This window comes from Eleutherodactylus coqui, chromosome 6 (genome assembly GCF_035609145.1).
Source record: "Eleutherodactylus coqui strain aEleCoq1 chromosome 6, aEleCoq1.hap1, whole genome shotgun sequence".
Classification (NCBI taxonomy): domain Eukaryota; kingdom Metazoa; phylum Chordata; class Amphibia; order Anura; family Eleutherodactylidae; genus Eleutherodactylus; species Eleutherodactylus coqui.
Genome location: NC_089842.1, coordinates 166,838,762 through 166,982,940, shown reverse-complemented (window position 1 = coordinate 166,982,940; position 144,179 = coordinate 166,838,762). Strand labels below are relative to the sequence as shown.

The 144,179-nt window shown below is 45.1% G+C and overlaps 3 protein-coding genes across 6 annotated transcripts; all 3 read left to right on the top strand.

Moving 5' to 3' along the window:
- The first annotated feature begins 66,076 nt into the window (after positions 1 to 66,076).
- GPR132 (G protein-coupled receptor 132) lies at positions 66,077 to 78,668 on the top strand. Its single transcript, XM_066605818.1, has 2 exons — positions 66,077 to 66,200; positions 77,404 to 78,668. The coding sequence occupies exon 2, from the start codon at positions 77,413 to 77,415 to the stop codon at positions 78,532 to 78,534; it is 1,122 nt and encodes a 373-aa protein (XP_066461915.1). The 5' UTR covers positions 66,077 to 66,200; positions 77,404 to 77,412; the 3' UTR covers positions 78,535 to 78,668.
- A 13,211-nt stretch (positions 78,669 to 91,879) lies between these two features.
- On the top strand, positions 91,880 to 110,224 carry CDCA4 (cell division cycle associated 4). Of its 4 annotated transcripts, XM_066608167.1 has the most exons (4): positions 91,880 to 92,048; positions 98,921 to 98,979; positions 103,981 to 104,229; positions 104,434 to 110,224. In XM_066608167.1, exon 4 carries the CDS (start codon positions 104,440 to 104,442, stop codon positions 105,178 to 105,180), a length of 741 nt encoding a protein of 246 aa, XP_066464264.1. In that variant the 5' UTR covers positions 91,880 to 92,048; positions 98,921 to 98,979; positions 103,981 to 104,229; positions 104,434 to 104,439; the 3' UTR covers positions 105,181 to 110,224. The 4 variants fall into 4 exon arrangements, with proteins under 4 accessions (XP_066464264.1, XP_066464265.1, XP_066464262.1 ...); XM_066608168.1 differs by lacking the exon at positions 103,981 to 104,229; XM_066608165.1 differs by having other exon boundaries at positions 103,981 to 110,224.
- A 20,637-nt stretch (positions 110,225 to 130,861) lies between these two features.
- Positions 130,862 to 143,907, top strand: LOC136632894 (SERTA domain-containing protein 2-like). Its single transcript, XM_066608164.1, has 2 exons — positions 130,862 to 130,974; positions 140,504 to 143,907. The coding sequence occupies exon 2, from the start codon at positions 140,508 to 140,510 to the stop codon at positions 141,336 to 141,338; it is 831 nt and encodes a 276-aa protein (XP_066464261.1). The 5' UTR covers positions 130,862 to 130,974; positions 140,504 to 140,507; the 3' UTR covers positions 141,339 to 143,907.
- Positions 143,908 to 144,179: the final 272 nt, after the last annotated feature.

The window sequence follows — 144,179 nt, the reverse complement described above, 5'->3', positions numbered from 1 at the left end:
TGCATATTCTTATGCTGCCGCGGATTTATTCTTTCTTGTTGCCCCCTTGGAGCCTTTGGATCCGGACTCCCTCTGTGGCCTGCATTTAGGAACTTGGTCCCACCTTACTGGTATTGCGGAGTGGTGCTGTTTGCGAACATTTGTTAAGTTGGCTAACCCTGACAGGTGCTGGGACCTACTGACTCTGGGGGGGGGGGGGGGGGGCACTCAAGGATGGGATTGATCCTGTCTTTATTCTTTTAAATTAATTGTAGCCACGTCTTTAAGACACAGATACAATTCCCTATACAAGCAGCACTACAATAAGCCAAGCACTTCCTGTTCTGTTGCTCGAGGTCATCTCTGTCACACCGCGTACGAAGGTTTCATCATGCAGCCTGTGGTATTCCACATGAGCTTGGACAAAATAGGCCAAGGCAAAGGACGGGGGATACTGTAGGATGGTGATAGAGGTGAGTAGGCTTATAAATAGCTTAAGGGGCACAATGAGGCCTTATTAATGACTTAGAGGGTACTATGGGTTACAGAATGAAGTCTATAAATTAATAAGGTGGCCCACTGAGACTTTGTTGCCCAAAGGCCCATGTAAACCTAAAGCCGGCCCTGACGATGGATCTGGTTCACTCCTTCCTTGTGCACTCATGCTAAAAGAGTCCATTACAAGTCAATCCATTTTTTTAAATGTTTTTATTGGGTAGAGATCTATGGAGGTGGGGGACAGAAGGAAGATTGGGGAATGAAGACTTGCACTGTAATGAATAGATTTAATATTTGTTCAATGTTGTTTGTCTGTCTGGACTGCCCCTTGCTTCTCACATGTGATTTCTGATGGGGGAGGGTGGGGGGAGGGGGGAGAGAGGTTTATGAAGGTGATAGAAGGGTAGGGGAGTGGAGGGGATTGGGGAGAGGGTTATGGGGTCATATGTATTTTATATCCCTATCTAACTAATATCCCTATCTGTCTGTCTCATATCCCTATCTATCTCATATCTTTTTCATGTCCCTATCTATCTCACATCCCTATCTATCTCATATCTTTTTCATGTCCCTAACTATCTCATATCCCTATCTATCTCATATCTTTTTCATGTCCCTATCTATCTCATATCTTTTTGTGTCCCTATCTATCTCATGTCCCTATCTATCTCATATCTGTTTTGTGTCCCTATCTATCTCATATCCCTATCTATCTCATATCTTTTTCATGTCCCTATCTAGCTCATATCCCTACCTATCTCATATCTTTTTCATGTCCCTATCTATCTATCTCATGTCCCTATCTATCTAATATCTTTTTCATGTCCCTATCTATCTCATATCTTTTTTGTGTCCCTATCTATCTCTTGTCCCTATCTATCTCATATCTTTTTCATGTCCCTATCTATCTCATGTCCCTACCTATCTCATATCTTTTTCATGTCCCTAACTATCTCATGTCCCTATCTATCTAATATCTTTTTCATGTCCCTATCTATCTCATATCTTTTTTGTGTCCCTATCTATCTCATGTCCCTATCTATCTCATATCTTTTTCATGTCCCTATCTATCTCATGTCCCTATCTATCTCATATCTTTTTCATGTCCCTATCTATCTCATGTCCCTATCTATCTCATATCTTTTTCATGTCCCTATCTATCTCATGTCCCTATCTATCTCATATCTTTTTCATGTCCCTAACTATCTAATATCCCTATCTATCTAAGAATGGCCATAGATATTGAGCACTGGGATTGGGGAATGGGAATGAGGGAGTGAAGGCGATTGGGGAAGGGAAAGATTTATTGGATGGGAGAGGGTTATGTGGGTGGGGTGATGGAGGGGAGGGGGATTAGGTGAAGCAGGACATTTCAGCTGTTATCTGGAGTTTGGAAGGCACAGCAGGACAACAGTTGTCTGAAGGCTCTAAATAAAGAAGAAAACAAGTGTGAGTCACTGGGGAATACTGGAGGACGGAGGTTCAGGGGAGAGGTCTAATGGGGCAGAAGCCAGAAGTTCAGGGTCAGAGAAGTGGTGATATATATATATATAAGGTTTCAACTCCAGGTAATACAATGAACCAATGTGAGGGTTTAGGAGGTGCTTGCCCCCCATTATCCTTCTTTACATGAACTAAAACATAATGAATGAATCTTGTATTCACCTGCTAAATCCCTTCCATCTTCCGGGTGGTTTGCTGCTTTTGCTGTTGGAGAAAAATATACATGATGAAAAACAGAATGTTCAAAAACAAAACTAAGCCATTATATTCGGTGGTGTCCATGACAGACTATGAACTACTGATGTCATGTGTTGTGATGATTGAATGATTGTTTATTCTATATTATTTCCCCATCATGCCCGCCCCTTGTCTCTGAAGGGTAATTTCTGATGAGGAAGTGTGGGGGGATGTCCAGGAGGGCGAGCCCAGATATTAGGGTAACAGTCACTACTGTGGGGTCCTACAATAAGATCCGTCATGCATCCCACCTCCTCATCATCACCCTCCAATTCCTCATTCTCCTCTATGTCTATCCCATCCGTATCTTTCTCCATCCTATTACAGACACTTATCAATCATCAATTACTCATCTGTAATGTAGTGTAAAATGTGGTGTCTGAAGCCCCTTTTACACGGACCGACAGTCTGTGAAGCAACTGCATGAGCGCAGACGTTGATGCTAAGGTCGCTAGTGATCATGCAGTGCTTTCACACTGAAAGAGTTGCCAGCCGCTTGCGGGCTTTTTGTTTGCTTCTCGCTCTGCACTTCCTACACATAACATGTATATTACAATGATAAATATCTTTAATGCAGTGTAATATATGGTATACTTAAACAATAAGCACATTGTAGGTGATTCTGTACTTACACATTGATGGTAGTGGATCCGGTCTCGATAAACTCATTGCGAAGTCCGGTCCCAGTGATAAGTCCATTCTTGGTGGGCTGACTGATAAAGATGGTCTCAGTGATGGGTCCAGTGGAGGCATCGGCACTTCCGTCCTCATCTTCCTTTCTGTGGAGCAACACATCACATATATAGAAATTTAGTTCTTGCATCTAATGTAACCAAAGGATAATGTATGTTATATTGAAGTCTAAAAATGAAAAACTATAAGTGGTCGGGTTAACCCTTTAAGAACCCTGTCTTTTTTAGGCTTTAAGGATGCAACATTTTTTTATATTTTGTAATCTCCACATTCTAATATCTATAACTTTGTAATTCTGCCATCAGCGGCGCCCTATGAGGGCAGAGTTTTGTGGGATAATTGAATTATTTTTCTGTGCACCATTTTGGGATAGATGGGGGTTTCCTTTTTTAGGAGGAGAAATAAAAGAAACAGCAATTGCAAAAACAGTAGAGAAATAGGGTGATTATACAGGAGATAATTACTGGTAATAGGTGCTGTCGCTCCAGTCTAGAGTCTGACACCACCTGCGGAAGAAGGAAAAGAAGAAAGAATTATAAATATGGTATTTACAGGTTATAAAATGGTCAGAAAAACAATATTTTTATACAAAAATCTAGAACAGACAAAACAAGGAATTTCCTGTAATAACCAATCAGATTGCAGCTGAGGATTTCTGCTGATTTATATGAAGGGTTTCTCTGTATTATTTGACTGTCGTGGCAGGACCCGCGGCTATCGGCTTCTCTCCACCTCTAATAGAGTAATGCGGATGACTCACCTGATAATAGGGGCTGCTAGGGGGGACATTTGTATTATATTTCCTTCTACATTCCCACTATTATTATAGTGTTGTATATGGCCCCTTTTTCCTGAGGTCTAGTCTCTTGATGAGTGTGGGATGATGCCTTCGAGGGCTAGCACCAGATATTGGGCTAACAGTCACTATCATGGATGTCCTGCAGTCAGATACTTAAATGATCTGCAAAAAGTATACGTGTTGTTGATGATCATCTAAACCGTGTGGGACGACATCTACGTCCTCCCAGGTCCTAACAGAGCATAAAGAAGATGGTGACAATCTAGGACATTGTCTCTCTATTATAAGATGTAGAATTCAGGAACACCTCGCATATAACCAGGGATACATGTAATATTTTGGGTGTTCTGTGGTGACATCATTATTCAGGATATCCCATAGGAGCTTTTAATCTTAGATTATTAAAAGGTTTTTTTTATATGTCGGTTTGAGCCCCGGTGGATACCTTCTTTTTCCTTTCTTTTGGTAGTTTGAGTAATGATTAGAGATGAGCGAGCATACTTGTCCGAGCTTGATGCTCATTCGAGTATTAGGGTGCTCGAGATGCTCGTTACTCGAGACGAGCACCACGCGGTACTCGTCTCGATTAAACGAGCACTGACCATTGAATTCAATGGAGTCGGCAATACAGCCGGCTCCATTGAAAGCAATGGGCTGCCGGCAATCTCAGGATGAATTTTCGGGAAGGGCTTAAAAATATAAGCCCTTACCTGAAAATCATCCTAAAATGTGTAAAAATAATTTATGTCAGCATAAAGATCGTTCTCCTCTGCCATAGCTGTAACAGCTGTGGCAGAGAAGAACGATGTTAGCCCATTGAATTCAATGGAGCCGGCAATACAGCCGGCTCCATTGAAAGCAATGGACTGTCGGCGAGCGCTGGATGAATTTAAAATCCTCATTCAGCAGGCGGGGATTTTAAATCCCTGGCTGCTGAATACTACTCAGAGCAGTTCAGGAGAACTGCCGGCCAGACGCGGCTGAACTCCGGCTGCAGCGGAAAGGTGAGTATACATTTTTTTTGCATTTTTATTCTTTTTTACACTAAAATCTTTCTTTTTCAGGTAAGGGCTTATATTTTTAAGCCCTTCCCGAAAATTCATCCCGCGCTCGCCGGCAGCCCATTGCTTTCAATGGAGCCGGCTGTATTGCCGGCTCCATTGAATTCAATGGGCTAACATCGTTCTGCTCTGCCACAGCTGTTACAGCTGTGGCAGAGGAGAATGATCGTTATGCTGACAGTGCGGGGGGGGGGGGGGTGTCTCACTCTTGCCACTATTGTGGCTTAATAGTGAGACCTCGGAGCCCGAAATGCAGCCCTGCATGTTGCTCCTCGCCTGCCCTATCCATTTCTGTGTTTTTTACATAACTTTGGTGATTTGCTAAGATTTTCACAAATGAAAACCTTAGCGGAGCACCAGTCATATACAAAAATGCTCGAGTCGCCCATTGACTTCAATGGTGTTCGTTACTCGAAACGAACTCTCGAGCATCACTGAAAGTTCGACTCGAGTAATGAGCACTCGAGCATTTTGGTGCTCGCTCATCTCTAGTAATGACTGAAGGGTGGAACCGTAACCAGAAGGCACTTTTCTTCCCTCTACCTTTTTTTAATCCTCTTGGATAATCCCAAATAGGGACTTGCAGACCATTTGATCATTTCTACAATACTCTGCACTACCTATGTGTTATTATCTCCATGTAGCTATAGGGTGGGCCCCTAGAATCAATCTCACTGGAGGGCCCAAGGTACTTCAGTCCGACATGTCAAAATACCCTTTTTCTGTTAATTCTGTAAGACATTAGTTTCATGATATCCATCCAACTATCTAAATATCATCAGCAGTCAAATAAAAAGAATACTTACATCATAGACAAAATTATCGCCATAGTAAAATGCTTTCTAATTCTCCAAATGACTCTTCACACTATTAAAGAGTAAATAGTTAGTGAGACTCTAGGTGTCTGGGTCAGCCATTATTATATGTAGGACTGGACATTATACACAATACTATTATATGCTCATTCATTATGGGCTCTTATCATTTCTGTGTTGCCCCTTCCAGATATTGAGGACCTTTATAGCCCTCAAACTCACCACACAGTATGTACAGATAGCGCAAGCACTAACATACTTGACTTAACCCGACGCTTGGAATCAGTAAAGTTTCTTTCACATGAGCGCATATCGGACGGCGTTTTCACGGCCGGCCGATATGCGTTTTGATCTGATGCATTGGATTCCAATGCATCAAAACACATGGGCGTATTTGTGAGACGTAAAAACGCCCAGCCAAGGCAATATAGCGCTGGGCATTTTTATGTCAGTGCCAAAAACATAGTTCTGGATCTATGTTTTGGCCAGAATATGTCCAGTCGCTGCACGAACTCCTATGGGAGCCCATGGCAGCGGTCGTAGGTGGGAGTGAGTTTAGCAGTGTGGCTGCTAAACTCCCTCCCTCTGTTCTCCCCCCCACCCTTGCAGGCTTTCCTGCCTTCCTCCCCTTTGTTTTGTGCAATGGTAGGGGTGGGGCAGGGGCAGAGCTAAGCACTGGTCTGCGCCCATTCATGAGCTTTAACGCCACAGATGGTATATCAGTCAATCGTGAAAATGGCGGCTTATATACACTCGTGGGAAAGAAGCCTTATACACATCACAATCTGGCCTATTTAGTGTAGTTCAGCCCCTTCAATTCCATCCAGTTGCAGGGGTGAAATCTGCTGCAGATCTCCGGTACAATCTGCCCCAAAGAATGGATTTTGACAGATATTGATGTGGATTTTCCAGCGTGGAAAATTAGCACTACGGTAAATCTTCCGTGCTCAAATGCAACCTACGGCCACCCTCACACACACCGCTTTTTACTGCAAGGTACAAGTGGGACTTCTCAGACCTGCGCTTGAACGCAGCATTTTAACGTCGAGATTTTCAAGTACTGTCTGTCCTATTTCAAAGTGTTTTCACATTTTATTTTATTAAATCACTTTTTATTCCAAAGATTTGCATTTTACAAAGCAATTACAAACATATTCTTGCATTTTCGTATTTATATAATAACATATGTGCAATTTTGCTTTTTCAGTTGAAATAAAATAACGCCATCAACATGACTTTATCGAAGAACACAACTTGTGATTTATAGTAATTCCTGTTGGCTACAATATTCATTTTAGATATGATCCCATTATATGCCTAGGAAATTGTCCTAATTAAAGAGAAGTAAACAAAAAGAGATCTTCGTGAGAACTGAAATTGCAATGCATGAGACGAGGTGAAGTTGTTTGTTAGGTGTGAAATCTTCCTGGAATTTTATTTTGATTACTCAAATTTTTCAAATTGTGTTAACGGTCTTCACGAGAGGTGTTGGATTTTAAAATTTGATATATGAAAAATGTGCGAGATGGAGGCCCTGAACCTTCCTGTGTGGCACAAGTTTTTTCACGTTTTTTAATACACCCCATCACCCATCACAGAGGGAGAATGGGAAAGTATGAAAAGAGGCTCCATGTCACCTAAACTGGAAGCCCCAGAACTGTGCTGCCAGGTGACATGATGCCACTTGTTACATCCCAACAACCATCACATCACATTATACATTTACATCACATATTACTGCAGGAGTAAAGTAGAAATCAGAACTGAATAATAGAAGACATGATAAAAGAGGAGGACAAAACAGCATACATACCTCCAATACCAACTACAACTCTCTACAGAATGTTGGCGCTACAGCTCCTTATACCTGGGTGATATCATAATGTGATAATGGAAGGGGGAGGAGCCAACAGCTGAAACATTCCGTGACATCACACGCTGCAGCGGTTAGACACCAGATGAGGCAGAGCAGTCAATCAAGTTCCATATAGATAAAATGGTCTCTAAATTCACCCCCAGCCCCCCAAAACCTTGTATATTGGATGATAATGTCATTATTTCCATAGAGTTTAATTTTGTAGTCATTTTTAGTGATTATAACACTGATAGATCCACAACCGTCACTCATATATGCCTGTAGTGTCCCAGTATATCATTTACTGTTCTATGTGTTGCACAGCTACAGTGAGTGAAGCGTTAAATGTTTACAGTGCTTGGAGACTGCCTGTAAATGTATCAATGTTGGTGTTCCTGAATTCTGTTCAGCCCAATAGGTTTTTCACAAATGTACTTGCAAGTCACAGTCCTTTACACGCTGTCATAAATACAGTGCACATGCAGAAATGACACTTCTTGTTGTCACAGTACACTAGGAGTGGGTTAATCCCTAATTCACATGGGTAACCAGGAGCTGCGATCCAGTGCTGAAGTCTTTCTGTAGGAGCGATGAAGACCTTAGTGGTAACGTCAGTGGCTTGTGCAGCTCTTTAAAGGACTCTTGGCCCGTGTAGAAGGGCCATAACATGCTAATGACATATCATCAGGACAGGCCATCATTATCAGATCAGTGGGGTCTGTGCTCTTTACCCCCACCAATCAGCTGTTTGAAGTGACCTGCAGCGCTTGATTGAGCACCGTGGACAGTTCAGTACATTTCAGACACAGCGCCATACATTGTATAGTGCCTCCGCCTGGTATAGTAGCTTAATCCACATAAATGGGCCTGAAGCCGCTTTCAGGACATGTGACCGATGAATCCGACAAACAAAACAGTCCACAAGGAGCTAGGGCTCAAACCCATGGACGGAGCAGGGTACACCCGCAGGTTTACCGCGTGGGAGTACTGTGTTTAAAAACGCTAGTGCCCATGAGTGATCGTAGAATTCCGTTGCGGATCTTCATTAATATTATAATATTGGAGACCTCCTGCTGCGGAAAAACATATTGAAATAGATCATGTCATGATTTTTTTCACGCAGCCGAAGTCCGCGGCAGAATCACGCATGTGAGCCCTGACAGGCAGAAAGCTATTGGGTTTAATAGAACCTAATAGCTGCATTATTGCGCTGCAGATTTCCACCGCGAGGAACGCAGCAGAGATCCGTCCATGGGCATTAGCCCTTAACCGAGCACATAGTGACAGCATGAATATAACAGGCTGATACTTTGTATCTCTTTGATTTGTGTTTACAAACACTTCACAGTATTACATATAACAAGTAACCAACTTCACCCCTGTGCACCGAGGGCCAGAATTCCTATAACAGTGGTCAAAAGTCCCAAAAATCAAGTTTCATAAATGGCGCTCATAACTGTGTGTTAATAAAGATGAGTCTGTTCCGATGGGTAGAGTCAGTTTTTTTCCGATCACCACTCGTCTGATGCAATCGTTCCAAGGCGCATCTTGTTCTTATATTTCTGATTGTGAATTTGCTGTTTTTATTCTTCGTTTTGCCCGATCTCAGTGTAATACGGTTATTTATGTTTTATATAAGAAGTGATTACTGAAAATAGTTAAAGGAGATGTCTCGAGGAAGCAGTTAATTTTTTTTTTTGCCCAGTCCCCCCCATTAAACATACATTACTAAGCCCCCCTGTAAATGACATTTCTAGCTGGTTCGTACTTACCGTTCCAGCGTTTCAGCAACTTATAAAAGTTTCCTCAAGATGGCCGCCGGCTCTTTCCCCGTCGCTCGCTGCAGCCCGACGTGCGCGCTCCCGAGACGCCGCCAGCTGTGTCTCCATGGCAACCGGACGCATCGCAGCCGCCGACCAGACGCCCCGCAGCCGCCGACCAGACAGCAGGTAACCAGCGCTAGCCCCCGGCTCCCCAGCGCTAGACCCTCAGCCCAGGTGAAGGCCCCGGAGCCCAGCGCTAGGTTCCGGAGCCCAGCGCTAGTTCCCCCGGCGCAGCGGCAGCCCCCCCCGGCCTAGCGACAGCCCCCCCGGCGCAGCGGCAGCCCCCCCCGGCCTAGCGACAGCCCCCCCGGCGCAGCGGCAGCCCCCCCCGGCCTAGCAACAGCCCCCCCGGCGCAGCGGCAGCCCCCCCCCGGCCTAGCGACAGCCCCCCCGGCGCAGCGGCAGCCCCCCCCGGCCTAGCGACAGCCCCCCCGGCGCAGCGGCAGCCCCCCCCCGGCCTAGCGACGGCGCAGCCCGGCGCAGCGGCAGCCCCCCCCGGCCTAGCGACGGCGCAGCCCGGCGCAGCGGCAGCCCCCCGACCCCCGACCCATCACTTACCTGGGAGGCTTCTCGGGGCTGCTGGGCTGGGCTGGGCTGGGCTTCTCCGCTGGGCAGCTCCAGTTTCTGCACCTTCCTCTAACAGAGGATGGTGCAGAATGGCCGCTTCAGCGCGCTCCCGAGCAGTGACAGCTCGTCTGCGCATGCGCAGAAGAGCTGTAGCGGGGAGCACACTGAAGCGGCTCGTGCTGAATGGAGAAGACCGGACTGCGCAAGCGCGTCTAAAAAAGCAAGCTGCCGGCGAATTTAGACGGAACCATGGAGACGAGGACGCTAGCAACGGAGCAGGTAAGTGGAATAACTTCTGTATGGCTCATATTTAATGCACAATGTATATTACAAAGTGCATTAATATGGCCATACGGAAGTGTATAACCCCACTTGGTTTCGCGAGACCACCCCTTTAATTAAGGGATGGATTTCAGAATCCTGTTCATTAGTTTGCTATTAAAATTATCCATTTAAAAAAAATAAGCGCTCTTTCAGTACGGATCCTTGTTTTTCCACTAGGCCTACAAAATTAGTCTGGATTAGTCCGGCGTTATATTTTTTATTAAAATAACCGTTCATCTGTATAGAAAATGATACTGTCATTTATTTTTGCTGATGCTTGCATAATACCGATTTATAATATACTTTCTCCGATAATGACGTGTTCAAACGTACCAAATGCTTATTTGTCTGCGCCGCGCAGCACTGAACATTAAGCATTGTATAATTTTTCAGAATATATTTCTGAAAGATTATAACATAACTAGATCTGTAAGATTATTTAGTTAATAAGGCATTAACGCTCCAAATCCATTAACCCCTTCCCTCCCCATGACGTAAGGGTACATCATGGGAGCAGGACCTGTATGGCTTGAGAAAGGTGCCCTGTTGTGCACTGAAACGCGTCGCCTCATTAAAAGTTTCGTCTGACTTTAACCTTTGGTCTACTACTATGCATCTTGGAGCATAGCTCTACACTGTGTTGAGGACACTTCGAGGAGGGGGCATCTGTGCATCATACCCCCCTCCTTTCAAGTAAGTGTCACACCTCACTATTACTTTTATGTGAATTTGTCCTCAGTTCACTCCATCCCTGAGCGCAGACTTTTTTTCTGACTTTTCGTTTTCTGTTTTATCTGGGTGAGCTCTGGTTCCAGAGCCCCCAGTTTGTATCTGCAGCTCTCCTTTGTTTGAAAGGATTGGAGTACTGAGGAAAAGACACATTGGGATTGTATCCGCATATCCCAGCGAATGTGGATTGGATCTACCTGTGGCGCTCTCTATCATTTTCTGACTCTTTGCTTTTTATGGCATTCCAAGGTGGACATTTATAGTGTTCACAATGGACAGGGCCATTGCGACTAGTAGGCTCATAGCAAATGGAGTCAATGAAAGTTTCATATTCTACACTAATGCAGTCATATTGATCTCAATATGTTAGCAGTGTCCAGCGGTCCTTGGCAATAGAAAGCCTCCTGGACTACGTGGGCCAGCTCTCATTTTTTAAAGCTAAATTTTCCTGCCTTGAAACCCGTACTGTCCATGCACTGTCATGTGACCTCTACTCCTCTGTATTTCTTTGCTTGACTTTGGGCAGGCCAGTTTCACAACAGCATTTTTGGAGCAACACTGCTACTGCATTGTTGAAACCCAGGCTTCAAGAGCTACCAATTGTTTGCCTGGGGAAGGCTTGTGGATAGGCACTAATGAAGCCTAAAGGCCTGCGTTTGTCACTCGGGTCTGTGAAAAACGGACATTTTGCGCTATGCCCTAAATGCCTTCAGAGCTCACGTACATTGGAATAATCCAGAGGTTCGCCCCTGTGCTTACTGCAGTCTGTCCCACTGGCAGGAATGGCCAAGGACTACAATCTGTATCAACATAAGTGCTCACAAGAAGAGTGTCAGCAGCAATTTTGTCATTTATGTGGCCATGGACCTCAGCTGTCAGACCCCGACTTCTCCTCAACAAGTGCTAATATTACTTGTTTGATTTAAAGTGTGATATCATCACGCGCCGCATCACCGGACTGCGTCAGCACGTATGTGCATTCCAACTCCTTCCCAAGTGGAACGCATAGTGAGTTTTCATTCTAGCAGCCACAGTTTATGTATTGATATATGGCTTGAAAAAGGTGCTAGGAAGCACCAAAACGCGTAGGCCTACGTTATATTTTATCCATGGTTGCTAAATAAAAAGGATTATTCTCCACCATTTGGCTGATTGGAATATCATTGGAGGTATCTGCAATAGAAGGGGCTTCTGTGGACACCATATCCCCCTCCTCTAAAGTAAGTTTCTAAATATTGGCAAAAAAACTATGCAATACTTAGAAGTATTTGGCGAATCCTATGAGTGCAGGGTATTTTATTACTGAGCATATTCTTTTTGTTTTATTCTATAGGGGGGAATTCTCCTTGTGAGGCCCCCCTGTAACTCCTGCAGCTCAGCCCTGATCCAGCGAATGCCATCAGGCATAGGAGTCAAATACACCAGGGACCATCCCCAAACCACAGGTAAGGCAGCTGGTACCTTAGGGTGCCAAGCTGTCCACTCCAGGTGAGACTACAAATTTTCATTTATCTCTGGCACTTTCCTGGTATTGAACACTACTTACCTGTCCTCCAGACACTAAGCTAGGCAATGATTAGATAAAGCTTGTGTCTTACAGAGCCAGCTAAATGTGAGGGAATCATCTGCACACTGAAGGGCGAGTTCTCCTAACCAAAATGTGTGTCTTTAGTGACTTTGGAGTCTGGCATGTGACTTTGCTCCTAACTCCTTCCCCCCCCCCCCCCCCCCACAGCCTGGTGAGACGTTCCCCCTGGAGAGAGAGTTGGGTTTTTTACAGAGATGTGTCAATGCTAGCTCCATATTGATGCTATGCAGACTGGCATTGACCATCTCCGGCGACGCATGGGCAACCTCATCCAATGGAGGGGAGCCAATTTCTGCACCGCGGATCTGCAATCACTCCAGCAAGCTGCCAGCTTCGCAGAGGCCACACCCTTGCCCATGGATCATTCCACCCATTATTAACTTGTGACTGTTGGGATGCAGCTGGGCCCCTATTTTGACGTTGTGGTGTCCTGATCCTCCACTTGGACTGAGATGGTGTATTTCATGCCACCCGAGTTTGGAGCCCATTTGGCTAATGTTGCTCAGGCCAATTTGTGTTTTATATTTGTATATTAATATACAAAAATTTTATAGTTTTATATAAAAAAATTTAAAATGCAAAAACACAAAGCAAACATGTCTGCATCTTTTTTATTAATAAAGATAATACCCAGTAGAGACAGCACACAAAATGAACACAGGGGAAGATAGTATGCTTACAGGGGAAATGGTTTATCCACCCCACAATGGCTGTGGCATTGCTCTAAGGGCTCATTCAAACGAGCGTGTTTATGTGTCTATTAGAACCATTGGTTTCCTATGCGGTTTTCACATGTCCGCGTTTTACAGGCATGCAAACGTGTGCACCTGCAAAACATAGGACATGCGTACACATAGGTCCGTGCTGCGCATCAATATTCCCTGCAGGTAGCCCCCTTGTCACTGAACTTTGTGACAGCACTGTCACAGTGTTCAGTGACAAGGGGACTCCCCACGGGGAGTAAAGAATCCCCTGCCACAGCTGTGGCAGAGTATTGCAATGTTCTGTCATTGCTTTCAAGGGGGCCGCCACTGCTGCCGGTGCCACATTGAAAGCAATGAGATGCAGGCGACCACTGTAGTGATTTTTCACGGAAGGGCTTTCAATATATACATAGCATGTGTTAAAAATCATTTTTACAAAATATAATCACCTCTCCACCGCTGTTGGGCCTTAGGCGTGTCTTCTCTGCTTGTTCCCAGGCAGTGAAGTGAAGTTCTTTCAGCAGGTGAAGATGTTAAATCCCTGCCTGCTGAAAGTGATCTGATAGGATGAGCGTTCAGCCAATCACAGGCAACGCTTGGCCATTCATGGAATTTAATGAATGCTCGAGTACTGCCTGTGATTGGCTGAGCTCTGTGACCAATCACAGGCAGTGCTCATCTGTCATTCAAGGAATGGCTGAGCGCTGCCTGTGATTGGCGGAGTGCTCAGCCAATCAGATACATCACTTCATTACACATAGAACTTCACTACACTGCCGGGGACACAAGCGGCTAGCCACACCTGAGGCCCAGCAGCGGCGGAGAGGTGTTTTTGTTTTTTTGAAAACACAAGCCAGGGATGATTTTCCAGGGAAGGGCTTATATTTAAAGCCCTTTCCCAAAAATCACTGCAGGCATTGCCGGCAGCTCCGATCACCCCCTTTTGGGGCACACCCATGCAACGCTGTTTTGCGCACACCTACTGACGCACAAAACAACTGGCTTATGTGACAGGCATAAAAAGGAAACAATGATCAAACATATCTGTAAGATTACCAAGGCCAATTAGCTTCCCCCATGCTGCTGGCAAGGCAACAGGCTAGAATTGTTGGTTTTTTGGGGGTTATTTCCATGAAAACTAAAACACAGCCACCTCAGAAAGAGTGTATGGAGACATTATGTGCCAGGGCAAAGCTGTGTGGCACGGCATCCAGCATGCTTTTTATGTTGCCAGAGGGGTTATCCGTATTTGCACGTTAGATCAACGGTGTGATAATCAGTGTTGCTCGTTTAAGCAGTGATTACAATGTTTGCCTCTTATTGCCCAGACACAAAGCCCAAACCCCGGCAACATTGAGTCTTGTTTGATGATGGCAGATTCTAGCAGTAGCACATTAAGGGTGCATGACCAGCAATGCACACACCGTTTAAATTGGGGCCATTACAACATACCTAAATGTGATCAGACCCGGGGCAGACACTTTACAAAGCTGGCTACATCTATTGTGGCGAAAAAAGCTGAACAACACGCTGTTGGTCCACATGCGGATTTTCATGCAAGATTCAGAAGGCTGTGAAAAGGCTGTAGGCCATTGTTGGGCCATCTGAAGAAGAAGGTTGAGGGTGTCATGTAGATCCGACATTATCCAAACAGGAGGCCAAACACTGAAAAGAAAAAACACGTTGCATTAAGCAGGGCCACCAGCAGGAAGCACAGAACATCATCCCTTCAAGGTCAGAAGGCCCATCTAAATAGCTAGGCACTCACTTTAGGGTTAGAACTACAGGCGCCAATACACCTTACTTACCAGTTTGTAGGTTTGCGGAAGTGTGTCCAAGCCGCATTTTAACACATCCGATAGTGAACATGCTAATGTGCAGTGGTAAACATTCCTTGATGCTCCATTCCAGCTGATGCAAAATAGGGCCGCATCCAGACTTTGGGGTTGAGGCCTAAAAGAACCCAAGACAAATGTTGATACGTGGCATCCATGCCAAGATACTAGGGCAAATCTAATTGCATGCTGCAACTAGCGATTTTCAGGGGAAAAAAACAGCTGGGGGTGCAGGCGAGGAAAAGCTAAGAGCAAGCATATGAGTAGGAATAATTAAATTTCCTTGTCTATACACTCATTTCTGCAAGCTAATTAACCATCAGTTTAGTCCATCTCGGGGCCATGAAATTAGCGGGAACATGTTGTAACCGAGTACACTATGGGTCACTGTAGGCTGTCAAGCCAAAAAAGGCATTTGCCTGAATGCCTATTATTTGATCTGTGGGCCCTGTAAGGCTAAAAAAAACCGAGGTATTGGATAACAACATTGTCCACCTTCCCCTCCAGTTGGTAAAACTGGATAAACTCCTTAAATGGTGCAGCCTAATTCTATCATCGAGTGGTAGGTGGCCAAGTTAGTACAAGCCTGCAACCAACATCAAGGGTCCTCGTTTTCTTGTGAGTCCCTAACTAAAAAAAAAATTGCCAATACGTACCTAACTAAAGTAAAAATAGAGCACATCCAGCGTTTAATAGAAAAAATGCTATCTAGAGAGACCAGCTAGTGTCTGCCTCCTTGCACATAGTCCATCTGCCACAGAACTGCTCCCTGACATGTCTGGAAGAAGTTTGCAAAGATGTCCCTGACTTAGACAACAGAATGTGGAGGCCTACCATGCCGTACTGGCTCATCCGCAACTTCCTGTGGGAACGTAGTTGGCCAAGTCGCCTCAGCATTCCAAACCGTATTATGTCTTCGGCAAAAATTATGGAGAACCACGCAGGCGTGAATTACCACCTGCACGCTGTCCGGAGCCAGCTGAATGGCACTTTGAAACACTCTCCATCGGCTGGCTAGTATCCCAAATGCACACTCCACATAACGCCAGTTTGGAGGTAATTAAACACTTTCCTCCTGGTTTCCATGTGTCTGCAAGCAAAGAGTCACATAACATGATTGACAAGCCCAAAACCCTCATCCACCACAAGAACAAATGGGGCATCTGGTCCAGATGACCCAGAAAGGTTCCGGGGCTCCGTTATAGAATGCTGCCCAGGCCATCAGCCACCAACCCATTCTGAAAGCGCTAAAAATGCGAGCAGCAGCAGTACTCCCAAAGGCCCCAATATCAACAAACAGGAATCGATAGTTACTATGGTATCAGCAACTGCCACTAGGACTACCGAAAAGAACTGCCGATAGTTAAAGTACTGAGACCCTGAGTTCGGTGGCCTAATGGTCGAAACCCCAAGCCAGAAAGTGCAAGGAAGCAAAAGAATTACCAGTAGCATGGAACCTAATGGTGGGAAGAAAAACAGAAACAAAAAAAAAAAATTAACTCAACAAGCACATATTTCGCAAACAGGCACATATCTAGCTAATAACCTTACCCCTCTCTGACAGTACATCTGACAACGACCCCAAAGCTACAATAGTAGTATGGAGCTAACATGTCTGTGTGTGTGAGCCCTATTTCGCACTTGAAATGTCTGCAAACTATCCAATAACACGCATTTAGGTGGCCACCCTCAAATGGTTTAAAACACATTTGGCCAAACCCAGCACAGTTTGGTGCATTAAAAATGCAGAATAGAGCAGTAAGCCACATGGCTTGGACTATTGCTTTTGAGTGCCACTTTGCTTGCAAGGTCAAATCACACAGGTGGAGTGAGCATGCAGCCATGCAATCACACTGCCTTAGGTGTGCTGCTCAGAAGTTTAGCAAAGAAAAAAAACATTTATCCAAACCAAGGGCAGATTGGGGGTTAAAATTTTTTAAGCAGCCCAGAAAGCGACATGGTTTGGGCCAATGGCTTTTCGGCCACCACTTTGCTTGCAAGGTCAAATACACACAGGTGGAGTAAGTATGCAGCCGTGCAATCACGCTGCCTCTGTATTTGGCCTACAGAAATCACCAAGCAAAATTACAGTGGGTGCAAGGTGTGCATGTAAGCGAATATTTTAAGGTGCTAACCAAAGCCGACAATGACTACACAGATTATAACATCTAAAGAAATTAAGCGGAGGACAATTCGTATTTGCGAGCTTCTCTGCAACCGGTCAAACATGGTCCCAGGAGCATGCAGCGCTAAAACCAGCTTGCAAACGTTTCTGGCTGCAACTACTCCAAAAATACATATGCTAAGATAAAAAGCCTGACAGGCACAAAAACCATTAAGGTAACTTGGGTGAGACATATAAACTTACCACAAAGTAACCAGGAGTCTTTGCTCAGCACAGACACTTTCTTGTATGGTGGTATCTGTGTGTAATCCCGACACCTCCAGGTGTTCATCAAACATAATGACCAACAAACGACAGAAAGCGACCATTTTGACCAGGTATCACCTCAAGTCCTTGTAAAGGGAGTAAAAGTGCCCAAAACGGTCACCCTAAGACACCATTGGATGCACCCAGTATTTCCTAGCTCCCTACTCCTCCTGACCGCCCCAGCACTGTTGCTTGTACTAGCTTGGCCACTAGGAAGGTCAGTAGACACCTCCTCCGAGGTCTCAGGCAACTCAACAGCAACCAGCCAAAAAGAACATCATCTCCAGATGACATGTCTCCAAGTAACTATCTTGCAAATGCGGGTAGAACCAGAGGCCAAATGAAGCACAGCCATAATTACCATCATTTAAATATCATCTGGGAGTGGGCGGTCCAAATGTTGGCAGCACAGGGAAGAAGGTAAGGTACGAGCATCGTGTGCTGCTATTCCGGCCGTTCACTGCGTTATGCGCTGCTATGCTGCTAGGCGCGCATAATTACATAGTCTGCACATAATATTTTGCACAATCATAATGAACGCCGTTTTTGTTGTTCATGTGCAGTTACCACATAGCATAAGCGGCTTTCTTGTTTGCGCACATACGCGTGCAGAAAAACACTCTCGCATGCACATCTCCTATGGGACACGTAGCAAGCACCTCGTCCGACAGAGCCCATAGTCGACAATGTGTCATTAATTTGTAAAGGGAATGGGGATTTGGATGATCATGCAAACTTCCTCGCAACCTTTACGCCCGCATTAAAGGCTCCATTGTGTCAGGTCATGACAGTAGCAATTGATCTGCAGCCAACATTTGCTTTATTGTACTTCCCGCAACAGGGCATAAACATACGTCCTGGGGATAGCGAGAGATCAGAAGAGATATTGCACTATCCGGCAGCGGGAGCCGGCTGACACTGATAGCCAGCTTTACGCTGCAACAGTGGGGATGGGGGGGCGTCGGAGATGCGACCCCACTGTTAACCCCTTCCCTGACACTATCTATGTAGATCACAGCAAGGGAAGGGTTCACAGAGGGAGCGCACTCCCTGTGTGATGTCATTGGGCTCTTGCGATGTGATCGCAGAGAGCCCAGCTGGTTGCCATGGTAACAGGACGCCACCTACAAGTGTCCTGTATTACCCTTGTCTATGATCGCTGTAAGAAGCGATAAGGCATTCCAGGAGAGAAGTCCTGCAATGCCTTATCATAGCGATCATGAGAGCTATGCTGTAAGTCCCCTACAGGGACACAAATGATGTAAAACAAAAGATAATAAAAATGTACATAAAAGAAAAATGTAAAAAGAAAATGTAGAAAAAACCCTTTTTTGTGCTTTTTCTCATATTAGCATAAAAAAGAAATTTAAATCCCACATATTAGATATTTGGTATCATTGTGTCTGTAACTACACGTACAATAAGTTGCTGCATGGCAAAAAGCGATTTTAAAAAACCGAGGCAAAAGGCTAATTTTTAGCCTTTTGCCTCCCAAAAAAATGCAATAAAAGTGATTTAAAAAGGCGTATGTAGCCCAAAATAGTACAAATACAAACTACAGCTTGTTTTGCAAAAAATATGCCCTCACAGAGCTCCATCCATGAAAACATAAAAAAGTTATAGGACTTTGAATGTAGCGATTTAGAAAAAAAAATTCCAAAAAAGGGGTTTCATTGCAGAAAAGTGGAAAAAAATAAAAAATTTAAAGATGAGAACTGCTCTCAAGCTGATATTGCAGCCCTATAGGAAAATATATGTCTGAGTAGGAACCCTTGTTCATGAATTTATTTTCTGTAGGGGAATGCTTGGAGGCGACACAATTAAATCCCCACTTCACAATTTAGAAATATCTGCCCCTCTTCCTGTAAGGACCGTATATCGGCTGGATTTTCACGCCCAGCCGATATACGGCGTCTCTCTCTGCAGGGGAAGAAGGCTGGTATAGCCGGGAGCAGTGCTCTGAGCTCCCGCCCCCTCTCTGCCTCCTCTCCACCCCCTGCACTATTTGCAATGAGAGGGGGCAGGACGGGGTGGGGGCTAAGTTCCGGGAATTAGCTCCGCCCCATTCCGCCTCCCCTCATTGCAAATAGTGCAGAGGGGCAGAGAGGGGGTGGAGAGTAGACGGAGAAGGGGCGGGAGCTCAGAGCACTGCTCCCGCCTCTTCCAGCCTTCTCCCCCTGCAGGGAGAGATGCCGTATACCGGCCGGCGTGAATACCCGGCCGATATACGGTCGTCTGAATAAGCCCTAAGGGCGAGACGAACAGCTAATCAGCTCTCATGTGTGAGGTGCTGGCTGAGGTAAAACACCTGCTAATGAGAATCACATTCTAACACACTTTAAAAGAGCAACCTGGTATCCCTGAAACTATCCCCCCAGAGGATGCCATTTTTTGGATGGAACACTGTGTCTAGGTGCATCTGGGTCTGTGCTTTATGTGCTTTAGAAGTATGTTCATTTATTTTGCGTGGTAACATGTGACTGCATATTGTGATATGATGCTGGTTATACATTGTGACACACATATGGGACATCCACCATTATACTTGTGTATATCTGACTGATGATGTACTGTTTTTGTGTCAGGGCTGCACTCTTTTGTTAACCCCTTAGCGACCAAGCCTGTTTGCGCCTTAATGACCAGGGCAAATTTTGGAAATCTGACATGGGTCACTTTAACATAGAATAGCTCCTTAAAGGCTTTGCATATCCAAGTATTTCTGACATTTTTTTTTGCCACATGTTGTACTTCATTTAGGTGGTAAAAATAGGCAGAATTGAATTTGCGTATATTTATGAAAAGTGCCAAAATTGGGAAAATTTGTTAAAAAGTTGCCTTTTTTTTACATTTTCATTTGTAATATATCAAATTTACTTTATTCAGGACGCACATTTGAAAAACTTTTGCTTTTTTTTTTAACCATTTATGAGACATACAAATTTAACATTGATTATCAATAGAGATGAGCGAACCTACTCGACCACGCCCCTTTTTCGCCTGAGCGCCGCGATTTTCGAGTACTTCCGTACTCGGGTGAGAAGATTCGGGGGGTGCCGTGGGTGAGTGGAGGGTTGCAGCGAGGAGTGGGGGGGAGAGGGAGAGAGAAAGAGGGCTCCCCGCTGCTACCCCCTGCTCCGCCAAGCCTCTGCCCGCCCCCCGGCGCCCCCCGAATCTTTTCACCTGAGTACGGAAGTACTCGAAAATCACGGTGCTTGATCAAGTAATTACTCGAAACGAGTATATTCGCTCATAATTATCAACATTTTGAGGAACATTTTGTTTTCCTATGCCAAGCCAAGATTGCAAAGGCTCATATGTGTCAGAAGGATAGATACCCCCACAAATGACCCCATTTTTAAAACTACACCCCTTAATGTATTCACTGATGGGGGTCAGGAGTATTTTGACCCCACAGTTTTTTTTCAGGAGTCAATGCAATTTAGAAGAGGAAAAACTAAAATTTCATATTTTTGCAAATGTGTCATTTTAAAGCCATGACTTTTTTCTATAGTACACATGAAAATGAGGATTTGTACCCCTCCTGTTTGTCCTGTGCTCAGAAACATACCCATTGTGGCCCTAATATTATATCTGTATGCACAATGGGGCCCACAATGAAAGGCGCAGTCGGTGGCTTTCAGAACAGAAATTTTGCTTGAAGGAGATTTAGGCCCCATTGCACACTTGTAGCGCCCTTGAGTGACCAAAACTATGGAGAACCCCCACAAATGACCCCATTTTGAAAACTAGACCCCTTATCGAATTTATCTAGGGGTACAATGGCTTTTTTGACTTCACAGTTTTTGAATGAATCTAAGCAAAGCAGAAGGAAAAAATTATGATTTTCATTTTTTTGGTAATTCTGTCATTTTAACCGGCGATCGCGTTACCGGGGGGGGGGCTCCCCGCGGCCCGGGATGACAGCTTTATGCTGTTGGCTACCTGCGGGCACCGACAGCATGCAGCTGTCACGTTCAGTGCCTACGTGGCTTTATTCCCTGCGGGACACATGTTTTTATGTCCTCAGGGAATAAAGCCCACTTGGGCAGCACGTAAAAAGGCTATAGGCTGGTCACTAAGGGGTTAAACTTGTAAACTTGATATTTTTTATACATACCTAATGTGTATTGAGACTATCTTTTTGGGGTTCAGAATGTCGAATTGTACCTTAATGTTACTGCCCTGTTACACCTGGCTGCCCATGCAATCTACCTCCCTGTTCCTTTGGTTTTGTTTTCCCAACATCATGTGCCTTGTACAGATTGTGGAATTGTATCTGACGTTTATCTGTATTAATTTTTTTTTTTGTCTGATTTGGGCCAAATCTTCCCCCTTCTAGTCGCATATGCGTGGACATCATGACGCTCAATTAGATACCAATACGGGAGGGTGCTGGGGCAACAAGCCAGGGCTGGCATGTCCTCTGACGAACCAGTGTGTTACAAATTTGCCTACCTGCTGGGGTTCCTGAGGCCTTTGCTGGCGCTAAACCCGTAAGTATATGCTTTACTTGGGCACTTGTGTGACTTTGGTGTGTTTTGCCTTGAAAAACACTTTGTAGCAAACGTGTTGCCCCGCGTAAATGTGTGTATCGTACAGTCTCTAGCAGGGTTTTTATCCACTCTGATGTGGCATTTGGATGCCTCTTTTAAAAAGGGAGAATCATGCAGTTTGAAACATTTTGGTAAGGCAAAACTAAGCTGTGTGTGTGTGTGTCCGGACTCTAATCACATCATAATTTGGAGATTGATGATATTGCAACTGGTCCCAGCCAAATGTTGAGAATTATCTGTTACTCTTCATCCTCCTTTGCCCCATGCTCCTTTTTGTCGGTTTTGGGAGAGCCATGCAACATCTGTTTAACTTGGCCCAGGCTAAACTGCGCTACTGCTACTGCCCAGTTGATCTTGCCCTTCCTCGGGAACTAATAGAAGTATAGCTTTCTTAAAGATGTTTGTATTTGTAGGCTCAGTAAACATGGCAAAAAGTGGCCAAAATGATCTTGCCCAAGCAAGATCTGTATTTTGCTCTTAAAACTATATGGCCTTGCACAATTGATAATTCTAAATGGACAGAGCTCCTTGGTCTCACTTGGTGAGGCATGCTTGCGTTTCACTGAGATCTTTTGACTACCATTGCGATTTTTCGCTAAATTATGTTTTGTTTTTTTCACATCCCTCCTATTAGAAGAGCCAGCAATCTTGAGGATGAGGAGCAGCAGGAGAAGGAGGAAGAACAGCAACACCACCACTGGGTGTTGCCCTCCTGATCTGTGGGCTCACAGGATGGCAGGCGGGACCAGCAGAGTCCTGTGTTGGACAGGCCACCTCAGTGGAGAACCTCGAATTGAAGGTCTGTCCAATCCACCTCCTGCCAGAGTTCAGGTATAGCTGGGAGTGTTGGAATACCTGAAAGTCCAGACGGATGAGGATTGGGCTGACACGTTCTGCCAGAGCCTAGCAACTCACTGTCGATAGGTCCCCCAACACTGCAGGGGACAGTGAGAATGGCCCTTGAGGCAGCCCTGCAGCCGGAACCAGCCAATGAATTGTTCTGCTTCCTGGACCTGTGGCGCCTCAACAACATGGGAAGGCACCACCAGAGGCGGGCCGATGAACAGAAGGGCAGATATTTCGCCTGACCTCTACACCGATGATTTGGTGGAGGATGTTTATTCCCCCCTCCAATTTTTTTTTTTTAAGTCCTTTGGACTATAATGGCTTCTGGAGGTCAGGGCCCCGGCCCTTTGAGTGAGGCTATATTCTTTTCCTCCCTAATGGTTCCTGGCCCTTCCTGGGTGGTGCAGTCACCGGCCTCTGCTGTGTGCCAGCATGACACCTCCCCGGAGCATCCTGGCCACCACCTCCTCCAGCAGCAGTTTTGCCATCGCCACCCGTACAGCTGGGCCTAGCAAGGACCTCTGCCTTTGCCAAGCCACTCCCCTCCTAGCCGACGCTCCAGAGATGATGGCAGATCCAACTGCAACAGTGAGTGTTTTTTGAAGCTGGGCAAGAGGATCTGTGAATTTTGGAGCCGCCAGTGCAGCCTCAATCACCACCAGCTCAATTAGAGGGGTGTGGAGAAACAGCGCGGCAGGAATTGGGGGGCCGCAGATGACCAGCCCCAGGACTTGCTGGTGCAGGCCAGGCCATCAACAGGGGGGCCACGGGGGCAGCCCCACAAAAGGGGCCCACTGCATCATTAGTGGCACACTTACCATGGGCCCGGCAGCACAAGTGATGGCCATGCCCTGTGGCTGCTTGGCCTTTTTTCTTTTTTTTGGTCAAAGATTTTAGCATTGCTTTCCAAATTTTGCTTTTCAAGGCCTTTAAGTCTCTTCGACTTTAATTTCTTTGTTCCAATGTTAAAGCAAATAAATTGACATTGACATTGGAGTTGTTGCTTTTCTTAACTAGGTAATTTCCTTTTATGGCCCCTGTGGAGCCCTTTCCTAAAGGTAAAATTTCCACAGAAACACCGATGGCTCTTTCAGACCAGCGTGTTTTACACCTTGCTAATCAACGTGTAAAAACATGCGGTTGACATGCTTAAAATATTGCAAGGAACTAGCTTCTTCTAGCACCCCGGAGCAGCCCCGCATGGTGGTATCTGTGTGCGTAACCCCAGAACACACCACCTCCAGAAGCTCATCAAACATAACGACCAGCAAACCACAAAAAGCGTATACTTTGTCGGGGTGGTGCCTCAAGTCCATCGGATGCACACAGTACCTCCTGACCGCCCCACGCTATTTCTAGTACTAGGTTGGTCACTAGGAACGTCACCAGGCACCTCCTCCACTGTCTCTGGCAACTCACCTAATGCACTACAAAGCAACCAGCCAAAAAAATAGCATCTCCCGACGACATGTCTCCAAGTCCAGATACAGTCTGGCAAATCCAGGTAGAACTAGAAGCATAGTGAAGCGCAGCCATAATTGTCCACATTTTAGAACAGCGGTCAGTGGCCTAGGAAAAGATTCACTGTCCTGGGATAAAGATCCGGACGCTCAGAGCATAATAGTGTGTACCTATTTAAGCCGTTCCTATTTGCTGGTATGCTGATGGACGCGCAATGTTTTGCCCGCGTCTATGTGCACTTGTTTGACCAAACGCACGTTCTTATGCGCACGGATTTAAAAAGCACAGAGCTGCATTCACGCGTCTTTGGGCACGTCCGTGGATGCGCGCATTTGTGTGCACATATGCGCGTGCAAATGCACGCTCGTGTAATTGAGGCCTAAGGCGCAAACAGGCTTCATCACTAAGGGTTTAAACAAGCAAGACTTTACTGAGACCTCATGTCCACAGGCAAGTCAGATTCTGGATTAAGGAGCCCACAGCAGAATCCGACCCTGCCCACAGCCGAGGACAGTGCTTACCTTTCTTCACTGCGGATGTGTATGGAAGCACCGGTTCACACAACATACACCGTAGATATATTTTTTTAAATCTCCTGCTTTCCCGTAGAAACCGCTGCCTGTATGCAATTCAATTGCAGATGAACCGCGGACCGGATGGCTTCCATAGACTTCAACAGAAGCTGTCCATGCGGGAACCACAGCAAAATGGTGCATGCTGCGATTTGTTTTCTGGACCTAAAAGGTCTGCAAAACAAATCCACAGGCTTTAATTCAGCTGCGGACGCTCATGTCTTCCTATTGGCAGCTTGAACTGCGGATCATCCTCGTGGGTGCCCAGCACGGATTCCGCAATTCAACTTTGCCTGTGGACATTGGGCCTAAAGGCCCATTTACACATAGTGATGATCGCTCAAAAAGGCAATCATTTGAGCGATAATCATTGCTTCTAAACGCGCAGCCATCATGCACTTTTCGTGCACTGCTAGCTGATCGGTAAATTCAAGCCAGCCTAAAAATCGTTGTGCGGTCTTATCAGGACTGCAAGCTGAGTTCTCCCCGGGTAGTGCTGATAGCATTGTTTCAGCTATTTAACCCCTTGGAGAACAAAGGAGCTAAATGCAGATAACAGCCCTCCAGCTATTAAATACATTCAGCTAAGGCTTCATTCGCACGCTAATAAGCTATTAAGTAGCTGAGTAACTACTTAATAGTTTATGCAAAATCATCGCTCAAAGCTGTAACTCAAACTGTCGTTTTAGCGATCATCGCTCTGTGTCAGATAAAGAAAGCTATAGCAATAACATACAGCAGTATTATTTGAACACAATGAGACAGGTTACTAACAATGAATTGACACAATAACTTGGTACCCTAATGAGACACACTGAACACTATGTGCACCCTTTTTGAATATTACAGTCAATTTATGGTTTACCCTGGCCAGTGGTAAACATCTCCACTGATACCATTTGGAGGTGAGAGCTCTCTCCTAAACAACTTAGCATACCTCCGAAGTGTCCATCTATCAGTATGGTTTCTAACTGCATCTGATTCTCCAGTTTGCATATTATTCCATCATATGGTGCAATTAGGATCTTAAAAAATATCTATATTTGATAATGTTTGTGCTAATTAGAGATGAGCGAACGTACTCGTCCGAGCTTGATACTCGTTCGAGTATTAGCGTGTTCGAGATGCTCGTTACTAGACGCGAGTACCACGCGATGTTCGAGTTACTTTCACTTTCATCTCTGAGACATTATCGCGCTTTTCTGGCCAATAGAAAGACAGGGAAGGCATTACAACTTCCCCCTGCGACGTTCAAGCCCTATATCACCCCCATGCAGTGAGTGGCTGGCGAGATCAGGTGTCACCCGAGTATAACAATCGGCCCCTCCCGCGGTTCGCCACAGATGCATTCTGACAGAGATCAGGGAAAGTGCTGCTGGTGCCGGAGCTGCTATAGGGAGAGCGTTAGGAGTTATTTTAGGCTTCAAGAACCCCAACGGTCCTTCTTACGGCCACATCTGACCGTGTGCAGTAATAATAATAATAATAATAATCTTTATTTGTATAGCGCCAACTTATTCCGCAGCTGTTGAGGCTGCTTTTAGCAGTGTTGCACAATTTTTTTTTTTGTATATCGGGCGTGCAGAGCATTGCGTCCGCAGTCTGCAGTCATTGTACAGAGTATAGGGCTAGTACTGGTGAGGCAGGGAAAGAGATATTCAGGCTATATAGGCAGTGGGCTTTTTCCAAAAAATTGATCGCCGTCATCCCGCCAGAGGGAAACAGTATACATAATATTATATGCTGCCTACAGTATCTATCTGCTGGGGATAGTAGTCGTAATTAATACGCAGCTAAGCGTTACAGCAGGCTTGCGCAAAATTGTTTCCTGGATCTGCTGTCTCTGTTACATGATCGCCGTCATCCCGCCAGAGGGAAACAGTATACATAATATTATACGCTGCCTACAGTATCTATCTGCTGGGAGTAGTAGTCCTAATTAATACGCAGCTAAGCGTTACAGCAGGCTTGCACAAAATTGTTGCCTGGATCTGCTGTCTCTGTTACATGATCGCCGTCATCCCGCCAGAGGGAAAGAGTATACATAATATTATACGCTGCCTACAGTATCTATCGGCTGGGGGTAGTAGTGCTAATTAATACGCAGCTAAGCGTTACAGCAGGCTTGCGCAAAATTGTTTCCTGGATCTGCTGTCTCTGTTACATGATCGCCGTCATCCCGCCAGAGGGAAACAGTATACATAATATTATACGCTGCCTACAGTATCTATCTGCTGGGGGTAGTAGTCCTAATTAATACGCAGCTAAGCGTTACAGCAGGCTTGCGGAAAATTGTTTCCTGGATCTGCTGTCTCTGTTACATCAGCGCTGTCATCCCGCCAGAGGGAAAGAGTATACATAATATTATACGCTGCCTACAGTATCTGTCTGCTGTATCAGCTCAGCATTTAAAAAAAATAGAAGCAAAATACTTAAGGCCTACTAGTGGCCTTTAGCCACTTGACTGCTTCTGCGCTGTGAATTCCACTAGCTCAGTCATACGCACCTACGTCTCACTACAGGCGTGCGCAAAATTGTTTCCTGGCTCTGCTGTGCGTTCCGTAAGGGAAGTCAGCCTCCAACCACAGGCCAATAAGCGGCACATTTAATTACAGCGTTCTGTTTCTGCACTACTGGTAATACAGCATGCTGAGGGGTAGGGGTAGGCCTAGAGGACGTGGACGCGGGCAAGGACACGGAGGCCCAAGTCAAGGTGTGGGCACAGGCCGAGCTCCTGATCCAGGTGTATCGCAGCCGACAGCTGCGGGATTAGGAGAGAGGCACATTTCTGGCGTCCCCACATTCATCTCACAATTAATGGGTCCACGCGGTAGACCTTTATTAGAAAATGAGCAGTGTGAGCAGGTCCTGTCGTGGATGGCAGAAAGTGCATCCAGCAATCTATCGACCACCCAGAGTTCTGCGCCGTCCACTGCTGCAACTCTGAATCCTCTGGCTGCTGCTCCTCCTTCCTCCCAGCCTCCTCACTCCATTACAGTGACACAGTCTGAGGAGCAGGCAGACTCTTAGGAACTGTTCCCGGGCCCCTGCCCAGAATGGCCAGCAATGGTTCCTCTCCCACCGGAGGAGTTTGTCGTGACCGATGCCCAACCTTTGGAAAGTTCCCAGGGTCCGGGGGATGAGGCTGGGGACTTCCGCAACTGTCTCAAGAGCTTTCAGTGGGTGAGGAGGACGATGACGATGAGACACAGTTGTCTATCACTCAGGTAGTAGTAATTGGACTAAGTCCGAGGGAGGAGCGCACAGAGGATTCGGAGGAAGAGCAGCAGGACAATGAGGTGACTGACCCCACCTGGTTTGCTACGCCTACTGAGGACAGGTCTTCAGAGGGGGAGGCAAGTGCAGCAGCAGGGCAGGTTGGAAGAGGCAGTGCGGTGGCCAGGGGTAGAGGCAGGGCCAGACCGAATAATCCACCAACTGTTTCCCAAAGCGCCCCCTCGCGCCATGCCACCCTGCAGAGGCCGAGGTGCTCAAAGGTCTGGCAGTTTTTCACTGAAAGTGCAGACGACCGACGAACAGTGGTGTGCAACCTTTGTCGCGCCAAGATCTGCCGGGGAGCCAACACCAACAGCCTCACCACCACCAGCATGCGCAGACATAGGATGGCCAAGCACCCCACAAGGTGGGACGAAGGCCGTTCACCGCCTCCGGTTTGCACCGCTGCCTCTCACCCTGTGCCCCAACCTGCCACTGAGATCCAACCCCCTCTCAGGACACAGGCACTACCGTCTCCTGGCCTGCACCCACACCCTCACCTCCGCTGTCCTCGGCCCCATCCACCAATGTCTCTCAGCGCACCGTCCAGCCGTCGCTAGCGCAAGTGTTGGAGCGCAAGCTCAAGTACGCCGCCACACACCCGCACGCTCAAGCGTTAAACGTGCACATAGCGAAATTTATCAGCCTGGAGATGCTGCCGTATAGGGTTGTGGAAACGGAGGCTTTCAAAGGTATGATGGCGGCGGTGGCCCCGCGCTACTCAGTTCCCAGTCGCCACTACTTTTCCCGATGTGCCGTCCCAGCCCTGCACGACCACGTCTACCGCAACATTGTACGCGCCCTCACCAACGCGGTTACTGCCAAGGTCCACTTAACAAAGGACACGTGGACAAGCACAGGCGGGCAGGGCCACTATATCTCCTTGACGGCACATTGGGTGAATTTAGTGGAGGCTGCGACAGAGTCAGAGCCTGGGACCGCTCACGTCCTACCCACCCCCAGAATTGCGGGCCCCAGCTCGGTGGTGGTATCTGCGGCGGTGTATGCTTCCTCCACTAAACCACCCTCCTCCTCCTACGCAACCTCTGACTCGCAATCAAGATGTGTCAGCAGCAGCACGTCGCCAGCAGTCGGTGTCGCGCGGCGTGGCAGCACAGCGGTGGACAAGCGTCAGCAGGCTGTGCTGAAACTACTCAGCTTAGGAGAGAAGAGGCACACGGCCCACAAACTGCTGCAGCGTCTGACAGAGCAGACCGACCGCTGGCTTGCGCCGCTGAGCCTCCAACCGGGCATGGTCGTGTGTGACAACGGGCGTAACCTGGTGGCGGCTCTGCAGCTCGGCAGCCTCTTGCACGTGCCATGCCTGGCCCACGTCTTTAATTTGGTGGTTCAGCGCTTTCTGAAAAGCTACCCACACTTGTCAGACCTGCTCGGAAAGGTGCGCCGGCTCTGCGCACATTTCCGCAAGTCCCACACGGACCCTGCCACCCTGCGCACCCTGCAACATCAGTTTCATCTGCCAGTGCACCGACTGCTGTGTGACGTGCCCACACGGTGGAACTCTACGCTCCACATGTTGGCCAGGCTCTATGAGCAGCGTAGAGCTATAGTGGAATACCAAATCCAACATGGGCGGCGCAGTGGGAGTCAGCCTCCTCAATTCTTTACAGAAGAGTGGGCCTGGTTGGCAGACATCTACCAGGTCCTTGGAAACTTTGAGGAGTCTACCCAGATGGTGAGCGGCGATGCTGCAATCATTAGCGTCACCATTCCTCTGCTATGCCTCTTGAGAAGTTCCCTGCAAAGCATAAAGGCAGACGCTTTGCGCTCGGAAACAGAGGCGGGGGAAGACAGTATGTCGCTGGATAGTCAGAGCACCCTCCTGTCTATATCTCAGCGCGTTCAGGAGAAGGAGGAGGAGCATAAGGAGGATGAGGAGGAGGGGGAAGAGACAGCTTGCCCCAATGCTGAGGGTACCCATGCTGCTTGCCTGTGATCCTTTCAGCGTGTATGGCCTGAGGAGGAGGAGGAGGATCCTGAAAGTGATCTTCCTAGTGCGGACAGCCATGTGTTGCGTACAGGTACCCTGGCACACATGGCTGACTTCATGTTAGGATGCCTTTCTCGTGACCCTCGCATTATATGCATTCTGGCCACTACGGATTACTGGGTGTACACACTGCTCAACCCACGGAATAAGGAGAACCTTTCCACTCTCATACCCGAAGAGGAAAGGGGTTCGAGAGTGATGCTATACCACAGGACCCTGGCGGACAAACTGATGGTAAAATTCCCATCCGACAGCGCTAGTGGCCGAAGGCGCAGTTCCGAGGGCCAGGTAGCAGGGGAGGCGCAGAGATCAGGCAGCATGTACAGCACAGGCAGGGGAACACTCTCTAAGGCCTTTGACAGGTTTCTGGCTCCCCAGCAAGACAGTGTCACCGCTCCCCAGTCAAGGCTGAGTCGGCGGGAGCACTGTAAAAGGATGGTGAGGCAGTACGTAGCTGATCGCACGACCGTCCTCCGTGACGCTTCTGCCCCCTACAACTACTGGGTGTCGAAGCTGGACACGTGGCCTGAACTCGCGCTGTATGCCCTGGAGGTGCTTGCTTGTCCTGCCGCTAGCGTCTTGTCAGAGAGGGTGTTTAGTGCGGCTGGGGGAATCATCACAGATAAGTGTACCCGCCTGTCAACCGACAGTGCCGACAGGCTTACACTCATCAAGATGAACAAAGCCTGGATTTCCCCAGACTTCTCTTCTCCACCAGCGGACAGCAGCGATACCTAAACAATACGTAGGCTGCACCCACGGATGGAAGCATTGTTCTCTATCACCATCAAAAACGTGGACCTTTTAGCTTCATCAATCTGTGTATAATATTCATCCTCCTCCTCCTGCTTCTCCTCCTGAAACCTGACGTAATCACGCCGAACAGGCAATTTTTCTTAGGCCCACAAGGCTCAGTCATATAATTTTTGTAAACAATTTTTATACGTTTCAATGCTCATTAAAGCGTTGAAACTTTCACCTGAACCAATTTTTATTTTAACTGGGCTGCCTCCAGGCCTAGTTACAAATTAAGCCACATTAACCAAAGCGATTAATGGGTTTCACCTGCCCTCTTGGTTGGGCATGGGCAATTTTTCTGACGTACATTAGTACTGTTGGTACACCAATTTTTTGGGGCCCTCGCCTACAGTGTAATCCAATTAATTTTTTACCCACCTGCATTAAAGCTGATGTTACATGAGCTGTGCTGGGCACTGCAATGGGATATATTTATGTACCGCCGGTGGGTTCCAGGGAGCCACCCATGCTGTGGGTCCACAGGGAGTTGTAACTGCATGTGTCTACTTCTAAAGAACCCCAGTCTGACTGGGGCATGCAGTGTGGGCCGAAGCCCACCTGCATTTAATCAGACGTTACCTCAGCTGTGCTGGGCACTGCGATGGGATATATTTATGTACCGCCGGTGGCTTCCTGGCACCCACCCATGCTGTCAGTCCACAGGGAGTTGTAACTGCATGTGTCCTCTTCTAAAGAACCCCAGTCTGACTGGGGCATGCAGTGTGGGCCGATGCCCACCTGCATTTAACATTACATTACCTCAGCTGTGCTGGGCAATGCAATGGGATATATTTATGTACCGCCGGTGGGTTCCAGGGAGCCACCCATGCTGTGGGTGCACACGGAATTCCCATTGCGGAGTTGTACCTGCCTGTGACTATTTATAAAAAAACGCGGTCCGACTGGGGCATGCAGACACCTTGACAGAATGAATAGTGTGTGGCACATAGGTTCCCCATTGCTATGCCCACGTGTGCAGCTCCTGATGGCGGTGGCACAGGATTATATTTCTCATTGCTTCTGTACAGCATTGTGGGCTATTGCCCCGCCCTTTTTAAAGAGGGTCGCTGCCTAGCCGTGCCAACCCTCTGCAGTGTGTGCCTGCGGTTCCTCCTCATGGCAGACACACTTATAAATAGACATGAGGGTGGTGTGGCATGAGGTCAGCTGAAGGCTGCGCAGGGACACTTTGGAGTGCGCTGTGGACACTGCGTCGTGCGGGGGGGGGGGGGGTTGGCAGCATGTAACCCAGGAGAAGTGGCAGCGGAGTGTCATGCAGGCAGTGATTGTGCTTTGTTGGAGGTAGTGTGGTGCTTAGCTAAGGTATGCATTGCTAATGAGGGCTTTTCAGAAGTAAAAGTTGTTGGGAGGGGGGGGCCACTCTTGCCGCTATTGTGGCTTAATAGTGGGACCTGGGAACTTGAGATGCAGCCCAATATGTAGCCCCTCGCCTGCCCTATCCGTTGCTGTGTCGTTCCCATCACTTTCTTGAATTGCCCAGATTTTCACAAATGGAAACCTTAGCGAGCATCGGCGATATACAAAAATGCTCGAGTCGCCCATTGACTTCAACGGGGTTCGTTACTCGAAACGAACCCTCGAGCATTGCGATAATTTCGTCCCGAGTAACGAGCACCCAAGCATTTTGGTGCTCGCTCATCTCTAGTGCTAATATTTAAATTGAAAGCATTGAAATGTACAGATATGGATTGAAAACTGGATCTGTCACAGGATGAACTGTAAGTGTCCCTATGACCATCCAAAAAGTTAGGAGGCATGAACTTGGGGCCCTTTTACATGGAACAATTATCATTCAAATAATTGTTGAATCGTGTGAAAATGAACAAAAATCTTTCAGTGTAAGGCCCTCAGGGGGGAGAACTGACAGGTCTCTGCAGTGAGCCTATCTATTAGATAGGCTCACTGCAGAGAATTGTGGCATGCCGCGATTTAAATACTGCGAGCGGAGAATCGCTATGATTCTCCACTCGTGGATGCCAGCACTGCACTTTCCATAGCAACGCTATGTAAAGCTTCAGACAGCGTGATTCGTCATCCGTGGACAGGAGCCCTAAACACGCTGAACGATGAACATTAATTAATTTGCTTATAGTTCATCTTATGCAGGCATATAATCATTATTCGTCATTTGCCAGTTGTTCTTTGAAAAAGGCGATCGTTCACTCATTCGCAAACTATTCCCAGGCCTTTTTTAGACACCCCTGACAGATCAAAGATTGACTGAACAACCTATGATGAAAACATGACAAAAAATGTAAACGATTATCGTTTCCACGTTCCAATGATTAATTGCTTTGTGTAAAGGGACAGTTAATCTTTCACAACCTTTGGTTGACCAAATAACAAAATCTGGCTGATTAGAATACGCATTCACTCTCCACTGAAGAACTGATTCACGATTTTCCAACTAATGTTTTTTCTGAACAAACTTTTTGTGTTTCTTACAAAGTTTTGGGTGCCGATTCCAAATATTTACAGTAGAATAAAGAAGTTTAGATATTTTTGCAATTAAATATGTTTTTATAAGTGTACTTATAAAAGCAAGAAATCCTGAATAGGGTAACATACAGTTATAGGCAGGACATAAGATCACCGGGTGCAGTCAAAGAAAGTCCCAGCACACTCTTCTTTCTGCTTGATTAATTTTCTCGCATGCTAGCAATATGGAGAATGTTTTGGCCGGTCCAGTGTTTTTCAACTGCCATATATAATATAGATACAATCAAACTTTTATAGCAATTTAGGTCTCACACAGATGATATCATTATCACCCTGGTAATGCCAGTAAGCTATCTGCTGGAGACCAGTGAAGTCAGAATTATTGCACATTTTACTGGGGTTACCATGGTGATAATTAATGATGTCATCTGTGTAAGGCCTTATGTCCACAGGCGGATTTGATTTGCGGAATCCGTGACATTGATGTACCTGAACCTTTCCACCAGTTTATTTCGCATAGCAAGATACTTTTCCTGTTATATAGTTCTGATCAATGAGGACCAGAGTTTTAATGGTCAATATAATGTAAGAAAATGGTAGAATATTGAATATCCAACTTTCTTATGATGCCTATAAATTTATTATCTTGCCTGACAATGTTAGCTGCCATATTTGGATTCAGCAACCTGAATATAGGTAAGAATACTGATTTTTATAAAGGAAAATATACCTTTTGTAATACAGTAACTTTGGGGAAGCTGTAGACTGAGTCCAACAGGATTCAATCTATCAAGGATGGAGAGAGGTGGTGATACTCACAATTGCACACAATTTCTGTAGGGGCCAGCCTCAAAACGGGCTTACTGATTGCTATAGTGATGGACAGAGTTGTGCCAAAATATGCACCAAATTCACCGTGCGCACCAAAATGTGTTTGCTGAATATGCCCAGTGAGGACTTTCAGAGAAGAATGGTGCCAGGACTATAAATGACTGGGTAACTGCGCCAAACAGCCAGTCTTGGAAGTGCAAGCTGTAGTGAGGCCTGAAGAGTCTGATTGCTGCCCGTAGGCAGACAGCAGGATGCAGCTGCAGGAAAAGCCTACTCACCAGGCGAGAGAACGGGACCTGCAACGCTACCCAGGGCAAATTGTGGCTGTGTGAATACGCAGTTAGGAGGTTTCCAAGCTACAGGAAAGACATTAGTGTTCTACAGGGGAAACCAGTGCAGAGCTGAATAAAGCTGCTGGAACTCATCCACAGAGGACACTGGAACGAACTGTGAGTGAGGCCGACCTCCGTCTGGGTAGGGGATGTGCACACTCATAGGAACTGAATCGCAGTACCTGTTGTGTATATACAGACATGCTGCAGTAAATTATATTTAAAGGAATATCACTAACATTATCACGAATATGAAGCAATCACAAAAGTGAAAAGGAAAAAATTCCTGTGCTACTAGGGTGCCTGAAGGTGTGGAAATATTATAGACTTACTTCACAGGGAGTACTTGGATATCACAGATGAGCGAACGTACTCGTCCAAGCTTGATGCTCGTTCGAGTATTAGCGTGTTCGAGATGCTCGTTACTTGTGACGAGTACTACGCGATGTTCGAGTTACTTTCACTTTCATCTCTGAGACGTTAGCGCGCTTTTCTGGCCAATAGAAAGACAGGGAAGGCATTACAACTTCCCCCTGCGACGTTCAAGCCCTATACCACCCCCCTGCAGTGAGTGGCTGGCGAGATCAGATGTCACCCGAGTATAAAAATCGGCCCCTCCCGCGGCTCGCCACAGATTTGTTCTGACATAGAGGAGGGAAAGTGCTGTTGGTGCCGGAGCTGCTATAGGGAGAGTGTTAGGAGTATTTTAGGCTTCAAGAACCCCAACGGTCCTTCTTAGGGCCACATCTAACTGTGTGCAGTAGTGTGGAGGCTGCTTTTTGCAGTGTTGCACATTTTTTTTTTTTTGTATATCGGCCGTGCAGAGCATTGCGCCCTGCAGTAATACTCCAGGGCCAGAAGCGCTTAGGCAGGGACAGAAGACATATTTATTGAATATAGGCAGTGGGCCTTAGCAAAAACATTTGTGGAAAAAAATCTATTTGGGCTGCCTGTGAGTGTCCTCAGTGTACTGGGTCTCTGCTGGGGGTAGTTGTCCTCCTAATTCATACGCAGCCAGCTAAGTGTTACAGCAGGCTTGCGCAAAATTATTTCCTGGCTCTGTGTTGGCTGTTAAATCACCGCTGTATTCCAGTCCACAGTGCAACACTCTGCAGTTATTTTACATACTCCAGGGCCAGTAGTGGTGACGCAGGGACAGAAGACATATACACTGTATATAGGCAGTGGGCCTTAGCAAAAACATTTGTGGAAAAAAATCTATTTGGGCTGCCTGTGACTGTCCTCAGTGTACTGGGTCTCTGCTGGGGGGGGGGGTAGTTGTCCTCCTAATTCATACGCAGCCAGCTAAGTGTTACAGCAGGCTTGCGCAAAATTATTTCCTAGCGTTCCATAAGCGAAGTCAGCCTCCAACCACAGGCCAATAAGCGGCACTTTAATTACAGCGTTCTGTTTCTGCACTACTGGTAATACACCATGCTGAGGGGTAGGGGTAGGCCTAGAGGACGTGGACGCGGGCGAGGACGCGGAGGCCCAAGTCAGGGTGTGGGCACAGGCCGAGCCAGTGCGGTGGCCAGGGGTAGAGGCAGGGCCAGACCGAATAATCCACCAACTGTTTCCCAAAGCGCCCCCTCGCGCCATGCCACCCTGCAGAGGTCAAGGTGCTCTACGGTGTGGCAGTTTTTCACAGAGACGCCTGACGACCGACGAACAGTGGTGTGCAACCTTTGTCGCGCCAAGATCAGCTGGGGAGCCACCACCACCAGCATGCGCAGGCATATGATGGCCAAGCACCCCACAAGGTGGGACGAAGGCCGTTCACCGCCTCCGGTTTGCACCACTGCCTCTCCCCCTGTGCCCCAACCTGCCACTGAGATCCAACCCCCTTCTGAGGACACAGGCACTACCGTCTCCTGGCCTGCACCCACACCCTCACCTCCGCTGTCCTCGGCCCCATCCAGCAATGTCTCTCAGTGCAGCGTCCAGACGTCGCTAGCGCCACTGTTTGAGCGCGAGCGCAAGTACGCCGCCACGCACCCGCACGCTCAAGCGTTAAACGTGCACATTGCCAAATTGATCAGCCTGGAGATGCTGCCGTATAGGCTTGTGGAAACGGAGGCTTTCAAAAGCATGATGGCGGCGGCGGCCCCGCGCTACTCGGTTCCCAGTTGCCACTACTTTTCCCAATGTGCCGTCCCAGCCCTGCACGACCACGTCTCCCGCAACATTGTACGCGCCCTCACCAACGCGGTTACTGCCAAGGTCCACTTAACAACTGACACGTGGACAAGCACAGGCGGGCAGGGCCACTATATCTCCCTGACGGCACATTGGGTGAATTTAGTGGAGGCTGGGACAGAGTCAGAGCCTGGGACCGCTCACGTCCTACCCACCCCGCCGAATTGCGTGCCCCAGCTCGGTGGTGGTATCTGCCGCGGTGTATGCTTCCTCCACTAAACCACCCTCCTCCTCCTCCTACGCAACCTCTGTCACGCAATCAAGATGTGTCAGCAGCAGCAGGACGTCGCCAGCAGTCGGTGTCGCGCGGCACGGCAGCACAGCGGTGGGCAAGCGTCAGCAGGCCGTGCTGAAACTACTCAGCTTAGGAGAGAAGAGGCACACGGCCCACGAACTGCTGCAGGGTCTGACAGAGCAGACCAACCGCTGGCTTGCGCCGCTGAGCCTCCAACCGGGCATGGTCGTGTGTGATAACGGCCGTAATCTGGTGGAGGCTCTGCAGCTCGGCAGCCTCACGCACGTGCCATGCCTGGCCCATGTCTTTAATTTGGTGGTTCAGCGTTTTCTGAAAAGCTACCCACACTTGTCATACCTGCTCGGAAAGGTGCGCCGGGTCAGCGCACATTTCCGCAACTCCAAGACGGACGCAGCCACCCTGCGCACCCTGCAACATCGGTTTAATCTGCCAGTGCACCGATTGCTGTGCGACGTGCCCACACGGTGGAACTCTACGCTCCACATGTTGGCCAGGCTCTATGAGCAGCGTAGAGCTATTGTGGAATACCAACTCCAACATGGGCGGCGTAGTGGGAGTCAGCCTCCTCAATTCTTTATAGAAGAGTGGGCCTGGTTGGCAGACATCTGCCAGGTCCTTGGAAACTTTGAGGAGTCTACCCACATGCTGAGCGGGGATGCTGCAATCATTAGCGTCACCATTCCTCTGCTATGCCTCTTGAGAAGTTCCCTGCAAAGCATAAAGGCAGACGCTTTGCACTCGGAAATGGAGGCGGGGGAAGACAGTATGTCGCTGGATAGTCAGAGCACCCTCATGTCTATATCTCAGCGCATTGAGGAGGAGGAGGAGGGGGAGGAGCATGAGGAGGAGGGGGAAGAGACAGCTTGGCCCACTGCTGAGGGTACACATGCTGCTTGCCTGTCATCCTTTCAGCGTGTATGGCCAGAGGAGGAGGAGGAGGATCCTGAAAGGGATCTTCCTAGTGAGGACAGCCATGTGTTGCGTACAGGTACCCTGGCACACATGGCTGACTTCATGTTAGGATGCCTTTCTCGTGACCCTCGCGTTACACGCATTCTGGCCACTACGGATTACTGGGTGTACACACTGCTCGACCCACGGTATAAGGAGAACCTTTCCACTCTCATTCCCGAAGAGGAAAGGGGTTCGAGAATGATGCTATACCACAGGGCGCTGGTGGACAAACTGATGGTAAACTTCCCATCCGACAGCGCTAGTGGCCGAAGGCGCAGTTCCGAGGGCCAGGTAGCAGGGGAGGCGCAGAGATCAGGCAGCATGTACAGCGCAGGCAGGGGACCATTATCCAAGGCCTTTGCCAGCTTTCTGGCTCCCCAGCAAGACTGTGTCACCGGTCCCCAGTCAAGGCTGAGTTGGCGGGAGCACTGTAAAAGGATGGTGAGGGAGTACGTAGCCGATCGCACGACCGTCCTCCGTGACGCGTCTGCCCCCTACAACTACTGGGTGTTGAAGCTGGACACGTGGCCTGATCTCGCTGTATGCCCTGGAGGTGCTTGCTTGTCCTGCGCTAGCGTCTTGTCAGAGAGTGTGTTTAGTGCGGCTGGGGGAATCATCACGGATAAGCGTACCCACCTGTCAACCAACAGTGCCGACAGGCTTACACTCATCAAGATGAACAAAGCCTGGATTTCCCCAGACTTCTCTTCTTCACCAGCGGACAGCAGCGATACCTAAGCAATACGTAGGCTGCACCCGCGGATGGAAGCATCGTTCTCTATCACCATCAAAAACGGGGACCTTTTTGCTGCATCAATCTGTGTATAATATTCCTCCTCCTCCTCCTGCTCCTCCTCCTGAAACCTCACATAATCACGCCGAACGGGCAATTTTTCTTAGGCCCACAAGGCTCAGTCATATAATTTTTGTAAACAATTTTTATACGTTTCAATGCTCATTAAAGCGTTGAAACTTTCACCTGAACCAATTTTTATTTTAACTGGGCTGCCTCCAGGCCTAGTTACCAATTAAGCCACATTAACCAAAGCGATTAATGGGTTTCACCTGCCCTTTTGGTTGGGCATGGGCAATTTTTCTGAGGTACATTAGTACTGTTGGTACACCAATTTTGGGGGGCCTTCGCCTACAGTGTAATCAAATTAATTTTTAGCCCACCTGCATTAAAGCTGACATTACATCAGCTGTGCTGGGCACTGCAATGGGATATATTTATGTACCGCCGGTGGCTTCCTGGCACCCACCCATGCTGTCGGTCCACAGGGAGTTGTAACTGCATGTGTCCACTTCTAAAGAACCCCAGTCTGACTGGGGCATGCAGTGTGGGCCGAAGCCCACCTGCATTAAGCACAACATTACCTCAGCTGTGATGGGCAATGCAATGGGATATATTTATGTACCGCCGGTGGCTTCCTGGCACCCACCCATGCTGTCGGTCCACACGGAGTTGTAACTGCATGTGTCCACTTCTAAAGAACCCCAGTCTGACTGGGGTATGCAGTGTGGGCCGAAGCCCACCTGCATTAAGCACGACATTACCTCAGCTGTGATGGGCACTGCAATGGGATATATTTATGTACCCCCGGTGGGTTCCAGGGAGCCACCCATGCTGTGGGTGCACACGGAATTCCCATTGCCTAGTTGTACCTGCCTGTGACTATTTATAAAAAAACGCGGTCCGACTGGGGCATGCAGACACCTTGACAGAATGAATAGTGTGTGGCACATAGGTTCCCCATTGCTATGCCCACGTGTGCAGCTCCAGAAGGAGGTGGCACAGGATTGGATTTCTCATTGCTTCTGTACAGCATTGTGGCCTATCGCCCCGCCCCTTTTAAAGAGGGTCGCTGCCTAGCCGTGCCAACCCTCTGCAGTGTGTGCCTGCGGTCCCTCCTCATGGCAGACGCACTTATAAATAGACATGAGTGTGGCGTGGCATGAGGGCAGCTGAAGGCTGGGCAGGGACAGTTTGGTGTGCGCTGTGGACACTGGGTCATGCGGGGGGGGGGGGGGGGTTGGGCAGCATGTAACCCAGGAGAAGTGGCAGCGGAGTGTCATGCAGGCAGTGATTGTGCTTTGTTGGAGGTAGTGTGGTGCTTAGCTAAGGTATGCATTGCTAATGAGGGCTTTTCAGAAGTAAAAGTTGTTGGGGGGGGGGCCCACTCTTGCCGGTGTTGTGGCTTAATAGTGGGACCTGGGAACTTGAGATGCAGCCCAACATGTAGCCCCTCGCCTGCCCTATCCGTTGCTGTGTCGTTCCCGTCACTTTCTTGAATTGCCCCGATTTTCACAAATGAAAACCTTAGCGAGCATCGGCGATATACAAAAATGCTCGGGTCGCCCATTGACTTCAATGGGGTTCGTTACTCAAAACGAACCCTCGAGCATCGCGATAATTTCATCCCGAGTAACGAGCACCCGAGCATTTTGGTGCTCGCTCATCTCTAGATATCACCGACTCCCCCCCAATCCAGGTCAGCCGATAAAAAGTTGCTCAGAAGTTCATAGGAGTCTTTTCCAGGCATTTAATCCATATTATAATAAATGTACAAATAGGTTAGGTAGTGGCTAGTCAACGCGTTTCAGGGCTGCAGTGACCTAGCCACTACCTAACCTCTACTCAAGTAGCGCAGGAAATTTTTCCTTTTCCCTTTTGTGATTGTTTCATATTTTTGCCTCTGAGGTCATCTGACCCCTGATATTTCCTCTGCTGCTCTCCCTGTGTATAAACATCTGATGGGATTATGTACCTGTGAGGACTACTGAAGGCTAACGTGGACCATAGGTGTGGAGCCCTGTCATCCGACGGGCTCCATACCAGGTGATTCCACATATATACATCACCATAATTACGGACAAAGACCAAACAGAGTATATTAATGAGTAAGGAATACGGTTAATCATACTGCTAACGGAGAAGAGTTGACTGTTCTTTGAGAGATTTTATATTGTAACTTGTAAACCATATAATTTTGTGTTATGGTAAAACTCCTTGCAAAATATTGCTAATACTATGTTTCTAACACTGTTGTCCTTTTACAGTTTAGGTGAATATTGTTCACAGAACCAATTAAGTGCAGATAGCATTGCGTTACCGTAGGTTGCTGGCTTGTCACTACTCCTTATTTAGGCCTCCTGCACACGGGCGGATTTGCATTATGAAATCTGGAGCAGGATTCTACCTCCGGAATTCACAGCAAATCCAACCCATAGTATGCTACGGAAAAACGCGATTTTCGGCCCACAAGCAGAAATCCCTTGCGATTTTCCGCTCATGGCAAAGAAATTGCAGCATGTTGCGATTTGCTGCAGGATATGCATGGCCAGCTTCCATTGAAGTCAATGGAAGTCATCCGTGCCATGGACATTCCAAAATCATCAATGCAGGATGGCCGCAGGAGCTGCGTTATCGCTATGATGACGGCATCATCTCCATTGCACACATTTGCAGCCATAGCAACGATGCGGTGTCCCCTGTATTGAGCATGTGCCGTCCGGCACATTAACAGCACAGTAGAACATGGAGAAGACGCTCGCCAGGTAAGCAGGCCTGGCACTGGGTCAAACACCGCTACGGGATTTCCGGATGCGGGGTCCAACCTGACCGTGTGCAGGGGGCCTTATTCTCAAATTCTGTATATCTTTTGATATTCAGTTGGCTCTATTGTAACTTGAAACCTGCATTGAGCATTGCACCCCACGACATTTTGTGTTCAATTCATTGAAACCACCACTATTGTGCTCCACAGTTCCCTAAACAACCTCTATTATCCTCCACACAATCCAGATCATTCTTCACTGTACCTCCTTTCACCCTAAGTGCAGGATCAGCCAGTGCTAGGGTTTCTACAATCGTTACTAGAGATGAGCGAGCATACTCGTTAAGGACAAATACTCGAGCGAGTATCGTCCTTTTCGAGTATCTGCCTGCTCGTCCTCTAAGATTCGGGTGCCGGTGGGGGTGAGCGGTGGGTTGCGGGAGTGAGCAGGGAGGAACAGGGGGGGAGAGAGAAAGATCTACTTATAAAATGAGAATTCCCCTTTCAACTGTGAAGCAACAAGTTGATTGCACAAACTAGAAAAAAATCACTTTGTTTACGTAAGTATCAGTATGTGAGAGTATTAATAACATATTCAAAAAGGAAGTGTATCAGGGATTAAATAAGGCTGCTTTCACATCTGCCTTGGGAGTTCTGGCTTCCTGCTCCGTTCAGAGAGCAGAAGAGGGGAATCCCTTAGTTCAACAACTCCGTCTTATGACAGAACCAAACAGCGCCGAACAGACCCTATTGGCTATAATGGGGTCCGTTCGCTTTCTGCTCAGCAGTCCTTTTTCTTCCAGTATTATGTGTTAGATCTACAATAGAACCTGTAATGCAAATGTAAAACTACCTTACATGACCCATTGAGACAAAAACATTTTTTGATAACTAATGTAAATACTATTTGCAGAGTATAGAACTTAAGGGCTCATGTTCGTAACTGTTTTTTTACAGCAGATTCCGCGTCTGTTGCGCGGCCGCATGATAGAGAGGGGGAAATTAAAAAAAAAAAAGAGTCGCACTGCGCATGTCAGTGCGCCTGAGATACACGGTCATGCGCAGTACACTCGCAGCCAAACACGGTCTCTGCCGGCAGACCCAATATCACAAAGATCAGCAGCGTTTTATTTTACCGATACGTTCCTAATAGAGATGAGCGAGCGTACTCGTCCGAGCTTGATGCTCGTTGGAGTATTAGGGTACTCGAGATGCTCGTTACTCGAGACGAGCACCACGCGATGTTCGAGTCAATTCCATTTTCTTCCCAGAAAAGTTTGCGCCATTTTCTGGCCAATAGAAACACAGGGAAGGCATTACAACTTCCTCCTGTGAAGTTCCAGCCCTATCCCACCCCCCTGCAGTGAGTGGCTGGGGAGATCAGGTGACACCCGAGTATTTAAACTGGGGCCGGCCGCGACTCGCCACAGATGCACGCTGAGAGACATTAGGGAAAGTGCCATCCTGCTGTAGCTACTATAGGGAGAGTGTTAGGCTGTTATCTTCATCTTCAAGAACCCCAACGGTCCTTCTTAGGGCCACATCTGACCGTGTGCAGTACTGTTGAGGCTGCTTTTAGCAGTTTTGCACCTTTTTTTTTTTTGTATATCAGGCGTGCAGACCATAGCGTCCTCAGTCTGCAGTCATTTTACTGAGTATAGGGGCAGTACTGCTGAGGCAGGGACAGTGGTACAGGGAAAGAGATATACTGGTTATATAAGCAGTGGGCTTTTTCAAAAAAATTGGAAAAAAAAAATCTTTGGGCTGCCTGTGACCGTGTTCAGTTTACTGCGTGTCTGCTGGGGGTAGTAGTCGCTCATAATTACCCAGCTAAGCGTTACAGCAGGCTTGCGCTTAATTGTTTCCTGGCTCTGCTGTGTCTGTTACATGATTGCCGTCATCCCGCCAGAGGGAAAGAGTATACATATATACGCTGCATACGGTGTCTGTCTGGTTTTTCACCTCACCATTTTAAAAAATTGAAGCAAAATACTTAAGGCCTACCACTGGCCTGTCGTGACTGCTACTATTACTGAAATGGGCGGTTGGACAGCATGTTACCCAGGAGAAGTGGCAGCGGAGTGTCATGCAGGCAGTGATTGTGCTTTGTTGGAGGTAGTGTGGTGCTTAGCAAAGGTATGCCTTGCTAATGAGGGTTTTTCAGAAGTAAAAATTGTTGGGAGGGGGGGCACTCTTGCCGCTATTGTGGCTTAATAGTGGGACCTGGAAACTTGAGATGCAGCCCAACATGTAGCCCCTCGCCTGCCCTATCCGTTTCTGTGTCGTTCCCATCACTTTCTTGAATTTCCCAGATTTTCACAAATGAAAACCTTAGCGGAGCATAGGTCCCATACAAAAATGCTCGGGTCACCCATTGACTTCAATGGGGTTCGTTACTCGAAACGAACCCTCGAGCATCGTGGGAAGTTCGACTCGAGTAACGAGCACCCGAGCATTTTGGTGCTCGCTCATCTCTAGTTCCTAACTAGCTTTGCAATCTTCTCCTATTGATTTCAATGGGGCCAGCACTGGTGCTGCCAGTCCCATTGAAAACAATGGGCGACATCGCATATTTTTCTCTGCGCTGCGAGGCTAGAGTGACGACATCGCTAATGAGAATGAAAACATTGAAAATCATTGGTTTCATAATCATGCGTTTTCACTCACTCTCGCATCGCAGGAAAGTTTTATCGCTAATGGGTAAGAGCCCTAACTTTGATAGGTGAAGCACTCATAGTTACTGGTATTTGTGCCACAATAAAAGCACTCCTTTTTTCTTGCTGGTAAGTGCAAAGATAATTTAAAAGTAATTTGTAAAAAAAAAAAAAATTAAACTAAGTTCTGGTGCTGTTGCAGGTGGTGGCGAGAAGCCGGGGGATTTTTTTTATACTTATCCGCTTCCCAGCTTCCACGGTGTCCTCCTGTGAAGTCTGTGTGCAGTCTGAAAACTTGACTCAGACCACTGTGCACACGTTGTCCCATAGACTTCTAAAGGAGAGTGCACACACAGCAGTCTGAAATGGGTCAAGTTTTCAGACTGCACACAAACTTCACGGGAGGACAACGCAGGAAACGGGGAGCAGGCGAGTATGAAAACCACATCCCCTGTCTCTTCATCACCACTCGCAACAGCAACATAACTTCATTTACGGTGCTGTTCTGTAACCTCCTTAGTCGACATTGTCCCTTCAAGTATTTGCTAGAGCAACATAAATGTTCATCTTTTATCATCATGTTGCTTTAGGCTCCAAAACTCTTCTACTTTTCCTACAATAATTCGGATCAGTAAAATTCAATCATATTCAGTTATTTTGGAGATGCCGGGCTGTCAATGCTCGCTCAGTCACCAAGAGTGCATCCATGTGTACACAAACATTTTTCTGTCTGCCAATCTTATCCATATTACTCCTATAGTTACACCGCATGATTTCTAGTTTAATTTAATCGGTTGTCCCATTAGGACAAGTACAGTGTTACAAAATTAGCTCATACGTTCCTCAGTGTAGATGTCGGGAAGAGAGGTCGAGGGTCACAGACTCCGTAGCAGCAGCTACCAGAGAGTAACTGCGGACTGGGTAAGTGAAGTATCTGTTGGGTTGCTGAAGTATTTGTTGGACACTATTACTACGGGGGTGACTATGTGGGACCCCATTGCTACTAGGGCCATTATGGGGGACACTACTATTACTGGGGCAACTACGGGGGACACAATTACTACTGGGGCAACTATGAGGATCACTATTGCTACTGGGATCACTAAAGGGGGACATTATTACTACTGAGGGCCCTATTACTACTGCAGCCACTATGGGGGTCACTATTACTATTGGGAGCACTATGGAGGTCACTGTTACTACTCAGGCCATTAAGGGGGTTACTATTACTATTGAGGCCACTAAGGGGGGCACTTACTATTGGGGCCACTTCTGCGGACACTATTACTCTGTCACTTCAGACAAGTCTCAATGGTTGAAATATGTGTTGAGTATCTTGTGTATTGGTGCTTTCAATGTCTGTAAAATTAGTAGGGTTTTCTTTGCAGGAGGTGGGGGGGAGAGAGCATTTCACACTGCACCTCAAGCAGTACAAAGACTTGGGGAACCCCTGGAAACACTGTAGCCCAACTGCACTCAACTGTTCTCATTTTTCCAGCCGCCATGTATGCAGCAATGTTTCCATTGACAGAAACACCCCTTTAAATAAATGATAAATATCACACTTCTATAAACTACCGAAGAAACACTGTTGAAATAAAACAACTGAAGATCAGTTGTTACTTTCAAGCACACCCCAGCCCCCATTTCCTTGCCTTTTTCTTACATCCTGCTTCCTTTTCCTGCAGCCCAAGAGTCTATATCATTGGCAGATCAAATACCTTACAAGCTATTATTTCTACATTTATCGCTGTTTCTCAAGTTGCTTCCTGTTTTCCTGGTCGCAGTTCTGCCAAAATCACTTTCTGGTAGAGGCTAAGCTGTGTCACAGAAGTAGTGTGCTATCAGAGAGCCGTCAAAATGGTCATTTAGAATTCCTGTATGGCTCTAATCCAGCGCTCATGAACTTGATCCCCCCCTCTAGCCCACCCCAATACATACATATAGAATATATTGCAATTTTCCTGTTCCAACAAAAAATGACAAGTCTTACCTAAATATTGAAGTTTTTCTAACAGACTGAAATGAGGCTGCCCAGAACACCTGGGCTGAGACTTGTGACATCGCTGCACTATTACAGTGTAGTAATGTGAGGTGCTGAACACAGAGATTTACATTTCATACATCATAGATAATGATAAATGATAAGTGATGGCTAGAGGCATAACTTGAAACTTCTGGGCCCCAATGCAAAACCTGTAAAATCTGTAACAGTACTCTTCCCCCACCAATCATATGCCATTTATAACATTGGTGAATTCTACAGAAGCCTTTGCTTGCGTCATGCAATAGGCACAGGTACAAATGCTACAACTGTACCTTCTATAGCTTTGTCAATAATGAAGGTCAATTGTGATTTTTTTTTTAACCATGAATAGACAGTATAGGGCTTTAATGTGTTGCACAGGTAATTTAGAGTTCATAGGATTACCAGCTAAACAACATGGGGTATATGAGCAAGCTCATAGACGTCTTTCAGCTAAAGCTGAAGGGGTATACAAGGGGTAACTAGAGTTACTAGACGTACAAGATATCATAGGGTGGTAGAAACAAAGGTAAAACCTAAGTTCTATCCCTGAACTGCCCCGACTAGACCTGCTGATTAAGTGGAGCAGCTGCCCCAAAAAGGGCGACCCCACTTCTACAATCAAAACTATATTTCCTATGTGTCCCTAGGTGTTAACTGAAGGAAAGGGAGTATGAAAGGGCAGAGTGGGACAGAAAAGGCAAATGAACGAGACAATATCAAAGTACGAGAGTAACAATAAACAGAGCAGTAGTAGTTCAAAGTCTGTACAAGGAAGAAACAAAAGAAACACTCATAAGCTTTTAAGGTAAAACCTCACACAACTGAGCAAGGTCAAAAAACAAATGCATTACCGCCATCCTCTGTAAAGAGGAGCTAGAATAAATATCCTAAACAAAGCACTCATAGGCTGACTGAGAAAATACTTAAAACACTGCAAATATGCTGGCAGGTGTATCACGTGATATGGTGCCGACACTGTGATGCTATCACAGACCCAAGCATGTGCCCGAACACTGTCAATATCATTGACACCATGATAGTTATAGCCTGTGTGGTATACGAAGGACAGATGGGGGCCAAAAAGTTAAAACAATGGTAATCAACTTTTCTCCATTCTCTCACCCCTAGGTCTCCAGACACAATCGCGGCTGTCATCAGTGCCCAAACTAAACCTGGATTCATCGCTGAAAACAACCCAGTTCTATTCTGTAGCAGTCCAGTTTAGTCGTTCACGACCACACTGCAGAGGTGATAGTAGGTGTGTGTTAAAGGCAGAGACACATGGAAACCAAATGTCCTTCAGCCTAGCACCTGGAAATAGCTACAACAGACACAGGGGCCTGTAACAAAGGAGCCATCTGTCTCTGGATGGCAGAGAACAAAACAGTTGGAGCTGCCCGTGCTTGTTAAAGGATCCTCTCTGCTAGTGGTCTGTTGAGTGTGTCCTGAGCCTGGTCACCTTGTGTGCGTGCCCTCAAACATCCACTGGTTTCAACACCTCCTAACAGTCTGGTCAAAATGTTCCAGAAAGTGGACAGTTGTTCGATACGACCATCCAGCTTCTCGCTTTCCAATAATGTGTCCCCTCTTAAGCTCTGTTAACTGGGTGAAAAAACTGCTCTGTTAATAATGCCTAGTTGGAGCATACTATGGAAAGCGATACCATGCTTAGACCTATAACAGCACAGGCTTGGGCAAGAGGCGTCAGCTATCTTGGGATTGACCTGACCTCTAGGCCTCACCAAGCAATAGTGCAAAATGTCTGTGACTGTTCTTCTGCCTGCTGTGTAAAACAGAAACCTCAAGGAGTACGCCTGGAGGAAAAAAAAATCTAACACTGCCCTGAAGTGTAGCAGTTTTACTGATGTTTGCTAAAGTGCTTATATGGGAGCTGAAATGTATTAGTGCAAACAAACTATTTGCTATAATATGCTTCTGGGGTCCAAATTCTTAATTATAGGATAAGCTGAGCTAAGGAGATTAACGTCAAACCACACAGTCATGGATGTGATACAAAGTTATCTGTTTATTGATTGACAGTCAGCAATTTTTATAGAGGCACATGCTTCAATTACAATAATTCAAATCTATTATAATTCATTTATTAGTATTGGTCAAAAAGCAAACATAATATGAAAATGCAAGATAAGGAATTTAACATCTAAGATGCCAGGCAAACGCATACAGGTGCAAAAACAATCATATGTGATTAGCTTCTTAGAATACAACAGTACAGTAAGTATAAACTGTTTAGAGAGCAATTGGAGAACAGGGCACAATGACTTTGGACATTCAATCTAGAGCCTTTGAATGTTCTAATCATCGAGGTCCCATTTTATTCTTCAATACCTTTGAGCAAATCTTGTTAAAGGAAAAGGACAAAACATTGACACAGATTATATTATCATTTCACTAACACACGCTTACTCCGTAAGGATATCAGTCCTTAACGTTTGCCCAGTTCAGAAAGCCTGCCCTCCTCCAATGCTGTGCTCATCCTAAGTGCTACCTCTGCTGTGTATGTTCCACTACCTCCTTCATTATACTGATTCTCCTATACATATTGGTCAAATTGTTTTGGGGATCTGCAAACAAGGAGAGGAGATTTGATCTGGGGTAATTTTTAGGGGAGTATGCGTATAATATAAACATAGTCTTGGCTAACTTTTAGGTCTGTATTAGGGGGAACCTGAGTCTGGATCCAGAGTCTATATCTTTATTTAGGAAGTGTGTTGTGTGGTCTGCATCCATTTGGGGGCATTCAGAAGGGGTCATATTTACTATTTGTAAATTCAATGGCATCAGTTGGAGCATTTCCTGTATAAATGTACATCACTTTTTTTATTTCCCTTTCCTGAATAGAAGCCATGATGCAGTGCCAGATCTGTCACACAACAGAGACCAATGGCACTCAACAGACCCCAATAAATTATAATGGGGTCTATCAAGGTTCCAATGTGGTATCCATCATTTTGACAGTAAGAATAACAATGAAGAATAACTATTCTTCCTGTTAAACCTGATGAAACTGACAACAAAGGCTCTGATTATAGTGTGAGCACTCACAAGGGGTACTTGGTTTGAAAAGGTTAAGAAACTCTGATTTAAGAAACTTGGCCCCATATGTGGGAGAGAAACCACTAACTTTTGTACCTGTATTGAAGAGATTGCAATGATCATGCTTGGTTTCCACTCTAAGTGATAGTAACTGGTAAGGCTATGTTCACACTAGTACTATGTTTTTCTGTTGTTTTGTCTCTGTGATAAGAAAAAATCCTGTGCATAAGACCAAAGAGCTTTAAAACTAACTTCCGTGTCAAATGAATGTGGTTAATAACACAACCACAATAAAATCAAGGAAACAGGTGAGAAGAATGTCGTTAAAGAAAACACTGTCCCATCAGGGAAAAAAGTGAAAGTGAGGTGACAAAATTAATTTTCAGTCAAAGAGCCTTCTTAGATAAGAGGAGGTGAATGTACTTCTCAAGAAACTGTCCTAACACATAAAACTTTCCATTCTAGTATGAGGGAATTTTTCAAAGACTGATCATCAGACAACTTTGAAAGGTTTTGTAACTAAATATACCCTGTGAGACTTTACGTTCTATAAACTTTAGGGTTCATCCAGAACTTGAAATATTCTATGGAGGATAAAACAAGAAGTTAGTAAACATATGTTCTGAAACAATAAAAATGAAATTAATTTCAGTTTTAAATAATAAACCTGTAGCAATATACATAGACACCATTCTTACAATTTAAAAGACCTGTCCTATCAGAACAACCCCTTTTCATATGCCAAATTAGGGCATATGAATGTCAAGAAGTCATAGAGTCTGGGACGATCTGAAAAAGTCTACAGCAGAACTTGGACATGTAATAATGTACAAAATAATGTATATTTTGGAACAATAAACCTTAAATGGATTATCTGAGTTAAGGAAAACCCTGTCACTAGGTCCTCCATGCATAAAAAAAAAATCAGCAGTTACTCACCTCTCCCCTTACCCCCATTCGTCCTCCGCCGCTGGCTCTGTTTTTACTGTGACATCACTTTGCATGCTGAGCTTTTCTACAAAAAGCTGCAGTAGTCAATGACAGCACTCAGTGATCATGGCTGAGAACTGTCATTGGCTGCAACAGGTTCATGTGACGTCACAGACAGCAGAGCCACAAACTGGTGCCATTAGCGGAAAATGAATTAAGGAGCAAAGAGTTAAATGCTGATTTTTTTATTTCAATGCATGGGGGACTTATTGACAGGGGTTTCCTTAACTTGGACAACCGCTTTAGAAGGGTTTCTTCACTAATGACACTTATCCCCAATTTACAGGGTAGTGGGATAAATGTCTGATTGTTTGGAGTCTAACCCCTGGGACTGCAAGTGGCCAGTGATCGTGATATTTTCTTACCTCTAGTTCCCCATGCAAATAGAGCGGTGCTGCACATGCGTGTCTACCAATCTTTTAACTTCTATGGGATGGAGAAAGATTGCCAAATGTGTCAATCTCCCTCCATCCCATAGAAGTAACATTGTAACATAGTATGTTGGAGCGAAAAAAGGCATATGTCCATCTAGTTTGGCCTTTTATGCCCACCCCCCATGTTGATCCAGAGGAAAGCAAAAAAAAAAAAACAATGAGGTAGAAGCCAGTTTTCTTCATTTAAGGGAAAAAAAACTCCTTTCTAACTCCAAGTCTAGCAATCAAAAAACTTCCCTGGATCAATAACCTATTTGAAGTAATTAGTGACTATAACATGTAATATTGTATTGCTCAAGAATGGCCTTCAGGCCCCTCTTAAACTCTTTTATCAAGTCCGCCATCACCACGTCCTCTGGCAGAAAATTCCATAGTCTCACTGCTCTTACAGTAAAGAACCTCTTCTATGTTAGTGTAGGAACCTACTTTCCTCTAGATGTAGAGGAGACCCCCCTGTTACAATCACAGTCCTGGGTATAAGTAGATGATGGGAGAGATCTCTGTATTGTCCCCTAATATATTTATACATTGTTATTAGGTCGCCCCTCAGCCATCTTTTTCTAAAGTGAATAACTCCAATTTTGATCATCTCTTTGGGTATTGTAGTCCGCCCATTATGTTTATTACTTTAGTTTTAGTTACTGTAGTAGCTTTTGAACCTGCTCAAGCTCTAATTTGTCCTTCTTAAGCACCAGTCCACTGAAAAAGCCAAAAATACAATACCTGAAGGTCTGCAAAGCAGACACGGTCGCCATAGGCACGATCGCCATAAGGCAGGCACAATCGCCACAGGCACAATCGCCGTAGGGCAGGCGCAATGGCCTTAAGCCCTGAAGATATGTAGTCAGCCAGACAATAATGTGTGGAGGAGCAGCTTGTTCCTGGCAGGCTAATATGCAGTCACCCACTCAACCCAGCCCAAATTGGGGAGGTGTGACTGCATATACTAATAGCCTGCACATGTGAACGATACCAAAGATGTCAGCCATAGATGGGTGGTGACCCACCATACAGGATATCAACCCTGGCTGATATGACAGCGGGTTGCCCTGTATCTCCAAGGTGGGCCACACTGGCTGACATCTTGGGCTCCCCCACCAACTAGCAAACTACATACAAAGATACTAATGCATACTAATAAAATGCGGGTGTTGGTACTGCATTTTGGCCAAAACGCATAGGCTGACGGACCGCGTCGAGGTCACACCGCTTCCGTCAGTACCTACGCTAACTCACAATAAATTACATAAAATCACAGAGGTGAGGAAAAAGAAAAAAACACATATTCACTGAAAAAGCCAAAAATACAATACCTGAAGGTCTGCAAAGCAGACACGGTCGCCATAGGCACGATCGCCATAAGGCAGGCACAATCGCCACCGGCACAATCGCCGTAGGGCAGGCGCAATGGCCTTAAGCCCTGAAGATATGTAGTCAGCCAGACAATAATGTGTGGAGGAGCAGCTTGTTCCTGGCAGGCTAATATGCAGTCACCCACTCAACCCAGCCCAAATTGGGGAGGAGTGACTGCATATACTAATAGCCTGCACATGTGAACGATACCAAAGATGTCAGCCATAGATGGGTGGTGACCCACCATACAGGATATCAACCCTGGCTGATATGACAGTGGGTTGCCCTGTATCTCCAAGGTGGGCCACACTGACTGACATCTTGGGCTCCACAACCAACTAGCAAACTACATACAAAGATACTAATGCATACTAATAAAATGCGGGTGTTGGTACTGCATTTTGGCCAAAACGCATAGGCTGACGGACCGCGTCGAGGTCACACCGCTTCCGTCAGTACCTACGCTAACTCACAATAAATTACATAAAATCACAGAGGTGAGGAAAAAGAAAAAAACACATTCACTGAAAAAGCCAAAAATACAATACCTGAAGGTCTGCAAAGCAGACACGGTCGCCATAGGCACGATCGCCATAAGGCAGGCACAATCGCCACAGGCACAATCGCCGTAGGGCAGGCGCAATGGCCTTAAGCCCTGAAGATATGTAGTCAGCCAGACAATAATGTGTGGAGGAGCAGCTTGTTCCTGGCAGGCTAATATGCAGTCACCCACTCAACCCAGCCCAAATTGGGGAGGAGTGACTGCATATACTAATAGCCTGCACATGTGAACGATACCAAAGATGTCAGCCATAGATGGGTGGTGACCCACCATACAGGATATCAACCCTGGCTGATATGACAGCGGGTTGCCCTGTATCTCCAAGGTGGGCCACACTGGCTGACATCTTGGGCTCCCCCACCAACTAGCAAACTACATACAAAGATACTAATGCATACTAATAAAATGCGGGTGTTGGTACTGCATTTTGGCCAAAACGCATAGGCTGACGGACCGCGTCGAGGTCACACCGCTTCCGTCAGTACCTACGCTAACTCACAATAAATTACATAAAATCACAGAGGTGAGGAAAAAGAAAAAAACACATATTCACTGAAAAAGCCAAAAATACAATACCTGAAGGTCTGCAAAGCAGACACGGCGATTGTGCCTGCCTTATGGCGATCGTGCCTATGGCGACCGTGTCTGCTTTGCAGACCTTCAGGTATTGTATTTTTGGCTTTTTCAGTGAATATGTGTTTTTTTCTTTTTCCTCACCTCTGTGATTTTATGTAATATATTGTGAGTTAGCATAGGTACTGACGGAAGCGGTGTGACCTCGACGCGGTCCGTCAGCCTATGCGTTTTGGCCAAAATGCAGTACCAACACCCGCATTTTATTAGTATGCATTAGTATCTTTGTATGTAGTTTGCTAGTTGGTGGGGGAGCCCAAGATGTTAGCCAGTGTGGCCCACCTTGGAGATACAGGGCAACCCGCTGTCATATCAGCCAGGGTTGATATCCTGTATGGTGGGTCACCACCCATCTATGGCTGACATCTTTGGTATCGTTCACATGTGCAGGCTATTAGTATATGCAGTCACTCCTCCCCAATTTGGGCTGGGTTGAGTGGGTGACTGCATATTAGCCTGCCAGGAACAAGCTGCTCCTCCACACATTATTGTCTGGCTGACTACATATCTTCAGGGCTTAAGGCCATTGCGCCTGCCCTACGGCGATTGTGCCTGTGGCGATCAGGCCTGCCTTATGGCGATCGTGCCTGCCTTATGGCGATCGTGCCTATGGCGACCGTGTCTGCTTTGCAGACCTTCAGGTATTGTATTTTTGGCTTTTTCAGTGAATATGTGTTTTTTTCTTTTTCCTCACCTCTGTGATTTTATGTAATTTATTGTGAGTTAGCGTAGGTACTGACGGAAGCGGTGTGACCTCGACGCGGTCCGTCAGCCTATGCGTTTTGGCCAAAATGCAGTACCAACACCCGCATTTTATTAGTATGCATTAGTATCTTTGTATGTAGTTTGCTAGTTGGTGGGGGAGCCCAAGATGTCAGCCAGTGTGGCCCACCTTGGAGATACAGGGCAACCCGCTGTCATATCAGCCAGGGTTGATATCCTGTATGGTGGGTCACCACCCATCTATGGCTGACATCTTTGGTATCGTTCACATGTGCAGGCTATTAGTATATGCAGTCACTCCTCCCCAATTTGGGCTGGGTTGAGTGGGTGACTGCATATTAGCCTGCCAGGAACAAGCTGCTCCTCCACACATTATTGTCTGGCTGACTACATATCTTCAGGGCTTAAGGCCATTGCGCCTGCCCTACGGCGATTGTGCCGGTGGCGATTGTGCCTGCCTTATGGCGATCGTGCCTATGGCGACCGTGTCTGCTTTGCAGACCTTCAGGTATTGTATTTTTGGCTTTTTCAGTGAATATGTGTTTTTTTCTTTTTCCTTACCTCTGTGATTTCTTAAGCACCAGTACCCAAAACTATACATAACATTCCATGTGTGGTCTGACCAATGATTTGTAAAGAGGAAGAACAATGTTCTTGTCATGTACCCCTATAACTCTTTTGATGCAAAACATGACCCTATTTGCCTTGGCAGCAGCTGCCTGACACTGGTTAATCCAGTTAAGTTTACAGTTAACGAAAATCACCAAGTCATTTTCCATGTCAGTGTTATCCAGTGATTTCCCATTTAGTGTGTAATGGTGACATGTATTTCTCCTGCCCATGTGCAGAACCTTACATTTACCAGTGTTAAACCTCATTTACCACTTTTCTGCCCAAGCGCCCAACTTATCCAGATCCATTTGCAACCGTATTCTGTTCACTTTTGTGTTAATTACTTTACATAGTTATGTATGATCTGCAAATATTGCAATTTTACTGTGCAATTCTTCTACCAGGTCATCATTATATTAAAAAATATAGGGCCCAATACTGCCCCCTGCAGTACTCCGCTAGTAACGGTGACCCAATCAGAGTATGTACCATTTATAATCACCCTCTGCTTTCTATCGCTGACCAGTTACTTACCAACTTTCACACATTCTTGCCCAGACCAAGCATTCTCGCTTTCATGCGGCACAATATCAAATGATTTGGAAAATGATTTTGACGGTCCAGTCTAGAACTTGCATCCTCACAGACGCTAATCAGATTGGTTTGACAGGAGCAACCCTACATAAACCCATGCTACTATGGAGTTATACAGCTTTTTTCCTTGAGGTATTCTAGGATAGCATCTCTTAAAAACCCTTCAAACATTTTACCCACAATGGAAGTAAGACCTACCGGCCTGTAGTTTCTAGGTGCATCTTTTGACCTCTTTCTCAAAATTGGCCCCAAATGGCTATGCGCCAATTCAGTGGAAAAGACCCCATCATTATAGAGTCCTTAAATATAAGAAACAAAGGTCTGTTTATAACATTACCTAATTCCCTTAGAACTCTGAGGTGTATGCCATCAAGACCCGGTGATTTGTCTACTTTAATTTTTTCAAGGTGGCTCTCCACTTCATCCTGTGTTAAACTGGTAATGTTTTGTGGAAGGTTTACTTTATCACTTTGCATCCCATCTGACATTTTTTTACTCTGTGAATACGTTGGAGAAAAAAACTATTTAATAGATTTGCTTTCTTCTCATCACCCTATTTTTCCTACAGTATTTATTAAAGGGCCAACACTTTCGGTATTAATCTTTTTACCATTTATATGGTTAAAGAACATTTTAGGGTTAGTTTTACTTTCTTTGGCAATGAGTCTTTTGCTCTCCACCCCTGCTGCTCTTATCTGATTTTAACATTGCTTAATTCTTTATTATAGGTCGTTATTGCTTCTTTGCTGCCTTCTTGTTTTAGTAGTTTAAATACTTTCTCTTTGTTGATTATTGCCCCCTTACATTTTTTTGAGCCACATTGGTATTCTCCTATTCCTAACCCTTTTATTCCTGTAAGGTATGAAACGCAACGCTCACAGTGAGTATTTAAGATATTTTTAAACATTTCCTATTTATTGTCTGTACTTCTATTTTTAAGGACATTGTCCCAGTCAATAAGGTTAAAAGTATCTCTAAGCCAACCAAACTTTGCCTTCCTAAAGTTTAGTATTTTTGTAGCACCATAATAAAACTCCCTATTGAAAGATAAGTGGAAATTTATTATATTATACGTATATATTACACTTTCCTAGGTGCCCCCTAACCTGAATCCCTGTTATTGTCAGGTCTGTTGGTTAATATTAAGTCCAAAATGGCTGTCTGTCTAGTCGGGTCTTGTACAAGTTGGGTAAGGTAATTATCTTTAGTTATTGACAGAAACTTGTTACCTTTATGAGATCCACAGGTTTCAGCTTTACAGTTTATATCCAAATAGTTAAAGTACCATATAATAATTACTTCATTGTGATCCTATCCTTACCCATGCACAGTTCACATCCACTCTTTACTTTCCTACTGAGCCTCAAACCCCCTAATGCCACTGACAAACATAACGGTCACCCTCAAAAATCTCCCAACCATCTGCTCACCCTCGGAATCCTGCTGCTATTAGCATTAGGGAATATCACTCCCAATCATGGTCCCCCCTCCACTGCTCCTAACTATTACCTCCTACCTGCCTTACTTAGACACCCCTCAAGCCCAACCACTAGCCCATATTTACCCTCCCGTGACTCCTTTAAATGTGCGCTCTGGAACTGACAGTCAGCATGCAACAAACTCTCCACCATCCACGACTTTTTTACTGTTACATCTCTAAATCTGCTAGCTCTCACAGAAACATGGATACAGCAGTCTGACACAGCCTCCCCTGCTGCATTGTCTTATTATAGCCTGCAGTTTTCCCATACCCCAAAACCGGAAAACAGGTGTGGCGGAGGAGTAGGTGCTCTTCTCTCCCTGAAATGTATCATTGTTTGAGATACATATGTTACAACTTTTCATTCCGCTGTCCATGCGAGTAGCAGTCATCTACTGTCCCCCTGCTGCTCCCCGCCTGTTTCCGGATCACTTTGCCCCCTGGCTCCCCCACTTCCTATTTTGTGAAATTCCAACCCTCATCTTAGGTGATTTTTACATCCCCACCAATGACCCCTTCTCCCTGTCTGCCTCAGCATCTATCAATCACCTCCTCCCTTGGTCTCTCACAACTCACAGCCTCTCCCACTCACAAGGATGGCAATACTTTTGATCTGGTCTTCCTCTGTCTCTGCTTCTCACTTCACTAACTCCCCTCTCCCACTCTCAGACCATAATCTCCTCTCTTTCTCTGTCAAGCTCCCTAGCATCTTACCAGACCCACCTACTTACTCTACATACAGGAACCTTCAGGCTGTTCACACCCAAAGGTTTGCTGAGTCCCTACAGTCTTCTCTGTCCCCAATCTCTCTCCTCTCCTGCCCCAACCTGGCTACCACACACTACAACAACACTCTCTAACATGCCCTGGATAAAGCGACACCCCCCTGTGACCCAAGCCATCCAATGCAGATCGCGGCAACCCTGGCTCACACCTCAAACGCGCTTCATCCAGCCGTGCTCTGGGTGTGCTGAAAGGTTGTGGAGAAAGTCACAAAAGTCTACAGACTTTCTCCACTACAAATTCGAGCTCAGAACTTACAACCTAGCTCCCCACCATGCCAAACAAATCTACTTCACCTCTCTTGTCTCCTCACTATCTCACAACCCTAAACAACTCTTTGATACTTTTCACTCCCTTCTCAGGCCTAAACTGCAGCCTCCCCCGTGACGGATCTCAGTGCTGAAGAGCTGGCTCCTTACTTCAAAAAGAAAATTAACGACATCCGGCAGGAGATAACCTCCCAATCGCAGACTAGCCCCAACCCTAGTCTCATCAGTACTGCATCCAGCTCCTGCTCACTTTCACATGCCATCATATCCCCACTGCTAAAGAAACTGACTCTTGCCTCGACTGATGCTGCCAACTACCGACCCATCTCAAATCTCACCTTCATCTCCAAACTACTAGGACGCCTGGTTTACTCCTGTCTTATAAGCTATCTATCAGAAAACGCTCTTCTCAACCCCCTACTGTTCAGCTTCCGCCCCCTACACTTGACAGAAACTGTCCTTACAAAGGTATCAAACGACCTCCTGACAGCTAAATCGAGGGGTGATTACTCCCTACTAGTTATCCTCAACCTCTCCGCAGCATTTGACACTGTTGACCACAAACTCCTCCTCAGTATGCTTCGCTTCATTGGACTAAAGGACATTGCTCTCCTGGTTCTGCTCCTATCTGACTGCTTAATCAGTGTCTCCTTTGCTGGCTCTACCTCCCCATCTCTTCCCCTTGTTATTGGAGTACCCCAGAGCTCAGTCCTTGGCCCCCTCCTTTTTTCCATCTACACAGCCCCTATTGGACAAACCATCAGGAGATTTGGCCTCCAATACCATCTCTATACTGACGATATCCAGTTATACACCTCTTCCCGTGACATCTATGCACCTTTCCTCCAAAACATCACCGACTGTCTGTCTGCTGTCTCTAACACTATGTCCTCTCACTACCTAAAACTGAACCTCTCAAAAACTGACCTACTGGTGTTTCCACCCTCTACTAACCGATATCATCCTGACATCTCCATCTCAGTGTATGGCACCACCATAACTCCCAGACAGTGACTCTTCCAAAGTCCCTGAATCCAAAGTCACTAATCTGTAGTACATACTTTAGAAAGCATCACACTTAGAAGACAGCATGCACACTCAGCTCGCACGCTAACTTATGCTTACTTTACATATTTCTTATCTGTAAAGCTCCTGCTCCTCCTAAGGCCGCCTGCACACAGGTGGGTTGGATTCCACATGCAGAATCCTGCAGCGAAATTCGACCCTGGCAGTAGCGGTGGCGTCCATGCGTATCTGTCTTTTTTTCTCTTCATCTGTTCTGCAGATGGTCCACACGGCTCCCTGTAGGACATGCACAGTACAGATTTTTTTAAACGCCTGCTTTTTCTGCGTTATCACTAGTTGCCACCTTGTGCGTTGGTGCGGAATCCGCACAAAAATGGAGCATGCTGCGTTTTTTCTCTGTTAGCAGAAACCACAATTGGTTTCCGCTCGTGTGCAGGAAGAATCACTTTTCCATAGTATTTGCTACAGAACCTTGAGGCAGACACCCGCCCTGGATTCCGCAATAGAAATCCGCCCATGTGCAGGCGGACTAAGTTTGGAAAGGACACAGCAAGTTGCAAGGATGCAATTTATCACACCCTGATTGGGTAACCCCACCCTTAATTAATCACCTGTGCAAAGCAATGAAAACTGAAAGCCAGACTATATGTGCTTTTAAATGTAACTATGTTTAATAATTACCCCTCCGATATATCCCCTCAGCACAATGTATTTAACCTCTAGGTAAAAACAATATAGCTACTATATATAAGCTAAAACATAACTATGACTTGATATAAAACACGAATAAATACAAATAAATAAAGAAAGATGCACTTAACAATTTCACTAATCTCAAGTCCCACACTTTAAAAACAGTACAGTACGAATACAGGACACACACTTACTTATGATTGCTTTATATAGCTCTTATCTGTATAGCTCCTGCTCCTCTTCTGTTTGGAAAGTGAACGGAGTGGTGGTAACGCATGTACGCCATGGTTCCATTCATATGGGGAACTCAGGGTATACAGATGTTGGGATCACTGGGGATCCCACCAGTTAGATCTCCAGGGATCAGACATTATATGGCGTACCCTGTTGAGTCAGATTCAAATACTTTTTTTAAAAAAACAGTTCCACTGTTTCCCAATAGACTATGTCTAGTATTGCAGCTCAGTCGCAGCCAAGTGAATGAGGCTGAAATGTAATACCAAACACAGTCCTTAGATAAGAGTGAAGTTTTTTTTCTGATCAAAAGCAATTTTTTTTTCTAATCACATGCAACTCTTAATACAAAAGTTGATCACACATAGGTAACTACTAGTGGTTAGTAGAACTTCTATGAGCCAATATTTCCTAATAAGTTACCATCAACTAGATCTTATTTCCCTAGAAAGTAGAGATGAGCGAGCGTACTCGGAAAAGCACTACTCGCTCGAGTAATTTGCTTTATCCGAGTATCGATGTGCTCGTCCCTGAAGATTCGGGTGCCGGCACGGAGCGGGGAGCTGCAGGGGAGAGCGGGGAGGAACGGAGGGGAGATCTTTCTCTCCCTCTCTCCCGCCCGCTCTCCCCTGCTCCCCGCTACGACTCACCTGTCAGCCGCAGCGGCACCCGAATCTTCAGGGACGAGCACAGCGATACTCGGATAAAGCAAATTACTCGAGCGAGTAGTGCTTTTCCGAGTACGCTCGCTCATCTCTACTAGGAAGCAAGAGCAAGACATGCCAAGTAATATCAGAACATGGCCATTATACCCCAAGGTCTCCTCAGACTAGCTGATATCTCATTTGGTCACAAGAGATTGAATCCTACTCATTTAGGCCACCAAGGACTGGGCAGTTCCACTGGTTTATAAGGAAACCACTTCCTTACTGACTTATCAGGGATCTGATGGCATAACTAGAGGTACACTTAATAATCAGTGGACGACTAGATACTTTACATTCCACCAATGGCTTTTAAAGACCAGGGAACTTCCTAGCTATACCACCAGATGAGATGCAGAGTGATAAAGTAAACTTTCACAAAAGGATTGGGCATTTTGTACCATTGTTACAAGAAACAAAAGAAAGACTATATCACTTGTTAACCATAAAAAAGTGGATTTGGTACGGTGTTAGCCAGTAGAGCAAAGTGTGATTGTTCTCAGTAAGAGATAACAAGTAATCTTGTAGACATAATACCTTTTAATGGCTAACACAAATATGATGTTAATGCGAGCTTTCAGACCTCACAGGGCCCTTCATCAAGGCACTGCTAAATCTCAATGCACAGTACATGGCATCCTATATACTTGTACCATTTTGTCGGGATATACTGTGTGGAGTGAAAATTCTGAATAAGATAAATAAACTTCTTACTATTCCATTCATATAGCTACTCATATCTTCTAGTATCAGTGCCATACTCATGTGTGAACTATGTGGGTGTCAACTGCTTTTTTTTTCTTGGAAATTTTTTTTAAAAAAATAGCTGAACCACAGTAACTGGCTAAAACGTACTTTAACAGGAAGGAGAATTACCGTATGTTGAGTGCTTCTTTGTGTAGATCAAACTGATTACTGCTTGTTTTATATTAAATAATCCATTCCATAGATGTTCAATCTATGTTAAATAGACCATTTTATCTGTGATCATATATGTCAATGTGACTTGCTCTTTGTTCTGTTACCCAAGGGCCTATTGACAATTGAATGGGCACTAAATATCTGCATCAAATGGTAACATGCAACACAAAAAGATTGGATCCCACTAACAATTATAGTCCAAAATATTGGCTTAAAACAGCTGTTTCAGATGACAACCTCTGCTCAAATACCTTGTTAAGGAATGCAGATATCATAAATAGGTGTATAGCCTATCCAAGCAGTTCAATGAAAGGCACGCAATGTTACATTTTAGCAGCTGCAGTGGAATTATATAATCAACTTATGCCTTCCATCGGCAATGGCTGATTGCTGAGGGTTAGAGAAGCTAGACCCATGGCGACCAACTAATTTCCAGAGTGAATTCTGTTCTAGAAAGGGTTGTCTTCACTCTTCAGACACTTGTTAAATCTGTCTCCATCAGATGTACAAAGGAACGCAACTTTTTGTAGTTTGCAAGACGTATTCCTCAAAATGCTAATAACATTATATACCTGGTACTTATCCAAATTGTTAGTTTGTGCCGTGTGCTAACGAAAGATGGTTCTACATTAAGAAATAGATTTTAGGACATGCTACTCTCCAATTAAGCCCTTTAAAAAAAAAAAATGATAGAGTTATTGTCTGGTGAAATTGAGTAAGGCTACTTTCAAATCGTCACTATGGCTGGGTTTCAGAGTTTTTGTCCCTTAGCTCTTTTTTTGGAGGAGAGAAACTGAAATAAAAGGGATTGATTTTAATGCTTCTATTCCGTTTTTTGGATGCAAGAATAACACTCCAGAAGCCCCCCCGAAAATAATCAATAACTGTAGAAAAAAAATAAAGAAAAAGATATACATATCTTAGAAGAGTTGTCATCTTTGGAGTGTCTTCTTTGTCTTCTTGCAGGTCCCAGCACTCTTCTTCTGCTGCTTCTGCTGAAAATCTACACCTACTTAAGCGCTGCCTCTGATTGGCTGAGCACTGTGACCAATCAGAGACAGCGCTTAGCTGTCATTCAATGTTGAGCTCTGCCTCTGATTGGTCACAGTGCTCAGCCAATCAGAGGCAACGCTTCAGGAGGTGGGGATTTTCAATCTCCAGCCAGAAGAGAAAGAGAAGAAGAGTGTCGGGATCTGCAAGAAGACGTGCCAGAGAGGACAGCGCTACTAAGGTGATGTATTCTTCTTTTTTATTTTATTTTTTTCTAGTTATTGATTATTTTCGGGGAGAGCTTATATTTCAAGCACCCCCAAAAAATCCTTGTCGTGGAGAGTTGCCTGCTACTGCTGCCTCAGCAGTGGCAGAGGATCGCGATCCTCACCCATTGATTTCAATAGGGCAGGCGCTGCTGCGGCTGGCCCCACTGGAGGCAATGAGCAAGATCGAAAAAAGAATGGACATGCCGTGAGCACAAGCGTTAAAATATTGCACATGTGCACAGAGCCATTGGAATTCATTGGCTTCATAATTTTGCGATTTCTCGCAGCCTCTCAGCACTGGGAAATCGTGCGATTCCCTGGCCAGTGTGAAACCACCCTAAAATGTAGCAGACATGGAAACCCTGAACTGAGCTTTTCTATAATCAATTTGGACTGCATTCACACAACGCAGGTGTGAATGCAGTCCAAGTTAATTATTAAAAAAAAGAGGATGTTAAAAGTGACATTATTTTCAGTGTATTGATACATATGTTTCAGTGCTGTATAGTCTTATTAAGGCCCCCTGCACGCAGGCAGAAATTCCGCGGCAGGATTTCCCGCAGAATTTCCGCCCATGGCAGCTGCCATAAGATCGCATTAGAAAATGCAATCCTAGGCAGACGGCCGTGATTTGTCCGCGCGAAATCACGCGCGGAAAACAAATCCCAGCATCCTCTATTTCAGAAATGTCACTTCCCGGCCGCTGGCTCCGCTCTGCGAATCAAAGAGCCAGAGCTGCAGGAGAGGTGAGTGCCATGCTGGTGCCTGCAGGGTCTGGTCCGACCCGGCTGTCTGCAGCAGCCTAAAGTGGTACACTAGGCAAAATTTGAAAATGCATTTTTGTTTAGAGCAGTGTTTCCCAAACTCCAGTCCTCATGGACCCCCACAGGTCATGTTTTCAGGATATCCTATAGTAAGAGCACCTGTGGCAATGTCTGAGGCACCGACAATAATTACATTACCTGCGCAATACTAAGAAAGTCCAGAAAACATGACCTGCGGTGGTGCATTAGGACTGGGGTTTGGGAAACACTGGTTTAGTGGAATGTTTTCCATCCCAAGTCCTCAATACCCTACAGGACATAATTTGAGGATATCCTGTAGAAAGACCAGCTGTGGCAATGTCTAAGGGCTCCCACACACTTTTTTAACGTTGCGTTTTTTTTTTTAACGCGAATGTCAATCAGACTTTTTAATGCTAAAAACGCATTGCACAAAAATTGCAAAACACACACTTGTGATGCGTTTTTAACATTGGAAAGTTCCATTAACATTCCTGCTTTAAAAAAAACGCAGCGTAAAAAAGTGCAAGTGTGTGGGAGCCCTAAGGCACTGACAATAAAATACATCACCTGTGCAATACTATGGAAATCCTGAGGACATGGATCGCCATGGCATTTCACCTGTAATGTGGGCTTCTAATGCAGAAGCTCCAAGGTAGGTTTATGGGACGTCACTGATGATGTCCCTGCCAGCCTCCAATTGGCTGCATCAGTCACGTGGGTAAACAACCCATGGTACCACTGCAGCCAATATAAACAGAGACCGGAGCGGCGGCCAGCAGTGGCAGGGGAGCAGTGCACAGCTACACATCTTGTTCCCCCCACTGACACCAATGTAGGAAAACCCCTCCAATGTGCCAAGGAGATCCAGTAGAAGATGACCTCAATAATATGTTAAAAGGTGGGCCCACTCCATCCACTCTAGTGGGCCTATCCCACCCTGTTTCAATTGGTCCCCAAATTGTCAGGTGCTAGAAACCTAAGACTTTGGGTTGGGCTTGATCTTCGTTTATGACCAGGAAACTATACAGAAAAAAACTAATAGTTACCTCTGAGCAACGAGGGAGCTTTCAAACGGGACAAAATTGCCTACAGGAAACCGCAGATGTGAGATTTTGTCAATTATTGTGGATTTTGTTGCACTTTTAAGTGTGGAGTGCATTCTGCGGAATATCTTGTGGAATTTATTGCGCTTTTTCCGCAGACTTTAATTATGTAATTACATCTCCTGTATGTTAGGCTGCATTCCCACGAACGTATATCGGCTCGGTTTTCACGCCGAGCCGATATACGTTGTCCTCGTGTGCAGGGGGGGAGGATGGAAGAGCCAGGAGCAGGAACTGAGCTCCCGCCCCCTCTCTGCCTCCTCTCCACCCCTCTGCACTATTTGCAATGAAAGGAGGCGGGGCTAAGTGCTGAGAATTAGCCCCGCCCCACCTCTCCCCATTGCAAATAGTGCAGAGGGGCGGAGAGGAGGCAGAGAGGGGGAGGGAGCTCACTTCCTGCTCCTGGCTCTTCCATCTTCCCCCCCTGCACACGAGGACAATGTATATCGGCTCGGCGTGAAAACCGAGCCGATATACGTTCGTCTGAATGCAGCCTTAGAAACCCGCAACAACAATTCTGTAAGACGTCCTTAATTCCACAGTACAATGCTTTTCGGTTGCTGAATTTATTCTTGCAGTTTTGAAGTACAGATATACGGATTTTAACAGGTATGGAAATTAAGTCCCAGAGAGATGACATTATGTTGAGACTTGTGTGGTGTACAGTGTTAAGGCAGCAGATATGCAGTTCTAAGCTCCCACTCATGACCTGAAGGTTGCAAGTTCAATCACCGCGTGGTTCAGGTAGCCGGCTGAAGGTTGACTCAGCCTTCCATCCTTCTGAGGTCGCTAAAATGAGTACCCAGAGTGTCACTTTAAGAGCATTTCCCCTTATAGTACCTCTAAATATACTTATGTTGTCCTCTATCTGTTGCCTTGATATCTGTTTTAAGGGAATCTAAAAGAAAACTAATGGTCATTATATTGCCCATCAGAGTAACCAGACTCCTAAACAGGAATAACTCGTCTGATTTGCTGCTTTTAGTAATATAGGAAAGCTTAGTGACAACCCTTTTGGAACCCTTGTGGTGACCCTATCAGTTGTCACTCAGCTTTCACAGATTTAAATAAAATAACTGAATATAAAACAATGAAATGACTTAAAGGGGGTTTCCTACAACTTAAAATTGCATCACAATCGCTTCCCGATTACTGATGACCAAGACATGTGACAGAGCTGCAGCCAATCATTAGCGACAATAGTGACCTTCTATAGCCTCTGATTGGCTGAAGCAGTCACATGTCCTGGTCAGCATCAACCAGCAAGGACAGAGTGGTCGTTAAGCAATTTTAAGTTGTAGAAAAAAAAACCTTTCATTTCAGGCAAAAAAATATTGTTTTTCTTTGGCAAAGTAGTGTGGTGGGTGGTGGCACTCACATTTTCCACAGTGACAATTTATAAGAAATTCACATTTCTTTTTCAGTTAAAACTCAAAAAAAAAAGATTGAGATTAAAAACATAACTTTTGGCACTACATTGCCTGAATTTCAGTTTTCGTAGTGAAGATAAATATAAATTTTCAGCAACGGAAAATCAAGCAAGAAAGTCCAGAGAGAGAAGAAAAAAAAAAAGAGGATCGAGAGTTCATCAAATGACAAAGTGGAAAGTCCTATTCATCGTCTGCTGTGAGCAGCCATTCAATACGTCTGCGCTCGCTGAAAAACTTCCTGTTGTGCTAACGGATTCTAGACCTGTAGGAACAATATTAGAAAACGGAGAAACGAAGAAGAGTGGAAATGTTACATGCTCCAAACGAGGTATGCATTAATAATACACTTACTGTATGTCTCGTAATGCTCTTTAAGCCACTTCTCTATGCTCTTGACATTCTGATATAGTGGAGCTTTACTTGCCAAGTCTCAGGGCTGCATTAGGCTGGAGTTTCCTATACATTTTTTTTGCAAGTTTTTTCAGTTTTAACTATTGAATACCCATTGTATTCCAGAATAGTATTCCCCTGGACGATAGCTGTCACTGGGTGGAAACTCTCTCTACACAAACTTTGTAACTCCAGGCTTAGTTAGTGCCTTAAGTAGCTGGAGTTTCCAATTGTATCAAGTGAGTACTGTTATCAAGAGGAATGTACTAAGTTGAGAAAATGCATGTAACTCCTGCCTTACGAAAATGAAGTAGGTTTATTTCTAGCCATAAGTAAAGCTATAGATAGCACACTGTGATAGCACCATGGGGTGCCCAAGAGGAACCTGCTCTGCCCCATATAGAGACCACATGGCATGACAAGTTAGGCAGATGCATGCTCTGTATGTAGAAGACGTAACCACGTATATCTCTTGTTCATGGTAGCTGTATGGGATCACTATGGTAATAGAGTATATGCAGTGTATAATGCGTTCTATGTTTCTGTATCAATGCAAAATCACATTGTATGCGTTTAACATGCAGGAAGATTTGTTGCTTTGTAACTTGTGTATTAGAAACCAAGACAGTTATCGAAGTTCCCTTTTATGAATTTGTATTTCCCATAAGAATTCTTACACTACTTTTTCCACCCAAGCATTAGTCATCATGCGTTGGTTTTGGACATGCCGTCGCCCTACCCACATTATAGAGGGTACGCTGTCTTCTGTAATATGAATCTACCATTACGCTGCCTGCTAGGTGCACGTGCTATGTCCAGGGAGTAACATAAATGCATATGCCAGGTGCGCAAAAGAAAAAAGGTAGTGAAAGTATGTAACTACCCAATAACTCAACGACTGTGATCATGAACTTTCTTCCCTCCTACTAAGTCTTTCATGCATTATAACTTAGTTGGAAAGAGGGGGACAAGCCAACTTCCTCAGACTACAAGTCTTTGTTGAAACCATATTGCTACACTCCTTAAAGGGGTTTTCCCACAGATAACAATTGCTTCACAAACAATCTGTGCTCCCTGGTTGCTGATGACCAGGACATGTGACTGCTGCAGCCAATCACTGGCTATAGAAGGTCGTTTCTGTGGCCGGTGATTGGCTGCAGCAGTCAGATGTTCTGGTCAGCAGCAACCAAGAACGGCAGAGTGATTGTAAAGCAATTTTAAGTCTTGTGGAAACCCCTTTAAAATGCAATTCCACCTGCACCATGAGCAAGTGCAAACTATGCTATGACGTTACCACTTTGGGTGCTGAAGACCGGCATTGAAGTCTACCTTAGTGGGTAGAAGTCCATTACCAAATGAAACTCAATTCGGAACATTTTCCTCCCATAATGCCGCATGCTAGAACCTTACTATGGAATTTGGAATTAACAGTCGCTCATTCAAGACCTTCATTGATTAGCTAGAGCTCAGAATGAATGCAAAGAGTGTTTCTCTTTGGAGGACCTGGCATATTCGTGCATTACATGGAGAGTCTACTGATTTCACTGTGCGCCATGTAATGCTTCATTTTCCTTGAGATGGCGCTGCAGGTTAATTCAGCCTTTACTGTTGAGTTTTCCCACCGATATAAAGTGATCAGTGGGTATCCTAGCAGCAGGACACTCTGTAGCAGCTTATTTCCATAGAACTAAAAGGCAATTCCCAAAGTGGTACAACCAGTCTAAATCTTATTTTATAACTTCATGTTGGTCAGTTTTCGAATACTAAGTAAGGCTGGGTTCACACAGGGTGGATTTGCCGCGGAAATTCCAAGCGGAATTTCGCCGCGGCAAATCCGCCTGCGGCCGCTAATCTCGGGGTTAGCCAGCCATGTGGATGAGATTTCTCAATAATCTGGTCCACAAGGGACGGCCAATCCGATGCGGTAAGTCGGGCTGGAACCGCGGCTGCGGTGGCCGCAGCCGGTTTCAGAATATGCAGCATGTCTATTTTTTTTTTTTATTTCCGCCGCAGCCGCGCTTTCCTCTATGGGAGCGCCAGCCACAGGGGAAGAGCGAGCGGCCGGGCCGCTTCAAAGCCGTCGCGGGTTTTTCCGCGGCGGTTCTCCCAGCGGTAATCTTGCGGTTTTTGCTGCGGCCAAACCGCGGGATTTCCGGCGGGAATACGCCCCATGTGAACCCAGCCTAAATGGTTCCTTCTAGGAACAGCGAGTCTCATGTCCATAAGGTGCATGTATTTGCTATCACAGCTCAGCCACATAAGATGAATAGATCATCAGAAATGTTGTCATTATCCCCTTCACCGCCCTAGACCACCAGGGATGTTACTATAAACCTCTTCATGGCCTTAGAAGTGCAAGGATGTGGCAATTAACTCCTTCACTGCGTCAGATCCCCAGAAAGGAAATTATTAACCCCTTCACTACCCTAAGGCTGGGATCACAAGGGCGTAAGCTCATTTGTGCCACGTATTTGCGCAATGGGCAGTGCATATTTGTGCACATCTGCTTGTTTTACCATCCCTTTTTATGTGCAAGTATTGCGCATCTGCGTGCAAAAAAAACACGCAACCATGCTCCTGTTAATTGAAACGGGCAATAACATTTATTAGTTCAATATGTGTTATTTTGCAGGAAAATGAAGCATGCTGTACAAAGAAAATACACATGCAAATACCCTAATGTGAACAAACCCATTGAAAACAATGGGTTCTATGTACTGCGTATAGCGCTGGCAAAATGCTGCGCAAATACGTTTGTGTGACACAGGCCTAAATCACAGGGGTTGTTACTGTTAATCTATTCAGTACCCTAGACCTTTTCTACTGTCTTTATTCATTTCAATGAACGAAGAGAAGAAAAAAGAAGGAGCGGAGTAAATCAGTAAACCGATGTTTTGGTCTGAAAATTGTTTTTGCTTTGTTTTTCTCCTGTCTTATTCTAAGTACGGGAGTGAAATTTATCGATTCTTGGCGAATCTAAGAGGTTTCAGCCAGTCCATGAAACGTCACCCCTTCCGGGGGGGACATGCAAGTACATGAGATAAATGTAGAAAAAATTGTGGTTATAGGCGCAATGCCTTTCAACTCAAAGAGGCATGAGACGTGTGTTTGAGCTCGACTCCTGTTTTTATTGAAAACAAATCTAGCATATAGACGCGTTTCGGGGCTGGTGCACCTCTTCCTCAGTATTTTAGCTGGGGATACACAGCCAGCAGTGGTGTGTTCTCTTTGCGGAGGAGTGGAGCATTGATTTATTAATTTTAAATACATTCTTAAACCATGTCCGATACATTTTCTGAATGGTTCTACAGACTTTGTGTTAGGTATAGGGTTACCGCTGGGGGAGCTCCGGCCGGCGGTTGCGCTCGGTTCCTCCTGACGCCGTGGATGGCAGTGCGGGCGGCCCCGGTCGGGGTTCCCTCGTGTTGGTGATTGCCCGCTCCCGCCGGCGACACGTGCCCTGCCGCACTCAGGGACGTGCTCTCTCGGGTCGGCCAAGCAGCTCTCTGTATAGAACACGGCCCCAGGGAGAGCCGGTCTTATCATCTACCCTTTTCCTTGGGTTCCCTGTCACTAGGTCAGAGCAGGGACCGCCACCCAGTTGGTGCCCTGGGGATTAGCCCAGGGGGGCAAGTAGGTAGGGATATGGGAGTGGGCTGTTGTAGGGAACCCCCCTGGCCATCTGTACCCTACCAGCCCAAACACTTTTGTTATTGTATCTAGTGGTGCAGTAGAGCATTGCTAGCAGGGGCTTAGCTCCAAGAATTGCAGAAGTAGCAGTCACACGCTAGCCCCAATACCTGTGACTGAAAGAGAAGACACCAGTTTTATAAATGCTAGATAGTAGATGGAGGCCCTTTTACAGATTTTGTATTGCAGCCCAGGAGCATCAAGTTATCCTCCTGGACTAAATACCAATATTCTTTGACCATGATTAGGAACAGTTAGGCCAATGACACACCAGCATATTTTGACCGAATTTATGCATCCGTAATACGGACATGCGTCCCAACCTCACAGTGGCTATGCTGACTGACCTAATCACTGAGCATCATAGGAATGTAGGATGCTTGGTATTCACGTCAGGATACCCGTGGTTAGGCTGGGCGCACATCCGTATTACGGATGAATAAATACATCTGGAATATGCAGGAGTGTCACTGGCCTTATGCTCTAGGAAAGCCAATGGCCCATATTTACTAAGCAGTTTACAAATGTTTTTAGTGTAAAGTTTTCCATAAAAGTTGAACTAAATTTGCACAAAATTTGTGATTTTTTTCCATTGTTCTCCAAGTACATATAGTTTAAATCAATTTTATTAAGACAAAAGCCTGAAATTGGTGCAAATTACAGCGTAAATCAATGTGTCTGCTCATAGCAGATGTAGATTTGATTCTCTACATATTAGCCGGGTGCACACTACCCGTGTGTGCGAAATGGAACCCTAAAGGCTTGGGCGCAAGATGCATCAGACAGGACATGGACACCTGTCTGTGTGTTGTCTGAATTACACGGACACAACTCGTAGACATGTATTAGATTGTCCTACCCCTCATCTGTGATATGGACAGTAATATATCATGCAATGAGTTTTTTTCTGACGACCATTGGTCTACATGAAAAAAACATCCATGTGCATAGCCCCATAGGTTATAATGTGGCCATGTGCTGCCTGTGAATTAACACATCTGGGACTAATTAGCAATTTCAATTGGTGTGTTTGTTTGCCCTGCGCTAATGAAGATGCCCTGTGTGCAGAAAATGTACGGCAAAATACCCCAATGCACATGCAAAAAAAACTTTGTTCAGTGCGCAACTACATTACACTGGAAAATGCCCGATTGCGCTTACGCTCGTGTACACCTGGCCTAAGTATATGGTGTTTTTTACAAACCCTTAAAAACGCCACAAAAAAACTATGTGTGACAAAAACTTAAAAATTAAAGCTAAGAGGATGATATTGTCCCTTAGTTTTACCTAATGGAATGTAAAATGCCATAAACGGGTATCTGGATTGGCTAACCCCTTTTTGAGAACCAATATCTAACTGTTATATCAACATTGAGCTTGCTATACCTATTCGACAATGATATCCTGTAGTAACTAAAACTCTACTATGTGTTCATCCGGAGTGGGGAGACGGTGCTAAACCCACATTGTGAAAGAGAGCTGCGGTCTTCGATGACTTCCTGACCTCACTCATTCGTTCTATAGTCACTTAAAAAATGATAGATAATCTAATATTATATGATGAGACAACAGGGAATTGCACGATATTATTGTAACAGAGAAGCTCGCCAATGCTAACATTCTGTAAAACATTTTGCTGCTTGTTTTTAGAAAATGATCCATGACCTTTATGTGAATATCAATACAAACATAACACAAATAGAAAAGTACTGTGAGATAAACAGAACGAAGACCTCCCAAGAATATGACAGTCTTATTTTTAGCCTGGTCTGTCCTAAGTTTTCTCTAACAAACTTAGCTCAATATTGTAAAAATATGTAATAGCAATATTACTAATTTATTGTAGTCTTAAAAGGTTTTATTTAGATAATTTTTTTTAAGTTGCCCATGTTCAAAAATAATAAGAGGCTATGCTTCCCCGTCCTGGGTCCCCAAAACTCCAGCACCACACGTCCGTTTTCCTGGCAATCTGTTTTCAAGTTGCAGTCAGCCGATTGACTGAATGTCACAGACTGCTGCAGAGCTAAGTAGTCAATCTCGGAGGCCTGTGATTGGCTACACTAGCCTGTGACCTTCCGATCACAGGCTAATGCAGCCAATCACAGGCCTTCACAATCTGATGCAGCCAATCACAAACCTTCTGTTCACAGGCTGACTCTGTAGCTTGTACACAGAATCAGCGGGATGCAGGAAGATATGGCTCTGGAGTTGCAGGGACCTGCAAAGGGTGAGTATAACCTCTTATTATTTTTGGGCATGGGCAGCTTAAATATTTTATTTCAGAAAAAAACCCTCAAAGCATAGAATCATAGAATGGTAGAGTTGGAAGGGACCTCCAGGGTCATCGGGTCCAACCCCCTGCTCAGTGCAGTTTTCACTAAATCATCCCAAACAGATATTTGTCCAGCCTTTGTTTGAACACTTCCATTGGAAGAAAACTCACCACCTCCCGTGGTAACCTGTTCCACTCATTGATCACCCTCATTGTCAGAAAGTATTTTCTAATATTTAATCTGTGTCTTCGCCTTTTCAGTTTATCCCATTGCTTCTAGTCTTTCCTTGGGCAAATGAGAATAGGGCTGATCCCTCTGCACAGTGACATCCCTTCAGATATTTGTAGATCGCTATTAAGTCTCCTCTCAGCCTTCTTTTTTGCAAGCTAAACATTCCCAGATCCTTTAACCATTCCTCATAGGACATGATTTGCAGACTGCTTACCATCTTGGTAACTCTTCTCTGAATTTGCTCCAGTTTGTCTGTTTTATTTAAAGTGGGGTGCCCAGAACTGGACACAGTATTCCAGATGAGGTCTGACTAAGGAAGAGTAGAGGGGGATAATTACCTCACATGACCTAGACTCTATGCTTCTCTTAATACATCCCAGAATTGTGTTTGCCTTATTGGCTGCTGCATCACATTGCTGACTCATGTTCAGTCTATGATCTATTAGTATACCCAAGTCTTTTCCGCATGTGCTGCTGCTTAGCCCAATTCCTGCCATTCTGTATGTGCTTTTTTCATTTTTCTTGCCCAGATGCAGGACTTTGCATTTCTCCTCGTTAAATACCATTATGTTAGTCACCACCCACTGTTCAAACCTTTTAAGCAGATCTCCAGGTGTTTATTTCGCTCAGTATATATGTGACAGTTATGAAATGATCGACTTTTTTCACTAGTGCTTTAGTTATTTGTGTGGTCCATGCACTATTAAGCTTGGGGTGGATTTGTACTTATATAGTAGACAAGCTGCAGCATAAAACATGGGGGACAAAGAGCACTAGTATCAGTATCTAAGAATGACTGATCATAGACTCTAAAAGACATAACCCCACTATATATGTTGCAGCACTGCCGCCAATTTCACAATGCATCTTGCTTTCCAATTTTCCACCTTGATGGCGATCTGATATGTGGTCATGTGGCCACGGCACAGTACTTCCTGCTAGTGCAGAAGCACGGTTATTATCAATGTGTATGCACGATGCAGAATGGCACTTGAAAAGGGCAGAATTAGCGCTGGCATGGAAGCTAGAGCTACTGTTAATGGGTATTAACCCTGCTGGTTGGAATCAGAAGTGCTGTGGTGCCATATCCCGCACCACAACAACACATGAAAAACAGTAATGTGAAAACAGAATAAAATTGCAAAAACAGCTTGAGGGGTTTGCTAAAACTGGGCGGGAGCTCCGGATTTGTACAAATCACCCTTGGGGCTTATTCACATGAGCAAATTTTGGCCGCCGTATTCACGGTTGGCTGATATATGCTACCATCTGATGCATTGGATTGCAATGCATCAGACGACACGCGTATTCCCGCGGTATAAAAGCATCCGGCTGGCCAATATAGTGTTGGGCGCTTTTATGCCGGGCAGCTAAGATAGTCCCGAAACCATCTTTCTGCCCGGAATACCTCGACCGCTGCATAGACTCCTATAGGAGCCAATGTCAGCGGCCAGAGAAGGAAGGTGGGAGGGAGTTTAGCAGCGTGACTGCTAAACTCCCTCTCCCTTCTCAACTTCCCTCTGGCTGTTTGCAATGGGAGGTGGCAGAGCTAAGCTCTGCCCCCTCCCATTGCTTGCTGCAGACAAGAGGTGGGGAGGGGGTAGGAGCTTAGCTCTACCCCTGCCCTGCCCCCATTGTAAACAGCCTGAGGGAAGGAGAGAGGAGGTGAGCCAGTGGTGGGGAGACAGCTTAGCAGAACGGGCCTAGGACTGGGCCGTCTGAATGGGCACACAAACGTTAGATTTGTGCGCCCATTTACCCATTTTTACTGTGCTGTCGGGCGCACGTAAAAACGTCTAAGACCGTGTAAAAGAGCCTTTAGGCCGGGGGCACATGAACCTTGTTTATAAGTTGCATACTTATGCATTAACACGTCCTATTTCTCATCCATGAAATAGACAATAGGGCATGTGATAAGTTTTTTTTCATGTGGATCATCAGTTTGCATGAAAAAACATCAATTTGCATAGCCCCATAGGCTCGTGATTTAGCACAGACAACCCCAAATACACTAGTGCATTTCAGAAATCTTTAAGCGGCATTAGGCCTCCTGTCCACGGGCGATACGTCACTGCATTATTCACGGCGATAATCTGGCCGCGGGTACCGCAGTGAACACTTCCCATAGACTTAACTATGGGAAGCGCAGCCCGACGTCCACGAGTGGAGAATCATAGTGATTCTCAGCGGTGAGCCTATCAGATAGGCTCACCACGGAGACCTGTTATTTCTCCCCCCTGCTCCCCCGCCGCTAGCGATATTTCACCTTGCCCGTGGACAGGCAGCCTTAAAGGTTTTTGGGCCTCTTGCTTAGTGCTACAACCATTATGTAACAGGAATCAGTAGCAGCCCACCTCAGAATTCCCTACAATGTTGTTTTAATAAAGTCATTAAAAATAATTATATATTACGTTTTCTAGAATAATTTTTTTTTTTGATGTTCACTTTAACACATTCCATTTTCGGTTTGCGCTACAAGAATGACTGCATTCGATGTTTAAATTCTGCGACTGGTGTCCACATGCATCACACAACTTCTCAGAGGTATTAAAAATATTAGTACAAAGTGTACAAGGTTTCACGTGTCTAGATTCTGTATCAGTCAGCTCATCTCTGTGGTTCCTTTCGTGCATTTCAACTTTAGTTTCCAAACCCGTAAGCCAACCCATGTTATAAAAAGATAACTGTAGTCTCACAGGTTTACGAGAATGACATTCGTAGACATTTGTTTAAATGAGAAACTGTTAACAATCAGTTTACTCATCACTATTTTTTTTGGTAATTCACTTTTTATTGAAAAGTTTTTTTTTTGTACAAACAGTTGTAATTATACTTAAAACTTAGAAGATCCTCTGCCTATAAACATTATACATTTTTGGTTGTTGGTAGATCCCAATCATTCCACAAGCTCTTTATGTTATGCTTTAAGGCTTTATTATTTAGCTATAGGAGCCTGATCGAGATCTCCACCGACCATGATATTGTCAACATCATAAACCGTAACCGAGTAAAACGGGAGGGAGGGGACAGCGCCAGTGTAAAACCAGTACCAACAATTGTATTGAGGGAATTATCCCTTGTTGCGCAGTCGCCTCCCCCCATTCTAATTGCCTCCACCCCCGCGCCCCCCCCCCACGCCACCTCTTCTCAATTTTTAGGATATACACCTTATTTCTCTATGTAGGTGATCCGCGAGAGGAGGGCACCGAGCCAACCGGGGGGATTGACCAGAGCCCCCGTCCCCGCTATAGTCATCTTAAGTATTACAGAGGGGAGCAGCAGGCGAGGAGGCCATAACCATGAAGATTATCATCAAATCAGCAGAGGACCAAATACTTGGTTGTTAAATTCGATATAATATTAAGAAAAGAAAGTATAAGAGATGGGGGGGGGGAGCTGATTTGGGGAGGGGGGGTAAGGAAGGGTAAGGAAGGGGGCCTATGGGGATTTGAATATGATTCCATCCAAGAATTTACTTGTGTTAGTGTTGTGATCTGTGTTTCATATTTTAGAAGGGTGGTAAGTATGTGTTCTCGTCACTTTCATTCTCACTTCCCTCCTCAGTATGTGTATGTTTCCTCTCGTTGCTTTTACCAGGGGTTGAGGGTAGTTATAATGTGCTGTAGTCAGCTACATTGTATTGTATTATATGAGGGGCTTGTGTATTATAGGATCCTTTTGCTGTATATTTAGGTATCTGGAGTAGTACTCCGGTTATAGTCTATCCAGGGAGACCAGGTTTCAAGAAACTGGGTATATGTTAAATTTGTCCAGCTAAGGATTTCTTCAAACTGATGAATTTGGTTCAATTTCTCTTTCCATGACTTTATAGATGGGGGATCTGTGCTTCCCCAATGCAGTGGGATTAAAGCTTTTGCCGCTGCTCATCACTAATTTTTGAACCACAATCAGCACATCCGTGTCCATAAGATATCGAATACTAGGCTTCATGCAGACAACAAAGCCGCGCAATATGGTGGCAATCAAAATTTCTGTAACTCGTAGGCCACTTTCACACAGCCAAGAAAATCACGCAAAATTCACAAATCTCACACGCATATAAATACCATTCTTTTGGTTAACAAAAGATTTTATTGATTTTGAAAGGGTTATATCATTCAAGCGATTTCAACATTACAGTCAGGTTTTAAATCAAGGGGTTACAAAGTGATCAAGAATGACAATAAAGTTACGTAACAAATTTCTTGAATAACATTGTTTCTTTAATAACACTGTCCCCCAAGATAGAGATAAAAGGAGAAGGCAGAATTCAAAAGAAGAAATGGGGGGACAACAAGGTAGGGGGGGTGGGGAGGGAGGGGCACATGAGGGATGAGTTGGGAGAGGGAAGGAATAGGGCTGTGCTTATTACTTGTCATATAATAATGTCAGGATTGGAAGATTTACATGGGCCCGTCTACTGTTCAATACGATAGTTATGATCCTTCATAAAGTTGTTGGTGGAGCGGAGGATGTGCTTGATGGTAGACTAGGGTCTATTGGGTGGGTCTGGGATCGAGCATACCCCATTCTTTTGAATCACAGCATGTTCTATCTTTGGGTGTTCCCTCGGAACGCATCACCCATTGTTTTCAATGGGGCTCGAAAAAACATTGCACATTGAACGGGAAGCAGTTGCCAATGCTCCGCTGCGGCTGACACAAAAACACCTCGCATCCGCCGGTACATCGCACATGCATGATATCGGGCCGAGTTTCAGTGCCTGATATCGCGCTCAGCCTTGTGTGGGACGCCGTACTGAGAGCAATAACATTTAACTTCAATGAGACTGAGATATAATAGCAGATACAACCCATCAACAGAAGAGGCACTGTTTTTTGAACGAAAGCAGCCATGTTTCCAATCCTGTACGCTGACAAACATTGAAATGTATTTTTTCTTGACCTTGTATATCTAACTTTTTTTTAAATCTCTGTTTATTTCTAGTAGCCAAAAATGAAGCAAGAATTAGCAGGAGGCAATGTTTCTTGGGACCTAAATACTACAATAGTGACATCAACCAACGGCACAAATCAGTCACAAGGATGCCAGCCGCCCTATGAGGATAGCGCCATTTTTATCATTATACTGTATAGCATTGTTCTAGTGATTGGAATTCCGGCTAACATTTTGACCTTATGGCTGACACTTTTACAAATATGGCGGAAAAACGTGCTGGCTGTGTACCTGTTCAGTTTGTCTCTAAGTGAGCTTATGTACCTCGGGACAATTCCCCTTTGGATCCTGTACGTAAAAAACGACCATAAGTGGCAATGGGGGCCAACGGCCTGCAAAATTACAGGATATATATTTTTTAACAACATATATATTAGTATTCTGCTTCTGTGTTGCATTTCAGTAGATCGCTACTTGGCAGTGGAATATGCCTTGGAGTCCAGGGGAGTCCGGAGGCAAAAAATTGCCATACTTGTGACCGTGGTTCTTTGTAGCTCGGTGGCACTTATTCATTCCACAGTCTTCTTCATCAGTGATGGTGACCAAACGGAAAACCAAACCACTTGCTTCGAAACCTTGCCTATACCGCCATACATAGCCCATTTCTATGTTGCTAGGTTCATGGTTGGATTTTTAATTCCTCTTTTGACTCTGATTTATACCAATTCTGTGATAAAAAGGAGAATCGAGACCAGTTGCAGCTTCACTGATCAGCAGAAGACCAAAGTCAAGTATCTAGCTATCACTATAATAATCATATTCATGATCTGCTTTGCTCCATATCATTTTGTGCTGCTTACCCGGGCTATTGCTTACTACTTAAAGGAGCATTCTGAAAACTCCTGTGCTTTCGAAGAGGAGATTTATACGGCTTACTCTATATTTCTTTGCCTGGTTACCGTAAATAGCATCGCGGATCCTTTCATCTATGTACTGGTCAGCGAAAACATAAGAAAAGATATATGTAAAGGCATGAGAGGCTGGAAAAGACAACTCTCCATCAATACCAGGAGTGACAGTACCTATCCCCATATTCACAACTCTAGAGATCAACACTTGGACAAGGAATATTCGACACAAAGTGGACTTGGAATAGCAGATATACTGCAGGAGAGAAACTAATCCAATGGTGCAAATGTTTAAAGCTTTGTGAAGCTCATGATTTTTTACATAATTTATGTTATTTATTTTATGCCAAATATGTGAATATCCATCAACGCTCTCTTTCCCTACATATCCAACAATTAATAAATTCCAGTGGAAATAATACTGAAGCCTTGTAGACAACTTAATTTCATGGTAGGTACTGTATATAACAAAATTGTACATGGTGGTAACAGTGTATGTTGGATTTTATCAAGGGGGTTCATGGGTGCACTGGCCGGACAGTACTCCCATACAATTGTGAGTCATAGTACCCCTACAACATTGCTGGCTATAGACTGTACCACCACAAGAACACTAATAAAAGTTCAAGATCCTTAGCCCTTATTAAAAAAAAGCAATTGCACCCTGGGAGGAACCCACAGAAAAATAACAGGCATTGTAATCCAGGCAACCACAGTACGCTTATAGCAAAGATAGCCATGTGCTACAATAAGGCCCCCTGTCCACGGGTGAGGTGGAATATCGCTAGAGATATTCCACCATGGGGTAGGAGGGGGGAGTACTGACAGGTCTCCGAGATGCAAATCACAACAAAATAGGTCCGCGCTCCGGGAATATGGCACTTCAATACTTTAATCTTCACTTCACAACGCGTTTCATCCCTTTAAAGGGACTTTTTCAAAGGGATGAAACGCGTTGTGAAGTGAAGATTAAAGTATTGAAGTGCCATATTCCCGGAGCGCGGACCTATTTTGTTGTGATTTGCATACATTTGTATTGAGCGGCTCTCTGCTTGAGAGACGGAGGAAGAACACGGCTCCCCAGCTGACTGGCCCAGCAGGACACCAGGGGATTAAAGGCACAGGCGCACACATATATAAGAGAACCTGGATAAAGAGTGTTAGTGAGGATCCTAACAAACAGGATCTTCACTAGACACCGGGTGAGTGAGATATAATTTTGTATTTACATCTGCTTTACGATCTCTCAGTACACTCTGGCAGCGCTATCCTAATTTTTTCACAGGTCTCCGAGATGAGCCTATTTATAGATAGGCTCACCATGGAGAATTGTGGCAATCGCAGCATGCCGCGATTTAAATCCCACGAGCGGAGAATTGCTATGATTCGCCGCTCGTGGACGCCAGCGCTGCGCTTTCCAAAGTAATCCTATGGAAAGCTTTACAGAGAATGATCCGTGGGCGATTTATCACAAGTGGATCATCACCTGTGGACAGCAGCCTAAGTCAGTAAAAGTGCCCAATATTTAGAATCAGTCATAGTTTCCTTCCTATATCAATCCCAGCCACAGCAAATCCATCTCGGATAGCTTAGGCTTGTCTGAGCAGAAGTGTTGCAATACAATGAAATAGATCACAGACTGAACATGAGTCAACAGAGTGATGAAAGCAAAAAAAGGCAAACACAATCCTGGGATGTTTTAAGAGAAGCATAGAGTCTGGATCACATGAGGTAATTATCTCCCTCTACTCTTCCTTAGTCCAGTTCTGGGCACCCCAAATAAAAAAAATAAAAAAAAGACACTGACAAACTGGAGCAAGTTCAGAGAAGAGTTACCAGGATGGTAAGCATTTTGCAACTATGTCCTATGAAGAAAGGTTAAAGGATCTGGAAATGTTTAGCTTGAAAAAAAGGAGACCTAATAGCTGCCTACAAATATCTAAAGGGCTGTCACAGTACAAAGGAATCAGCCCTATTCTCATTTGCACAAGGAAAAACTAGAAGCAATAGGATAAAACTAAGAGGGAGGAGGCACAGATTAGATATTAGAAAAAAAAACCTTCTGACAGAGAGGGTGATCATTGAGTGGAACAGGTTGCCACGGGAGGTGGTAAGTTCTCTTTCAATGGGATGATTTAGTGAATCTTGCATTGAGTAGAGAGTTTCATCGATGACTCGGGAGGTCCCTTCCAACTCTACCATTCTATGATTCTACAAGTGATTATTGCTGATCATTGAGCAGTTTATTTCATTAGTATGTGCCCCCAAGGACAGCGGTAATGTGGCACACAACGTAACTTTACAGACTTTGGTCCTGCTATAAGCACATATTAGTTCAAGAATTTCCCTGAATACATAGTCTACACCTCCAAACCAATACTAGCACAGTGCCCATAAAAAAGAAATAGCAATGCTAGTGCCCATATAGTCCAAGCCATAGTCGTTTTTATGTAATCACACCCAGATTGTACACATTTTTCTACTACAAAATGCATTTGGTAGAAACAAAATATGCATAAATGACAAACTGAATAGGTGCACGTGTCATAAATTGATATCACTAGGTAACAAACAATTATCTTTTTTGTTCCTAGGAATTTAAGTTTGTGTTGCCTAGGTCACATGTATCTGGTAACGTGCCTTTACTGAGACAACACTTTTTTACCAATCAAACCAATATATTAGACGGCCCTATATCCAACATTCTATATCACTGCATGAATAGCACCTAACTGTGACAGATTGTGAACAAACATGTAATTGCATATGCATCTGTTTGTTTTTGCAAGCCTGGAGCTGCCTGGAAATCAGACAAAGTATTTGCATAAACTGATATGCAGCATTGGTTTTCCCATGGCCTTGAAAAGTTGCAAGTACTTGTATATGGGAGCCCATGAGAAAATCAATGCAGATACTTTGTCTGATTCTTTCCTGCAAACAACAAGAAGTATAGTTCAGATTTCCAGGCAGCACCAAACTTGCAAAAACAAACAGAGGCACATGCCGTGTGCAATGACACGTTTTTGTTTACAATCTGCCACAACTGGGTGTGATGCATGCAGTTATAAGGCCCATTTAGACACGATTATCGCTCAAAAGCAACTCTTCTGAACTATAATTGGTGTGTGCATTTACAAGGCAAGATGATGTGTTCACTTTGCATAAGCTCTTTAAGTAGCTAATTAGCTACCTAAGCGCTCATTAGTGTGTAAATGAAGGCTCCCACTGTATGCAGAAGACAGCGGGAGCGCTGTCTTCTGTATACAGCTGATGTGTTCTTGGAACGCTCAGTTGGCATACAGCTGAGCGCTCCGAGCAGGCTATGCAGAAGACAGCACTTTAGCTGCCTTCTACATACTTCTGATGTGTTCTCCGAGCAGGATACCAGCTGAAACAATACTATCAGTGGTATCCTGCTGAGAACTCAGCGCGCGGTGCTAATAAGGCTCATCACTGACTTTTAGCTTGCTAAAAGTTAGCGATGAGCGAATAATGCCCGATACCTGCGCATTTAGACACAACGATTATCACTCAAAAGATTGCTTTTGAGCGATAATCGTTGTGTCTAAATGGGCCTATGTGCAGCATAGGATATAGGGCCAGCTAGTTATGAACGAGACAACACAAGACTAGCATTAAATTCCCGGGAACAAGAGAAGAAAATTTGTGTTACGTAGTGCTATTTGTGTATAAAAAAATGTTAATGTTGGATTTGAATTAGATTTATTGATTTTTTGTAAACAAGAATAAGGGGGAAAAAAATAATCACATAATAGGATTTTTTCAAATAAATTGTTTTTGTAACCACTATAGTTGAGCTATTGTGTGTGCACTGATGTGGCTTGTACTAGTCTACATTACCACACTACATTATAACCTAAGCAGTTTACGCCAGAGAGTAGTCTGGTGGTAGAGGGTGCCAACAAATCATGTGCCCTGTGTACAGTATCTACCAGTAACTACAAGGGTAGTGCAACAAACTAAATCTTTGCTCCAGGTAAAGAAAAAACTAGCTAATGCCATATTAATTGGCTGTAATTACCATGCTGCAGTCCGGCTCCCCATTGGCTCCTGTTAGATGCCCTCCATCTGGAATTTCCTGTCTAGGTATGGAGAGTATGTACTAAAATACACATTAGGTTTTGCCGCAGGCATATCAATAACACCTCAGGTCATATACATTATAAATGAATTTTGCATACCCGAAAATTGCAGTAAAAAAGGGTATTCTCATGTTTTAATATTATGACATGTTATAACGATTTATGGTTTTTATCCTTTGGGATCTCCATCCACCTGCTAAAACGAGGGTACGGTTCTTCTGCACATTGGCGCCCCAGCCATTTGCGGTGTGCACAAACCTATGTCACGGCTCCATCCATGTATTGTATTTCCCTGCACCGTGGGATGGCGGGGAGTATTGATGCACAGGTGAAAATCAGTGAAGGAGCACTGCGGAGTCGTCATTCTGAGGATCATGTCAATCAGGAAGTGATGGCATATCCTAGCGATACATCATCACTGCCTCTAATGGGAAAACCTCTTTTAATATGATAATGCAGATGCAGTTAGTAGTTGCATTTCTTATACATACTTTGGCCACTAGAGGGCAATATCTTATCTATACTTCTGCCAATGCAGTTGTTACAGTAGAGCTACAAGCCATGACAATTCGGTTCTGTTCACATCGTGGTTTTTGTTTCGAATGGAAACCATACTGCACTGTCGGATCCATCACGTAACGGAGGCAAACTGTGCCCCACAGATACCATGTACTTATAATGGGGGTCATCAGATTTCATCGAGGTGTTTGTTGTTTCTTCTGGAAGATATAGTGCTTCTTTTTCCATCAAATGTGCAGGAACTGTGACAGCGACTTTTTGTCACCTTGCATAATGATGTTCTGCAGCAGCTGGGGTATGCTTATGATGCACATCGCTACAGCTGAACCTTACAATTAGTGTTGTCACCTCTTCCACCCAAGAAATGCTGGCAAAGTTTAATGCACATTTATACATGTCAGTTTGGTAGTGTGTTTTAGAGCGAGTAAGCACAAATCATATTTTCTTCCCTGACCTCTGCTCTTGGGGCTGTGCAGGCTGGCAGCCTGGGTACTGGATGCCAGTGTTTCTGGCTCTCTGCTATCACCAATACGTCACGTAATCCTGGCACTGCTGAGGTTCCTGGTCCATATCCAAATGGAAAGTCATCTGACTTTAAACGCATGTATGTCCTGCTACGTGTGGACATACCCTTGCATGGTTTGTACCACATCTATCGTGTTTTTAGACACTTTTCGATACTTTTTACAATTTGTACAAGTGGTGTGGCTTTGTGAAAAGGGACATAGCCTTAATGCGCCAAAAACGGTGTCAAATTTGTCCTAAACTTTGGTGAAATTTTTGCCGTAAGCTAAGCCAACTAATCAAAGTACTAACAACCACTTGTCTTTAAGTTACGTGCTCCGCCCCTGATCACGACAGTGACGTCATCAAGGGTCCGTCATCTCCAGTCAGTGAGTTACATGATCCGCCCCTAATCACATGACAGTGACATCATCACAGGTGCTATTTCATAGCATCTGAGGACATGGGTTGTTGTAGGGGTTGGAATACTAAAGAACACCTACAGCAACTGTGTGGTTTCAGGACCCATCATGATGTCACTGTCATGTAATCAGTCACCTGTGTGAGGAATCCAGGGTCACATGACCAGGGGGTGATCAGTAAGTTCAGGACTCTGCTGTGCTGCTTTTCATCCCTAGTGTATGAAGAATGTATTTAGCAGATCTGTCTGTGATGTACATGTAGCAGAGCTCTGTGTGTGACATGCATGTAGCAGAGCTGTGTGGCGCATTGCACCACCAAAAACACTGGTGCTATAATTTCCTAATAATTACTAGTAGGTGGCATAAAAGTAGACTACAAAGTCTAAAGATTTGCCAAATTTATCATTCAGCTTGAGCCACTGTGATAAACTGGGCAGATTTTTAGATGGTCTAAACTAAGGCTACACTCACACGAGCGTGATATTGGGCCAAGAAACTCAGGCCAATATCGCACTTGTCAACATGTATGTGTGTGATATATATATATATATATATATATATATGTCCGTCATGCAATTTTTGCACTTGGGGATTAAGTTTTCATGCTCTGTTATAAGAGCAGGAAAGCGGAATCGCCTGGGCAAACAGATCCATTTTACGACTAAACCACATGCCGCTGAACGAACCCCATGGATTATAATGGGGTCTATTTGGTTTCTGTTCAGCTGTCCAGCATTTTAGCAGACAAAATAGTCCTTCATGAAGGACTTTTTCTTCCCACATTTCATCCTGGATCTGCGACAGGATCTCCAAAAAGAGGCAAGCCCAAATAGAGCTACCTAATGCCTCAAAATAGTGAGGTATATTAAAGGGTGTTGCCTAAATCAGGCCCCCCCCCCTGCATGCAAGGCTCTAGATTTTCTAATGTACCTTTTTAAAACTACACTGTAAGAATAAAAAAGGGTATTCTGGTTTCAGCAATTAGTTTACGAGGCGGTACCCAAAAGAAACAGAAATCTTCTTGCACTGTGTAGACTTCTCTTACCAGGTGAAGGTCTTCAGGTGGTTGGTGCCTGCCCCAATCATCTTTTTACCCCCCAAGCTGGGTACTTATTTTACCAACCTCAGAAGGATGGAAGACTTAGTCAACCTTGTGCCGGCTACCTGAACCACGGGGGGATTGAAACCGCAACCCTCATGTCGTGAGAAAGAGCTTGGGACTGTGTTTCTGCTGCCCTAACACTGCGTGCCACATGAGGCAAACGCAGACCATTTTCTATTTGTATATACTGTACATTTTTCAAGAGGTTTTACTCATTGGATAAGTACAAACTTTTATGGGGCTTTACTATTGATAATCTATCCTCAGGAAATGTCATCCATAGTTGATGGGCGGGGGATTTGCCACTCGGAACCCCCAATGATCAGCTGATATTGGGCCAGCTGTCAGTGGGGATGAAACCAGAAGCTGACAATTCCATCCCCATTGCAGTATGAAAATTGCAAGCATAACTCCCATTGAATTCCAGAGTGGCAGATCAATTACTGATGACCTATGCTGAGAATAGGTCATTAATAATAAAGTCCCAGAAAAGGTACCTACCCGTCCACACACCCAGTGATCCTTGGCAGTTTTATACACGAGGCTCGTTTTTATTGTTGCTCAGACAAAAATTACATCTGGAATGAACAGGATATATGTGTAGTTTATAGCGGAATATAGTATAACCCTCCCCACTGCAATGCAGCCCATCCTTACAGTAGAATCTGTAGCCAACAGAAGAGTCGGTCCAATTCTTCAGGAACGTAAACCCCTCTTTCCTACACCAACTCTGGAGCCACTTGTTTAGCTCCCTAATCTCCCTCTGCCTTTCTGGTGTGACATGTGGTACAGGTAGTATCTCAGAAGATACTACTTTGGAGTTCCATGCCTTGAGCTTACATCCTAGTCCCCTGAAATAGTTTTTAAGGACCTTCCCTCTACCTCTAACCTTGTCATTGGCGCTAATGTTTATTATGACCATTAAGTCTTCACCAGCCCCTCCCAGTAATGTCAGCTCGATTTGTGATGTGTCAAACTTGAGCTCCAGAAAGACAGCACAACGCTTGACCATGCCGGTCTTTGTGGCAGATTTCCATCTGTCCCCCTAATAATGGAGTCACCCACTACCAGGACCATTGTAGCCTCTTCTGCGCTCCTATTCCCCTTCTTACTGGAGCAGACCTCCCCCTGGTGGTCAGTCATGTCGTGCTGCAGCAGTGCTAATCCTGTAATGGCATTCCCTTCATCTGCCAACTTTGCAAACTTATTGGTGCGTGCCATTTCAGGACTAGCCTTCCTGCAGCTCTTCCCTCTACCCCTCCTGTCACCCAGCTAGCTGCCTGCTCATCCTGCTCTCCCATACTACTATCTACCCTCACAACTACCCCAGTGAGTGTCGGCTCAGAGAGCAGCAAACTCCTTTCTATGATGTGAATGGATCTGTGTTACATGCTGCACCATTAGATGCAGGATCTGGGCTTTCAAAATCGCAACACGCTTGCATCTCATATAGCAGTATGCACCCACGAATGGCTGTTCAAGGATTGCATACATGACAGAAGATATACACTGGATCATGGAGCGCCTTTTACATGGGAATCATGCACATATTGCACGTACGTAGATGCCTAGTAATTTTTTGTGCCCAATATATGTGGAATGAACAGGATATACAGTGATCCCTTGGGTTAGGAGTGGCTCAGCTTACAAACTTTTTGACTTGGGAGCAGGCTTTCTCCCAAATTTTTGCTCTGATTAAAGAGCAAAAACTTGGGTTATGAGCCTTGCTCTCAATGGGGCCGCTGCTGCTGCCAGTGGCCCCATTAAAAGCAATAGCCTGCCGGCAGCCCCTGCAACGATTTTCTTTTTTTTTTTTTTTAAACTTTGCTTTATTTATCACATGAAATTTTCGATACAGAAAAGAAAGGTGTATGGTATTAGCATTCAATCATGTAGCATGTATACACTTATTTTGCTTTTACAGACATTTTCAGGGAAGGGCTTTAACCCCTCCTACTCCAGGGCAAAAGTTTACATCCTGGCAGCGGGGTACTTCCCGCAGCAGGGCGTAAACTTACATCTTGGGGATAGCGCAAGATCATAAGTGATCTTGCGCTATCTGGCAGCGGGAGACAGCAGTCAGTGATAGCCAGCCTCCCGCTGTTAACCCCTTCCCTATAGCGATCTATGATCGCGGCATGGGAAGGGTTCATAGAGGGAGCACACTCCCTCTGAAGTTGCCAGGCTCTCGCAATATAATCACAGAAAGCCGGTCTGGTTGCCATGGAAACAGGACGCCAGGTCCTGGCATCCTGTATTGCCATTGCCCATGATCGCTGTATTAAGCGATAAGGCATTGCAGGCGAGAAGTCCTGCGAACAAAGTGCAGTATGCAGCACCACGTAGGAATCTTTCAGAAGACCATTAGTTGAACTGAAATCCAAATTCCATCTTTATTAGTTAAAACTCCATCAGAGAGAAGTCCTGCAATGCCTTATCACAGCGATCATCGGTGCTATAGTGTAAGTCCCGCAGAGGGACACAGATTGATTTTTTTTTAACACAATGTACAAAAAATAAAAATGTAAAACAAAAACCACAACCTTTTTTAGGTGCTTTTTCTCATATTAGCATAAAAAAATTAAAATCCCACATATTTGTTATTGTCGTGTCCATAACAATGTGTACAAAAAAAAAAATTGCACATGCTTTGTATCCTGCACGGCAAAAAGCGTAAAACAATGCTAAAAAAACTGAGGCAAAATGCCAATTTTTAGCATTTTGCCTCCCCCCAAAAAACCACAATAAAAGCGATTTTAAAAAAAGCCGTATGTACCCCAAAATAGTACCAATAAAAACTAGAACTCGCAAAAAATAAGCCCTCACAGAGCTCCGTCCATGGAAAAGGGCATTCCAGGGCATTCTGACAGGAGTCATTCAGTTTTCTGTCTTGGCTATTGAGTGCAGAGAGGCATGAGGACTTCCTCCAGCCACGCTTTGTTTCTGCAGTTTGCAACACATATCTTTGGCTTCTCCCTTTTTCAGCACCCTAAAAATCCATCAACCTACACTAACTCTTCATCCTGCTGCTACCTCAATTCTGTGCCTATTACTACCATATATGCACCCATTAGTGTACCTGCAGTGTGATACGGAGCCCCCTAATACTTCCTAGCTATAATTACCCATAAAAATAGTGCCAGACAGTACCCCATATTGTCAGACGTTATTAATGCACCACACAGTTAAATTGGCACCTTTTGTACCCCAAACAGTACTAGTGCTCTTCTTGGTACACAATGTGATGTAAAATACTCAATACTTGTGCCCCTTTGTACTTCCACACAGTAATCATGCCCTTTTTGAGCCCACAGTCATGCTCCCTGGAAGTAATGTCCCTTGTGGCTCCTAGAGATAGTGCCCTCTTTTGCCCTTTGGACACTAAGAATGTCCCTTTATGGTATTTTAAAGAGATTGTCCAAGTTATATAAAAGGAGGTCTCAATAGGAGGGGGTTGGGAGGGGAGACGAGAGATTGTAAAATAACAATGCAGCTTGTTATCGAAACCACATGGATTTCTCCGATTTCACTGTATGGGCCAATTGGTTATTGAGAAGTGCATGCACACAGAGTAACTGAGACTGACACAATGCTTGTATCAAAACCAGTACGCTTCTGATTTATTAAGAGCAATATGATATATATACTCCAAGTGACGTAGCACTAGAAATACATACCCCTAAAGTCATAACTCATGGGAGGCTGTAAATTCTAATTATTTACATATGTCAACGCCTTAAAGGGGTTGTCCCGCGAAAGCAAGTGGGGTTATACACTTCTGTATGGCCATATTAATGCACTTTGTAATGTACATTGTGCATTAATTATGAGCCATACAGAAGTTATTCACTTACCTGCTCTGTTGCTAGCGTCCTCGTCTCCATGGTGCCGTCTAATTTCAGCGTCTAATCGCCCGATTAGACGCGCTTGCGCAGTCCGGTCTTCTCCCTTCCGAATGGGGCCGCTTGTGCCGGAGAGCTGCTCCTTGTAGCTCCGCCCCATCACATGCGCCGATTCCAGCCAATCAGGAGGCTGGAATCGGCAATGGAGCGCACAGAGCCCACGGTGCACCATGGGAGAAGACCCGCGGTGCATCGTGGGTGAAGATCCCGGCGGCCATCTTACTAAGGTAAGTAAGAAGTTGCCGGAGTGCGGGGATTCGGGTAAGTACTGGACGTTTTGGTTTTTTTTATAACATGCATCGGGTTTGTCTCGCGCCGAACGGGGGGCTATTGAAAAAAAACAAAAACCGTTTCGGCGTGGGACAACGCCTTAAGGTGTGTGTTACTACAAAAACATGTGATTTCCAAGAAACAGAGAAAATGAAACTTAACGGAGAATAAACTTAATATCACTGCTTGGCTTAAACAATGCGAAGAGGAGGGAATGTGCAGCTTCCCTTATCACAATGTAGAACTGATTTTGATATAGGCCTGTGGGAGTTACATACAAGAATCTAATACATTCTAGTGTATAATATGTACAAGTGAACAATTTAGCTGCTGCTATTTACCAAGAAGGAAGATATTCCAATATCTATCTCTCTCTATATGTGTGTTTGCATAGGTTGATGAGAGAAACATATGCAAAGATATACGAGTGGGTGCTGATAAGTATTGAACCTTACCCAGAAAAAAATTGCAGGGTGTATTTGTCTATATTCAATGACGCAAAAGTCAATTACTTATGATTTTAACTTATCTTTTTTTTCCGGTCCAAAGTGAATATGGCGGCATCTCCAAAGACGTTCAGTGTGGAAGAGCACAGGACCATAATCAAGACCTTGTTTCTCCAAGGACAAGGTGCAGAGCAGATCCATGATGAGATGTCACAAGCTTTGGGTGACCGCGGCCCTTCATATGCAACAGTTAAACGTTGGGTTGTAAATTTTAAAACTGGCCATTTTGGTGTTGAAAGTGAAAAACCCAGTGGAAGGCCTGTCTCCGGCTCTTTACCTGCAAATGTGAAAGCCATCCATGACATGATCATGGAGGACCACCGAATATCAGCCAGAAGTATTGCTACATATCTGGGTATATCACATGAGAGAGTTGGTGCCATTATCAACAACTTGGGAATGAGAAAGCTTACAGCCAAGTGGGTCCTGAAACTTTTGACAACCGAACAGACGCGGAGACATCAGTGGCTATTTTGGAGACTTTAGCAAGAAATGAGTCAGATTTCCTGGACAAACTGGTGAGGAGACATGGATCTACTGTTATGGTCCAGAGACACCTCCCCTCGAGCTGGCTGATTCTTCTCCTTCCTGTGACGTTACATACATTCACAGGCAGTCTCCTTCCTGCCCGGTAATGTACTCTACGTCACTAGCTCACAGCCTAGCAGGGAGTGCTGCGCTATTGCAGAGGCTGCTCATGCATGCTGTCTCTGCAACAAATCAGCATTCCCTCCTAGCCAGTGAAGGCTAGGTCACAGGGACACGACCATCACTGACCTCAGGAAGAAGAATGCCGGCTTCAAAATAAGAGGATCCAGCCGTCTGAAGGTGATGTGTCCCAGGGGACTGGAGATCAGTGAGAAGATGTGATAAGGAGTCTGGGAGGAATAGGAGAGTATAGAATTATTTTTTTTTGTAATGGCAAAACCCCTTTAAGTCCCCACTAATCCACTAATACTATCCCTCTTCTATAATTATATTGCACCCCTCCCCCCCTCTTACATAGTAATCAGGCCTCCATGAATGCTCCCTAATACTGTCCTCTTAGGCCCAATGCCCACATGTGGATCTGAATTGTGGAACATCTGCAAATCAAGCCACCCATAGGAAAGCATGGGTGTCCGCAAGTGAAAAAAGATACAGATTTGATTCACGGACCTTTTGGTCCGCAAAGAAGAAAAATTGCAGCATGCTCCATTTCACTGCAGATCCCACACATTTTCCATTGAAGTCAATGGAAGCCGTCCGATCCGCAGCCTGTCCACAACTCAATTGCAGACGGGCCGCAGAAAAGCAGGAGTTAAAAAAAAAAGTCCTCCACTGAGCACTGGCCAGCGCTTCTGCACACATCCACAGTGAAGAAAAGTGGGGAACCGCAGAAGCTCCAGGCAGGTAAGTAGAATCCCACAGAGTCCTGGGCTGCAGTCGGATTCTGTGGACATGAGGTCTTTATATTTTAATAACGCCCTCACTGAGTGCCCCAGAAAGTAAACAGAACGCTCACCCATTCACGATCAGTAGTCTTCTGTCCTCCTTGCACTGCGGAAGGCATATTAACTTTCTTCCCCACTTCTGCCCTAATCAGCAATTCTAGCAACCTGATTGGTTGTTTAGGTTGGCTGATTGACCAATTAGGTTGCTGGAATTGCTGAATAGGGCAGAAGTAGGGGGGGGGGGGGGGGGGGGGAAGTTAATATGCCTGCGGAAGGTACTGCGCAGGAGGCGCGGTGACGTCACTATATCGCGCCTCCTGCGCCGAGCAGACAGCCGCGTAAGGAGGTAAGACTACTCTGTACTGACCGTGAATAGGTAGTATGTGCGCACTCACCACAGCTGGAGAAGGAGCGGGAGGCCGCAGCCATTACAGAGCAGCGCCAAGCCGACTGTGAGGCCGAATGCGGCGGCACGCAGTGCCAGCTCGGACGGACAGCCCCACCAGTACACCAGCTCTCAGGCAGCCGTCTAATAGGCCCGGCCTATACAGCAACTTGTATGCCCTACCGCATGCAGCCGCAAACCATGGCTAATGTCCGCCTTATAACGGTGGGAAGACTAAGGAAACCGGTGTCCAGTCGTAGAGGAATAACCACAGCCATGTCTCCCCTCAGACCCCTTTGTATCCCCCATCCGCCGCACAATATACAGGGCGCCCTTTGTGCTGCAGGAGCCGCTCTGCCTCCAGCTGGGTTTTGAACCTTGTGCCTATTTCTCCGGACCAATCAGAGAGAAGAAGAAAGTGGGCGGGGCCAGGAGCTCCATGGTAACACACTGGCTGAAGCTGAGGAGGGCGGGGCTCGGCTCGTGCTGCCTCCCCCTTGTGTCTGCAGAGAGCGGGACGGGAAGACATCGCCGGAACCGGACTGTGACGGCGGAGAAGGAGAACAGCCGCGGCTTCCTCTCCTGAGTCCTAATCCCGCTCCGTGTATGCCGCTCTCCTGCGAACCGGGCTGACACCGCACGGTGAGTGACTGGGAAGCGGGGTGGGGGCTGGCCCGCGAGATATGTGCGGGGCTCTGGAACCGGGATGCGCGGCTCGTAGTCTGCGGTACATGCGGCTTGTGGAGTTCCGTAAGGTTATATTAGTGACTTTGTCAGCGACATTGTTGAGGGACTGTAACAATGGACGACAGTAAAATGGCGCCTTTTCGCTCCCTAGTCATCGGGCAGCTATGTAGTGACGTCACTACGGAAGCCTCGGCTGGTCAGTCTGACTCTTGCATCATATAATGGGCAGTTAGAGACATCGAGGTGCTCTCAGCAATGGTGTCAGTGAGAAGGGCTCCTCGGAGGGGCGAAGCCTGACACGGGCCGCGTCTACCCCCACTAATAGGCTGACCTAGTTGCCCATAATAAACAAACAGAGCTCTGCTTTCACTTCTTAAAGGGAACGTGTCATCATTTTTTGCATCCTTAAAGGAGATGTCCCGAGGCAGCAAGTGGGGTTATACACTTCTGTATGGCCATAATAATGCACTTTGTAATATACATTGTGCATTAATTATGAGCCATACAGAAGTTATAAAAAGTTTTTTACTTACCTGCTCCGTTGCTAGCGTCCTGGTCTCCATGGTGCCGACTAATTTTTGGCCTCCGATGGCCAAATTAGCCGCGCTTGCGCAGTCCGGGTCTTCTGCTGTTCTCTATGGGGCTCCGTGTAGCTCCGTGTAGCTCCGCCCCGTCACGTGCCGATTCCAGCCAATCAGGAGGCTGGAATCGGCAGTGGACCGCACAGAAGAGCTGCGGTCCACGGAGGAAGAGGCCATCTTCAGCGGTGAGTAGAGAAGTCACCGGAGCGCCGGGATTCAGGTAAGCGCTGTGCGGGTGGTTTTTTTAACCCCTGCATCGGGGTTGTCTCGCGCCGAACGGGGGGGGGGTTTAAAAAAAAAAAAACCCGTTTCGGCGCGGGACATCTCCTTTAACCCCTTAAGGACCAAACCTTATTTTTCATATCTGACATCTGTCACTTTATGTGGTGATAACTTTTGAATGCTTTTTCGTATCAACACAATTCTGAGACTTTTTTTGTGTGTGACTTATTGTAGTTTGTGGTAAATCTTCATATATAATAATATATATTTTTTTCTGTCCTTTATGAGGCCTTGAGAGTTAAAAAAAAAAAAAAAAAAATCAAAATTTTAGGCCGCCTGCACACGGCCAGATTTTCATTGCGGAATCCGGAGTGGGCGTCTGCCTCCAGATTCCGCAGTAAATACCTGCCATAGGCCGCCTGCAGACGGCCGGGTCGGATCCGGCAGCGAGAATCACCCCATCTTAAAAACCGCACCCCTCAAAGTACTCACAATGGCATTTATGAAGTTTATTAACCCTTTAGATGTTTCACATGATTTAAAGAAAAGTGCATCAGAAATTAGAACAGTTGTTCCGATCGGGCGCTTTGCCCGGATTTCACATTCGTTTTCGTCCGCATCGTGTTTTAGCGCACTCCATCATTGTGATAGGTGAGGAGATGCGCTAAATGTTGAAAACGGCAGTGGAAAGCGGCATTAACCACTTAAGGACCAAGCATGGAAAATATATGCCGCTTGGTCCTGGGCTCTAACCCCAGCCGATGGCAAAAATACGGCGCAGGATTAAAGCCTCTGCTCCTGCAATCAGACAGGAGCAGGTTGGGTCTTTGGCTGTCAGACACAGCCGAGGACCTGGAGGAGAAGGTAGAAATGGTTTGTAACTGTTTCTGCCTTTTACTTTCCTGATAAAATAGTGCTCAATGAGCGCTATGTAGTAAAGACTGCAAGTATTACTTTCACTATGCAACCCGGACATCACATGGTCCTAGCAGACCCAGATCAGCTCTGTTAGTGACTATTTTCTCTATAGTGGGATGTTCTCGGTGTGATTGTAATGCTGATAAAAGTAGTGATTACAATATCAGAGCAAAAGGAGAATTGATTGCAGGAAAACTAAACACATGAAGGGCGGCTCTAGTACCCTGTTGTACCGCCTCTAGCTTGTGTACAAGATGTGATACAGGCGAGCATGAAGCTCTAGTACCCTGTTATACCGCCTCTAGCTTGGATACAAGATGTAATACAGGCGGGCATGGAGGCTCTAGTACCTTGTTGTACCGCCTCTAGCTTGGATACAAGATGTGATACAGGCGGGCATGGAGGCTCTAGTACCCTGTTGTACCGCCTCTAGCTTGGATACAAGATGTGATACAGGCGGGCATGGAGGCTCTAGTACCCTGTTGTACCGCCTCTAGCTTGGATACAAGATGTGATACAGGCGGGCATGGAGACATACAGGTTCTGTATGGTATCCTGCGGCATATCTGTTCACATTTATTGTAACTGAGCCTCTAGATTGTGCTAACTCATAGGCTGGCGAAGTTGGTGTCCCAGATGTTCCCATACATGTTTTATTGGCGATAAATCTGGCGAACTGGCAGCCATGGAAGTGTGATAATGTTATAGGGACATTCCTGTGACCCCCTTGTGTGTGCGGCTGAGCATTATCCTGCTGGAAGCCGCCATGAGAGGAACACATGTGGCTGCAGGATGTCCTGAACATATCACTGAGCTGTCATTGTCCTTTATACCACTATTAGGGGTGATCGGCTGTTGTATGTGATGAGCCTCCCCCCAGACCATCACACCAGCAGGGGGCAGTGTGCCGCTCGACAGCAAAGGTAGGATTGAGGCTCCCACCCCGAGGTCTCGACACAAACACAGCCTTCATCCGTGCCCAAATTAAACTTGGATTTGTCGCTGAAGACACCCGGTTCCACCCCGAAGCAGCCCAGTCTCATCATTCATGACACCACTACAAACAGAAGTGACGGTGGGCAGGTAACAAACGCAGTGCCTGGAAATGGTTCTGACAGACTCGGGGGGGGGGGGGGGGGGGGGGGGTAGGTGGCGCTGTAACGATGGCGCCACCTACCTCTGGATGGCTGACAACAAAATAGTTGGAGCTGCTGGTGCTTGCCAGACGATCAGATGATTCTCTCTACTAGTGATCTAGTGAAAGCATCCTTAAAGGGGTTGTCTCGCGCCGAAACAGAGTTTTTTTTTTTTCCCATAGGCCCCCCGTTCGGCGCAGGACAACCCCTAAGGGATGTGTTTAAAAAAAAAAAAAAAATTTATATTACTTACCCGAATCCCCGCTCTGCGGCGTCTTCCTACTTCTTCCTTCACCAAGATGGCCGCCGGGGGATCTTCACCCACGATGTACCGCGGGTCTTTTTTCCATGGTGCACCGTGGGCTCTGTGCAGTCCATTGCCGAATCCAGCCTCCTGATTGGCTGGAATCGGCACACGTGATGGGGCGGAGCTACGATGACCAGCTCTCCGGCACGAGCGGCCCCATTCACCAGGAAGAAAACCGCACAGCGCAAGCGCGTCTAAGAAAGCAAGAAGACATCAGAATTAGATGGATCCATGGCGATGGGGACGCTAGCAATAGAGCAGGTAAGTAAATAACTTCTGTATGGCTCATATTTAATGCACGATGTACATTACAAAGTGCATTAATATGCCCATACAGAAGTGTATAACCCCACTTGCTGCTGCGAGACAACCCCTTTAACCTGGTCGCCTTGTGTGCTCTCACACATCCACTGGTAACAACAGCTCCTAACAGTCTGGTCAGAACGGCCCAGGTGGTGAGCAGCTCATTAATACGCCATCCCGCTTCTCCCATTACACTAATGTGTCTTCTCTCAGACTCTTTAACTGGGCAAAATCTCTTCGCTTGCAGTGCACTGACTATTTCTGTGAGTCTGACTATCTAAACCATCATAAAGCTATTTGTAGAGGTTGCTCCGGTATTAGTGTATCTTGACTCCACCAGCAATTGTTGGTGGAGTCAAGATTGATGGGGGTGACGCCCCCTGTACTTGATTAGCTGCACAGCTTCTTGGGCACCAGGTCTTGGAAGGGCACTTAAGATGGTTAGAAAAGGCATACAGCTTCCAGCAGCGGTGCACCCACAGCTCCAAGTAGCTTCCCCGGCGACACCCCAGAAGTCGGAACCTCCCTCAGTGCACAAGTGGTGCGCCATCTGGGCAGCAGGGAGGCGAAAGTGAACTTGCAGTGTTTGCCCAGTTGAATGTCATTTGATTGGCAGCTGTCAGCAGGGGTGGGGGTGGCTGGCCGGGACGGAGCGCACAGCCGTCGGCGTCAGGGACTGAGGTGTCAGCCGGCAGGAACGGAGGTGTCAGCCGGCGGCCAGGTGGGACGCATGGCACGAATGCCGCTTGGGACTGAAGTGAGATGCTGCAGTGCGTCAATCCATTTCTGCCGGCCCTGCTGGCTTAGGATGACGGTTAGTTGTCGTCTTAAGCTTACATTATTAGGTGTTAATGCTGCCATGTTACAGCGATAAGATGGCAGCATTTACAGGTAATAATGTAAGCCTAAAAAGACAACTAACCGTCATCTTAAGCCAGCAGGGCCGGCAGAAATGTATCCACAGTGGGCTGCTAGGACCTTCCTGCCTTTACCCTATCAGGAGCTAGGGGTGTGAGAGGGGTGTTCCTCCTGTCAAACCCTTAGCTTCCGGTGGCTTCAAGGTACACGAATACTGGTTGCTGCCTCTCTGCTGACATGTTGTCTCACTGGACGACACATCAGGTGACTGGTGGCAGCGAAGATATCCCCGCTAGTAAGGCAAGTATATTGCATAGTGGTTTAGTTTCTCTCTTTGCATATTAGACTTAAGGGGGTTGTATAGTTTTTAGGTGAAGCTCCTTCTGCATGACGTAAAACATCAAATAGTAATATACTAGCTTTGTGATATAGGTGAGTATATCGTTATTTGTTTTATGTCATGCAGGTTAGGCTGCATCTGCACAGGCTACAGAATCATCACTAACATATGAAGCCCATGGTTTCCAATGGGCTCTTTCACATGAGCAATGTTTTGTAGCAAGACTTTGTAGCTCGTGCGGATGCAGCCTTTTAACCATTACATGGACAACCCCTTTAAGATTTAATGAAAACAATCGTTCATCAGGTGGAATCCCAGGCTGCTGTTACATGAGTGCTCGAGGCAGTTGCTATCACTTGCATTTTCCTGACAATTGCCTGCCTGAACATGAAAATGCAGCAATTAGTGCTATTACATGGGCGATAATGGCAATCATATAATAGCAGCCGGATGATGACCTATACCAGTGATGGCGAACCTTTTAGAGACAGAGTGCCCAAACTGCCACCCAAAACCCACTGATTTATTGCAAAGTGCCAACACGTCAGGGGGCGGGGCTAATACGACGTACGATTTTTACCCCCGTCGTTATAAAAAGGACTGGGCCACTTCAAGATGGACAGTGTGCAGATTTTAACTGCTTTCTGTATTCGGAAATGCTGCAGAATGTCCTTAGTGGGAATTTCTAGGGAACATTCTGCAGCATTTCCGCATCCAAAAAGCAGTCGAAATGTGCACGCTGTCTATTTTGAAATAGCCCTGCCATCCCTCGGCGCCCCCCCGGTGTAATGGTGACATCCCTCGGCGGCCCCCCGCTGTAATGGTGACACCCTTCCCCTCCAACACTCACAGTTGTGGTGCGCCCTCCTCCTGTTCCTCTGCCACTGCAGCTCCCAGGGTCGGCGCTCCCAGCCTCGCCGCTGTCCTGTATGCCTGGGGCCGATGGGCAGGCTTGGGGCGTGAATCAGTTGATTGACTGGTGTATTATGTCGCCACCCCTTACTTCCGGTGGCGACATAGTACACCAGTACCGAGCATATTAACTTTTTCCACAAGACTTCTGCCCTATTCAGCAATTCCAGCAACCTGATTGGTTGTTCAGCCAACCCAAACAACCAATCATGTTGCTGGAATTGCTGAATAGGTCAGAAGTCTTGTGGAAAAAGTTAATATGCGTACCGAGAAGAGGTCAGGGGAGGAAGATCCTGGCTGCACACTGACGTCAGTGTGCACCGGGATCGGCGCTGCTAGCAGTGCTGCTGAGTGAATGCCAGCAGGGGAGCCGCGGCCCCTGCCGGTATTCACAAGTGGTGAGCGGCTGATGGCGGCACGTGCCAGTAGGGAGGGCTCTGCGTGCCGCCTCTGGCACGCGTGCCATAGGTTTGCCACCCCTGACCTATACTGTCCTCGTCCCGGAAGAAGTCAGCCATGACTGAAATTTTCATCTGATAGTTGGATGAAACATCTCTCATTCACAAATGATCTTTTAGTGAAAGAACATTCCAAGACAGATTGTTCGCCCTTCTCTCGGTGTCATCCAGCATGTATTGCCAGTTTCAACGTTTTTGATGGACTAAAATGTGTATGTTGGCAAAGCGATTGTCCATTCAACAATCCACCTTCTCATGTCTAATGCGTGTGGCTACCCGAAGAGTTGACTTGTCTGCACGTGGTCTAACTACTGGCATTTGGATCTAAGCCTATGCAATATATATGTTTTTATTTACTTGTGATGTATGTGACAGTTTTATTTTCTTACCAAAACATTGGGGCAGATTTATGAAATGGTCTAGATGAAAAACTGTCTTAGTTTCCCCTAGCAACCAATCACAGCGCAGCTTTCAGTTTACCAGAGCAGAATACAAAATGAAAGCAGCTCTGTGATTGGTTGTTAGGGGCAGCTAGAAAAGTTTTTTTTTTTTCTCTTAGACAGTTTCATAAATCTCTCCCATTTCATATTATTTTTAATAGATGAAATGACTATGATGGAATAGCCTATGAAGTAATGATTTATTCCCCTGACTCCTTTTTTTCTAACCAGAATGGATGATAGATATATGTGTGTGTTTTGTGTATGAGCCATGTGCATATCCAACAAAAAGAAATACCACGCATGTGATTACCACTGTATTTTTCTTTCCCTCTGCTATTCGTACATATAGTGCAGCCTGAGTTGCGTGAAATCATCGTAGCGTCCCTCAGCTGAGATTATGGAGCTGATGTAAGTCAGTATAATTGTCAGTTTATCACGTTTCATAATGGTTATTTACACTGTAAATGTATATGAATTAATATTTATATATATTTTTAATGGGCAGTATAATTATAAGTGAACACGTTACAGTGTAGGAATTGCTTTTGTCGTATGATTAAAGGGTCACTCCGGTGAAAACACATTTTTCCTTCTCTCCCCCCTCGCCTGATTGCCTGTCATGCTCTGAAGGTGTCCTCTGCGTATTACAGACACTTCCCTGCAGTGTAGCCACCTGTTTGATACATATCAGCCACCATCTGGATGCTGAGATTTTTTATTTTTAATTTCATATCTATCCCATAATGCTTTAGTTTAAGGCTATACCATTTGTGCCTGCTAGGGGGACAGTTTAGATATCATTACCTTCTATAGTCACCTAAATAACCTACAGAACATAACTATACAGTCAGGAGGATGATCTGTTATCTCCTCTACTATAACTGTGTGACAGAAGCTGTATGACAGAAGCTGTATCAGTAACTATCAGGAGATTCTGTATCCCCTGTAGGCAGTTTCATTGGTAGGACTCATGCAACAGCATCACACAAACTGAAAATCTGACTAGTTTCAGAGATCATAACCCCAAGCAGATCTGGGATCACATAGCAATCTAAGGAAGAAAGAGGGCAGGAGTTTTAGGCAGAAACGACTAAAGGTCCCTTTACATGGCACGACTGTCGGGCACATAAGCATGTGAGTATTGCCCCTGTGATAGTTGTTCAGGTGAATGGAGCTGGAGCTGGCCGGGATCATCCCCGCCTGCCTGCCTCCATTCATGCCGAAACAGGGGTCGCTCAAACATTGAGCAGCTCCTGTTTGCACGGGCCAATAGTCACTTGGTTAATAGTTTTCCTATAAACCAAGTGACTGACGAGTGAGCAATTTCTTGCTCAGTGCCCTATGGGCAGCCATGTCTACACGGAACAATTGGCACCCAACTTCACTGTTTCCAGCTTGAGTTCATGTGATAATCGTGCCATGTAAAGTACCCACAGCCAGGGTAACACTAGGGGGATAGCTACATAATGAATGAATAAAAATATAAAATCACCGGACTGACCCTTTAACTTGCTTATTTGTTAACAGATACTGACAGCTTGTTCCTTGTCTTCAACATTGGACCCACAAACTCCATTGTAACAGTAGCCGGCCTCAAGCTACGACTTATTTTAACTAGACCTTAGCTTTGGGACAAATCAGCAACTCTTTTTTTTCCATTATATGAATTGTAATATAAAAATATGCTGGATTTAATATCTTGCTTCATTTAATATGCTTTTGTGCAAAAAACCAAACTGTAATGTTCAATAATCCTTACAAAGAGAAAAGAGATGCAAATTTATATTTAATTAGTGTTGCCATCTTATCAGCACTTTGATGGAGTTCAGGACCCCCACTGATCCTGAGAATGAAGGGGCTGCGACGCTGGTGTAGTGCTGCCTTGTATAGAGGTGCTCCTGGCTTGCCAGCTGTGCCCGAAACTGCAGCTGGCACTTCCTACTCATATAGGACCAGGCTGCAGTTTGTTGTACAGTGAGTGGCTAGGGTATCCCTGTGCAGGGAGAAAAAATAGTGGAAGGGGTGCAGCACTAAATCGGTTACATGGCCCCTTTTTCAGAATCGGTGATTATCCAAGAGGCGGCACATTCTTGCAATCCTGTAGGATAGGAATTGCTCCTTTAAAGTAAAAATGATAGTGGTGAAAGATAAGGGAGTTTGGGATTCGAGAAACGCTGATATTCACGGTTATAGGGTTGTTTCAAGATGGACATTGACATATTGTTATCCACAAGTGTAACTATTGTGACCCCTGTTGATCACTGAAACTAAGTGGCAATGAAATGCTATTAATGTCTATCCTGGGACAACCCTTTTTAAACGGCCACTCCGCAAAAGCATAATTTTCCAGCTCTGTCCCCCCTCACCTGATTGCCTGGAACGCTGTGGGCATATCCTCTGTGTATTGCAGCCACTTCTATGCAGAGCAGTCCCCTGTCTGATGACTATCAAGATGAGATTTTTGTTTTCAATTTCATACCAACCCCATGATCCATCAGCACAGCATTAGCTAGGGGCTATACCATTTCTGCCTGCTGAGTGTAAGGAGGATGAGCTGTTTTCTCCTCTATTATAACTATGTGACAGCAGTTGTGTGATTATCAGCAGTAACTGTGATAGGAGTGTCTGTGTCTCCATCCAGGCAGCTTATGTGGTAAGGTCCATGTAACAGTATCAGACTGCCTGATAACGGATTAAACGGAATGTTTAAATCCAAGTAAATCTGTGCTGTCCAGAACTGAGACATGCCCATCTTAGGAGAAACAGGGCAGGAATCTCTTAAACAAATAACTAACCAAGATAACAGTAGCCAACTTATATATACTGGAGGGATAGCTACATAATAAGTGTGGGGGGGGAGGGGGAATCAACAAAGTGGTCCTTTAAGGACTCATTTCCACGAGCGTACGCGTAAAACGGCACTGGTGACCCACACTGTTTTACACATACACAGCCTTTTTGCATTGAGACTGAGTATGGGCGAATGAGTATGCTGAGATTTTTTTTATTTTTTCTTCAAATTCCTCGCTCTCACAATGCCTGCGTACGCACAGTGTTTCGATGCAGAGCCCAAAGAAGGTTTAAACCGAATAAGTGAACCAGCCAACGATTTTTTTTTATGCCTGCACGAAATGGACGACAAGCAAACAATTCTTGTTCCTCGTCCAATTGTTTGCTCGCATTTCGACTGAGCAATTATTGTTCAGTTTTGCTCATTTGAACAATTTTTTTTTAACAATAATAGTTTTGTCTGAAAGCACCTTAAGGGTGCATTTAGACTTAGGCCTCATGTCCACGGGGAAAATCAGATCCGCTGCAGATTCTCAATGGAGAATCTGCAGCGGGTCCCTCCTGCCCCGCGGACATGAGCGCCGAAAATAAGAATTTAAAAGTATTTACCATCCGGCGCGGGCGGAGAAGATCAGCTGTTCCTCACGGCCGGATCTTCATTTTCGGCCGGCGGATGAATTCCTGACGCCGGCGGCACGTCGCCGACGTGCCGCGCGCATGCGCCGGGCACATCCGCCGAGCCGAAGCAAGGAAGATGCGGCCGTGAGGAACAGCTGACCTTCCCCGCCCGCGCCGGATGGTAAATACTTTAAATTCCTATTTTAGGTCTCCCGCGGATCCGGACGGCTTCCATAGGCTTCAATAGAAGCCCGCGGGAGCCGTCCCCGCGGGAGACCCGCACGAAAATGGAGCATGGTCCGGATTTTTCCATGCTCCATTTTTTTTTAAATCCCTTTTATTGACGATCCGCGGGTATTTATCTACCCGCGGGTGGTCAATGCATCCCTATGGGATGCGGATCCGCATGCGGGAGATCCGCTGCGGATCTTAAATCATATTTTGCCCGTGGACATGAGCCCTTAAAGATGATCGCTCAAAAATCGCTCAAACTAGTTTGAGTGACAGTTTAGAGCGATCATTTTTGCATAACTCTTAAGTTCCTAATTAGCTACTTAGAGTCATGCAGGCAGAGCGGAACACCGCTGATTGCGAGAACAAAGCAGCTGTTTGAATATACAAAACAGCATCTTTGTTCTCGCAGTTAACAGCAGTGTCGCTCTAAGCTGGTAGCTCCAGGAAACAGCAGCAGCGCTGACAGCTGCTTTGTTCTCAGAGCTTTCAGCTGGTATTCCACTGGTAAGCCCCAGCGGGATACCAGCTGAAAGAAGGCTATCAGTGCCGCCTGCTGAGAAAATCAGCATAACTGATAAGTCATCAGTGATTTCTAACTTGCTAGAAATGAGCGATGATTGAAGAGTGCCCGAACAGCGCACAATGGCAGCACATTTAGATGCAATGATTATAGCTCAAAAGATGGCTTTTGAGTTCATTTTGAGCGATAATCGTTGTCTAAATGGGCCTTAAGTCAGCTGCATACAGATGGCAAACACCTCTGGTTATTTGAAAGGGGTGATTGTGATATGACACGGCTGGGAATTTACAATCCTTGGTATAATCTTTTAAAGTGGCTCAAATTCATAGCTGCATTTTAAGTCCGGTTTCCCACAGCCGAGAAAATCATGCAAGATCTGTGCGTTGCGAGACACACGAATATGAACCTCCATTCATTTGAATGTATGGGGTGATACACATGAGCAATGTTTTCCTGTATGGCACAGCAATGCTATGCGGGAAACAAATCGCAGCATGTTTTATCTTTCTGCGAGATCGCTTATTGTTTTCAATGGGGCTGACGACAGCAGCGCCAGCCCCACTGAAAGCAATGGGAGAACTCTGCGATCCTCTGCCACAGCTTTATCAGCCATGGCAGGAGATTCTCTTCATACCCGCAGTCATGGAAGGCTGTTTTCACATGAAAACTCCTCGTTTCACTGGGGCTTCCACATGAATGACGAGGGCAATATCAGGCCGTGATTCACAACCCGACATCTCCCTCCTGTGTGAAGGTAGCCTTAGGGGCCTGTTTCAGAATTGTTTTCTAGAAGACATGAAAACTATCCACATTCCGAAAGTCAGATGAAAGGAGGTCAAGCATTCTAGAGCAGGGGTCCCCAACTCCAGTCCTCAGGGACCACCAACAGGTCATGTTTTCAGGATATCCTATGGTAAGAACACCTGTGGCAATGTCTGAGGCACCGACAATGAATACATCACCTGTGTAACACTGAGGAAATCCTGAAAACACGACCTGTTGGTGGTCCCTGAGGACTGGAGTTGGGGAACACTGGTCTAGAGCGAGTAGTTCATGGTCTTGAAGGGGTCCCTCATTTCAGTGCAGACACAGCCGTCCGTTACAATAAATAGGAGTCTTGAAAACTTCATGAGAGAATGATGGTGTCTATTGCTATTTTCTATGACTTATTAAATCTTGTTTGTATCCTACTTGTGTTTTGCTGAAGAACTGTTGCACTAACTGGTGTATTTTCATTTTCTGTGCAGTGCAGAGTTAATCCTCTGGCGTTTCCTGATGCCTTATCATTCAGAAACGCTCTTCTCATTTGAGGATCATCCATAGTGCTTAATTGTGCAGTGGATCAAGGATCTCTAAAGCACCATGCATTCTCCAGTGCAGACTTTATTTATCATTGGCCTAGAAATGAACAAGACCAAAGTTGTTTGCCACTTTTCTTTATTTCAATGTGCTGCAGTACACACACGAAGAAAACATTGTAATTGCCATCTAAAGAGGTATACGTTTATATTAGAACGTAAGTGGTTGTGATTGCTTTGGGAGCCTAATTCTAATAGTGCATCGTCTTCGTATAAGTCTACTTTTTTGCCGGTGTTGAGCTTTTTTTTTTTTTTCTTTGTGTGTAATATGAGCAGTGATAAGTCATAAAGTTTTACAAGCCTTCACTTATGCCTCTTCTCCTTCTGTTTACCCCCTTACAGGGCACCATGTTTACTCGAGGAATTAAAAGAAAGTGTTTTGATCCAGAAGTGATTGACGGGTCCTTGGTCGACATAAAGACTCTTCCTTCTTATACTCTAGAACGTCAGTCTATGTTAGACATGTCGTTAGTAAAGCTTCAGCTGTGCCACATGCTGGTAGAACCTAACCTCTGCCGTTCAGTGCTCATTGCCAACACGGTAAGGCAGATACAAGAGGAAATGACTCAAGATGGCAGCTGGCAGTTTTTCCACGCCCATCAAACCGATCACGCGGCTCCCTTGGATCGTCTTGTGTCTACAGAAATCCTATGTCGCTCCTCTAAGGATCAGGCTGAAGAGAAACACATCGATGATGCCTATATTACATATAGCGAAGAGTTGGAGGTTCAAGAGACTCAGGAGATTTCTGAACTCTCAACGGTCACCTCGGTTAAAGCCGTGCAAAACAGTTCAACTGGCTTTTGGGAGATTGAAAGTCCACAAGAAAATAGAGCGAACCTTCAAAAATCCTTAGATCATATATTTGAAACTTTGGAAAATAGAAATACAAATTCAATGGAAGACTTGTTTTCTGAAGTTGACACTTCCTATTATGACCTTGATACTGTGCTAACGGGGATGATGGGAAATTCTAAATTGGGCCATTGCGATGTGCTCGAGAGCTTATCTCAGTCAACTTCGCCCACCCACTGCAAGGCAGAGCTCAATGAGATCGATCACATTGTGGAGATTCTTGTGGAATCTTGAAGATGGTATTCCATTAAGCATGATGGCATGTTTTTGAATTATGGTTTGGTTAAAGAACATTTCTGCCTTGAGTCGACTTTTTCTGCCAGGTTATTTCAGCTGTTCTGTATATTTGGGAAAGCAAGTAGCAACCAAGATGGCCACCATTCTACTTTACATACAGGCATGGAACCCAACCTAGACTCCTGCCTACTTATGGGATGATATATGTCCTGCGTAGGCAGACTTGTCGTTCACGAGTCTGGATAAGCTGGTTAACAACCTCTGTGTCCGCTGTAGTGGAAATGCATCTCATTCTAAATGCCCCCCCCCCCCAAAGAGCATGTATGAGATTGGAAGAAAGCATCTATGCTTATTTCCAAATACGGCACCATTTTTTCCCACAGGCTGTTTCTGATATGTTTCGACGCCAGTCATATGTGACTATACACATATGGGACATGTCTAAAATAGTCGGTCAGAGAAATTGCATGTTTTTGTTTTTTTTAAATTGCGCAAAACATGTCGCATTATAGCACAAGCCTAAATTTCATGCAGCCCTTTAAAAGCCCCTGAAATATTAATTACCTAGATCCCCCCTATTTTTTTAGGATAGATTGTCTGTGACCTAATTAGCATCGTTACGTAAGGTTGTATTACCCACCCCTGGACTTTAGGATGAATTAACAGTGCCATGAAAGCCTGCAGTAATCCTCCTGATGGTCCTGTAAATGGCAGCACAATGTCAGAAAGCAGAAAACTTGGAGGTCTCCAGCTTTTGTTAAACTACAACTGCCAGCATACTGGGAGTTAGTCTCATGATGGCTAAGGAGCCATAGGTTGGAGAATAATTGCATGCTTTAGTGCAAAGTCACTCAAGTGATCTTACTTTTTTCATTCCTTATGTAACTGACCCCCTATAAATCGGCTAGTATTAACTTGTTTAGTTATTCCTTTCTATCTGAAACTTCCGGAGTGGGTCATGTGATCTCATTCTGAGCACCTCTGATTTAGGCTACCTTCACACAGGCGAGCGCGATAATGGGCCTGAGAAACACAACCCAAACACGTTTTACCTGGGGATGCGAGGCGTTTTTCATGCAAAAATGCCTCACATCACTCAGAAATTCCGATCTCCAGTGCTTGTTTCAGGTGCGTCGGAAGATCGGCAAGTGTTTCCCACTGTTTTTGATGTAAGGCACCACATCACAGGCAATGTGTTTTGACTGTCTCAAATGGACATTGTGTTCCGAGGGACGTGAAAAAATAGGACATGCAGCAATTTGTAGGGAAAACATCACTTATGTGTATGACTATTTAAAAGATTGGAGTTTATATTCACGCGTTTTGCAGCGCACAAAACTCATACGTGATTCATGCTCGTGTGAATGTAGCCTTTCTTGGGTTTATGTGCTCGCAAATTAGTCCCGTTTTTCAGTCAGTCCCGTGATGCACCCTACCACACAAGCTCCTATCAAAGTTAACGCTGCTGTCATATATAATCAAGAAGATGATAATTCAGCTATTGTAGTGATGCATCATGGGAGTATTAGCAGAGCATAAAGAAAGTGAGCAGGGAGAAATCTCAGCATGAAGATGGTGTCTGATAGGCATCAGACAGGATTCTGCGCTGCATAGAGACTTCCAGAGTGTGACAGGAATCTGGTGAAGGAAAATGATTTCGCTGGAGGGTCCCGTTAAGGCATCAGTATGCAAAATATGGATTTACTCATTTATATACCCGCTGTATTTGCAAGTGACGCAGGTTTTGGTCTCTTCCACCACAATATAATGGTCCCTAATTTCGGCTATTGTGAAACGACTCCTAGCATGCTGGACATTGTAGCTTTTTAACAGCTGGAGAGTTACAAGTCGCAGACCACTGCCATAGACAATAATCTATTGTTACATGAATGATGTCCATATATGTTAATTCTTTCTAGTTACACTAATCAACAGTATTTATTTTATATAGTCTTTCTATTTTTTCATTCTTAATCCAATATTTATTTATTCTTACTACCCTATTTTTTACATTTCTTTGACACACCATTAATGGCCCATTTACATGGGAAAATTTCAGAAATGATCAGTGGCACAATAATAACTGGGAAAAGGTTTTTGGAATTTAAATGTGAAATTGTTCAGCTCTTAAGAACACTAAATCTTTAGGGTCAGGTTTATCAGTGTATTAAAGGGGTTTTACCAAGATATGCATATGGGGACTGTTGGGACCCCTGTTCTCGGGACCAGTCGGACCCTCACTGATTATAAAGTTATCTCCTATCCTGTGGATTGGGGTTCACTTAATATCTTGGTGCAACCTTATGAATGACAGTTTTTTTTTTTTTGTTGCAAATACAATGAAAAATACAGCAATTAGGTCAAACAACATTTTTACAAATCCTGTGTCACTTTTTCGGACACATCCAAATGTGTGCAGAAAATTAGACAAGGTTTCCAGCCTGCATTGCATTAAAACCTGTACCAGATTCTAGCATGCCACTTCCATTCTGCCAGTATTAAATGTATTTGATTTGCAACCAACTTAAACATTTCCATTGCAGATGATTAAAATCTTCCAACATGTTCCTCAGTGGGGATTTTTCAAGTCATTTGCATAACTGCTTTTCTAATAGGGTATATCAGATAGTGCTAACCGTGTAATTGGACCTAAGTTCTTGTTCACACAGTACAGTTCTGCATGAGTATTTAATAGCAAACAATGTATTTGGATGCACAAAGATGTATTTTCATTTTTTTTTTTCTAAATTTCTTGTGTTTAGGATCCACTACTGGTTTGGCAATTTCTAATTAAAGAACAAACAAACTGCAGTGTGTGAATAAGTTTAAAGCCTTTGACTCAATCAACCTGTTTATTGCAGCAATAATAACTGGATAAAATTGGTTCTTCTATCAGGAAATATGTGCAAACTTTAAAAGGATTTTTTCACCGGGTTCATAAAGTTTGACTCGGAGCTGAGCTTCGAGTCACAGAGGCAGGTCGCGCCAACTTCTTCTCGCCAGCAGTGTGACTAAAAGTGGGAGAAAGCTGTCAGTCTGCATGATGCGGGCAGGGAGAAGTCTGCACGGCCCACCTATGTGACTCGGAGCTCAGCCCCAAGTCCAGCCTTATGGAGCTGGTGACAGAATCCTTTTAACAATGGTATTCCAGCAGTCAAGAAGCTCTAGAGGACGTGTCCAAAGATATGAAAAAGTGCAGGTACTAAAATATCTAAATTTTTGCACTGTTACTAGTTGGGATCTATATCTTAGATTTACACCCCCATCAGGATTATTTACAGGCATTAAAAATGGTCCTTTTATACAGGTTGATGGTCAATTTCTTAAAAGTTGCAAGGTGCAATATATTCATGGTTCATGCATCCATTTTTGTGCATATACATAAATATTCATAATGTTTACAGATTGTCGTTTATTTGGGACTTAACATATAGAAGAAGAGCAAACGTATATGTGACTTATACATTCGTTCTAGAGTGTATGTTACCCTCTTAGTTCCTAAGGATCTCCTGTATGTACAGGATTTATTTTTAATTTTTCCGTGGCAAGAGAATCCATTTTTGTAAAATGTTTTTTATTTTTGCATTTGTTTGTTTTGCATTATCACTTCGGTTACTAATCTTAAAGTGCTGTTTCTTCAGCAACTCTATTCATATTATTAGTCCCGTGTACCCTGCTTGTTAGAACAGTAGTCAATGAGAAGGTCTGGCATTTGTTTTGAATGGACACTAAAGGTTAAAAGAAGAAAATGACATCATTGTAATTATTTCCTTCATTGACCCTGTTTTGTTCTGGAACAGTGTTTCCCCAACTGCAGTCCTCAGGAACCCCAACGGGTCATGTTTTCAGGATGTCCTATAGTAAGAACACCTATGGCAATGTCTAAGGCACTGACCATAATTACATCACCTGTACAATACTGAGGAAATCCAGAAAACATGACCTGTGGGGGTCCATGAAGACTGGAGTTGGGAAACTGTTCTATATGTACACCAGGTGGCATTCACTTTGTTCACTTCTTCCAGTTCTCCTCCTCATAGGTGGGTGAAGGGGTGATGCTTAACCCCTTTTAAGGATGCGGCCCTTTTTTCCATTTTTGGTTTCTACTCCATTTTAGAAAAAAAACATAGCTTTTTGATTTTTTTTTCCATCGAAATAGCTGTCTGAGGACTTGTTTTTGTGGGACGAATTGTAGTTTTCCATAGTATGTTTTAATGCACTGAGAATCCTTTTCTAAGTGGAGTGAAATGGAAAAGCGCAATTCCATTAATTGTTTGTTTTTTTAGAAAGCCCATGACTGCCATGGCATCTCCCAATCTCATCATGTAGGGAGCGTTTGGGACCCATGAAGTCTGATCAGGACACTTAAGTCAGAATTGACAGTAGCATTTAAAGGGTTAACTGTCTCGACCTGCTTGAAATGCTTATTGAGACTGTTGTGGCTGGTGTTGGCTGTGAGACTGCTTGCATCATCCATGTATCCAAATCCCACACCATGCAAACCCTGTGCAACCCAGGATATACATATACATCCTGTGATGCTACAGGGTTAAACCTCTGGAAGGAGACCAAGCAAAGTATACCTCTTCCCCCACGTGGGATCTAGATAGGACTGGGAAGTGAAAGCCCCTGTTTTCTCTGCCAAATTTCTGCAGTTACCTTTAGGAAACTTTGTTTATAATAAATGAGTGTACCATGAATCCTAGTCTTATCGGTTAATAAGCCGGCTGCAGGAAAAAGTTATTAATGTGCCTTTGTCTTCTATAAATCAGGTTAAGCAGCTATTTCTCTGTATACTCCATAAAATTTCACAGGTGCATTTGGATCAAGATGCAGGAGCCATTGGCACTGGTAGAAATGTGTTATCCATGACTTTCTTAGATATTATACGGTTCCATTTATGGTATCTGCATTTGGCCCTGATGAATTTATACAAAACCATATTGGATAATCTTGCTTTTTTATAGTCTGCTTTGTAATATACATACAATTTTGCAATGAATGTAGTTTAAGTATATTTTAATAAACAAGTCTTTTTGAATTTGTCTCGACATTTCATTTGTGCTCAAATATTAAACAAAAAATAAATGGAAGAATCTGAGGGCCCTCTTAAATTAAAGGGGTTGCCCCACTATTAAATACCATATTAAGTTGTCTCCTCCCTATCCCATAACCCCAAATGACTCATCAACACCTTCCACTCCCTGCTCAACCCCAAAAAACAAGCCCCATGACTGATCTTGGTGCTGGAGAACTAGCCGCCTATTTCAAAGGAAAAAAATCGGCAACATCCAAAAAATCTCTGAAAACTGAACAGCTAGCTCCAATCCCGGTCTCTTCAGCACTGCATCCATCACCCAGTCACTCTCTACATTAGAACTAATGACAGAGGAAGAAGTCTCCAGACTGCTTGCCACGCCTCGCCCCATCACCTCCGGTCTCTTTCCCCGGCTGTCATTACCCACCTCACCACCATCTTCAACCTCTCCCTGACCACTGGTATTTTCCCCTCATTTAAACACTCCATCATATCCCCTCTGCTAAAGAAACTAAGCCTCGACCCAACAGACGCTGCCAACTACCGACCCATCTCAAACCTCCCCTTCATCTCCAAATTAGAATGCCTAGTCTATTCCCACCTCACACACTTTTTCTCTCTGACAACTCTCTACTTGCCCCTCACCAGTCTGGCTTCTGCCCCTTACACTTGACCAAAACTGCCCTCACAAAAGTATCAAATTACCTGATGATGGCAAAGTCAAGAGGCAACGACTCCCTACTAAACCTCCTTGATCTCTCCGCTACATTTGACGCTGTTGACCATGACCTCCTCACTATGCTTCGTTCTAACGGCCTAAAGGAAACTGCTCTCTCCTGGTTCTCCTCCTACCTCTTTTACCGCTCTTTCAGCATCTCGGCCGCTGACTGTATCTTCTCTCCACTTCCTCTCGCTGTCTGAGTCCCCCTAGGGCTCGGGCCTTGGTCCCCCAACTCTTCTCTATCTAAACCCCAATTGGACAAACATCCGCAAATTCGGCCTTAAATACCATCTCTACGCTTACTATACCCAGCAATACACCTCTTCCTCCAAAACCTCACCGAAACACCATGTCCTCCCTCTTTCTCAAACTTGACCTCTTTGAAACTGACCTTCTTGTCTTTCCACCCTCAACCAGCTGACCTCACCCCAACATCTCCATATCAGTATCTGGCACCACCATAACCCCCAGACAGCACTCCGGCTGCCTTGGGGTCTCACTGGACTCTGACCTCTCCTTTACCCCCCACATCCAATCTCTGGCCTTAACATGTCACCTGCACCTCAGAAATATTGCTAAAATCCAGCTGTTCCTAACCACAAACATGCTAAAGACACTCGTTGCTCTCATCCACTCCCGACTCGACTACTTGCAATTCACCGTTCATTGGCCTTTCCCGCACCAGACTCTCCCCTCTCCAATCCATACTAAATACGTCCGCTAGAGTCCTCTTTTTTTATCCAGTCATTTCTCAAATGCTTCTGCACTATGCAAGTCACTATGCTCATCTACCGCAGAACGAAATTTAAACTGTTCACTCTCACCCACAAAGCTCTCCACGGTGCTGTGCCACCGTACGTCGCTTCCCTCCTGTCCGTACATCACCCAGCCTGCACACTCCAATCTGCTAACACAGTGTTCCCTAACTCCAGTCCTCAGGGACCGCCAACAGCTCATGTTTTCAGGATTTCCTCAGTATTGCACAGGTGATGTAATTATGGTCAGTGCTTCAGACATTGCCACAGGTGTTCTCACCCTATGAAAACATGACGTGTTGGTGGTCCCTGAGGACTGCAGTTGGGGACCCCTGCGCTAAAACACTCAGACTAAACACCTCTCTAATAGGAACCTAACATGCTGGCCTCCAGGACTTCACCAGAGCAGCACCGAACCTCTGGAACGCTCTACCCCAAGGCATCCGGACAATTCCCGATGCACAAAACTTCAGACGTGCCCTAAAAATGCACCTCTTCAGGGATACACACCAAATCTCCTGACCTAGTGCCCCTTCCCACGGCTCCCAACACCTTCACCCCTTCCTATCGCCTATGACCTCTACCCCTGTACCTCTTTACTGCCCACACCCCATTTGCTTCCTACTAACTGATTTTCACATGTAATTTCCGTACTGCCTGTTTTCCCCCATGCCATATCACCCCCACCCCTTCATTTCAAACTGATTGTATGCCACATGTAATCTGTTGTATTTGTCTGTGTTCTCCCATGCTTTAAAGCGCTGCAGAATAAGTTTACGCTATACAAATAAAGATTATCATTGTATAAATCATAAATGTGGTTGGACATTTACAGTGGTGCTTGAAAGTTTGTAACTTTCCATAATTCTGCTTATATTTAACATAAAACTACATTAGATTTTTGCACAAGTCCTAAAAGTTGATGAAGAGAATCAAATCAAATGAGTGGCAAATGCATTTGAACCTTTGTAATCCCCTTGTACAGCAGTACTTGTAAGAGTTTTAAGATAAGCCTAAAGTCGCTCATTAACACTACACTGACATGCCAAAAATCGTGGGAGTTAATAATATGTAGGACCCCCTTTAGCCTGACTATGTGCAGCAACTTGACATAGCATTGATTGCACAAGTGGATAGAAGAAGCCAGGATAGCAACCCACAGATCTGTGGTATTTGTAGGATCTCTGGTGTAAATGGATCTCTTCACCACATTCCAAAAAATGCTCAATTGTACTCAGTCAACACAATTCGTAGGAACGCTCTTTGAACCAATTCTGTAAAATTTAAGTCCTATGGTATGGTTAAATATCCTACCCCAATGCTCATCAATCAGTGAAATGCAGCAGGCACTGTTCATTGATGTGTTTAGACAGTAGAGCAGTGGACCCAATTCATGCAATAAGAACATATACCTCGCCTAATGGAACTACCACCAGTCTGCACAGTGAAATGTTGAGCCTGCACAGTGAAATGTTGAGAACTGGTGTTCATGGGTCTTGTCAACACATGTACCCTACCATAAGCCCCAAATAATTGGCACTGTGACTCATTGGACCACGTCACATATTGCCAGTCACTAGCCCTGGTGTTAACAGATGCATCTGGTTTTTCTTCTTTGCCATATCCCATGGAAGTTAGAATGCTGCACTTTATCTGCAGATTATGAGTGAGTGGTCACCAGATGCACTGTTTGTGACCATTAAGCACCTGTGGGCAGTTCCTGCGCTGTCCACTGAGGTTGGTAATGTATTTAATGACTTATTTCTGGTACACACGTGACCCTGGATCAAGGAATTTTACATACCCACACAACTTTGGAAATGGAGTGACCCATCTCTCTGGCACCACTATCATGCCTGATTTGAACACTGATAATTCACACTGTCTTGCTATGAGCACACTGGCCAGTGTTCAACCTCACAACTTACACAAGTTTGAGTGTTCCCAAGGCACCAGCTAAGGGATCTCCACTATATAATCCATTTACATACTGCTATCCCATGACTTTTGGCATATCATTGTATATTCAAAGGTCCACAGGCTCAGAGAGATTCCTGCCTGATGCCTCCCATCAGGAAAATATGGCTTTATTATAGCTTCTCATTCTGCTCTAACTGGCTCTCATGTCCCCCAGTTAACCCCTTAGTGACCACCCCATAGTGGTTTACGTCCTGGTTTAGTGGGCTTTAATCCCCAGGGCCGTAAAAGCACACTTGTTCTGGGGATTAAAGCCCTGTGAGCTGTGGACTTGACAGCTCCACCTGCCGAAGGTAGCCGACAACCTGAAGCTGTCATGGGAGGCTGCAGTGAGTGACCTCCGGTCATGCGATATCAGTTAACCAATGGATAACGGCAATCGCATTAAAGTAAATAGAAAGTTTTAAAAAAGTTAAACGTTTCCTCTCCCATGATCATCTGATCCATGAGCGAAGCTGAGTGTATTTGCCCTTGTCCTCTGCGATATCCTGCAGTGTTCTGGTCATCCAGGACCTGGGGTCTGTGCATGTGTACCAGACATTGTGCATACAGACATAAGATAAGGGCCACAATGGGTATGACCCTGAAAACAGGACAAATATGGGGATCTATTTTGGGGTGAAAGTCTTCATTTATATGTGTGCTGTACAAGAAAAGCTGTTTTTAAAATGACATTTGCCAAGAAAACAAAAATCTTAATCTTTTTCCTTCAGCTTTGCTTAAATTCATTCAAAAAATGTGGGGTCAAAATACGCAGGACACCCCTAGATAAATTTGTTAAGGTGTCTAGTTTTTAAATTGGGGTCATTGGTGGGGGTTCTCTGTCGTTTTAGACGCTCAAGAGCTCTACTAATCGGTTATGGGGCCTAAAACACCTTCAAGCAAAATTTCTATTTTGAAAGCCACCGGCTGTTCCTTTCGGAAGATTAGGGCCACAATGGGTATGTTTCTGAACACAGGACAAACGGGTATCCATACCGTTTAATAAATCTACACAAATTCTATCGGTCTATTTTTACGACCTAAATGAAGTACAATATGTGGAGAAAAAACGAAGTCAGAATCACTTGGATATGCAAAACCTTTACGGAGTTATTCTGTTAAAGTTACACGTCAGATTTCCAACATTTGGCTCCGTCACTGAGGGGTTCAGAAAATGTGCCTATTATTGTGGGTTTATGGGCTGGCTACTGTGCATGACTACCTTTTATTTTCTGACATATCACTTAAAGATCCCCCTACATAAGCACTATTTGACACCAGTTCTCTTGAAAGGATAAATAATCCTCAGTTTAGGGCCAATCATATTATGTATTTGCAGCGGTAAATGAAGTGAATTGCCTTTATGATTGCTAGAGAAGGATTGTACTTTACAAAGACAAGAAAGCATATATTTGGTAGGTGTCTTACTACACTGATTAGGAGAGTTTTAAACTAGAACAATATAGGAAAGGAATGGAAGTGAAAGGCTCGGTAAAACATATAGCTAATTAATACAATTTAGAACCTTGCTAATAGTAGTGAAAAGAAAGAACAAAGACCAAAATTTCAGAAGGAGGTAGAGAAGTAAGAGACACCGCTCACAAACTAAAATGTTTCTGCACAAATGCACAGAGCATAGGAAACAAACAAGGGTAATTGGACCTCTGAATACTTGAAGATACATATGATGTCATAGGCATCACGAAAACTTGATGATACACATGATTGAAATACAAGGCTTAAAGCATGTCACTTGTTTACAAGAAACAGACGTGGGCTGCATTCCCACGAACGTATATCGGCTCGGTTTTCAGGCCAAGCCGATATATGTCGTCCTCATCTGCAGGGGGGGGGATGGAAGAGCCAGGAGCAGGAACAGAGCTCCCGCCCCCTCTCTGCCTTCTCTCCGCCCCTCTGCACTATTTGCAATGGGGAGAGGTGGAACAGGGGTGGGGCTAATTCTCAGAACTTAGCCCCGCCCCATCCTGCCACCTTTCATTGCAAATAGTGCAGAGAGGCGTGAAAACCGAGCCGATATACATTCGTGGGAGTGCAGCCTTAAAATGGGAGGAGGTATTGCGTTGTATCTTAGGAAAGCATACATCTCCACATAGATTCAAGCTTCAGAGCATGGTAGTTCTGTAGAAACTGTGTAAGAATATAAGGAGAAAACAACAGAAAGAGAAGGGCGGGGGTGTATCTAAAGAAGAATATAATGCAGTCTGCAAAAACTGTAGGGAAAGTGCCAGAATAGCTTAAGCTAATAATGAATTGAGGCTTGCAACAGAGGCCAAAAGCAATCAAAAAAACTATTTTGAGGATAAGTCAAAAGAAAACTCAAAGATGCTATAGGATGTTTACAGGATGAAAATGGTGAATTGGTTTGAAATGATGTTGAGAAAGCAGAACTTTTAAATTCCTATCTTGGGTCTGTTTTCTCTCAGAAAGTAAATGTAACATCAACTGATCTTCCCTGTGCTATTGGGGGAATAAAAGAATGCAGGCTATCTGTAAGCAGAGAGATAGTGAGGGAACACTTAGATAACGTAAATGAATTCAAGTCTCAAGGTCCAGATGAATTACATCCTAGGATACGGAAGAAAGCAGCAGAGATAATTGCTAAACCACTCACCGTAATCTTTGAAAATTCCTGGAGAACAGGAGAAGTCCCAGAAGATTGGAAAAGGGCAAATGTTGTTCCTATCTTCAAAAAAGTGAAAAGGGTGGATCCAGGAAACTACAGGCCTGTGAGCCTGACTTCTATACCGGGAAAGATCTTTGAACAAATTATTAAGCAGCATGTATGCAAGTACTTGGATGAAAATGGAGTAATTAACCAGAGCTAGCATGGGTTTGTAACAAACAAGTCATGCCAGACTAATCTAATTTCCTTCTATGACCGTATCGCTAACTGGGTTGGTCAGTGAAATACGGTAGATATAGTTTATCTTGACCAAGTATCTCATATCATACTTATTGAAAAAAAATGCTCAAATATGGGATTGACAAGGCAACTGTTAAGTGGATTCACAACTGGCTGAGTGATTGTACTCAAAGAGTGGTCATAAATGGCTGCACATCCAAGTGGAAGAATGTATCAAGTAGGGTACCACTAAGCTCTGTCCTAGACCCAGGGGTGTACAACATTTTTAGAAACTATCTAGATGAGGGAATTGAGAGGAAACTGATCAAATTTGCAGATGACCTATAGCTAGAAAAGATAACTAACACTAGTGAGTGAGAGGATTCAAAACAATCTAGACAAGCTTGAACGGTGGGCGGCGACTAACAGAATGATATTTAACAGGAATAAATGCAACGTCCTACATCTGGGCAAGAAAATATTTGAAAAGTACATACAGAATGGGAGGAATTGGGCTAAGTAGCACATGTGAAAAAGACTTGGGTCTAGTGTTGGCTCTCAGACTGCCTTTTTTGCTGCTGCTTCACACTATTGATGCATGTTCAAACACAATTCTGGGATGTATTAAGAGAAGTGATTATCCCCCTTTACTCTTCTTTGGTCAGACCTCATCTGGAATACTGTGTCCAGTTCTAGGCACCCTAATTAAAAAAAAAAAAAAAGACCGACAAACTAGAGCAAGCTCTGATAAGAGCTACCAGAGTGGTGAGTAGTCTGCAAACCATGTCCTATGAGGAAAGATTAAAGGATCTGGGAATGTTTAGCTTGAAAAAAAGAAGGCTGAGAGGAGACTTAATAGCTGTCTACAAATATCTGAAGGGCTGTCACAGTGCAGAGGGAGCAGCCTTATTCTCATTTACACAAGGAAAGACTAGAAGCAATGAGATGAAACTGAAAAGGAGGAGACACAGATTAGATATTAGAAAACACCTTCTGACAGTGAGGGTGATCAATGAGTGGAACAGGTTACCACGGGAGGTGGTGAGTTCTCTTTCAATCGAAGTGTTCAAACAAAGACTGGACAGACATCTGTTTGTGATGATTTAGTAAATCCTGCATTGAGCAGGGGGTTGGACCCGATGAACCTGGAGGTTCCTAAAAACCCTGTGATTCTGCGATTTTGGAGGGGCGTCCTCCCTCTGTCATCTGCTTACATGTCGCAGTTGCGATTGATTGTAACATGTAAAGGAGCTAAACTAACAGGATCTGAGGTTTCTCTATTACTAGCAGTTGCAGTAAGAGTCTAACTGTCAGTAGTAAGCCAAGCCACTATCTTAAAAAGATGTATGTGTAGGTTTGAAGCCTGCCATTAAAAGGCAAATTGGTGGTCAGTAAGGGGTCAAACACATGACCATATACAGCTTTGTTTTCTATGGATTGTAATGTAAAACAAAATGTACATGTAGAACATGCTTTTTTTTGGAACAGAAAAATTATGTGTTAAGCTTTTCTATTTCACATAGAAAACACATTATATATATATATATATATATATATATATATATATATATATATATATATATATATATATATATATATATATATATATATATATACACATATATATATATATATATATATGATTACATGCTGAAATCAAATCTAGTCAAAAATATGCACTTTTTTTTTAAATTTATTTTTATTAAAGAGAATTTTTCCAAACAGAAAAATAATAATTGAACAAAAAGAGGCATACAATTAAGTATACAATTTGAATTAGCATACACATTAAATGATAGATGTCAAGGCATGCGTGTCTAGGCAGAGAGGGCCCATATGTGTATAACCTGCGGGCTCTGGTAGGTTCACGAAAGCCCCTCTGTAGCTGTGTCCGGCAAACCCAGTGCGAGCAGCCTCTGGCTATCATGGCATCCGCCAGGCTCACAAACCTCAAGTATGAGGGGTTTGATACAATAAAATCTGTCCATGCTGCCCAGAAGTCCAACCAGGAGGACTTAGTGACATATCTGTGGGAATAAAGTTCTTCCAGGTGATATGTTTGATTCACCAAGTTTATGACCTCTGATAATTAATGGGGCCCCCATCAATTTCCAATGTCTAGCAATCGTTAACCATGATGCTAGGATGAAATGAGAAGTGAGGACTAAGTATAAAGGGGACAGTTTGTTTGTGTTTAAAAAAAACAGAGAGCCAGTGCCGGGTCCGGGGACACAAATTGACACAATACAAAAAAAAGTATTAAAACTAGAGTTGAGCGAACGTACTCTGTCGAGCTTGATGCTTGTTCGAGTATTAGCATACTCGATGGTGATCGTTACTCGAACAAGCATAAAGCCGTGTTCGACCCTGCCCAAGAGAGCGAGAGAGGAAAAAAAAAAACGCTCGTGACCCAGCGTCCCACATACAAAAATGCTTGAGTCTCCCATTGTAGTCAATGGGGTTTGTTACTCAAGTAGAGCTCTCGAATTTTACGAAAAGCTCGACTCGAATAACGCGGACCCGAGCATTTGGGTGCTCGCTCATCTCTAATTAAAACATCTTTTTGACGTACCCATAAAAACTAACTGGTCAAACACTCTTCAAAAATAAGCACCTAACATGGGCAGGATACTTCTAGCAGATAAACCTAGCCCTATATATGGGACATCACTGGTGACGTTCCGTTGGGATCAGGCTGCTGGTAGGATGTTGTTTGCAGCAGTCACTCCATTACGCTGTAAGCACATGGTTATTATTATTGTCCAAGACAGTCAGAACTCGCATGCGAAAACAACTCATTCATTTGAATTACTTAACCCCTTAACGACCAGCCCATAGACTTTTTACGTCCTAGCTTGCTGGGCCTTATTCCCTGAGGACGTAGAAATATGTTTCCTGCAGGGATTAAGACCCTGCAAGCTGAGGATGTGGCAGCTCCATGCTGCCAGCTCCGGGAGGTAGCCGGCAACCTGGAGCTGCCATTCCGGGCCGCGGGTCCCCTCCCCCGGTCACATGATCGCCGGCATTTACCGAATGCCGGCGATCATATAAAAGTTAATAAAAAGTTTTTAAAAAGTGAAAGATTCAGCTGCCCCGGTGGATCGGATCCATCGGGGCAGCGGAAAGTACTCACCCGCCTTCGCCGCGATGACCAGCGGTGTCCCAGCCTCCAGGTCCCGTCGGCGCCTTCCGCACATGCGCGCCCGACGTCATACGTCGGGCGCGCGGCCCGGGAAATTTTAAAATTCTTCTGCTCCCGGCTCCCATGTGTAGCTGTATGCGGTTCCCGGTCACATGATCGCTGCTACCCAATGGATAGCAGCAATCATGTAAAGTAAAAAAAAGTTTTTAAAAAGTTTTAAAAAAAGTTTAAGTTTCATCTCGGGGAGATGAAATAACATACCTAAGACACCGCATTTATCCGTGGACTTCACGGCTTCTGCGCACACGCCCGCCGCCAAGATGGTGGACACATGTGCAAAAGGCACAGATTGCCAGGGTAATTTAAAATCTCCCTGCTCCTGGCTACCAGACGTAGCCGAGAGCCTGGAGATTTCACCGGTGCCCGCAAAACGCGGTTCCTGGTTACGTAATTCAATTGGAAAACGGCGATCACGTACAAGTAAAAGAAGTGAAAATTTCACCTCCAATCACAGATCAGATTCGTGAGGGGAGGTGAAATTACTTACCTAAGGCCTCCAGCGATGTCCCCCGACGGGATCTTTATCCACGGACCTTTCCCCAACTTTGGCGCATGTGCCCATTAGCAAAATGTCTCCTTGCTCCTTGCTCCTGGCTACTAAATGTAAGACACAGTTGAAGTTTGATGCGCCTTTCCTTTTGAGTCCCGTTGTGCATACAGACATAATATTAAGGCCACAATGGGTATGTCTCTGAAAACGGGACAAACGGGGGTATCCATTTTGGGGTGAACTTTTTCATTCTTATGTACGCTATACAAAAAAAAATGTTTTTAAAATGACACAATTGTCAAAAAAATTAAGATCGTAATTTTTTCCATCTGCTTTGCTCAGATTCATTCAAAAACTGTTGGGTTAAAATATACAGTACACCCCTAGGTGTATGCGTTAAGTGGTCTAGTTTACAAAATGAGGTAATTTGTGGGGTTCTCTGTCGTTTTGGCCGCTCAAGGATTCTACAAGTGGGCAATGGGACCCAAAACGCCTTCACGCAAAATGTCTGTTCTAAAAGCCACCGGCTGCTCCTTTCGTTTTGGCCCCGTTGTGAATACGGACATAATTTTAGGGCCACAATGGGTATGTTTCTGAACACAGGACAAACAGGGGTATCCATTTTGTGGTACAAGTCTTCATTGATATGTATGCTGTACAAAAAAAACGGGTTAAAAAGTGACATGATTGCCAAAAAAATGAAAATCATAATTTTTTCCTTCTGCTTTGCTTAGATTCATTCAAAAACCGTGGATAAATTCATTAAGAGGTCTAGTTTTCAAAATGGGGTCATTTGTGGGGGTTCTATATCGTTTTGGTCCATCAAGAGCTCTACAATTGGGCAATGGGGCTGAAATCGCCTTCAAGCAAAATGACTGTTCTGAAAGTCACCGTCTGCTATTTTTGGTTTGGACCCTGTTGTTCATACGGACACCAGATTAGGGCAACAATGGGTATGTTTCTGAACACAGGACAAACGGGGGTATCCATTTTGGGTGCAAATACGCATTTTCATGTGCATTATAGAAAAAAAATCCCATCTTTTAAATAGCATATTTGCAAAAACATGAAATTTTATTTTTTCTCCTCTAAATTGCAATAATTCCTGAAAAAAGTCTGTGGGGTAAAAATACTCACGACCCCCCTCAGTGAATACATTAAAGGGGTTGTCCCGCGCCGAAACGGGTTTTTTTTTTTTCAACCCCCCCCCCCCCCCCCCCCCCGTTCGGCGCGAGACAACCCCGATGCAGGGACCTAAAGAAAGCTTACCGGAGCGCTTACCTTAATCCCCGCGCTCCGGTGACTTCTATACTTACCGGTGAAGATGGCCGCCGGGATCCTCTTCCTCCGTGGACCGCAGCTCTTCTGTGCGGTCCATTGCCGATTCCAGCCTCCTGATTGGCTGGAATCGGCACGTGATGGGGCGGAGCTACACGGAGCCCCATAGAGAACAGGAGAAGACCTGGACTGCGCAAGCGCGGCTAATTTGGCCATCGGAGGGCGAAAATTAGTCGGCTCCATGGGAACGAGGACGCTAGCAACGGAGCAGGTAAGTATAAAACTTTTTATAACTTCTGTATGGCTCATAATTAATGCACAATGTATATTACAAAGTGCATTAATATGGCCATACAGAAGTGTATAGACCCACTTGCTGCCGCGGGACAACCCCTTTAAGGGGTGTAGTTTATAAAATGGGGTCATTTGAGGGGGTATCTATCATTCTGACACCTATGAGCCTTTGTAATCTTGGCTTGGTGCCGTAAAATAAAGTGTTCCTCAAAATGCTGAAAATCAATGTTAAATTTGCACGTCTCTTAAATGGTTAAAAAAAAACGGAACTTTTTCTAATGTGCACCCAGAATAAAGTAAACAGATGGAAATATATATCTTATCAAGAATTTGTACAGTATGTTTGCACATATTTGAGATATTGCAGTTGAAAATGTGAAAAAATGAAAATGTTTTCAAAATTTTCCCAATTTTGGTGCTTTTAATAAATATACACAAATTCTATCGGACTATTTTCACCACCTAAATGAAGTACAACATGTGGCGAAAAAACTATGTCAGAATCACTTGGATAAGCAAAACCTTTACGGAGTTATGCTATGTCAAAGTGACACATGTCAGATTTCCAAAATTTGGTCTGGTCATTAAGGCGCAAACAGGCTTGGTCACTAAGGGGTTAATTCACGAGTGACTTTTCTCTTGCACTGATAATATGTTACAAAAATCGCAGTGTCCTATTCTGATCCGATTCTCAGATGGGAGTAGAACATGCAAATAGGCAGTGTCCTGTACGTTGGACAGCACACAGACGTAGTGTTCTTGGGCTGTCCAATGCGAGTTGCTTCCCAGAATCTCAGGTGCAACTTGCACTCGGCCATCTGAATACGGCCTAAGGGCTCTTTCACACAGGCGGTGTTTTTGCACAGAATAGGCACGCAAAAAAACCCACTGGTAACTGCGCGAAAAATTAATTGAATGGACGATTTCCTGTATGTATGTGTATAAGACAACCTTTATAACACGATGGGCTTAGATACAGCAGCTCAGCTGTAGTATACCTACATAACTATAAATAATGCAGTCACGATATAATAGTCAGATGGCAGCTCTACACAGTGATAGTAATTACAGTGCAGTTACCTCCAGTGATCACAAGTGATGTCCAATGATGGGTGACATCCGCTTGGGTATTTTGGGGCCCAGACCACCATGAAGACTTCTTGCAGCCATGACTCCTACTTCTCCATCCTACTGCTCGCCCATTGAACCTCTCAGTAATCACCCCATAGTAATTGTGACCCCAATTAGTAACCTCTGACAGGACAGCAACCATACCACCCAGCATTCTAACGTAACTCAAGTTCCATTCCGGATGTCAGCACTGTACTCAGAGCAGACCCAGGACACCAAGCCTGCGTTCCTGCAATGTAAATGCCGAGATGAGGAGTCTAGGGTCGTCTCTGAACACAGCGGCTGTGTCAGGAACATAATTTGAGTTATAGAGAAACTGTCACCTCCCAACAGCATCATAAACTACGTTATGCTGCTGTTTGGAAGAAAAGAGTCCGATTTTCAGACCATGTGTGGACTTCACTGGTGAACAGCATGGGAACAGGACAGTGCGTGAGTTTAAAAATGACATCCCCCGGCTCCACGTCACCTCCTGGAACAGCATCAGGACTTAGTTTATGCTGTTGTTCCGAATTTGACAGGTTCCCTTTTTGCGGAAGCATTGGCTAGTCGGAGGTGCTTAAAGCAAGCAATTATTTTTACCGGCCATTAACCCCTTAATGACGCGGCCCTTTTTTTTCCATTATCGTTTTTTCCTCCCCCCTTTAAATAAATCGTAACTCCTTTATTTATCCATCAACGTTGCTGTGTGAGTTCTTGTTTTTTGCGGGACGAGTTGTAGTTTTCATTGGTGCTGTTTAATGTACCATATAATATACTGAAAAACTTTAAAAAAAATTCTAAGTGGAGTAAAATGAAAAACAACAACAACATTCCGCCATCGTTTGCTGCATCTTGTTTCTACGGCGCAGAAACTGCAACAAAAATGACATGATAACTTTATTCTATGGGTCTCTATGATTACTATTATACTAAGCTTGTATAGTTTTTTTGGGGTGGAACTACTTTCATTTTTTTTCAAAGACATTTAATTATTTTTTATTATTTTCTGCCCACATCATCTGTGCACAATAACTTTTTTATTTTTCTGTTGATGTAGTTTTGCGAGGGCTGTTTTTTTTGCAGGATATCCTGTAGTTTACTTAGGAACCATTTTGGAATAGGTATGACTTTTTGATCGCTTTTTATTGCATTTTTTTCTGGGAGACAGGGTGACTGAAAAAGCGCATTTCTGGCGTTCTTTTTTTTTTTTCTTCAGACGACGTTCTTCATGTGGGGTAAATAATGTGCTACTTTGACAGATCAGACTTTTACGGACGTGGCAATACCAAATATGTATTTTTGTTTTATGATTAATTTTTTTTATTAACCCCTTAACGACCAGCCCATAGTGTTTTTACGTCCTCCCGAAGTGGGCTTTATTCTCTAAGGACGTAAAAACATGTGTCCTGTAGAGAATAAAGCCCCTCGGGCTGTGGACGTGACAGCTCCATGCTGTCGGTGTCCGCAGGTAGCTGACAGAATGGAGCTGTCATCCCGGGCTGTACGGACCCCCCTCCCTGGCATTGCGATCGGCGCTATCCAATGGATAGCGCCGATCGCAAAAAAGTAAATAAAAGTTGAAAAAAAGTTACATATTCAGCTGCCCTGATGGATCGGATCCATCGGAGCAGCTGAAATTACTCACCCAGGTCCGGCACGCTGCTCCCCGCTCTCCCGATGCTCCGGGCCCCGTAGCCGTCCTTCTGCACATGCGCCAGGCGGCATTATGTCAGCCGCATGCGCAGAAGGCCCCGCGGCGCGGGAAATTTAAAATCTCCTGGCTCCCGGCTCCTGTAGGTAGCAGGGAGGCAGGAGATGTCAGCGGGGACCGCGGTGAGCGGTCCCCGGTACCGCAATCGCCATTATACAATGGATAATGGCGATCGCGTAAAAGTAAAGAAAAGTGTAAAAAAAAAAAGGTTTCATCTCCCCTCATGAATCGGATCCATGAGGGGAGGTGAAAATACTCACCCCGCTTCGTCCATGTCCTCCGGCCAGTCTCCGAACCCCCCGCAGGCTTCTGCAATGTGCCGATGTGGCACGCATGCGCAGAAGGCCGGCGAGCCCGGCAAGTTCAAAATCTCCCTGCACCCGGCTGTCACAGATAGCCGAGTGCAGGTAGATATGACTGAGGACCGCTGTATGTGGTTTCCAGTCATATGATCACCATTATCCATCAGATAACGGTGATCATATAAAGTTAAAAAGTAAAAAAAAAGTTAAAAGTTTATAAAACTAAAGTTTCATCTCCCCTTACGGATCATATCCGTAAGGGGGGATGAAATTACGTACCCAAGGTCCCGGATTTGTTCCCTGGTGGGATGTTGATCCGTGGACCTTACCCCAGGTTTACCGCATGCGCCCGTCAGCATGATGGCGGACGCATGCGCAAAAGTGAAATATTGCCCAAGAAATTTAAAATCTCCTTGCTCCTGGCTACCAAAGGTAGCCAAGAGCCTGGAGATGTCACGGGGAGCCGCGGTATGCGGTTACTGGTCACGTGATCGCCATTATCCAATGCATAATGGCGATCACGTAAAAGTTCTTTAAAAAGTGGCAGTTTCATCTACCCTCACCGATGCGATCGGTGGGGGGAGATGAAACATCTTCTCGGAGGCTTCCGCATTTGAATCCAGATGCGATTATCCTCCATGGACCCCTCCGGCTGCTGCGCATGCGCCCGCCGGCAAAATGCCGGACACATTCGCAGGAGCCGGGGAGCCCAGGAAATTTTAAATCTCCTTGCTCCCAGCAACCAACGGTCGCTGAGTGCTTGGAGCAGTGACCGGGGGCCTCGTTGAGCGGTCCCCGGTCACGTGATAAAGTAGCGATCTAACATTAGGCCGGTCACACATGACCGGAGAGGAATTACGGGTTCTGCATGCGCTTGATCAGCGGTAATCCACGGATCAATCACATGCATTGGATTACACAATTCCCCCCAATTAGTGGGTCGGAATTACGTAATCCACTCGCAGAAACAGAACACGGCATGCTATATTTTACCGCGGATATCCGCGACCTAGAGCCCATTGTGCTCTATGACAGCGGATATACCCGCAGCCCATATGCAAACACATTGTGAACGGGCTGCGGGTACCCGGGTCATCACTAAGCGATGGCGCGGGAAATAAAAACAAACAACGGTGTACTGTGCATTACCGCCTGTGTGAGTAGACAGTTATGCGCAGTACATTACGCGGCCGTACGCAGGGTCACAGCTGGGCTCACAGCTGGAATCCGCTGCGGGCCTCCGCAAGCAGATTCTGCATACGGCTGTGTGAACCCGGCGTTATTCAGACCGCTACCTGTAATCCGTAATTTACAAGAAGCCCCGGGAACGCCCGCCTTCATGCAGTTCCAGGAGCACCTTGTGAGTGCCTTCTCTGTGAGACCGCCGCACCGCAGCAAGATTACAAAGACTCACAGAGTGCTACTTTTTACACCCCATACCTGCCGCTGAAGTTACGAAATACCCCCCCAAAAAAGCATGAGAGGAGGGGGGATACACGGTTTTCTTGCCCCATGTGCCCAACCCAACCAGCCTCCGTAATTACCCCTGTCTTCGGACATAAAACGCAGTTTATATTATTACCTTTATCTAATATTTAGGGAATGCCAAAAAATAGGGGTGACGGGGGTGGTGGTGGTGGTGGGGTTCTTTTTAGGAAGTCAATTTTTTTCCCGTATAAGTGGGCAATGGGGCCTGGAATTTATTCAGTTCTGCCCTGAAATCCAGCGGGCATTCCCTCCATTATGGGCCTAGCCATGTGATCTTTAAGTAGATTAGGGCCACAATGGGTATGTTTCTGAACACAAGACAAACAGGGGTATCCATTTTGGGGTGAAAGTCTTCATTCCTATGTACATTGTCCAAAAAAAACAGTTTTTAAATTGACAAAATTGCCAAAAAATGAAAATCGTAATTTTTTCCTTCTGCTTTGCTTAGATTCATTCAAATACTGTGGGGTCAAAATACGCAGTACACCCCTAGATTAATTTGTTAAGGGGTCTAGTTCTCAAAATGGGGTCATTTGTGGGGGTTCTCTATCGTTTTGGCCGCTCAATGGCTCTACAAGTGGGCAATGGGGCCTGGAATTTATTCCGTTGTACCCTGAAATCCAACGGGTGCTCCTTTCATTATAGGCCTAGCCATGTTTTCTTTAAGTAAATTGGGGCCACAATGGGTATGTTTCTGAACACAGGACAAACGGGGGTATCCATTTTGGGGTGAACGTCTTCATTCCTATGTACTCTGGACAAAAAAACCTGTTTTTAAATTGACACAATTGTCAAAAAAATGAAAATCCTAATTTTTTCCCTCTGCTTGGCTTAGATTCATTCAAAAACCGTGAAGTCAAAAAAGTCATAGTACCCCTAGATAAATTCGTTAAGGGGTCTACTTTTCAAAATGGGGTCACTTGTGGGGGTTCTACATCGTTTTGGTCACTCAATGGCTCTACAAGTGGGCAATGGGGACTAAATCTCCTTCAAGCAAAATTTCTGTTACGAAAGCCACCGGTTGCTCCTTTCATTTTGGGCCACATTGTGCATACAGACGTAATACTAGGGCCACAATGGGTATGTTTCTGAGCACAGGATAAACAGGGGTATCCATTTTGGGGTAAAAGTCTTTATTCATATATGTGCTGTGCAAAAAAACTGCTTTTAAAAAGACAGAATTGCCAAAAAAATGAAAAGCGTTATTTTTTTCCTTCGGCTTGGCTTAGATTCATTCAAAAACTGTGAAGTCAAAAAAGTCATCGTACCCCTAGATAAATTCATTAAGGGGTCTACTTTTCAAAATTGGGTCACTTGTGGAGGTTCTCCATCGTTTTGGTCACTGAATGGCTCTACAAGTGTGCAATAGGGCCTAAATCTCCTTCAAGCAAAATTTCTGTTCCGAAAGCCACCGGTTGCTCCTTTCATTTTGGGCCCCATTGTGCATACAGACGTAATACTAGGGCCACAATGGGTATGTTTCTGAGAACGGGACAAACAGGGGTATCCATTCTGGGGTGCAAATCCTCATTTTTATGTCTACTATAGAAAAAATTCCTGTCTTTAAAATGACATATTTGCAAAAATATGAAATTTTAGTTTTTCTCTTCTAAATTGCATTGACTCCTAAAAAAAACTGTGGGGTTAAAACACTCATGACACCCCTCAGTGAATACGTTAAGGGGTGTAGTTTTTAAAATGGGGTCATTTGTGAGGGTATCTATCATTTTGACTCCTATGAGCCTTTCCAATCTTGGCTTGGTGTAGGAAAACAAAGTGTTCCTCAAAATGCTGAAAAGTAATGTTAAATTTGTACGTCTCCTAAATGGTTAAAAAAAAAACGAAAGTTTTTCCAATGTGTGCCAAAAATAAAGTAAACGGATGGAAATATATATCTTAGCAAAAATTTCTATATTATGTTTGCACATATTTGAGATATTGCAGTTGGAAATGTGAAAAAATGACGATTTTTTCAAAATTTTCCCAATTTTGGCGCTTTTAATAAATAAACACAAATTCTATCGGTCTTTTTTTTCCGCCTAAATGAAGTACAACATGTGGCGAAAAAACAATGTCAGAATCGCTTGGATATGCAAAACCTTTCTGGTGTTTTTCCATGCTAAATTGACACGTGTCAGATTTGCAAAATTTGGCCTGGTCATTAAGGCGCAAACAGGCTTGGTCACTAAGGGGTTAATATGGCAAAAGGGGGGTGCTTTAAACTTTTATTATTTTTTTTTACAATTAATAAAACTTTATTGAACTTATTTTTGCTTTTTGCTTTTTTTAGCCCCCCCTGGGCAACCAAAACTAGCGATGCTTTGATTGCTCCTGCAGTATGATGTAATGCTATAGCATTACATCATACTGCAATTTGACAGGCAAGTCTATCAAGCTGTCCCCATGGGGACGGCTTCATAGGCAGTCTGCTAAGGCAGCCCTTGAGCCTATCAGAAGGACCCTGGCTGCCATGACACCTGTACGGCTCCCTGCGATCTGGGGGTTTAAACTCCGAATTGACACCAACGTTTAAAGGGTTAATAGCCACGATCAGCCGCGCGCCCAATTCCACCTATTGTCCGCAATAAACAGCTGACACCCGCACTGTACGAAGAGAGGTCATGCCGCAATCTCTCTTCATACATACCCCGATGCTGCATGACGTAAATGTATGTTATATAGCGGGAAGGGGTAAAAAAAAAAAAAAACACTGCCGGGTAAAAAATAATAATACTAGCCCCCTGGACAAATTACGGACTGGGTGGCAACTCTATGTTAACAGAGCCTAAGGGCTACCCACAGCTTGCAGCCATGTCCGAAAATCCACATAGGAAGCTATTTGCTATGTAGTGCAAAATGCGATTCTCATTTGCTGTGTACTCATAGCCGTAGGCTGTGCTGACATCTGTGTTGGAAGCTCCTCTCAACAAAATAGTGCAATAGGCTGCAGCGTTTTGCCTAGAAAAATGGTGGACAATGTGACAGAAGCCGGAAGGACCCCATTATAGCTACGAGGTCAGTTTCACACGGCCAAGAAACTTGCGTAAGACTTGTGTGTTGCGAGATTCGCAGGTCTTGGGCGAATATAGACCCCATTCTTTTGAATGGGGTCATATACTTGAGCGATCTTGTTTTTTCCCGCATTGCGTTGCGGGGAAAAATCGTGGCATGTCCTCTTTTCGTGTTCCTTGGAATGCATCGCCCATTGTTTTCCATGGGACAGGTAAACACCTCACACGTCTGAAATCTACGCCGAAGGATCGCTACTTCACAGAAGTGATGGGAGGCGGTTTTGCCAGAAAAACGCCTCACATCGGCGTAAAAAGGCACGTTGGCGAGCGCGACATTGGGCAGAGTTTCTTGCCGATTATCATGCTTGCAGATATGTTTCCAGTAGGGATTCAGCTTTTCTGTTCCTGTGAAGGAAGAGGAAAATGAAAGCCGTAAATGCAGATAGAAATGGAGCCTGAGAGGTTATTCACACGACCATAAAAACACTCACCGCAGCGTAACATTACTGCGCCTCAACGAAGTTTTGGAGGTTGATTTGCGCATGTCTGCGCATATTACTGTCCTTTTTGCGCACGCAGGCCCGGTTTATATACGCACGTGACACAACCTTTCCGTGGATTCAAAGGCTAATTAGCCTAATGAGGTCCAGATGTCCTCTCCCCATGTTTTGCGCAGTGTTTCAAGCTTCACCTTACATGTTTCAGCACCTCCCATAGACGTCTATGGGGCAGGAATACAGAGCAGGTCCTATTTTTCTTTCTCAGACGAGCAATATGCGCCCATGAGAATAAACCCATTGAAGTCAAAGCGTTCTATTGTGTTTATGGCGCGTGTATTTTACATGTGCAACAACACGTGCAAATATGGTGGTATAAAGAAGCCCTCAGGCTACCTTCACACAGCTGTATACGACACGGGCCGAACATTCTGGGGTGCCACTTGCATTGCGCCACACGTTCGTGGATTGGGTCAGAATAGGTCATGCTGTGATTGTTTTACTTTTTTCTCTCAGACTGTATTTATATGTGTATTTGTGATATAAACATATATAATTTTTATTTTCTCCCACAACACTGATGTAAGAGCGCCTGCTTTGCGCCGGGTTTCGCCCGTTTACCAGACGAGCGGTGATTCGGCGCCGTCTGCGTTTATATAGGACGGCTCTGACGTCTCTATGACGTCAGTTTACCCGCCCTGAGCGCTCATTGGTCGCCTAAGCTACGCGAGCTGCCTATCACTGTGTCTCCTCCCCTCTGACCAATCAGAAAATGGTTGCTGTGCTGCCCGGGCCGCTGTCGTCCAATCAGAGGCGACGCACCTGACAAGGCCCGTCAATCAGCTGGGTATCCTTCACGCACTTTCTATGCCTGGTGCTGCTGGCGGCGGCGCCTGCCTCGGATGCGCACACTTGTGGGGACCTCGGGGCGGGGGGTGGTGGGGAGAGGATGTGACCGGAGCCGCTGCTCTCCTCATGATTAAGGTGACAGCGGGCGGAGAGGGAGGGCAGCTGCGGAGCTGCCGACGGGGAGCGCGAGGAGAAAGTGTCCCCGGGTGCCGTGTGTGAGGTAAGTGGTGGTCGTGCGGCTGATGGGGGGGGGGGAGTGAGGGCAGGTATTACCTCAGGTGACACTATGGAGACCGTCTGTGGGGCGAGGAACAGGTGAGGTGACACTTCTGTGTATTTGGGACCTCCTCAGTAGGCGCCTTAAAGGGGTCGTCCTGCATAGTAATGAGACTAACCGAGCGCTCGCTAAGGTCGTGCCCCTTAAAGCGGTGTCACGGAAAGGATGGTGGGTATATTCCCTGTATTGCCGCTTATGGGTGCTGCGTTTTTGTTTTTTTTTTGTTTGTTTTTTTTGGTGGGGGGGTGGCGGCAGCCAGATGGCTGTCACCATCGTTAAACTACCTAATGCCACCCTGGGGGACAAGGGACACTTACTGAGGTTGGTGCCGCACATCACGTCAAGTTCTACTTGCAACTCAGGTAGAAGCTGGCGTAGCTTTCCGGTATGATTTATGCCACTTTTCTGACATAAATTGGACATAAGTGTTGGGTCGTGCCCCTTCCTGCCAGGCCACACACTTTTGTTTTTTTTATTACAAAAGTGGTAAGCGAAGCACAAAAAGTCCAACTTTTTGCTCATGTGGGACTTGCACTAATATTTCAGATGTTTGTATGCTGTAGTTCTAGTATAAAGCTGTTTGTAAGTGGCTATTGTAGTCCATCGGTAGTGTTAGGACTATCAGTGTGCTATACCTGCTCTGGGTTTGGCTGGTGCTGTTCATGTGATCAGCATTGGCCAATCACAGATCAATGCATAGTGCAGTTAGAAATTGGCATCAGTTGTCTTGGCTATCAGAAATCAGCCCCATGGAACCGTTAGTGCAGTATGCCTCCACCCAAAGTATGGGTAGGCCGGGCTCACCTACAGGTCACGCCCCAAGCCAGCAAAAGCTCCCGATTGGTGGAGACATACTACACTAGTACAGCTCAGTACTAGTAGTGGCTCCCAGCCCTCCTTCTTATCACAAGCGGTTCCAGAATGTCAGCCCTCCAGTCTGGCACCAGTTGGAAGGAGTGTCCGGAGAGGGCTTCCTGGCGGCTGCAGTAATGCCGCAGCTCAGTGTCAGTCCTCCGCATCTCGACCGGTGCCGGAGTGTCAGCCCTACAGTCCGGCAGCAGTTGCTCGGGACGAGTGTCCAGTGGGAGCCTCCTGGCTGTACTAATGCTGAGGAGCTGAGTGTCAGCCCCATGGTCTGGTCCAGCATCGCTCGGGAGGACTGTCTGGAAGGAGCTTCCTAGCTGTAATGTCGGTAATGCTTTTTTGCCCCAAAGGAGGCACAGTGTCTTATTTTCAGAAGGAGGGGGCTTATACTCACCTGGTCTGCGGTGTCCCGGTGCCTCATGCTGCTGGTCTCCAGCGGTGATGCGAAAGTCTGCAGTGTCCTCTGCACTGAGTTATCCCCCTTTTTTTTTTCTAGTGACGGGGCTTTGAATACCCTGCCTCCAGCAAAGCGAGCGCTGTGATTGGATCGAGCGCCAGCCAATCACAGCCGGCACTCGATGAGCCAATCACAGCCATTTAATGATGTCATTCACTGAATGCCTGTAAATGATCGGACGCCGGCTCTGACTGGCGCTTGATCCAATCACAGCGCTCGCTTTGCTGGAGGCGTGGTATTCAAAGCCCCGTCACCAGAAAGAAGAGGATTTCTCAGCGCAGAGGACACTGCAGCTTACCGTACTGCCGGGGATCATCGCAAGGGACTCGGACACCGTGGGCGAGGTGAGTATTGATGATTTTTAAATTTTTTTTTTTCATGTACTTTAGCCAGGGCTTATTTTTTGGGGAGGCCTTATATTTCAAGCCTCTCCAGAAAACCTGGGTAGGGCTTAATTTCAAGGTGGGTCTTACTTTTGGGGGGGGGTCAGTAGCACTACACTAATACTGCTCAGTATGTCTCTGCCAATTGGGAGCTATTGCCAGCTTGGGGTGTGTCCTGGGCATTACCTGTAGGTGATCCCGGCCAACTCATACTTCTGGTGGAGACATACTACACTAATACCGAACCGGTGGAACGGAAGGATTGCTCGGAAGATCATGAACAGGTAATATTTCTTCCCCTCTACTGCCTCGGAACGGAATTTTGTCAGAAAACTACAGGTTTGCTTTAAGGCTTCATTAAAGGGAATTTCGCTGGAGAAACAAAGATGGCCACACTAACTTCTCCGACTGCCTGATATACCAGTGCTGGCCAGTCAGATCCGCATGTAGTGTCTTGGGCCATGTTTGTTTCATAAGGCTTGGAGGGTTGCTTTAACCCCATTAATGCCACAGGAAGTAAATTTGTCCTGGCATGGTGGTAGTTAACACAACAGGGCATAAACTCATGTCCTGTGGATGTAGGCGGCTCAGAAGTGAGCTTGCAGCATCCCACATTTGGAGCCGGGTGTGACTGATAGCCAGGATCCCGCTGTTCGATGTAGATTGATCGCTGTATGTAAAGGGTTCCCAAAGGCAGCGTGCTCCCTCTGTGAAGTCATCGGCCCTCCACCATGTAATCGTGGAGAGCTGATGGCTTGCCATGGCAACCGGATACCACATACTGGTGTCCAGGCCCGCCATGGCTTGTGAACAATAATGTACTATAGTACAAAAGTACTGCAATACTGTATCGTGGCGATCAGAGTTTTTCTGGTTCAAGTCCCAATTTGCGTTACAAAAAAACCTTTTTGCCACTTACCCCTCTTTTGTATTAAAAAAACAAAACAAAGAAAAACCCCAAACTTTTAAGAACAAATGGGCATCGACGGGGTGCCGCAGCTTCCTGTCGGTAATCATACAGCGACGCTGGTCCCGCTGCACGCTCTGCTGTCAGCACTGAGCAGAGGAAGAGCGGTGCTGACTGCAAGGAGGAGGTAAGTATATGGGTTGGGGGGGTTAATATTACTGTGGCTACCTACACTGGGGTTAATATTAACCCCAGTGTAGGAACCCTTAGAAATATTACTGGGGCTAACTACTGTGGGGTTAATATTACTGGGGGGGGGGGGGGGGGTGAATATTCTTATTGGGGCTACTGTGGGTTTTTTATTACTACTGGGGTTTGTTTTTAAGGAGGTTAATATTACTACTGGGGCTAATGTGGGGTTGTTACTGTGGGGGACGCTATTACTGCCGGGGCCACCACTGTGGCGGATCACTATTACTACACAGGATGGATTTGCTGTGGAATTTAGAGTAGCAGCAAAGGTGATGAGAATTTGAAAATCTCATCCACTCGCTGTGGAAATTGCCATGTGGTGCGGGATTTAATTCCACAGCATGTTAATTTTAAATATAATGTATATCAATAGCCCATCCAGTGCTCCAGCATGCTGCGAATTGCCCGCCGCGAGCAGAGAATCGCAATGATTCTCCGCTCGTGGACAGGTGCCGGCGCTTTCCATAGCAATGCTATGTGAAGCGTCGGCCGGTGTGATTCGCCGGCGGAATAAACTGCTGTGAACAGGGGGCCTAAGTTGCATGGACCCTCCACACTGCAGCTGCTGACAATAACAGAATGGTGCAGATTTACCACTGAAAATTCAAGTTTTCTGGCTTAAATCTATCAAGTGTTTTAGATCCCTTCAAACTAATAGATGCGCAGTTCAGTTTGTTTTTTTTTGTTTTTTTTTTCCATCTGTTTGCACTCGTGTGCAATGAAGAATCTTTTTTGCATTGCATGCTATGGAAGGTTATTGCTGCGGAATCCAGAGACAGACGCCCGCTCCTTAGACTGCATTAGATGGTCACTGAGTATTAAAGGAGATGTCCCGAGGCAGCAAGTGGGGCTATACACTTCTGTATGGCCATAATAATGCACTTTGTAATATACATTGTGCATTAATTATGAGCCATACAGAAGTTATAAAAAGTTTTTTACTTACCTGCTCCGTTGCTAGCGTCCTGGTCTCCATGGTGCCGACTAATTTTTGGCCTCCCATGGCCAAATTAGCCGCGCTTGCGCAGTCCGGGTCTTCTGCTGTTCTCTATGGGGCTCCGTGTAGCTCCGCCCCGTCACGTGCCGATTCCAGCCAATCAGGAGGCTGGAATCGGCAGTGGACCGCACAGAAGAGCTGCGGTCCACGAAGATAGAGGATCCCGGCGGCCATCTTCAGCGGTAAGTATTGAAGTCACCGGACCGCCGGGATTCAGGTAAGCGCTGTGCGGGTGGTTTTTTTAACCCCTGCATCGGGGTTGTCTCGCGCCGAACGGGGGGGGGGTTTAAAAAAAAAAAAACCCGTTTCGGCGCGGGACATCTCCTTTAATATTGCCTGATGAGTCTGTGACATACTCCTGAGCAAAGTGCAAGCAGATGGGACAAAGCCTTCATGACTCAACTGCTGACAATAGCCTCCAGATGCAGCTTGTCAGGGAGATTCCCTTTTTTTTTTTTTTGCATCCGTTTTTATTGATAATTTCTAATATATGACAGACATGTAATACATTAAAGCAATACAAAACTCGGTCAGATGAAAAGGGACTACTAGTTCAACATGTCAGGTCGAAGCCGAGCAGTCCTGCTAATAAGCTTAACAGTGAACTTGTTAAACATGGTTGGGGTGACTCGCAGACAAGACATACAGGTTGGGGGGAGGAAGAGAGGGGGGAGGGAGTCTCTCAGACTAAACTGAGGAAACTTATTTGCAGCTTATCGAAGTTGGAAATGGTGGATGCATGGCACCAACTCTCCCCTACAGTAAAAGATTACACATACTTCTCCCAGGTCCATACATCATTTCAAAGGCTATACTACATTTTCATTTCTTATACCCTCCTACCCTCCTTATCCAGCTCAAACATTGCTGCCACTACCATTTCGGATCACGCTCCACTACACGTAGACCTCCTACCACTATGTAACGTCCATCGGGAATGGAGATGGCGACTTAACGCTTCACTCCTAGACTCTGCGGTGGACAAGGCCTCCCTCTCCAAACTCCTAGAAGAATTGTTTAACCTTAACATGAGCAAAGACCAAACAGCGCCACTGGTCTGGGAGGCGCATAAGGCCTTCATAAGAGGCATTTTGATCGCGCTCGGCTCTAGGAAGAAAAAAATACAACAAAAAGATATAGATGAGCGCTTGAAACAGATTGCCAAACTAGAATGTCACCAAGCTTTCCACCTCCAAAGAAAATCTTTCTAAGCTGACCGCCCTTAGAAAAGAACTAAAACTCTGCCTTGAGTCGAGATTTAATAAGAAATGCCTCCACCTTAAACACGTGGTCTTTGTTCAGGGGAACCGCGGCAGTAAATGCATGTCTGCATTGATTAAGAAGGCCCACTCTAAGAACCATATCAACTCAATTAAATCCCAGTCGGGTTCGCGAGTCTCGTCCACCCCGGACATAGCTATTGAATTCCAGAAATATTACTCTGTTGTACAACCTGCGTTCACGTGCACCCCAAGAAGATGTTAGTAATACTAGAAAGCAAATCAACCACTTCCTAAAAAACCTACAACTACCCGGGCTAGACGAGAAGGAGGCAAACTCACTACTGGTTCCGGTAACGGAATCAGAGGTAGAGAAAACATTAGACTCTTCTCCCCCCGGAAAGAGCCCCGGCCCAGATGGCCTTCCACTCATTTGTTATAAAACCTTCCGCTCCCCTTTAGTATCCCGCCTAACCGAGGTCTTCAATTCTCTCCTCCAGGGCGGCGAACTTCCAAAACAGAGCCAAGAAGCGCACATCACCCTCATCCATAAGGATAATAAAGATCTGGAGATGTGTGGCAGCTATAGGCCCATCTCTTTAATTAATCTAGACATAAAACTCTGGGCCAAACTTTTACGAAACAAATAGAATCTTTCATCCCAAACTTGATAAACAGAGAGCAAGCGGGCTTTGTAAGAGGCAGAGAGGGAAGAGACAATTGTGCACGCATCCTCCACGCAATGTACCCCATGCCCAATCGAAAGGACTACCCCTGGCCTTAGTAAGCACAGATACTGACAAGGCTTTCGACAGGGTTGATTAGCTATACATGAACTCTGTTCTCTTCTACTTCAACTTTCCTCCTGCCTTTGTCACAGCTATCTTTTCATTATATTCCGAACCGTACGCCAGACTGAAAATCAATAATACCCTATCGTCGCCATTCGATATAAAGAATGGCACGCACCAGGGCTGTCCTCTCTCTCCTCCACCCTCTTTATTCTAGCCTTGGAACCCCTGCTCCAGTGTATTAGGTTGGACCAGGAGATACGAGGCCTCTCAGTAGGGAGTCATGAACTGTCGACATCCCTGCTCCAGTGTATTAGGTTGGACCAGGAGATACGAGGCCTCTCAGTAGGGAGTCATGAACTGTCGACTGCAGCATTTACGGATGACATCATATTCCTTATTACCAATCCAGAGAAGGGCCTTCCCAAGCTCACCCACAGCTTGGAACAGTTTGGGACCCTGTCTAATTTTAAAATTAACTTTAACAAATCGACGGTGTTAAATGTCTCTATCCCTACTATACGCTGTAAAAACTTGATGACTGGTTCTCCATTCTCCTGGTCCAATTCTGCAATTGACTTCCTTGGGATAAAACTCACAAAAAAAACTGGGGATTTGTATCTCTTCAATTTTCCTCCGCCTATTACTAAAAAAAAAGACCCTCTTACAGAGCTACGACCACCCATATATCTCATGGTTCGGAAGGAAAAACATACTAAAATATTATATATTCCCAATAATCCTGTAGCAGATCCGAACCCTTCCAATCTATCTCCCCCCCCCCCCCCCCCCCCATTTTCTTCCATACCCTTCGCTTATTATTCACTAATTTCATATGGAGATTGAAAAGACCAAGGTTAGCGTATAGCCCTATGATACGGAGAAGAGAAGGAGGGGTTGGCCTGCCTTGCATCCACGATTTCTACTTGGCATCTCACCTCAGCTACTGGCTGGAGTTGACCACTCCTACAAGAGACCCACTACTGCAGCACTTAGTCGGTGAGACCTACGGAGCTTCCCTGGCGGAGGATCTGTGGTTCCCTAGGAAAAATCTCTACAGAAATAAGAAATTCAACCCCCTCCTGCGGGGGCCGTGCAAGACTTGGGATCTACGAAGGGAGACGTTGGCTCCAACGCCCTCCCCGATCGTTCCCCTGCGCGTGCTGCCTAGCCTTATGGGGACCCCTTCGGACCCATGCCTCAGTAAGATTTGGGCTAAATTCAAGAACAGACCCATTAGGGAGTTGCAGGCTATGGCCCACCTGGGCCCGAGTGAAGCTGTGTGTTCCCTTCTGCCCAACCAGCCTATGTCATTCTTACATTTAGCGCACGTAAGAGGAATAATTGGGGACTTTTTTAAGACCTATCCTTCCACAAGACCTCTCACTGCTTTTGAGAAAACAGTGGATGAGAACAGACCTAACCACAGGAAAATAGCTTTCCTTCGGAAGCACTTTATTTCACCCTCTCTAACTTCGAAGCCCGCATTCCTCTCCTCTTGGGAGAAGGAACTACATATCACTTTATCTCCCTCTGACATCCAATTAATCTTGAAGTTGGCCTATGGCCTGTCCCAATGCATTCTCACAGGAGGCCCATTACAAACTACTTGTTAGATGGTACAGAACACCTCAGTGGCTCTCTGACCACAAACTAACTACATGCGATAAATGCTGGAGATGTGGGACGGACACAGGCTCTTACACATTTGGTGGGAATGCCAGATCTTGATGCCCTTCTGGCACGAAGTGGAGAGAAATCTTAGGAATCTGGCACGTAATTTTACACTGACCCCGGAGATTATCTTTCTATGGAGACCATCTAGGTGCTTTCACCCTTTAAAGCAGAAACTATTGGCACAGGCAATTGACGCAGCAAAGGCACTTATTCCCTCTTTATGGATGCAAAAACTACCTCCCTCAATATCTCAATGGAGAGATAGAATGGATTTGTCCTGCAACTTGGAGGAACTCTCTAGCTGGTCCAAAGGTAACCATGACAAAGTCCTGGAATTATGGGGCCCTTGGCGTAGATTGCACCTTGAGATGTAGTCCTATTGTCTTGTCCGGGAGAGACGGACGAGGCGGTTATGCCCAGTCTGTGCTTGGAGGTGGGACGAGGCGGAGACCGAGCACCCCAGACTGGCGTTACTCACGCACTGATCAGAAGCGCTAACTTATAGGATTTTGCTTACTGTATGAATCCATTAGGGAGATTCCCTTTATTGCAGAATATCTAGGGAAAACAAGTTTATTTAGCGATGAGTTGGAGGAGCGTCTATCCCTAGTGTTCTTGGAGACCTGAGTTCCAGCCTGTATGATGGCCTTCAGGAACCTGAAAGGGCTCACTTACATCAGCATCAAAAGTTCCGTCCAGAACCTTCGTCTTTGAATTCCGTAGAAAAAAAAAGTTGAAATAAAGCAGCATGTTGTTTAGTCCTGTAAAATACAAGATAGACGGAAACTGGCCACCACTAGAGTCAGTGGGGTCCATTCAGTTTCGTCCATAACAAAGCAGGAAAACTTAGACCACTGTGCAGATGTTAATAAGTCTGAAGACCTTCCAATTCACCAGAATGACAACACACAAGCATGAAAGTGGCAGTATATTAGAGGTGGAGAGCATTCTTTAAAGGGGTTCGACCATTAAAAAGGCAGCCTTCATACCAGATCTGCTGTCCCCTAGGTCACTTCACCTACAGCTGTCCGGATCCTCTTCTTCCTAATTAATTATAAAATGCTAGCGGCGAGATACTGGCATTCCCTGCTAGGCAGTGAATGCTATGTCACTCGTAGTGTTCACTGCCCTGCAAGAAGTAAACTGCAGCTAATGGACACTCCAAAACAGGAAGAAGAGGATCTGGCCAGCTTGCGGTGAGGTGACTCTGGGGACTGAAGGAGACAGGAGAAGATTCGTGAGTAGAAGATGCGGTAAGAAGACTGCCTGGGGAGGAATAGGTAAGTAGTATTATTATTTTTTCTAATGACGAAAACCCTTTAAAGAGGTTTTCTAATTTGTAGAATTTCTGCACAACCAGCTCCCCATGCTCTAACATAAATTATCATATACTCAACTCACCCAATTCCTGCTGTAACCAATGTCCGGTCCTCCAAGTCTGTTTGTTTACAGGCTGCAGCCCCACCTGGTTTATGGGATGTCACTCGCACTGCTGATCTCTGTTTTTGGCTGCAGTGCCTGTGACATGGCAGGAGCTCAGCCTGGCATGCTCAGAACCAGCGTTGCACACTGCTGAACAGCGTGAATAGGTCTTTATAGCATGTAAATCCAATGTAATGTGTCTAGTCAGTTGTAATGACAAGTCGGATATACTAGGAGAACTTGTATAGTTACATTGGATAATGCCTTATGTAGCTGTCGAGCACCTGCTGTAAAGTACATTGTTTAAGCGTTGTTGAGATTCCCCAATTTGTTTCAATCATTAGACTGATTTGTTGCCGTGAATGGTGTTCCAGTTATACCAGGGCATTATATTTTACTGTGGGATGGAGTGCAGTAAGCAATGTTATGGCATTATTATTTTGCTGATGGTCATATCCATTTATTGGCTGATTAACATAATACACACGTTTTATTTTACCAGATCCATGCTTGGTAGAGGACTCAAGCGCAAATTGAATGATTGTGAAGAGACCATGACCGACTTTTCTTGTGCCTACGATTGCAACCGAACCATGCCATACAGTCATCAAAGGCAACTGGTGCTCAACATGTGCCTCAACAAACTGCAGAGCTATAAAATGTTGGTTGAACCAAACCTGCATCGATCCGTTCTTATAGCCAATACAGTACGTCAAATTCAGGAGGAAACAAGGCAGGAGGCCAGTCAGCTGCCTGGAGTTATCGGGAGTGACCTCCCCTCCAGCAACTTAATGTACACAGGAAGCGATTCCTTAGACGTGTCACTGAATTTACCTTTCGGAATTAACACTGATTTTGCAAGAGACTCCTGGCCCAATGAGAACCCATTGGACAGTCTGATGCAAGTTACAGATGATGACATGTCTTCTGCCATCTCATCAATTCTCAAGGATCTTGATTTTGTTGAGGATGTTAATCCATCACTGGCCCCGGGCCCTGCTGCGGATGAACCACCAAAACCCATGGAAAACGGATACAAGGGAGAAAAACAAGATCTAAGAGGAACAGAATGTGTATTTGGTTCTTTTGAACTGACCAGCTCCACCAGTTACTTAAAGGATTTGTCGGTAGATGACATTTTTGATGACATTGATACTTCTATGTATGACTCTGATTTTAGCTTTTCCTCCTTAATGTCACCAAGAATGCAGCCTACGGAGGAAGAACCTCTCAAGCTGTATACTATGTGCAATAATTCCTCAAACAGTAACTTGCAGGTCTGCAGGACGGATTTGAATGATCTGGACCACATCATGGAGATTCTAGTTGGGTCCTGACATCATCCTAGCTATGAAAGCCAGACCATGTGGTCTTTAATGGGAAATGTATTTTAATCACAGGGCAATTTTACTTTACAGATGCACAAATGAAATATATAATATTTTAATAGTAAATGCCTATGGAATCCAAAACTGCCTAGATCCAGTCTTTCAGTATTATGCATATTCTTATAACTGGAGATCTGAAGTAAAACACAACATGAACTCTCTGAAGAAAACCAATATTTTTGTAATGATGACAATATTTGTAAACCCTTTTTCTGATAGTAGAATAACCTACAAGAGCCAACGCGGGATGTCACTTCTTGTATATAGTGGACACTACCTCTTTAAGATGAAGTGCAAAAACCTACTTGTATGCTTCGTGGTTTTTTGTGTTTTTTTGTTTTGTTTTTTTTGTTTGTTTTTCAATCTCTCGGTGTTGATATTGTACATTTGCAGATTATTTTGCTAATTTATATATTGTAATCAATTTATCAGTTTGTGGTTCTGTTAGTAATGAAGTGTACCATGCTCTCTGCTTGGCGTGTGAGCCATGTTCTAATTGGTTATTGAAAGTAATGTCTGCTTAATCGGCCTATTGGATCACTTGGAACTTCTGATGTCGATGAGGAATTACAGGAGTTGTCTGGGATTACAAAAAAGCCCCTGTTCTAAATTTTAGTTGAAAGGGGATGAGTTGCAGTACCAGACACAGCCCATGGACAAGAGTGGTGTCATTTCTCTCTGATCCTGGACAACTCCTTTAAGCACAAATTTACTCTAAGTTGTAAGTGATTCCTAGTAAAGCTGATAAAGGCTATATGAATAACCCAAAGATCACCCAAATATTAGCCGAGAAGAGTCTGCAGGTACATGTTCTTAGCATGCTGGCACTTTACTTCCGAGGCAGTCCATGGCTTCTCTTCTTAGATCTGATCTCTTCACATCTTTTCTACCTCAAATATGTTCCTCTTGTTGCAATTATTCTAAACAACTTCTGTTTAGAAGATGTCAGCAGACTTTGCTTGTGAATATTGTGCTTTTTAAGACATTTTTCCGAGCTATGCATTTGTAGATGTTCCAAATGTGCAGTGAGCATGTATGCAAGTAGTACAACATTTTTAGCTCTTTGCCAAGCACTTATTTCTTGATGTTCATCTTTCTATGGAAAATAGTTTGTGTAAGAATTGACCATTTTTGTAACAGACTTAAACATACAAAGGATTTCCTAAATAGTACTTTTATGTAGGTTTTATTATCCCTCTGACTTGTTGTTTTTTTGAATCTTTAATAGTGAGCTGTTTTGTCCCCATTACATGACCTTTGGACATGAAGAATGGTTAGGGGTGTTTGTGACTGTTATGCCTACTATTTTTCACCTGAGCTTAAATGAATGAAATATATAATTTAATTCTTATTTATCTCCACAAACAGCTATAATGCGGGTGTTTGTGTGCAATAAGATGTGCGTAAACTGAATAGAAGATATGTTAGATATGGCACATTGCATGAATGCACAATACCAATGTGACCCTAAGCGCGTACCATACATTGAAGTTCATGAACTGTACCATAGGCTCCTGATACACACCTGTAGGCACTCGGTGTGCCAATACATGGGGCCTTTGTGAAGCACCATATCGCAGGCCATGCTGCATCCCTTGGCACAGCAGTATAGTTGGGCCTATAGACTGGTGAATTCATGTGCAGACTGGAGGGGTAAGGGTGAGGAGCCTAACAGGTTCACAACAGGCTCTTTGTCTGCTCTGCCTGTGAATTCTCCTGACCTAGGGTGGGTTTCCACAGGCTCCATGACAGCAGCCATTTCTGGGCAACAACTTTAATGGAACATTTTCTTCTCTTAGCTTCATAAGGAATCCAGCAGAAAAAAAACCCTTTATATGAAACGGGCCTTCAGAGGTGTAGGGATCTACTGCTGCCCTACTCCAATGGTGTATGGGTGCTCAGTATATGGTATATAACCTGGCTCCAGCACACTCTACCTTCACACCTCCCTTTGAAGCACTGATAATAATTGAAGTCCTTAGCTGATTTAGTGGATTTGTTTTTTATATATTATATATAATATATATATCTAGTTAGATACAAGCAGTTCTCACTGGCCAGGATGTTGGTTAGCATTTTCAGATTTTAAAAGCCGCAGTCTCAAAGAGAAATGTTCATTATTGGAGTAGACTGAAATTGCAAATACCGATGGCTTTTTAAATAGTTTCTCCTTAAGCAGTCCATCATCTAATGGATGCACTTAGTCCTGAAATTGCATTTTCTCTGGGAGTAAAGCTTTACACAAGATGCTGAGTCAGTATCTGTTGGCTTCCGCTAATGTATCAGGAAAAGGATACATGTACTTCAGTCTGGGCCAGCTGCTATTTTTTTAAAAGCTAAAAAGTTGTGGACTGTATATCATTCTCTGGACTATGAAAAAGGGTATTTGTGCTGTGAAGTTATGGATTTGGAGAATAAACCACTGACTTAGTACAGCTTGGCTCACAAAGGTGACCAGTGGCAATAAGGGTGCTCAAGAAGCAGCTGCAGAAAGTGTTCTTCAAACTGCGCACATGGCAATAGAGTAGTTTCCCCCCCCCCCCTCCTATTCGTTCCATATTACTGACCTGACTTAGTAATGACAAAATGTCGCATTCAGTGCATACCTTTCTGGCTTAAGTGAAAACACGTGTTCGGTTTCTTCATACCGGTTATGGCAAAATCACAATTTTGCTCATACGATGTCTGAGTGTCAGTGCTGATTTTTCTCACAAAAACATCGCTGCCGCTTGCCATTTTCTCGCGATAGACAATAGGACTTTCAAATGTTAAAAACACATCGCACCAAAA

What these genes read in the sequence shown, in the direction of transcription:
- GPR132 (XM_066605818.1), top strand. Translation starts at nt 77,413, where the DNA reads ATGAAGCAAGAATTAGCAGGAGGCAATGTTTCTTGGGACCTAAATACT.
- CDCA4 (XM_066608165.1), top strand. Translation starts at nt 104,401, where the DNA reads ATGCCTCTTCTCCTTCTGTTTACCCCCTTACAGGGCACCATGTTTACT.
- LOC136632894 (XM_066608164.1), top strand. Translation starts at nt 140,508, where the DNA reads ATGCTTGGTAGAGGACTCAAGCGCAAATTGAATGATTGTGAAGAGACC.